This window comes from Budorcas taxicolor, chromosome 3 (assembly GCF_023091745.1).
Source record: "Budorcas taxicolor isolate Tak-1 chromosome 3, Takin1.1, whole genome shotgun sequence".
Classification (NCBI taxonomy): domain Eukaryota; kingdom Metazoa; phylum Chordata; class Mammalia; order Artiodactyla; family Bovidae; genus Budorcas; species Budorcas taxicolor.
This window is the reverse complement of record NC_068912.1, coordinates 99598134-99716362: the sequence shown is the minus strand read 5'-3', so window position 1 is coordinate 99716362 and position 118229 is coordinate 99598134. Positions and strand designations below refer to the sequence as shown.

At 42.3% G+C, this 118229-nt stretch overlaps 3 protein-coding genes across 5 annotated transcripts; 1 reads left to right on the top strand and 2 right to left on the bottom strand.

Annotated features, from left to right (window-relative positions):
* Positions 1 to 17796: 17796 nt before the first annotated feature.
* On the bottom strand, positions 17797 to 46362 carry ATPAF1 (ATP synthase mitochondrial F1 complex assembly factor 1). 2 transcript variants are annotated; one of them, XM_052636642.1, is made up of 9 exons: positions 46028 to 46362; positions 42229 to 42337; positions 37226 to 37270; positions 36541 to 36603; positions 33564 to 33614; positions 32372 to 32419; positions 30043 to 30138; positions 26915 to 27022; positions 17797 to 20579 (listed from the first exon to the last, which is right to left on the bottom strand). In XM_052636642.1, exons 1-9 carry the CDS (start codon positions 46360 to 46362, stop codon positions 20385 to 20387), a joined length of 1050 nt encoding a protein of 349 aa, XP_052492602.1. In that variant the 3' UTR covers positions 17797 to 20384. The 2 variants fall into 2 exon arrangements, with proteins under 2 accessions (XP_052492602.1, XP_052492603.1); XM_052636643.1 differs by lacking the exon at positions 33564 to 33614 and having other exon boundaries at positions 46028 to 46290.
* A 3482-nt stretch (positions 46363 to 49844) lies between these two features.
* Positions 49845 to 51426, top strand: TEX38 (testis expressed 38). Its single transcript, XM_052638266.1, has 2 exons — positions 49845 to 49881; positions 50816 to 51426. The coding sequence occupies exons 1-2, from the start codon at positions 49845 to 49847 to the stop codon at positions 51424 to 51426; spliced, it is 648 nt and encodes a 215-aa protein (XP_052494226.1).
* Positions 51427 to 53158: 1732 nt separating this feature from the next.
* EFCAB14 (EF-hand calcium binding domain 14) lies at positions 53159 to 91384 on the bottom strand. Of its 2 annotated transcripts, XM_052637153.1 has the most exons (11): positions 90245 to 91384; positions 88468 to 88616; positions 82924 to 83069; positions 72569 to 72667; positions 68905 to 69015; positions 66686 to 66790; positions 65462 to 65653; positions 63622 to 63708; positions 61208 to 61319; positions 60149 to 60274; positions 53159 to 56613 (listed from the first exon to the last, which is right to left on the bottom strand). In XM_052637153.1, exons 1-11 carry the CDS (start codon positions 90424 to 90426, stop codon positions 56438 to 56440), a joined length of 1485 nt encoding a protein of 494 aa, XP_052493113.1. In that variant the 5' UTR covers positions 90427 to 91384; the 3' UTR covers positions 53159 to 56437. The 2 variants fall into 2 exon arrangements, with proteins under 2 accessions (XP_052493113.1, XP_052493114.1); XM_052637154.1 differs by lacking the exon at positions 66686 to 66790.
* Between the last annotated feature and the right edge of the window lie 26845 nt (positions 91385 to 118229).

Sequence of the window (118229 nt, the reverse complement as noted above, 5' to 3'; positions counted from 1 at the left end):
TTTATATTTTTCTTGTTGACTTCTAATTATATTTCACCGTGGTCAGAGATCATGGTCTGTAAGATTCTTTGGAATGTGATGTGACTCCCTCTGTGGCTTTATACATGGTCATTTGCTGTACCTCTGAGCTGGCTTTTATGAGATAGGCAGGAGTTTGCTTGGTAAAGAGTGAAAAGCACAGAACCTTAAATTGTGGGCAATTTAGATGATCCATTTTGAAGAAACTTCAGAGGCTCCCAGCTTATCCACAGAGCCCCTGGGTGTCTGCCTCAATACAAACCAACAGGCTGGCATGTGGGATGGGAGGCACATGAAGAACTGGGAGAAGCCAGAGATAGCCCAGATCCTGCAAACACCTGTACACCCTTCCTGTGGCTCTCAGTCTGAGCTCAAGACACTCTATTCTTCTAGAAGGCCCTGTTGGGGCTGAGAAAACTCAGACCTTGGAGAACAAGGTCCTGGCTTTACCGTGTATTAGCTGTGTGTCCTTGGGGTACTCCAGCCCTCTTTGATGGCATGCTGAAACACCACAGCACTGCGTATTGACACAGGACAGGCACGGTTTCCTGACACTGTGTCCTGAGTATGACAAGTCCTCACCTAAGGCCATCTCTGAAGCTTGGCAGGAGTCAGCAAGGACCTAGTTGAGGAAATATCCTCTTCCATTGCACAGCCCAGGCTTCTCAATGGGAGAGTCAAGTGGCAGTGGAGTGGTATCCAGACCTGGACTCCTGCCCTGCTATGTCTCTCTGGGAAAGCCTCTGCCCCTCTCTGGGCGTCAGCTCTCCCCTATCTTCCAGCCACAAAAGCATCTTCCAGCCATACCTTTCCAAGTGCCTTATCAAGACCAGCTTCCCGTTCCTGCTTCTGCGGGCCTGTACCCAGTGACTCCGTTGATATGGAGTAACCTCCTCATGGGAATCCCCAGCCTGTCCTATGCCAGGAAATGGTCCCCCCCAACACCACACTCCTCCAAGAATGAGCAATAGTATCCCCAGTTCACCCCACCAGGCATCTGGCTGTTTCTATAGCCTGATGGAGCTCACCTTCTCCTCACTAGCCCAAGAAAATGTTTCTATTTCCGTTTCTGTCCCTCTCTGCCCAGAAGGCAGAAACTCCCATCCTGAGTCTTTCCTCCTGGCACATTGAGGAAAAAGCAAAGGACATTCTTATGGTGTGTATGCATGCTAAGTCACTACGGTTGTGTCTGACTCTTTGCGAACCTATGGACCATAGTCTGCCAGGCTCCTCTATCCATGGGATTCTCCAGCCAAAAATGCTGGAGTGGGTTACCCTGCCCTCCTCCATCCCTGGATAGAACTTCCCAACCCAGGGATAGAACCCATGTCTCTTACGTCTACCTGCACTGGAAGAAGGGTTCTTTACCACTAGTGTCCCTTGGGAAGACCACCTCTCATGGCAGTAAGAGGAATTATGGTTGGACTTCCTTTAGTTTGAGGAAGACAGGGTTCAAGGGAATGTGATGGGGAAAGACAAGGTTGAGAAGCATGTACATCAAAATTCTGTGTGACCTCTTTGAGCCTATTTCTGCTTCCCTGGTGGCTCCATGGTAAAGAATCCACCTGCAATGCAGGAGATGTGGGTTCATTCCCTGGGTTGAGAAGAAAATGGAAAACCAGTCCACAGTTCTTGCCTGGGAAATCCCATGGACAGAGGAGCCTGGTGAGCTACAAGTCCAGGGGGTTGCAAAAGAGTTGAACACGACTTAGTGACTTACAACAACAGTAATAAAAATATACCTCCCACGGAAGAGCTGTGAGGATCAGACGTGCTAGTCCTTATAAACAGCAGCACACTTTAGCCAGTCTTTCTGGGAGTGCTGTCTTCAAGCACCCTGCAGGCCTATGTGCAGAAGAGGGATTGCACTCGTTTCTATGATACTGGAAGGTGAGGCAGAGGCCAGGACAATACAGAGAGACACTTGGCACATCAGAGCTGTCCAACCATGCTGCCTAGATGGCTGCACTGACTTCTCTGGAGGGACGTGTGTAAGCAAAATTGGCATAGCACACCCACCACCCCTCACCATGTGACACGGGCTTCAGAGGGCTCCAGTCCCTTAGAAGAGCAGGAGGGCCCTCTTGACTCTTGAGAACCTTCTTCTGTGCTCCAACGTCCTCCTCCTTCCCAGCTTTCCACCCACCTCTTGAGTTGGAGGCATCGCCCTTGCCTCTCTGGATTTCAGGTCTTTCATCTTGGGAAGGAGATCTCTAGAGGCTGTGGCAGAAGCCTAGGGTGCATGAGGGCCTTAGGACAATTTCACAGCTCTCTCCCCGCTCCCTCGAACCTGACTCCCACCATGGCCCTGCTAGGCATTGCCCCATCCTCCAGCTGCACACTCTCCAGTCATTTGGGTTAGTTCTCAGCTCAGGAGTGTTTCAGGAGTGGAGGTGACAGTTGGGGGTTGGGGGGAGGTTCACCAGTATCCCAGGCTCAGTCTTCCATACAGCCCACCACGAAGCCAGCACAGGAAGTTCTGTCTAACCCGGTCCGATCCTCTGCCACAGTGGAACCTCACATTGAGCCTCCAAGGCTGCCTGCCTGGGGTATGATACCAGTTCAAGGCCCTTCTCCCACAGGAAAGCCTCCTCCGCCTGCCCCCGTCCCCGTGGCATTTTCTTCCTTCTGCAGCATCCTTTCTCCAAGTGTGTTCAGGAACACCTGCCTCAGAGTTGCCAGTGGGGATGGGTGTTCCTTACAAAAAACCCATCTGATTCTGACTAGGAATCTGTCAGTTATAGGAAGGACTGGAAATAGATGAACAAGTGAAATGATACTGGGGGATGAAATCAGCAAAATCCAGAATGAGGAAAATTCTATAAGACAGATTCTCAATAAATAAATGGCAAGAAAACAAGAGACGAGTGGGGAACCTCTTAGTTAAAAGTGACACTATGGAGTACTACTCAGCAATAAAATTAAATCAACTATTGATTCTTGTGACAACTTGGATGTTTTCAAGGGCATTATGCTGAGTGAAAAATTCAATCTTAGGGAATTCCCTTGTGGCACAATGGTTAGGACCTGGCACTTTCACCGCCACCTGGGTTCAATCCCTGGTCCGGGAACTAAAATCCCAAAAGCTGCACAGCACTGCCGCCCGCTACCCGCAAAAGCATTCTAAAAAAAAAAACAAAACTTCACTCTTAAAAGGTAACGTACTATATTATTTAATTTATATAAATTCTCAAAATAACAAAATTATAGTGATGGAGATCAGATCAGTGGTTGCCAGGAATCAGAGTTGGGGAGAAGCATGTGATTATAAAGACATAGCACATATACTATATGAAAAACAATATGAAAAAGAAAGTGTGTGTATATGTATATATGTATGTATATATGACTGAAGCACTTTGCTGTGCAGTAGAAATTAACACAACACTGCATTGTAAATCACTATACTTTAATAAAGTAAATTAAAAAAAAAATGTAGCATGAAGAACTTTCTCTGGGTGACAGTTCTGTATCCAGACAATGGTTCCACAAACCTATGCATGTGATAAAATTTCATAGACCTACATACACAAAAGGAAACAAATGAAAAATGAGTGCATATGAAAACCGGTAAAATCCAAATAAAGTCTATAGTTTTAATAGTATTGTTCTAATGCTAACTTCCTGGTTTTGATCATTCTACTATGGTTATGTAACATGTTATCATTACGGGAAGCTGGGCAAAGGGTACACAGGGATTTTGTTTCAGTTTTGCAACTTCTATGTGTGTCTAAAATTATTAAAAAATAAAAGGCAAAAAAACAGATTTAAAAGACATATCCAGTTACAAGGTATGGATCTTATTTGGAGCCTGATTTGAACACGCCAACTATAAATAGAAAAGTTATAGGATTAATAGATACAAACTATTATATGTAAAATAGATAAATATCAAGGACCTACTGTATAGCACAGGGAACTGTATTCAATATCTTCTAATAATCTATAATGGAAAAGAAGCTGGAAAAAAAATATATATCTGAATCACTTTGCCATATGCCTGAAACTGGCACAACATGGTAAATCAACTGTACTTAAATTAAAAAAAAAAAATCAAAAAATAGGAAATGTATAATAAAATTTATCATTAATGGATCTAGGGTGAAAATCAAATTATCATCTCCATAGGTGTTAGAAAAACATTTGATAAAATCAACACTCTTGATTTTTAAAAGTAACTCTGTAAGACAGAAGTCAAGTTCACTTTTCCTAATGTGAAAAAATATATCTTTTTCAGATCCAAATGGAATAGTTAGGGAACTAATATTTATTTTTTTCAACACTGTTAATTGTGAAGTGGGAATTCAGGCATTATTTCTACTAAAGTCACAAACAAGACAAGGATGCCCATGTCACCACTGTTATTCAACATTGTATTGGAGGTAATAGCCAATGCAATTAGGTAAGAGAAAGGCATTAGAAGTTTTAAAGTTGACAAGGAAGAAGGAAAACGTTTATTATTTGCAGACAATATGGTTTTCTCTCTAGAAAACCCAAGAAGTCAACTAAAATTTTTGCTATAAACAGTAGAAGTCAGTAAGGCAGAAGAGTACAAAAATATACATAAATTAATAGCTTTTTATATTAAAAATATAGCTAGCTAAAATAATGGAAAAAGAAAAGTCCCACTTACAATGTCAACAAAAATGATAAAATAATTAATAACTCTAACAAGAGATGCAAACCTATATGAAAAAACTTTAAGACAACACTGATGGATACACTCAGGTAGTTCAGCAGTTAAGAATCTGCCTGTCAATGCAGGAGACTCAGGAAACATGGGTTCAGTCCCTGAACTGAGAAGATGCCCTGGAGGAGGAAATGGCAATCAGCAACACTGTTCTTGCCTGAAAAATCCCAAGGACAGAGGAACATGGTGGGCTACAGTCCATGGGGTCAGAAAGAGTCAGACGAGATTGAGTGACTGAACACGCATGATGGACAAAATAAGATGAGCAAATGGAAAGACATGCATTTCCAGATAGAAAGATTTGTCTTTGCTAAAGATGCTGGTTTCCCCTGTGTTAATGAATAAATTTAATTTGATTTCAATAAATATTCCTATAGTGTTAAACAGTGTTATGAGACAATTGGGGAAATTAGAATATGATTGCACTTTTGATAATATTAAGGAATTATTGTTATTTTAGGAATTTTTAAAAGTACTTATATTTTAGAAATATAAACACAAGCACTATGGATGATGTCCAGGATTTAGAGGGAAAGGGGGTGGGGATATAAATGAAACCAGATGCCATGTGTTGAAATTTTTTAATGTTGGGTCACAGGAACTTGGATTCATGATACTATTGGCTCAGTGTTTGACATTTCAACAACAAAACGTTTTAAAATGAACCACACTAGGTTTCTTGACACAACCTCAGCAGGCCAGGAGAGAGTGGGATGATATATTCAAAGGGCTGAAAGAAAAACTTCCAACCAAGAATCTTTACTCAGAAAAGTTGTTTCTCTGAAATGCAGTGAACAAACAAAAGCTGAGGGTGTTCATCGCCACTAGACCAGCCTTACAAGACATTCTAAAAGGAAATCTTCAAGCTGTAAAGGACACTAATTAGTAACATGAAAACATATAAAAATATAAAACACAATGGTAAAATTCTGAAGTCAACTCAGGTTTGTTGAGTTGAGCACCAGAAATTAGAGAGACTGAAGACAGAGTGTGTCTGACCAGCCCAACCTCAAGACTTTCAAAGCTAAATTGCAAAGGAATGCAATACATTCAGCGTCTACAAAACCAGAGATGATGAGGAAACTTACATTGTAAGAGACTGGACAATCTTTTCTATCATCACTTCGAGGCAAAACATCATCAGATTAAGGAAATGAGAGTTGAAATGTATTTGTTTCATCACTGTTTGAATGACATCATCTCATTAGCTAGTGCTGGTTAAGTTTGCTGTCCCTGTCGGGTTGGTTAGTTTCTGCCTGTTTATTCTTACAAAAATCACAGCTCTTCTGTTTCTTCAGACATCCTGCAATCTGGGATGCTCATAAAACCTCATATAAATCTAAAAGGGAAATTAGTAAAATCCTTAGAATGAAAAAAGGCAAAAGAATATGTTCCTGGTAGATCTGACACTTTCTGTTCCATGTCCTAGGTAAAATACAGGGTGGTTTCTCTTCATATGAGCATGCATGTGTCTTTGTGTACAAACCACAGAGAGCAACATAATGCATCAAATTAAAAAAAAACAATGATGAACCACACTAAAAGTAGATATCTGAGTCCTTCTCATAGAGATTTTGTTTAAGTGTCGCTGGGATGGGCCCATGAATCTGACATTTAGCAAGCTCCCCATTGATATTTATATAGAAGACTAAGGTTTGAGTCTGCCTGCCTCTTGAAAAACCTGTATGCAGGTCAGGAAGCAACAGTTAGAACTGGACATGGAACAACAGACTGGTTCCAGATAGGAAAAGGAGTATGTCAAGCCTGTGTACTGTCACCCTGCTTATTTAACTTATATGCAGAGTACATCATGAGAAACGCTGGGCTGGAGGAAGCACAAGTTGGAATCAAGACTGCCAACAGAAATATGAATAACCTCAGATATGCAGATGACACCACCCTTATGGCAGAAAGTGAAGAGGAGCTAAAAAGCCTCTTGATGAAACTGAAAGAGGAGAGTGAAAAAGTTGGCTTAAAGCTCAACATTCAGAAAACGATGATCATGGCATCTGGTCCCATCACTTCATGGCAAATAGATGGGGAAACAGTGGAAACTGTTCTTTTTTTGGGCTCCAAACTCACTGGAGATGGTGACTGCAGCCATGAAATTCAAAGATGCTTACTCCCTGGAAGGAAAGTTATGACCAACCTAGACAGCATATTCAAAAGCAGAGACATTACTTTGCCGACAAAGGTCCATCTAGTCAAGGCTATGGTTTTTCCAGTAGTCAAGTGTGGATGTGAGAGTTGGACTATGAAGAAAGCTGAATGTGAAAGAATTGATGCTTTTGAACTGTGGTGTTGGAGAAGACTCTTGAGAGTCCCTTGGACTGCAAGGAGATCCAACCAGTCCATCCTAAAGGAGATCAGTCCTGGGTATTCATTGGAGGGACTGATGTTGAAGCTGAAACTCCAATCCTTTGGCCACCTCATCCGAAGAGCTGACTCATTTGAAAAGACCCTGATGCTGGGAAAGATTGAGGGCAGGAAGAGGTGGGGACAACAGAGGATGAGATGGCTGGATGGCATCACCGACTCAATAGACATGAGTTTGTATAGGCTCCGGGAGTTGGTGATGGACAGGGAGGCCTGGTGTGCTGCAGCTCATGGGGTCGCAGAGTCGGACATGACTGAGCGACTGAACTGAACTGAAGGTTTGAGAACCTCTGCTATGGACTGAATGCTTGTGTCCCCTCAAATTCACATGTTGATAGACCTAACCCACAATGTGATGATATTTGGAGATGAGGCCTTTGTGAAGTAATGAGGCCATAAGGTTGGAGCCCTCATGGATGGGATTAGCGCCCATATGAGAGACTCCAGAGCACTCCCTTGTCCTTCCGACCATGTGAGCACACAGTGGGATGACAACTGTCTATGAACCAGGAAACAGGTCCTCACCAAATGCTGGATCTGTGGATACTTTTCTTTTGGATTCCCTCCAGGACTATGAAAACTAAGTTTCTGTTGCTTATAAGCCACCCAGCAGTCTGCCTGCAACATGGGAGACCTAGGTTCGATCCTTGGGTTGGGAAGATCCCCTGGAGAAGGGAACAGCTACCCATTCCAGTATTCTGGCTTAGAGAATTCCATGGACTGTATAGTCCATGGGGTGGCAATGAGTTAGACACGACTGAGCAACTTTAACATAAACCACTCCATCTATGGTATTCTATTCTATTAGCCTGATGGGCTAAGACAACCTCTTCCTGTTCTCCATACTACTTGTGGGGTGGGGTAAATATGGGGGACCTTCAAGAGAGCTAAGGCAATGTCTTCTAGTAATAACAGTGGTAAATTAGTATAGTTTGAAGGTAATGGCACCCCACTCCAGTACTCTTGCCTGGAAAACCCCATGGACGGAGGAGCCTGGTGGGCTGCAGTCCATGGGGTCGCTAAGAGTCTGACACGACTGAACGACTTCACTTTCACTTTTCACTTTCGTGCATTGGAGAAAGAAACGGCAACCCACTCCAGTGTTCTTGCCTGGAGAATCCCAGGGATGCGGGAGCCTGGTGGGCTGCCGTCTATGGGGTCACACAGAGTCGGACACAACTGAAGTGACTTAGCAGCAGCAGAGACAGCATGAAGGGGTGGAGATAGTACATCTATTTCATTCATTCATTCTTTCCATAAATATTTACTGGGGGCTCATTAGATGGCAGGCACTGTACTGGGGTCAGGTGTAGATCTTGCTCTTGATTTGTGGGTGATGACAAAGCCTCAGTCTTCTGAGGAACTTCCAGGAGGCCCAGGTGTCCTACTTCATAGCTCACAAAACTGTGGCTGCTGAAGATGCTTAGCAAGCAGCAGGTCAGAGAGAGGGTGGCTCTTAAAGGGGGAGAGCCTTGGCTATCAGTCTAATCCCCACAGAGTGCATGAGAAAACGGAGATGCAGGGAGCAAAAGGGACCAACCCAAAGATATTAATACATACTGAGGATGTGGACATTCATGAACCTTCTCTACACCTGTGCTGCAGATGCTTTTTCTCATTTCTTCCTCTCATCAACTCTGGGAAGGAGGGAGATTTGTCTTTTTGTAGTGGTTTTGTCCTTCCCTCCAGAGGGAGAGAGGGAGGGGTATGAAATAGAAAGACACAATTCCCCTAAATGGGGACGAAAGCACTGGATGTGTTAGAGTGACACCCCAAACTCTGTCCCGGGGCTTTGTCTGGGAGAACCCCTTGGTGAACCATCCTGGTTTCATTTCCTGGAAGTGGGAAAACGGTGTCTTCCCACTTCCAGGAAGCTGAAATTCAGGCAGTGAGCAGCAACTATTTCTTGGTGGAGACCCACACTGCACCCCATGGAGTCTGGATTCCACATCAAGTACCCCATGGAGTCTGGATTCCACACCAAGTACCGCTCATAACTTAACGAAGTTGTTTTCCAGGTGGTCATGGCTGCATTTGGGCCTTTTCAGAAGCAGCTCTAAGAGTACAGCATTGCCCAAGGCTAAGGGACTTTCTACTTCCAGAAAGTCGGCCAGTCTTAAGCCAGCTGCCTGGAACCAACCTTCCTCAGGGGGGAGCCCTTGGCACAGAAAGTTCTTCGTGATTTGCAGATACACTTTGTGGTTCAGATGGTAAAGAATCTGCTTGCAGTGCTGGAGATCCTTGGATCAGGAAGATCCCCTGGAGAAGGGAATGGCAACCCATTACAGTATTCTTGCCAGGAGAATTCCATGGACAGAGGAGTCTAGTGGGCTGCATGGAGGTCCACGGAGGGGACAAAGAGTCGGATACGACTGAATGACTAACACTTTTCATTTCAACTTTGCTTGTTTAAGCTGTGAGATTCTGTCTTCCGCTTGGATCACAAACCCTGGATAGTGGGTTCTTATTTTACCTTCTCCCATGGAACCCTGTAGCAACAACTGACATTTGTAAGGATTTTTCTAACTGACAAAGTTCTTTCACCATGCCAGACATTTTTGAGTCCTGCAACAACCCTGGGAGGTGAGTATTGATAGCAAAGTGTGAAATGACTTGGCCAAGGGGCACAGCCTGAAAGTGGCAGAGTTAGGACTCAAACCCAGGCCTCCCAACTCCATTAGTGCACCAGCTCCCTGCCCCGCACTGCTTGAGGGCTTAGCAGGTGTACTCACACGACCTATCCAGGATGTTAGGAGAACTTATTTGAAAGAGGGCTAGACACTTTTATGAAGATGTTCTCCTAGGAAGGTAGATGAACATAGACATTCATACCTGGGTCCGTATTAATGCAATTAATATCATTAAGATCCTCAACCATCCTCAGTAACCTTGACACCACCTTAGACTTTTTGCTTACTTTTTTGATACCCCTGCAAAATCTGCTTAGATAGGTCATATCCCACACATATGGGGATGAGATCTATGTCCGGTACCCAAGAAAAAACATCATTTAGTGTGAGCCAAAGGTAGAAAAGCAGAAGGAGATAGGAAGGGGACCAAATACAGACAGAAGGGGTTCAGGACACAGAAGGCTACTGGAGAGTCACTTTTTTTTTTTTTTTTTTTCCCCTAAGTCTTCACTGTGTGAGGGTTTCTCTAGTTGCAGAGAGTGGAGGCTACTTTTTTTTTGTTGTTGTTACTACTATTTGTGATGTGTGGGCTTCTCATTGTGGTGACTTCTCTTGTTGTGAAGCACAGTCTCTAAGCATGTGGGTTTCAATAGTTGTGATGCACAGGCTTCCTTGCCCTGAGGTATGTGGGATCTTCCCAGACCAGGGATCGAACGGATGTCCCTGGCATTGGCAGGCGAATTCTTAACCACTGGACTATTAGGGAAGTCCTCACTTGGTTTCTAGAGTGGAGAATCACCTGCCTCTGGGAATAAGGTATATGGCAGAAAGCCAGAGCTTTCCTGACCTTGATAGCAATTCCTTTTCCCAGAGGACACAGTGCAGGCTGCTGTCTCTGAGACAAACTGAGAAGGGTGAGAAAGTTCCAGCCAATCAATCCCAGCTTCAGTGGGGTGAGAGTCCCCCAGCCGAGCTTTGTGCCTGAGTTCCCAACCATTCTCCATCATTGCTGCCTGCCCAGCTGTCTATACATCATCTCCCTCTGCTCCCTCATCACAGGCAAGAGCAAATGCACACACGAAGGGTGGAGAGCTTCAGTCTACACAGGCAACACACAATCCTCCGTGCAGTTGCAGGGGCCAGGCACAATAACCCAGTGCAAGAGATAATCCAGCACTGGGCTCCAGGGGTCATGGGCCTGGGGAATTCTCAGCTGTCAACAATCAAATGAGAAAGCCATCTGGACTTAGAGTCTCGGGGGCCTCTGGTTTCCTCTGCTGTCCCTCGAGGTGCTCAACTGAGACATGCTAGGAACAGCTAGCCTTTTCCCAGAAATCTTCCCTAGAAGCAGACAATAATCAAATCCTTATTTTTCAGATGTTTCCCAGTTGTGTTGCCTGGCATGAAAGTGCAAAGAAAAATTACAACAAAGGGATGGAAGGAACGTTGCCACCAAAACAATGTATGATGTAGGGGCAGTCATCTTGCCTGGTTTGGGGCCTTTTTCCTCAGCTATAAAATCACTAATTTATCATAGGGGTTCCCAAACTAGGCCAGCCTCAGAATTACCTAGAGATTTTTTTTTTTAAGTAAACAGTTTCCCAGGCCTCGTCCTGACCAAAATAATCCATATTTCAGTGATGGGCCCCAAGAATCAACATCTTTGACAAGTTCTTTTGGAGTTTCCAATGTCCAGCCAGAGGGTTAAATTACAGGCTTTGGTCTCTTTACGCTGTAAACTGTTATGTGTAGTGAGTTTTCAAGGAATTAAATAAGCAGCAGTCTGCAATCAGAAGTAACTTGGTCTGATAAGTCATCCACAAATAATTAGGTAGGCCCTGCACCTTGGCCTGGAACTTCAAGTGCCACCTGGCTCCTGACCCAGAGGTCAGCTTCCAGGCTCTGGGTCCTGCCTTCACACCTCCCTTCCTTTGCCCACTTGCGGGCATGGCGTCTAGCCACCTGGTGGTTAAGGAGAGGGAACCAGTGATCTCTCCAACCTGTATGCTCTGTTTGGGGAAAGCCCAGCCTTCCCATCTTTGCTCCTACCCGCTGATTTCTGAATCCAGCCTTAAGATTCCCCAGTTCCTGATGTCATGCTTTCTGGTATGCTTAATATTGCTCAAGCCTCTTTAAAATGTTGGAAGAGAATGTCTAAAAATGGAAACATAGTGCAGGAAAAATAGCACAATAGAAACATAACTAACACAATATTGTAAAGCAATTAACCTCTGATTAAAAAAAAAAAAAATCACCAACAACTTGTGTTCCAGAAGTAGAAGATCTATGTTCCAGGAGGAGAGTTTCCCACCTCTTCTACATAGGAGACGTGAGCCTTGAAAAGGTCAAGTAACTTAATCTAACAGCCACTACTCTACACTTATATTGTGTGTGAACTATAGTGCTATGTACTCTCTATATATCATTTAATCCTTTTCTTTGAGATACGATCATTATTTTTGAATTTACAGGTGAGAATACAAAGGCTCAGAGAGATTAACTTGTCCGAAGGCAGAGCTGAGAGTCTAATTTAGTCCTTACTCTTAACATCTACAATGCTATCTCCCCAGTGTCATCATTTGTAAGATGGGAGTAATGTTATCCTCATAGCACTGTTGAAAAAGATCAAATGGAAGAAACAGATAGCGGAAGCAAATGTCTCAGAGTCTGTTGGGAGTTATAGACCTTTCCAAGAAACACTGAAAAAAATAAAAAGAACTTGATCTAGTTTAACCTCCTACCCACCACAGCAGCCCTGCCTACAGCATTCCCAAGTCAATGGGCAACTGTTTGAAAACTTCCAGAGACTGGGAACTCTCCACCTGCCAGCTGACCTGGCCGCCCCTGCAGGGCTCAGGAAAACTCCATGCTTCCTCTCTTCCCTGCAAAATCAGTGTCAAATGCAAGATCTGTCAGCTACTTCCCTCCTGACCAGAGGCAAGGCCGAAAGGGGAGAATACATGTAGACTGAAGAAATAAGAATGCAAGGTAGAGATTCATGCCAAATCACGGATGTTAGGACAATAACGACAAAAGTGATCTGAGGAATCACAGTGAACCAAGAGTTAAGTGTGACTCAGTAGTGATGTTTCAACCAAGGCAAGAATTTGTATGTGTGTGTGGGGAGCGGAGGGGGGAGGTAAGTGAAATGCTTGAGGGGACATCATTTACCTCTGTCAGGGCAGATGTAGAAGAGCACCAAGGGAAAGCGAGTATCACATCTGTAGAGAGGGACATGGGCTCTGGGCATCAGGCAAAATTCAAGTCAAGATGCGATGGAACGCTGGGCTGAAACCAGTCAGATGAAATGGAGTAAATGCAGAGTTCTCAGTAGGAAAAGCCATGTTTGACAGATCATGGGAAGACAGCTGTGGGTGGCAGTGAGGATGAGGATGAGGGAAGACAAGGTGGACGAGTCAGTAAGGTGACCTTAGTGAGAGGCAATGTGGAGAGGTCACTGCCAGTGGGCCAGGCCAACTCCCAAAGGACTTCCATCTCAAATCCACTCTGGTCATCCCACAAGGCTATCTTTGGCTTAACTCCAGGCCCCAACCGTGAGGCAGACACTGGTGAGTTTGTCCAGAAGCAGAGGCTGGGGTTTTGGGCCATATAAGGAATGACAGAGTTTGTTTCCTCTGCTGAAAAGCCTCCGAAGTAACGTGAGCGTATCTTCACACATCAGCAGGAGATGCTATGGGGATAGAAAAGCCAAGAGACTTCTCTAGGAGGTTGTAGCTATGGTGGGCAGAGCAAAGTCCAGTGAGGGTGGGGAGAGGTGGTGAGATTTCAGCGTAGGGTGGGGACAAACTTGCAATCGCTCAGAGCAGTCCCTGCAGGGGCCAGGTCAGCTGGCAGGTGGAGAGTTCCCAGTCCCTGGAAGTATTCAAACAGTTGCCCAATGACTTGGAGATGCTGTAGGCAGGGCTGCTGTGATGGGTAGGTTAAACTAGACCAGGTTTTTCTTTTTTTCTTTTCAGTATTTATTGGAAACTGTTTCTTCACATGACAGCTTAGGGAAAGCCCAGTAAATAAAGTTTGCTTCTCTCTGGTTGACTTAGGGATAAGGACCAGGCTCCCACCCCTAGAAACTGTTCGGATTTCTTTGTTTCTTTTTAAAATATTTATTTGGCTGTGCTGGGTCTTAGTAGCCGCACATGGGATCTCCAATCTTCATTGCGGCAAGTGGGATATTTAGTTGCAGCATGTGGGATCTAGTTCCCTGACCAGGGATTGAACCCAGGCCCCCTGCACTGGGAGTGCAGTCTTAGCCTGGACCACCAGGGAAGTCCACGTTGGGATTTCTTTTAAAAAAAAATATTTTAAAATTTTATTTGGCTGCATCAGATGTTAGTTGCTGCTCGAGAGATCTTCATTGCATCACAGGGGATGTCGTTTGCAGAGCATGGGCTCAGTACTTGTGGCATGCGGGTTCAGTTGCTCTGCAGCATGTGAAATCTTAGTTCCCTGAACAGGGATCAAACCCACATCCCCTGCGTCGCAAGGTGGATTCTCAACCACTGGACCACCAGGTAAGTCCCCCTGTAAGGATTTCTTGAAGCACAGTTGAAAACTAGTGACTGGACAGTGTCTGAGATCTTTTTAGTGCTGAGACTTGGTAAGCCAAGATGGGAGCTTGAAACGTGTCCAGCTGGTAAAAATAATGGTGCTGTTCCCCAAGTTTGTTCACTGTCTCAGTCCCTTTTGCTTACAAACCTTAGACCAGCTGCCTCCTCTGATGACCTCTTGGCTTGTTTTCACATTGCAGCCTCTGTAGGAAGGGCAAACAAAGTGGCCACTGCCTCAGGCTGAGACACAGTCACAGTGTTTGCCAGGGCTGGGTCTCACTACGCAAGGGATGCTTGTAGACACAGGTAGTCTGAGGTGAGCAGTCATCCAAGAGGAATTTATACAAGTCATTGGTACCTTCTGTCTGTGCTGAGCTTCTTGCTGGACACTGGGAACACGATGTCCAGTAGGACATGATGTGTTCTCCGAGGAGTGTCCAGTCTATGGGAAAGAGAGCCTTGAAAAGGCAGAGGACAAAATGCTGGGGAAGTGTAAGGGAGCACACAAGTGGGCAGGGACAGCTGGAGCGGGTGAGGGCAGGGAAGGCTCTGGGAGAGATGCTTCAGTGGGCCTTTGAGAGACAAATCAGAATTAACTTGATGAAGGGGGAACAGGCGTTCCAAGCTTGCAAATCCTATGCAAAGATCAGAGTAGAGGGAAGAACAGTGTGTTCAGGAAACTGCCAGTCATCCAGGCTGATGGGAGCTAAGGGAGTGGGTGGGGCCTACCAAGAGACGAGCCTGGAGAAGTCACCGGAGACTAGTTCTGAAAGCTCTTGTGAGCTGATCCAAAGGGACTTTGTTCTGAAAGCTCTGGACAGCTTGGGAGGATTCATAAGTGATATGAACTGATTTTTCTTGTGGCTCTTCCAGTACCTGAGGCCCAGAGAGCTCAGAAGTAGCCTTGTGAATGTGAGGGATGAGACTGCTCAGTGGACGTTACAAATGATATCATTAAGTCTGAGCATGGCCTTCTATTCCTGGCTTGGTTCCTGATGCAGCAACCTTCAAGTCATCTCTTGCCTTTTCATGCACCAAGTCTCCTTTTTCAGAATAGGGATAAAAATGCTGCCATCAACCTGCCACATTAAGAGAACTGCCAAGACCAAAATCCTCCATGCAAGATGAAAGATCAGAGTACATAGTACAAAAAGTCCTCTTTCACGTAGAGTATGATGTCTTTAGAAATAAAGTTTGGATGAATCAGAAATACATAACAAGTACACTTTGTTCTTAAGGTGTTGGCAAGAAAATTGGCACATCTGTTTCTCAGAGCAAAGGCTGGTTCAAGACACCTGTGGCTTCTAAAGGTTTGAGTTGCTTGCTGAAGTTAGGATTAGGGGTGACTGGGAGGCTGCCCTGTTTTCTGAGCTGGAGGTGGGGGAAGGCAGGGAGCACAAGGGGAGCAGTGGCACATCCCGCCAATCAGCAGGTTCCTGTGACCTCACTGGGTTGTAGGGAGGACTGATACAATCCACATAAAGGGCCCAGCATTGTGCCTGGCATATGGTAGGTAGGCCACCAATAATAGATGTTTAGTTCAGTTCAGTCGCTCAGTCATGTCCGACTCTTTGCAACCTCATGAATCACAGCACACCAGGCCTTCCTGTCCATCACCAACTCCCGGAGTTCACTCAGACTCATGTCCATTGAGTCAGTGATGCCATCCAGCCATCTCATCCTCTGTCGTCCCCTTCTCCTCCTGCCCCCAATCCCTCCCAGCATCAGAGTCTTTTCCAGTGAGTCAACTCTTCGCATGAGGTGGCCAAAGTACTGGAGTTTCAGCTTTAGCATCATTCCTTCCAAAGAAATCCCAGGGCTGATCTCCTTCACAATGGACTGGTTGGATCTCCTTGCAGTCCAAGGGACCCTCAAGAGTCTTCTCCAACACCACAGTTCAAAAGTATCAGTTCTTCGGTGCTCAGCCTTCTTCACAGTCCAACTCTCACATCCATACATGACCACTGGAAAAACCATAGCCTTGACTAGATGGACCTTAGTCGGCAAAGTAATGTCTCTGCTTTTGAATATGCTATCTAGGTTGGTCATAACTTTTCTTCCAAGGAGTAAGCGTCTTTTAATTTCATGGCTGAAGTCACCATCTCCAGTGATTTTGGAGCCCCCCAAAATAAAGTCTGACACTGTTTCCACTATTTCCCCATCTATTTCCCATGAAGTGATGGGACCGGATGCCATGATTTTTGTTTTCTGAATGTTGAGCTTTAAGCCAACTTTTTCGCTCTCCTCTTTCACTTTCATCAAGAGGCTTTTTAGCTCCTCTTCCCTTTCTGCCATAAGGGTGGTGTTATCTGCATATCTCCCGGCAATCTTGATGTTAGTCAATTATAATAGACATAATTGTTAATATATACATTGTTAACATGTATATATTTTGAGACCAACTGTGAACTCATAGCACCTCCTGTCTCTTGCATGGAACACACATTCTTTGAGACTTTTAATAGTCTTTCATTACTTATTAAGTCATAGGAGCTTCAGGGCAAGATCTGCATTCCCCACAGCACCTGATGGTGTTCTCTAACCCTCCCTGCCCCTCTTCTAAGACAGCACTGGTCTTGCAATTAGTATTCACATCAGCATCTTGCCTTGCTGAACTCTGAGCTCCTCAGTGGTTGAACTGAGCCTTTAAGCATGCTTAGCTTGGCCCCACTTCCAGGCCTCAGCAGTTGGTGATCTCTACCTGGTAAATTTCCACAGGCCAAGCAGCAGCTGTCACCTCTGCAGAGATGGTATTCCTGACCATTAAGTTATTGCCTCCACTCTATGTTTTATCACATTTTAAAAATTTCACAGCACTACCAGTATTTGAAATAATCGTATTGCTTTATTCATTTGTCTTCTCCACAATAATCTAAGCTCCATGAGAACAGAGGCCTTATTTGTCCCCTTCATTGCTGTACTCCCCAGTTTCCTGTAACTGTGTTTGGGATATAATAGGTGTTCCATAACTTTTAATGAATGCTGAACCAATTCTCAGTGAAATGACAGGCGGACTGTGCATCTGTACCTCTTCTCCAAGACTGAACAACAGGCCAGTGCTGCCGAGACTACAAAAAAAAAAGGCTGTGGCTCCTGCTTCCCAGCTGCTTGAGGAAGGAAGCACCCACCCTCAGAACAGGACGAGGCAAACTCTGACCAGGCGCTAGACTGAGGCAGAGTCAAAGGCAAGATGCAGCTGGTGGCTGGAACACAGCTTGAGTGCAGAGATCAGTGTGCTCACCCTCCTGTGTCAGCACCTAAGTCAGAGGTTGTAGAGGATGTCCTCTGCAGTGACTGTTGAATCTCACTGAGCACACAGCCCACCACAGAAGTGCAGGAGATTTAGCTGAGATACAGAGAATGTTTGTTTACCTTGCTGTCTTGATTAGCAAATATTCCTACTCAGTAAAATTTTCACTTATGTGTGTCAAGAGAATCTCTTAAGTGCAAACTATTTAAATACAAGGCATATACACGAAGAAGATAATGTTTTGGCTAAAATCCATGTCATTTATTTATTTAACAAAAATCTGAGTATCTTCAATGTTCCAAGCCATGTCCTTGCTGCTGGAAACGGAGATTAAACCCCTGGCCCTCAAGGAGCTCACAGTCTAGAGGGGAAAAGACATATACATAAATAAATATAACGTAGAGTATGCTGAGGGGACCATTATAGGAGGCAAAGAGCCAAGGAAGCTGATTCTATGGTTAACGTCCACAGCAAAGAGAGACCTGGCTAATGTGGATTTTTTGTGAAGAATAGATAAGGCAGTGGTTCTCAAAGTGTGACTGGCTAATTATCTTCGTCAGAATCATCTGGAGCACATATTAAAACAGAGATTCCCAGCACTTCAGCAGGTTGGAATTTGGGACCTGGGAGTCTACATTCTAAAGTGTTCTAGGTAATTCCACTGCAACTTAAAGTTTGAGAACCTGTGAGATAAGGCTGGAAAAAAGAATGATCTGCACATTGGCTATACTAATTTGCGGGTCTTTAGTGAGAGGTGAAGTAGGGAAGAAGGGAGTTGACATTTATTAAGCTCTACTACAATCTTTATATAAGTTAATGTAATTCTCAAAATGACCCCATGAGGTAGATACTATTATTCTCATTATACAGATGCAGAAACAGAATTAGAGAGTTTAAATAATTTGTTCAACATTTAGAGCTAATGAATCCCAATACTGAACCCAGATTCACTTAACTCTAAAGCCTGTCCACGTTTATAACACCACACTATACCAGGGGACTGATTAATTTGACTATTTTCTTGTCATTCTTTGCCAGATCTTGCTAGGTAAATATAAAGAACCACCAGAGGGTACTTTGATCACATCTGATGTAACTGGTCATGGACAGACTCTTCTCTGGCAACCGGGGATTTAGGGCAAAGCTGGGAGGAACATAAAATGAGCAGTCAGTTCCGACTTATTTCTTCATCATTTTCTCATCTTCTGGTAGAGATGTTATGAAAGGTACTAAGGCTACGGACTGGGGCCATCTGGAGGGGAAAAGGAAACATATCTATGAAAGTAATTCCACTGAACAGCAAACATTCTTGGGAATCAAAACATCCAGACTCGTTTCCCCCACCAAAAACAGAAAAAAGAAATGTCAGGACAAGAGGCCTGAATCTGCATTAGGAAATAGCTCAACCTTTAGAGAAATTGTGAAAGACCAGTTAAACAAACAAATCTGTCTCTTTCTACAGACAGATTCAGAAGTACAACAAAAGAAACACAGCTCATAAAATAATGGGAAGTCCAATCCCATTTAAAGGACTTGGGGACAAGCTCAACCTATAAAAAAATCTCCAGTAATAAATGAAACACACATAAACTGCAAATCCTGGTTATATTCCCACACACCATGCTCAGCGTTGTCCGCCAGACCACTGGCAGGAGCAGCCAAGTGGAACGTGTTAGATGAAGAACAGGAAAGACATTGTAATAAAGGTGGCTGGCAACAGTGGTGGGGTAGGGGGTGCTCTGAGGCCTCGTGTTCAGAAGTCTGGTGTGCTACTGCCGCCCTCTTCTATCACTGAGCTTGGAGCCACAACAGGAACACCATAAGCCAAACCTGAGTTTCCAGTGCTAGAGAGCTGCTGCTGCTTCTTTTTTTTTTTTTTTGTTATTTTAAGCAATTGCTGAGTCCAAAGATGAGTTTTGATGAGATCAGCCCACAGTACAGACACAATGGACAGCACAAAGTGTAGATTTCACTAGTTAGTGTAACAAAGATTATAAGCCAGACTTTATTTTATTGCTACATTTTCCCACACACACAATAGGGTACATTTGCTTCCACCTACTTTTTCTATTAATATAATACTGGCATGGTTTAGAGTTGTTTAAAAAACAAAAAGCAAATCTGGATTGATCCTCTCTTTACAAAATAGTTGATTTATTTATACTGCACCAATTTAGCCCCTCCGAATACACAGCTTCCAACAGGCAGAATAGCTAGAGAAGCAGGTGTCACAAATTATGGTTTAAAAATATGCAGGCAGCAGGCACTGTACCTGTGCGTTTAATATACCTGAAATCTGCTGATACTCCAAACCAGCTACACTAACAGCAATTCTGGGAGCATTGAGATAGACGCTTAATCCTGATGGCAATATGTGGTTGTTCGAGAGTCTAACTGGGTTATGCCTTTGGCTAGCCAAGTGGGAAGAGTATGCAAAGACCATGTCTAACGACAGCAGGTCTTCAAGATTATTATCCTGTCACAGTTTATAAAGGTGAGGAACTAATTATTAGGAGCTGTGCAGTCAAAATGGCCAGAGAACAAATATACTCCTACAGTGCATATAATTAAGTCAACCATCTTGTGGATCCCGGATTGTCTCTGGATGTGACCTCAAACACTTGAAAAGGAAACTTCAAGTATGCTGGGAGACAGTTATCAGAATGTTTGGGTATCTTTGTTCCTGAATATCAAGTAACAGGGCTCACCTCCACGTTACTTCTTGCAACAAGCACACAGGGTGACTCCGTAGAGACAGCTCATTATAGATACTGAGCCTTCAAGAGTTCAAGGGGTGGGTAGGCTCAGTACTATCCAGGGCTGAGCAGAAAACTCTGTAAGCCAACCTGACATCCCTAAGTCTTATTCTGGTTCTGAGAACATTTCGGTCCGGCTCCAAGTCCGCTTTGCTCCAACTCAGCAATGACAGACATATACTTGAACTCATTCGGTCTGAAGTTGAAGGTCTCCACTAACCCGTACGTCTCTTTTCGATCAGTGGCATAGAAGAGCTGCACTTGGTTGGCCATGCACTGTGCCTCAGCAACATTCTGAAAGGTAGAAAGAACAGTGAGGTCCCTTCCAGCACAGGGCCACACAGCTCTGTGTCTAAGGCCTGTGGCAGGTGAGGCCCTTGCCCAGGAGTCACTGCTCTCAGAAAGCTTCCTGACTCCCTGACATCCTAAGTCTTGGTGAGGTACCCCTTTTCTGTGTACTCAAATTAGCCTACTCTTCCTCTAGCATTGTATGTATCATACTATATTTTATCTGTCCTTTGTTTCCTCTTTTTCTTTTTCATCTGTCTACCCTTATGTGAATTCCTCACAGTATGAGCCTGTTTTACATCCCTTCATATAGTGAAATCTGGTGAATACTTGCTGATAAATTAATGCAGATGTTAAAATTTCCCTCTTAAAAAAAATTCCATCTTCATTCAGTTCCTTAGTATATCTCAAGGGGAAAAAAAAGAGCAATAGTTAATCAGCTCTCCAGCTCTAAGAACTAAGTTTGTGAGTTGGTACTAAGGCTTTGACTAACCAGACATACTCTTGAATAAAACCTATTCCTCATACCACCTCAGTTAAAAAAGTGGTGCCAAAGCCAGCTGCAGTTTAACAAATTGTCCACAAAGTCTGACATCCTTTTCTTTCTCTTGGGCCACAAGACTTGTGGGATTAGTTCCCCAACCAGGGAATGAATCCAAGCCATCAGCAGTGAAAGCATGGAGTCCTAACCACTGGACCGCCCAGGAATTCCCCACGACACTTTTTCTTCCCTGTGATAGAGCCTTGTTTCTCTTTCCTTGAGTGATGGTTATACTTAGTGACTTGCTTTCTAACAAATGGGCTAAAGTGGAATGATGAAAAATGACTTCTGGTATTCAGTCACAGAAGACATCATGGTTTCTGTCTTGCTATCTCAAATCACTTGCTTTGGAGAAAATCAGTTTCCATGTCACGAAGACATTCAAGTAGCCTACGGAGAAGCCAGTGTGGCAAGGAAATGAGGTCTCCTGCCAACTGCCATGCCAGTGTGGTCAGAGGTGGATCGTCAAGCCCAACAGCCTTCAAAAGACAGCAGCCCTTTCCAATATCTTGACAGCAACTTCATGAGACTCTGAGCCAGAACCACTCAGCTATGCTGCTCCTGAACTCTTGACACAAAGAAACTGTGAGGTAATAAATATTTATTGTTTTATGTCACATAGTTTTGGAGTAGTTAATTTCTATGCAGTCATTTCTAACTAATCCACAGCAAGGCCCCAGGAAAGAGAAGAGGCCACCTTCTCTAAAGCTCAGGAGCAGGAAAATGGTGACCTGACCACTCTGTAACAGAAGTGAGATCAAGATACAGGCTAGACTCTTGAAATCTTACAAAAGAATTACCTCAAAAACTCTTACTTTGCTTCCTACACATTCTCTAGTGCTAGCTGATCAGAGGCATTTATTCATCATTATAATGTTCACACAGCCAAAATCCAACCCCAAATTATAATGGAAAATTCCTACTAAAACTGTCAAAAGTGTGCTATGTCTAGCTACAGAGTGATGAAAATGGGTTTATAAATACCACAGGCTGCTTCACCTCCATTCCCTCCCATGGGTTGCAGGTCATTTCTCATAAGCAGGCACTGATCTCTGAGACTGGATCTTCAATCAAAAGCCATTTTCCAAATTGCTGGGTATTTCAAATTAATAGAATTTTATACCAGGAAAGGGCCTTAGAGATCATCTAGTCCTCATTTAATGGACCAGGAAACCAAAGCAGATGAGGGTTAATTAAAGATGGACTCAAGGTCATGTGGCACGCAAATGGCAGAGCAAGAACCAGATCTCTGGACTCCCAGGCTGGTACTCCCTCCACGTCACCCTGATACTATTTCCGGTGGGGCACAATAATTAAGGTTGATAACTCTACTTCATCATTTTTACCTTTTAAATTCAAACATGTCTCAAGGACAAACGATTTTTTAAGCAAGTGCATAATCTGAGGCAGATGTCATCACTCTCTAAGGCTCTGAACTGTAGGGACTGTGACAGTTAACTTTTATTTGAGGCTTAGGATGGTGGAGGTAAGGGTAATTTCAGTTGTGTTCATTCTAGAACAGTGCTGTTCAAGCTGCAGAGTCCTAGGGCCTCTGTGGAGGTGCCTCAGTCCCTTCACCTCTCTTTCAGCTGTTATATCCTGGGGTTTTACATAATAAGATTTTGTGTGGATAAAGGACTCTGACCACTTGTTTGAAGACCACTAGAATGATGGGAAGAGAGTTAAGACACGGAGAAATGTCTCTCATGGAGGATTACGGAAAGCTCTCCTGCACCCTAGCCACTGCTGACTCATTCGCCCCTTGTCTTTTATTCCCTTAATTCTCGACATGAACAGCAGTCTCTTCCCCTTCCAAGACCCAAGAAGATAAACATATTAATTCCCTATGCTGCTCAACAAGGAGGTGTATTAACAGACCTGATTCCTTCCTCTCTTTCCATCTTAATGGCTACAATCAAAGTACCAAGCCTTGCCCATTTTATTCCCTATACGTTTCCGAGGTTATTCTCTCTCCTCCTTCCCTACTCTGCTCTGGGTAAGGTCTTTACCACCTCTTTCCCAGACTACTGCAACTGCGTTTTAAATGATCACACTGACCAGGCTAGAACTAAAAAGTGTTTAGAAAGCAAATACTTAAGGTTAATGGTCTCAAAATCCAACTCTCTATGGGTCAACTCCTCATCTTTCTGTGCTTGCAGGATAAAGTCAATCTTCTGAACATAATCCACCAAATTCCCTTTTTTAATATATCAGTGACAGCAAATTGTAATATCCCAAGTCATTTTGTGCTTTCTAGCTTTTCCGTATTCCATTCCCACTGTCTGGAACATTCCCCTCCCCACTTTATACTGCTAAACTGCTAATCTTTGAGAGTCAGTTCAGGTGTCATTTCTTCCTTCTTCTGGGTCAGGAACACTCCCCCTGACCCCTCCAAAGCTGCGCATGTCTTCATCCTAGCACTTACCACATTCCAATGAAATCATCTGCTGACACACATGTGGAACCAAATAAGGTTTTTAAATACTATACTGAATTTTCATCATTAAAAGTAATCAGTTTAGAAGAAACCTATAGGTTCCATGTATTTCTATCTCTTTGCTTTACTGTATTTGGAAACACAACGCCTAAACTATAAATGTGTGCATGAGTATGCAGGGGATCATATATTTGTATTACATTTCTAGGTCTCCCATCTCTGAATCATGTATCTCCACACTAAACTTTAACATGTCTGATTTTGTACTACACTGGAAACTCACAGGTTGATTTATACAAGGCAAATATATGTTGTCTAGTATGCTGTTGAATGTTATAAGACTAGGAAGCAAATTTTAATAATTATGGGAACCATGTTTGAGACCACTAGAGGTGGTATAAATGCTAAAGCAGAAATAGTCTCTCCTCTGACCTCTAGAGTCCACATCTAATATGGTTAGATGTTATGCTTTGCTGAAGATCAGAAAATACAAAACCATCTCTGTGTCACTCACTCCTGTCTGTGGTCAAGTTTTACATTTTATCATTATTGGTAACTACATCCCCTCCAAGTCTCAATTTCAAAATTCACACTTTGTGTACTATTTCCTATATTTAACACTCACTCCCAAGTTCAAAAATCCTTCAACTACACAACACTGTAAAATAACTATACTTCAATAAATTAAAAAAAGAGAACAGATCACAACTAAATATAGCAATAAAAATTTTGCAAGTTAAAAAAAAAAACAACAAAACACCTTTTACCTCAAGCAGGACTCACGGTTCTTACTGTCTCTTCATCTTTCTTATGTTTCCACTTCTCTCTTTACCCAACTTGCACTCCATTGTCAATAATTACAGTAATTTCTTTGCATTCACCTTTAACTTCCCGGTCCCTGTCTTACTTCATTACATCACTTGGCTAAACCATAACCCTAGGTAAATCCAACTCTCAGTCCTTTATCTCTGTGCTTGTCATTCCCCACAGACATTCTCTCTTCCTTTTTCCTAGATCACACGTCGGCAAACACCTTCTGGAAAGGGAGAGACCATTAATATTTTAGGTTTTACGGCCCTACAGTCGCTTGTTGCAGCTAACTCAACTCTCTGTTGCAGATGTAAAGCAGCCATAAATAACATGTAAAGATAAGCATGGCTGTGTTCCAATAAAATTTTATTTACACACTTTGAAATTTGAACTTCATATAATTTTCACAGGCCATGAAATATTACTTTTTTAGTTTCTGTTTCTTCAACTACTTGAAGATATAGAACACATTCTCACTTCATGTTCTAGACAAAAATTTCACACTTCCTCTTTTCTATTCAAATGTCCAACATCTATTTTTCCATTCCCACTCTCAGCTAATGATTTTTCTTTTCACTAAGCAATCTGGAGAGAACATCTTACAAGCTATCATTACCCTCTATCCACTAAACTGAATGTGTCCTTATATCCTGGCTTCTCTCTTGCTACATTTCTGGCAAAGATTAACCCCTCATTCCCAAGATTTACCCATTCAAAACACCACTTAAACAACTCTCTTTCTCCTGTATTTTCAATATTTTCCTCTTTACCCGACCTTTTCATCAGCATATACATACAAGGCTCTCATTTAAAACAAAACAAAAAACCCACTCTCATCCCCACTTCTTACACCCTATTCTTTCCTTTTCTTCTCAGAAACACTCCTTCAAAGACAAATTTATGCTTACTTTTTCTAATTTCTCTTCCCAACCTTTCCTAAATGTACTCCAAATACGCTGTCGTCCTATCCCTCCTTTGAAACTGCCTCCATAGAGGTCCCCAATGACTTCTAATAAATTCTCAGTCCTCATCTCACTTGCCCTACCAGTGTGAGCTGCTGGCTCACCACCCCTATTCCCTGAAACACTTTATCTTAGCCTCCAGGGGATTTTCCCATCTTAGTTTTCCTCCTACCTCACTGATTCTTTCTTTTTCATCTTCTTTGCTGATGCTTCCTCATTGCTCCAGGGCTCAGTTCTTAGACCTCTTCTCTTTTTAACTTCATTAACTTCCTTGGTGATTTCAGTCTCATGGTTGTAAATAACAATCTGTATGCTGACAACTCCCATCTTCATCTCTCCAGTTTGGACCTCTCCTCTGAACTTCAGACTCATATGCCTAACTGCCTATTACTTGGATTATCTAATAGGCACCTCAAACTTAATGTGCCCAAAATTCAGTTCCTGATCTTCATCCCAAACCTGCTCTGCCCACAGTCTTATCTGTCTCATTAATGGCAACTCCATTCCTCTGGATAGGATTTTGGGTGACTTCCAGTTGAGTGTGATGAGTAGAAGGAAGAATGGGAGAAATGAGACTGATAATAGACAGGACTAACAGACAGTGAAGGAGATCTCAATTACGCCCTAGACTTGGGGCTTACTATTACTATGTGATACTAGCTGCGTACCATCACTTTTCCCTTCCTTGTATGCAGCTGGTAATAGAGGGATAGAAAAAGGAAAAATCAGAGGGTGTTATAATAAAGAACCTCAGGAGAAAAAAGGCACTAAAGGGCCCACTATCTTGAGGACATCCTGAACTTCAACACTGCTGGATAAATGAGACTGAAATGAGCAAGGACTAGACAAACAGGCTGAACAGCAATCATAAAACTGCTCCTGGTCCTGGGCATACAGAGAACAAACACAACAGACATCATTACCTACAGGCACATGGTCAATGCTCTATCCCAGGAAATGGGAAAGAGGAAGGAAAAACACTATGTATGACGAAAGCTGTACATGTGAACAGTGTGAAGAAAGATAACAGATTAAGAACTATTTTAAACTTTGAACTCTTCTGTACACTTAAGAAGCCATTTACTTGTCCGGAGCCTCTTACCTGAAACCCCACAGGCCAGATGTGTTTTAGAGTTAGAATTACTGGATTTTAGAAAGATAACAAATGCAGATACCATATAACTGTATTATGTAACACTCATAATCCATTAATATTTCCCTTGTAAAATGCATGAATATTCCACACTGAGTAGGATTAATAAGGACTATCAGTGGCCTCACATCAAAGTGAAGTTACAAAGAAGATACAGCTATCAGGTAAGTTCAAATCACATAAGGTTTGAGGACCAAAGGAGTTATGAAAAAATTTTGTGGTCAGAGCTTTTGGACTTTCAAACTGTGAATAAATGAATGAGAATTTGTACTAACTTCGATTCGGAAGAGCTTAAGCAAGACAAAATTACTGTCAATTTAAGTAAGAAACAAGTATGTTTCTTATGCTTGTCTTTGGAATTTTACTTCTCATGAGGTTTGGCAGGAGAGTATGTTCAGGGCCACCAGATACATGCAAAAGGTAAAAGTTGATTCTTACCAGAAATGTGGAATCCATTTCTGCTGTCATCAGCACTATGCCCTTTTCTTCCTTAAGTTCAGGGTAGTGATATAAAATCAGCTGGCTGGCCGCAGCTTCCCCTCGGGTCTGCAAGGAGGAACACTTATCAAGACTCAATAAGGTACCACCACAACAAAACTGCAATTTCACAGCAATAGACAGTCTGGAGGAAATTCTGGCTCTTAACAGTCCCTTGGGTGGCTAGTGAGTTGGAGGATTGGTGCGTGGGGATGGTCAGGTTTGCCAAGTCACAGCAAAACTGACAGTTTGTACAGTGTTATTTGTGTCTTCAATTGAAAAAGGTTTGGCTTTTTTCCCAGAAAATGTTTACAGTAGGCAGTGAATCCTTCATCATGGCCATATATTTAAAAACAAAACGACACGAGCAGCTACCAAATCAAGTTCTAAAGAAAGCAATATGCCTGTGTAATTGCCACTTTTATGGACTAGTGCATTTCACAGTTGAAATCTACTCCCCTTGGCTGGCTCTGAAGACTGAGCTCTTTAAAGCTGTAGCAAACAGCTGGAGAGTTTGCACATGGGCCAGATTTATAATGTGCAGTTTTAAAATATAATCTGGGTGGGAGAAAGGGGGGAAAAGAAGAATTGGAACATCATAATTTCATGAAGAATGGACAGGGCAGTGGTTACCAGACCTCAGCTCAGACTAGGAAGAGAGGCTGGGTTCAAAGCCTAAGCCCTCATACAGTGTAGGAGCAAACAACCATACATTCAGAAGATCTCTGGGTTTCATCTTTAGGATTTCAGAAAAAGTCCTTTTAATTATCAATGTGAAGTCAAGCGGGCCTTAGAAAGCATCACTACGAACAAAGCTAGTGGTGATGGAATTCCAGTTGAGCTATTTCAAATCCTGAAAGATGGTGCTGTGAAAGTGCTGCACTCAATATGCCAGCAAATTTGGAAAACTCAGCAGTGGCCACAGGACTGGAAAAGGTCAGTTTTCATTCCAATTCCAAAGAAAGGCAATGCCAAAGAATGCTCCAACTGCCGCACAATTGCACTCATCTCACATGCTAGTAAAGTAATGCTCAAAATTCTCCAAGCCAGGCTTCAGCAATACGTGAACTGTGAACTTCCAGATGTTCAAGCTGGTTCTAGAAAAGGCAGAGGAACCAGAGATCAAATTGCCAACATCCGCTTGATCATCAAAAAACCAAGAGAGTTCCAGAAAAACATCTATTTCTGCTTCATTGACTATGCCAAAGCCTTTGACTGTGTGGATCACAATAAACTGTGGAAAATTCTGAAAGAGATGGGAATACCAGACCACCTGACAACAGTTAGAACTGGACATGGAACAACAGACTGGTTCCAAATAGGAAAAGGAGTACGTCAAGGCTGTATATTGTCACCCTGCTTATTTAACTTCTATGCAGAGTACATCATGAGAAATGCTGGGCTGGAAGAAACACAAGCTGGAATCAAGATTGCCGGGAGAAATATCAATAACCTCAGATATGCAGATGACACCACCCTTATGGCAGAAAGTGAAGAGGAGCTAAAAAGCCTCTTGATGAGAGTGAAAGAGGAGAGCGAAAAAGCTGGCTTAAAGCTCAACATTCAGAAAATGGAAGATCATGGCATCTGGTCCCATCACTTCATGGGAAATAGATGGGGAAACAGTGGAAACAGTGTCAGACTTTATTTTTTGGGGCTCCAAAATCACTGCAGATGGTGACTGCAGCCATGAAATTAAAAGACGCTTACTACTTGGAAGAAAAGTTATGACCAACCTAGATAGCATATTCAAAAGCAGAGACATTACCTTGCCGATTAAGGTCCGTCTAGTCATGGCTATGGTTTTTCCAGTGGTCATGTATGGATGTGAGAGTTGGACTGTGAAGAAGGCTGAGTGCCGAAGAATTGATGCTTTTGAACTGTGGTGTTGGAGAAGACTCTTGAGAGTCCCTTGGACTGCAAGGAGATCCAACCAGTCCATTCTGAAGGAGAGCAGCCCTGGGATTTCTTTGGAAGGAATGATGCTAAAGCTGAAACTCCAGTACTTTGGCCACCTCATGCAAAGAGTTGACTCACTGGAAAAGACTCTGATGCTGGGAGGGATTGAGGGCATGAGGAGAAGGGGACGACAGAGGATGAGATGGCTGGAGGGCATCACAGACTTGATGGACGTGAGTCTGAGTGAACTCCGGGAGTTGGTGATGGACAGGGAGGCCTGGCGTGCTGCGATTCACGGGGTCGCAGAGAGTCGGACACGACTGAGCGACTGAACTGAACTGAACTGATTTACTGCTAGGGCTCTCTCGGTAATAGTGTAGCCTCTCAATTCTCCCAAACATATTTCTATGGACACACTATCATTTTGATCATAATTATGTTTCTGGATCTTTTTCCTATACCTGTATATGAGCTTCAGGAGGGCAGTCTTGGCAGTTTCCAACACAACAGCCTAATGGTTAAGTTCACAGACTCTGGAGTCAATGACATGGAGTCAAGCAAACCCAGCCCTACGACTCATTAGCAGTGTGAACTAACTCCTCTAAGCTTGCTATTTCTTTTCTTTTCTTTCTTTTTTTAAAAAAATAAACATGATACAATTTTTGGATATAATCACAAGGGATAAAGTCATAAGAAAATTCTCATTCTGTTGTGTGCTCCCTTCATCCCAACTGCAAAGCTGTTATAATCCATTCCCAGATCTGGTCTACAAATAAAGACTGACAATCCTAGTGATTATCTCATTTAAAACACTTTTATTTTAAAAGCTTCAAATGCTTTGGATCAAACTTCTTAATCTAGTATTTGGGAATAAAATGAAGAAAAAGGAAGGAAGGATAGAAGCAAACAAAATAACATTTATGGAATGAAAAATATGCATCTAGCACTTTAGATAGTGCTGATTTGGTTAATAAAACACATGTTAAGACACAGAACCTACCTTAAGGTTGTAACTCATAGGTATTGGATGGGGCCTAAAAAGCTAGCCCAACGAAGTATGACAATTCATCGGTGCTACAGCAAATGCTGCTGGCAGTTAATATATATTCTGTGTCTTAAAGTCTTAGCAAGGGCTCGTAGTCCCACAGAGGGGGCTTCTTTCACCAAAGAGATGAACACAGGACACCTACCTGAATATTTATAAGTGCAGTGAAGTGGAGTTCAGTACCTGTCCATTGCCCGACAAAAAACTCATAACCTTCCCTTCTTGGCAGTGCACAGAGAAACTGTGGGAAATGAATATACAAGGAGACAAGTAGATAAATAAAACCGCTTGCTCTATGTCCAACCACCTGTGTCATTCACTCCATTTCTCAACATTTGGTTTTTAAAACTTCTGTTGTATTTTGAAATTCATATGTGATAATGTAACACTCTTATACTTCCCAGGCCACCTAAGAAAGTATTAGAGATTCACTGAAGCTGTCTATGTAAACCCATTCTAATTCCATTCTACAATGACCTGCATTTGCTAACCTGTCATTCCTTTCCAGGTTTTTATACTTTTAGTGTGTAAGTATACATCCATAAACAAGAAACAGTACTGTTTGCATGTTTAAAAACTTAAATCTTACCAAACTATATGTATACTTTTGCTACTTGCTTTTTTTACATCATATCATACTTCTGAGATTTACCGATGTTGATAAATATTATTAATTCATTATTTTCACTGTTATATGGAAATTGACAATAGATATTTACCACAATTTTACTCATCCTTTTGATGAACTTTTTGGTCCTTTTCAATTTCTAAACTTCCTCATGTTGCTGAATTAATTTTTGCTACAATTATAATAATCACTTCATATTCTACTATCTGAGGCTGATACTGAAGTATGGCTCTAATAACCGAGATGATTAATTTTATGCTCAAGATAAACTGGGGTGGAGTGGTACAGACTGATACCAGAACAAAACAAAGTATAATCAGCCAAATACGCATTAGTCATGGAATTGTCTCCTTACTGCCAACCACTAAGGCTCCGTTTTGTTATTACTAATATTAGATGAGATAACCGTAATGCTTACCTAATGGAGAAAAAAAGCTTTTAAAGCTTTCTTGAGGTATATTTGAGGTTTAAGTTGCATATATTTAAAGTGTACAATTAAAATAGTTTTGACATATGTATACTGTGAAACCACAGTCAACAGGATTACCACAATCAACATAATGAAGGTATCTATCATGCCCCCAAATCCCTTTGTAATTCCTCCCTCCCTCTCTCCAACTGTTCCTAAGCAACCACTGACTCGGTTTCTTTCACTACTGGTCAGGCTTTCCAGAATTTCACATAAATGGAACCACAGAATCTATACTGCTTTGTACACACAGTTTCTTTACTCTTCCACCTGTGATAGATTTGGATATCTTCAGCCTCTGTTACTACAAATAAAGCTGCCATGAACAGCTTATACATGTGTGTAAGTCACTGAATGAATGTGTACTTTCAGTTCCTTTGGGAAAATATGTAGGAGCAGAATGGCTGGGTAGTATGGTGGGTCATGCTTAACTCACAAAGAAACTGCCAGACTGCTTTCTGAATTAATTGGTTTATTTCTGAACGGTCTACTCTGCTCCACTGATCTATGTGTCTGTTTTTATGTTACTTCCACACTGTCTTCATTACTGTAGTTTTATGAAGTCACAGTCTCGAAATCAGGTAATGTAAGTTCTCTAACTTGGCTCTTTTTCTTCAAAACTGTTTTGTTACTCTAGATCCTCTGGATATCCAGACAACTTTTTTAAATCAACTTGTCAATTTTGTGTGTGTGTGTGAATTTCTTAAAAAAAAAAAAAAAAAAAGCTTATACAGATTTTGATTTGGATTATATTTTATCTAGAGCTCAATTTGGAGAGAAATGCCAACAATACTGAGTCATCAAACACAGTATATCTCTCCATTTACTTAGATGTTTTTAATTTTCTCTCAGCAATGTTTAGAAGCATTTTTTGAGAATCTCAGAGATCAGTACAGACACCAAGTCAGCTGACCCACCTCACCTCTTCCCTTTCTCTTGTTTCCTGGCAGCTCACTACTCCAGCAACAATTTCATAATTCCTTTCAGACATATATAATCAAAATAGCATGGTCAAAACTGAAAAGAAGCTGCCAAGAGAAGAGAAACTTAGAGGAGGTTGAAAAGATTAAGGTCTCGGGTGTTGTTTCCAACATTCACTTATATTCTTTTTTTTCCACTTATATTAATAGATTAAGATTCATATCAGAAAGGGCTGAGATGTTTCAGAGAGCTAAACAGCCACAGACTTATTGGGCAAACCCACAAGGTTAGTTAGGGTTAAGGTTAAAAGTCTCATTTATCAGTACAATCAACATGTAAACACCTTTGTTAAATAACTATAAAATGTGTGATAGCGTGGAACATGACGAGAATGGTTAGAAAACATCCTTGTCTGGCAGCACTGAGAAGCAATCCTCATGGTCATCGGAAACTTACTGTTGGGCAGGACTGAGCCCGGTTCCAAATCAAATCAAACTTTTCTTTCTGTAGGGTTAGAAAAGAATAAAATTCAAAGACAAGAAAATAAAAAAGGCCATAATCACATTTAAAGTCACCAAGACTGAACTCCAGAACTAAAATACAACTAAAACAATCTCAAGTTGCATCATTTACAAACCCCTCTTACAACAGAGAGGAAAAACCAGATGTACGCTTTCTTATTCAGTATCAGAATTATGTGTGAGAAGTGGATACCCCAAATGCTCTAAACTCTTCAGGGGACTATGCCAAGTGTCAGAGACAATAAGTCACTGAGTCTGTATGAGGGAGAGCTAAGAAGGCCTGCTCAAACAATGAGTCAGTATCAGAGATTTAAAATAACATGAAAAGCACAGATTCTTTTGGGTGTTGAACTCATGAAAGGAAAGGGTATATATGTAAAAGAGAAAGAGAAAAAAAGATAGCAATACTCTCAACAACAACCAAACAGCCTGGCTTTATTTTTCCATCTGTACATTTTCCTCCTTAAACTTAACACGTGTAAGCTAGGTGTATATTTGTGTACTTGACACAAACTTAATCTAAAGCTACTTCCTTTTCAGAGAACAATTAATGAACTAGCTGATAACCTAGAACATAAAATGCTTTCTTCTGGTAGAAGCTGGCAGGACACTAAACCAGAAGTCAGCAGCATTCCTTCCAAGTCACAGATCTTCCACGGTCAAGCAGTGGCCCGTGACTATCTCCAAGGCAGCAATTTTGAGGGAGATGCCTCAAAAGCTTGGGAAGCTCCAAGTCAGCTCAGGGATAGGTCACTTATAGACAAGAAGGGAAGGAAGGTATGCTTGAGGACCTGTCCTAAATTCCAACAGCTTGAGTGGAAAACACGAAAAAGAAATAAAAGAGACTTGGAAATTGCTCAGCAACATAAACTTATACCATGCTCCCTTGTCAGAGAGTTGACTCAAAGAGACATTTCTAAACCAGAAAGAGGGAAAACAAGAGCCATAAATATACCATATGGAGCTCCCAATCTTTGGTGCTCAGGGCATAATAAAAACCCTCAGAGCTATAAATGTAGGTTCTCAAGAGGCAATAAACACAGGAACAGTAAAAGCAACTGCCTACTAAGGTTAGAGCCCTGACCCTCGTGCTGTAACACTTTCATTTTCCCTTCCAAACTACTTACAGGAATAACTGCGTAGACTGTATCTTTTGCTGCAAAATACTGCTGCCAAATCTGTACAAAAAAGAGAGTGTCTGTGACCCGTCGGTCATCTTTTCAACCTGCACCAAGAAGCAGTGACAGCTTTCATTGCTCAGAGTAATATGTTATTTGATAACAGGGAAGAAAATCCAACGTAATACTTTATTACTTGTACATGATTACAAAAAAGATTTAATAGCATCTATGCTTCTAGATGATTAAACTGTAACTCTCAGTAGCAAATTCCTGTCAGAGAAACAGATTCTATGACCTTGTTAATCACTTCTTCTAAGACATGCTTTGTGTATAACAGACACATTCTTTTTTCCTTATTTTCTCTCCCTAAACCCACAGTGCCCAGTGAATTGTGGGCCCTCTCAGAGAATCCAAAGTCTCAAGGTCAGGCAGATAGGGCACAAATCCCAGCTCCTGTCATTTGTTGGCTACGCTACTTTGGGCAAACTATCGAAAATAACTAAATAACAACAATATAATCATTGATAAAACAGCAATAACATCAACCTCATGGGATTACTGTGAATTTGAAATAATTATTTGAAATAATAATTTCAATAATATTATTGAAAAAATAATTTGAAACATTATTTGAAATAATGTTTGTACTTAGCACAACAGAATTACAATGCAAACCATAGCCAATGTGCTCTGAGGGCAACAAAGAGGCACTTAATCCGATTTAGGGTACAAGTACCAAAGGCAGGGACACTTGAACTATATCCTGAAGAATGATCAGGAGTTAGCCAGATGGATGGGGAGTCTGGGAAGACAGACAGGTAGGAGCGATGGTAAGAGACATTCTAAGCAGAGAATGACAAGCATTAGCAAAGGCACAGAAGTTAGGGACGGCGTCAGAGCCAATGTGATACCTAAGTGAGCTGGGGCTAAAGAATGGGTCACCTTCCTTTAGAGCTGCTCTGCTTTGTCCACATCCCCAAAAACACGGGATGGGGGTAACTGAAGACACTAATCATACAGTGAGGTCTCACCATCACAAAGCACAGAAGGAGTATTACCTCCTAGGACCTGGGCAAATCACCTCATCAATGCAGCCTAAGATTGCTATGCTTTTCTTTTTTTATGTCAAAATACTGCCTCCTCATTTTAAGGACAGCATGTCCTGCTTATTTTTATTAAATTTATATTAGCAGATAGTTTATGAATCAACACTGAATTTATGAGACTGATAGATATTTCCTAACATAGTTGACCTTGGCTACTCAAAATTATTTGAATGAACACAAATTTGTATCTAAAAATATAGGTCGGAATGCTATTTGTCATGTAATGGTCAGACCTCCTGGGCCTGGCTTCTCTCTCTCCTAAAGGACATACTTGGTGTCCACTTTCTATTGGCACTTCTTCCCAAAGGCAGTTTGAAGTTTCCTGGAGACTTTGTATTAAGCATAAATTAGCAGAAGCTAGAACTCTGTGCTGTTCTCCTTTTATTTTCGTGTCTGTCTTTTCACCAGGCTGAAATTCCTTGAGAGGAGGGGTCCCTCATTTATTTCTACATCTGGCACAGAGGCTGATATTTAATAAATGCTTGCTGAAATGAATGATATAGGACCCAAGGACACCCATAGCAATGGGCACAACTTCTGGTAAGGGAATATGATGCAGACTCAAACAGACATGGGTTTGAATCCTAGTTCTATCACTAAGTAAGTTACTTTATCTCTTTAAGTTAATTTCCTCAGTTGTAAATTGGGAATAATAATACCTACTTTATTTTTTAAGTTTTTAAAAAAATTTTATGGTTTTTTCTTTCCTTAGCTTCTTATTTATATCGGACTATAGCTGATTAGCAATGCTGTGTTAGTTCCAGGTGTACAGCAAAGTGATTCAGTTACACATATACATATACTTATTCTTTTTAAAGTTATTTTCCCATTTAGGTTGTTACATAATATTGAGCAGAGTTCCCTGTAACAACACCTATTTTATAAGGGGGTTATGAGAACATAATGAAACCGTGCATATAAAGCACTAAGTACAGCACCTGACACACAGTATACCACTTTTAGTATCGATTCTCTCAATCTACCTAAAATACAATTGTGGAACTGTAAGGAATGCCGATAAATTGCCTATTATATTCTAATTATAGAAAAAAGAATCAGACATGCAGATGTAAGTAGCAATGCAAATCAGGGTATATGGAATGACCAAACAAGTGAACAGATCACGAGTGCTTTGATGGGAGGTGTCCAGAAGGCTTCCTGCAGAAGGTCCTAAAATAATGGAGGACTCTGAATGTCAAACAAAGGAATATGGGAAGTCACTGAATTTTTGAGAGCAGGTTACTTCATAAGATTTATTTTTATTCTTTTATTTAAAGGCAGAAATATAGCATTTATTCTGTGCCAGGCACTGTTGCAAGTACTTTGTAAATATTAACTCGTTTGACTCCATGAAGTAAGTACTATTATTATGTCCATTTTACAGCCGGGGAATCTGAGACCTAGAAAGGTTAACTAACTTATCAAAGTCAATCTGCTAGTAAGTGGCAGAGCCTGGACTTAAAACTGGCAGCCTGGTTCTAGAGTCTGTTCTTCAGCAATACACTATGAGCAGAACTTCAGGGGGATTGAATGAGGGAGGATATGACAGCGGTAGGGGAGGAAGAGAAATAAGAGCAGGGAAACCTATTTAGAAAGGTAATACAGTCACCCGGGGAGACAGCAGGGATGGTTTTTAATAAGATGCGGACAACAGGAATGAAAAAGAAAGGGGAAATGTGAGTTGATTAGACATACAGGAGTGAGACCAAGTTTTCTTATGCACTATTTTTCATGTAATTCATCACTTTTGCTTTCAATGATTGCCTTTCATTTTGGCTAGGAAGAGGTATCAGGAGACGTATGTCCATCTCTACTTTCAGATTGGTTCACAAAGCGCATATTTTCATAAAGTATGCCAATTCATTTTCATTCATTACCTGTTTTATCTCTTCTGCAGTTTTGTCTTTCACCATCTCAATGTTGAAGATTGAACTGAGAGTCTGAAAGGAAAAAAAATAAAAGGCAATTAACACCTACAATTGAAAAAATAAAACAGTTTAACTCTATCTGTAAGCCTTATAGGAAGCATCATGTTAGGAGAGTAAAGCAGATCTTCAGTAAGTACAGAATGAGTATTAAAAAACCCACAAGCTCACAGAAGGCAGCCACCAGGGTCAGGCAGGTTTCACAGTTCTATTTTCAGGGAGTATATGCAGGGATTTCCCAAAAGTTTCACACTCACTCATGAGCAATGCAGCTTACAGCTGGTAAGAGGAAAGTTCAGTTGTTACCTTTAATTTAACTGCTATTCTATCAGAAATGGTTCCTTATTTGCAAGTTAAATGACAGAGTAAACATGTATTTATTTGATTTTTTAAAATTATTTCCTATAGACAGGAAAGGTATCACTACATTTCATCTAGCACTCCAGGACCCACACTATGTAGCAGTCATAGTAAAACTGTTAACAAAATCATAACAAAAATTCATAAAAATATTTCTAATCTCCACAGTTAGAAAAGCACAAAAACACTGAACCACAGTACATATGTTCAAATATGCAGTCTCTTGTTACAGACGTTCCACATGACTTCAGACTTGGCTATTTAATTAGAAACCTACCTTGTCCTTAGTGAATCCTCTGCTCACAGGCTGTTTCCCCAGTGTCTGAAATACAGGATGGGACAGGATATTATTCTAAAAGACCACCCTCTCTAGATGAGCTGCCAATACCTCATTTAGTAATGTTGCACCTAAGAACTCACTTCTCTCCACTCTATATAGTAACTGTTCTAAGAGTTATTGTTTGTGAGACAACTTTTGACTGATTCTGAGATGCAGAGACGAGAAACCTCTTTGTTAGCAAACACCATCTACTGGTACTGAGAATCCATTCAATCCCTGGATGAGGGACTCCTTCCCAGAACAAGTCTGCTTAGGTTTCCTGTGGTCCACTTCCCAGTGAGCCACCGAGGAGATGAGAAATGGAATGTCTTTTCCAAGCTGCTTCTCTTCTGTGACAGCACTTCTGAAGGCAGGCATCCTCAGCAGACTATCGAGTCTTTTCCAGTAATCCATATTACAATGTATTCCCACCCTCAGATTAGACTCCCCCTCACAAAAGGCCAAGAAAAACTGAAAGCGATTATTTTCTCTCCTAACTCACTCTCAGATAAAGGCCACAGCAGGAAATCCTATCTGGAGTTGTTTCCGATAGTAGGGATGGGTTATTCTGAGTCTTCCATTCAATTTCTCAGCTCATGACTATGTTTCAGAGAGCATAATCCACACCTGGGAATCTGAAACTGAAACATACTTCCTGCATTAAACTGTGCTTTTCATTACTCTGTGCTTTAATGAATTAAAATCTTTCATAAATGATGTCTGTAGAACCAGTACCTACAAACTAGACAAAAGCCTGGTATAGACAAACCTACCGGACACACCCTATGGGCCAAAGTTTCAAGAGCAATTAAAGAAACATTTAAAGCATCTCTACTACAGATGCTTTGGAAATCTATGGGGACTTTTTTTTGTTGTTGTTATCACAATAATTGACTGGATGGTTATACCTGCATTTATTGGAGGGGCAGCAGTGACAAATGAACTGCAGTTTTGCAGGTGAGTTCTACATAATGAAGAATTTTTTCCCTCATCTCATATAACTTTTCAATGTCTAGCTAGACCGAACTTTCTCCTTTTCTTCCTCATCCCTTCCTCTTCCTTTTTTTAAACAGTTTTAATAGTGAATTTTTCAGAAATGCAACAGTATGTAACTAAAGAGAAGACTGTACCAATACTTTGTGGAATCTCATGAGAGTCACTGATAACAACACTGCTATTGTTTGGGAGTTTTTATAATCACCAACGTAACACCTAGTACCAGTTGGCATTTGCTGTGTTAAGTATTCATGGCGATTTTACATAGAGGTAAAAGTACCTGATGACTGCATTAGGTCTCATAGCATAGTTGTGCCTAAGAACTTACATACTATTATCTGTATTTTTTTAAAAAAGAAACTTTATTAAAATTAAGGCTCTGTATTTTTTTTCCCCTGACATTATATGGGTAGGTAGGTTCTATTGTCTACATTTCATTTCAGGGTAGAATAGAGAGAATAGAATAATAAATTAAATACAATTTATTACAAAAAGGGGATGTTTGGTGTTATGTAGTAGGGAACCAACGACTCAAAGAAAAGACTTTAGAAATAGAGCCATTAGTTATTAACCTTCCTCCAGCAAGAGAAGACAGTAAGTGAACATTTACTTAAGAATTGCCATAATTTAAATTAAATCTTTACTTTCTGCTCTTGTCATTATAAAGGTGAATTTCTAAGTCTTATTTCCAAAGGGGGCAAAAAGCTTTCCCATATAATATTGAGAGTTTATAACACAGTAATATTTCCAATAGCTATTAAGTTGTAATCTTGACACTATAAATGTTTTAGGAAATTACATTAGACAAAATATTTGTAGTAGAGTTGTTTGCTCACACAAAGTTGGAAACTAGATTTGTCATAAGAGGTTGAATTTGCTCAACTTTGTAATGATTAATCCATTAACTATTCTGATTCTAATTAACTCAGCCAATCATTAAGACTGAATGAACTCTCTTAAAATTTGGGATACCAAGGCAAAAAAGGGTGCTTCACAAGTGGCGCTGGTGGTAAAGAATCCACCTGCCAATGTAGGAGATGCAAGAGTTACAAGGGTTCGAACTCTGGGTCAGGAAGATCTCTCGGAATAGGAAATGGCAACCCACTCCAGTATTCTTGCCTGGAAAATTCCACGGACAGAGGAGCCTGGCAGGCTATAGTCTATGGGGCCTCAAAGAGTCATTCACAACTGAGCAAGAAAGGCAAAAAAGTTATTTTCCAAGTAAAAGAAACACCTATCCTTTTACAATGTCAGTTCAGTTCAGTTCAGTCGCTCAGTCGTGTCCGACTCTTTGCGACCCCATGAATCGCAGCATGCCAGGCCTCCCTGCTCATCACCATCTCCCGGAGTTCACTCAGACTCATGTCCATCGAGTCCGTGATGCCATCCAGCCATCTCATCCTCTGTCATTCCCTTCTCCTCCTGCCCCCAATCCCTCCCAGCATCAGAGTCTTTTCCAATGAGTCAACTCTTCGCATGAGGTGGCCAAAGTACTGGAGTTTTAGCTTTAGCATCATTCCTTCCAAAGAAATCCCAGGGTTGATCTCCTTCAGAATGGACTGGTTGGATCTCCTTGCAGTCCAAGGGACTCTCAAGAGTCTTCTCCAACACCACAGTTCAAAAGCATCAATTCTTCAGTGCTCAGCCTTCTTCACAGTCCAACTCTCACATCCATACATGACCCCTGGAAAAACCATAGCCTTGACTAGACGGACCTTAGTCGGCAAAGTAATGTCTCTGCTTTTGAATATGCTATCTAGGTTGGTCATAACTTTTCTTCCAAGGAGTAAGCGTCTTTTAATTTCATGGCTGCAGTCACCATCTCCAGTGATTTTGGAGCCCCAAAAAATAAAGTCTGACACTGTTTCCACTGTTTCCCCATCTATTTCCCATGAAGTGATGGGACCAGATGCCATGATCTTCTGTTTTCTGAATGTTGAGCTTTAAGCCAACTTTTTCGCTCTCCTCTTTCACTTTCATCAAGAGGCTTTTTAGCGCCTCTTCACTTTCTGCCATAAGGGTGGTGTCATCTGCATATCTGAGGTTATTAATATTTCTCCCGGCAATCTTGATTCCAGCTTGTGTTTCTTCCAGCCCAGCGTTTCTCATGATGTACTCTGCATAGAAGTTAAATAAGCAGGGTGCCAATATACAGCCTTGACGTACTCCTTTTCCTATTTGGAACCAGTCTGTTGTTCCATGTCCAGTTCTAACTGTTGCTTCCTGACCTGCATACAGATTTCTCAAGAGGCAGGTCAGGTGGTCTAGTATTCCCATCTCTTTCAGAATTTTCCACAGTTTATTGTGATCCATGCAGTCAAAGGCTTTGGCATAGTCAATAAAGCAGAAATAGATGTTTTTCTGGAACTCTCTTGCTCTTTCCATGATCCAGCAGATGTTGGCAATTTGATCTCTGGTTCCTCTGCCTTCTCTAAAATCAGCTTGAACGTCAGGGAGTTCATGGTTCATGTACTGCTGAAGTCTGGCTTGGAGAATTTTGAGCATTACTTTACTAGCATGTGATATGAGTGCAATTGTGTGGTAGTTTGAACATTCTTTGGCATTGCCTTTCTTTGGAATTGGAATGAAAACTGACCTTTTCCAGTCCTGTGGCCACTGCTGAGTTTTCCAAACTTGCTGGCATATCGACTGCAGCACTTTCACAGCATCATCTTTCAGGATTTGAAACAGCTCAATTGGAATTCTATCACCTCCACTAGCTTTGTTCGTAGTGATGCTTCCTAAGGCCCACTTGACTTCACATTCCAAGATGTCTGGCTCTAGATTAGTGATCACATCATCATGACTATCTGGGTCGTGAAGATCTTTTTTGTACAGTTCTGTAGAACCCCAATTTTCCATTGTAACTGCCTTATTTCAGGCCCATGCAGCCCACATTTAGATATATTCTCCCTGGCTTTGGGCTCTCCCACTTGGATTTGTTCTGTGCACCAGCATAGATTAGTATTTTTCAAATTGTAGGTTGTGAAATAAATTCAGTGGACTGTGGCCAAGGGTTTTTTAAAAGATGAAAATAATATTAAGAGTGCATTGCATGCAAGTAAGTATTGTTTTGTAAAAATTTTGTTTCAGTTATAATCATATACATATATGTGTAAAGAATTGCAATGTAAAATATATTTTCTACCGTGGGTCATGGTCAAAAAGTGCGGAAGCATTGCATTAGATTAATTTTCCTATACAAGTGTCCTTTAGTATCAGTCAGGGATTGGTTCCAGGACCCCTGAAGACACCAGAATGTGCAGGCACTCAATTCTCTTGTATAAAATAGTATAGTATTTGCTTATAAGCTATGCACATCTTCCCATACATTTAAAATCATCTCTAGATTACTTATAATACTCAATATGATGTAAACTCTATATAAATAGTTATAAATACAATAAACACTAAGTAAATAGCTGCCTGCAAATGGCAAACTGGAGTTCTGCTTTCTGGAACTTTCTAGAGTTCCCCACCCTGCCCTTGAATATTTTCTTTTTTTTTTTTCCTTGAATATTTTCTATCCTCTGTTGGTTGAATCCACAGGTGTGAAATCTGTGGATGCAGAACCTGCAAATAGGTAGTGTTGCTTGTACACAGCTTTCAAGATGTTTTTCTCCAGCTCTGATTCTTGCTTAAGAATAATAAAAGCTAATATGCGTTAGGCACCTTTTCCTCCCTAATTCCCATAGCTGCTGTCATGTGTATCTTGCCTTCACCACTCGACTATACCCCTTGGAAGCAGAGATTATCTTTTTCATCCCCTTCTATCTCCACCATGACTCTAATACCTTGCTAAAAAGAGCAGAATAGAATTTACAGATGGAAACTGAGCTGAGTAAAGATAGAGTGAGTTCAGTTTATCCAGCTGACCCCTCAATGAGACCATTCCCAGGATAAGGGTCAGGCATGGTGGTGCAGAGTATTGGTGCGCCAACAGCACCCAAAGGGGCAGGTCTTACCTTCTGTTCCACACATTTGATAAAGTCACCTTGCTTGGAGTGCCCCACTGGCTGCTTCCTAAACTCATTGCGTTTCTCCAGTCTGGACTCAAAAGCAGCTGGGTCAGACCTGATCAAAGGTAAACAAAAAGTTAAACCACCTGAGCCTTTCTGGATTTTGAAATAAGAAAACACCATGTTTCACTTTCAGAGACTACGCACAGACATCATTTGTCTTAATTTAATTACCCTGAGTACAGACCTACAAATCAAGAAAGTGGACAAAGAAATCCACTTATTCAACTATTTTTAATCCTCATGGAGCCTGTGTAACATTTTTCTCCTGCAGGATATTCCCTAGGGTGCCACAGGGCTTCGCCTCTCAGGTACTTGGAATTTGAATCCTCAAGATGGGAAAGGTTACTTCGTGGGCATCTTTCTCACTCACCTCCTCAGACAGGAATCCCACTGTCAAGCTATACCAGAACACATCTAATTCTCAGCCATCTTCCTTCCCTCCCCCACTTGGGCAAATCTCCATTCAAAGCCCTGTGATCCAGAGGCTTCAGGCAGCCTGTTTTGCAGATTTAGCACCTGAGTTTCCCCTGATCCTCTCTCCAAATAACACATTGATGGAACATCAGAATTTGTCCTTTGTGTCAAAATGGGGCTGTTCTTTAGGCCTGAAGTTCAGGTTGGGGCTGCCATTTGTTAAGAATTCTTCAGGCTGTGTACGCTTTGGTGAAAATGTCATACAGGGGCTCCAGCTCCTGGGCCATGAGGCCTATAGTGTCATGGGTGAGGTCTGCAGGATCTAAAGACATCCTGGTCACTCCTGTGGTGGTCTTCTTCTTGGTCAAGACACCGCTGAGTGCTTCTTCTCCATACAACTCCTTTCTGGAGGTGACATCGAACACTACCGCCTTCACCGCCATGTATTCTGGCAGATCTTTCTCCCCTCCAGGGAGGGCCAACTCCTCCTCGATGAAGAGTTGCATCTGGGGCCCCAGCTGGTAGGGTGCGGCATCTGCCTGACCAGGACCTAGGTCAGTGTTGCCAGTGAGTGGATGGAGAGGATGAGGGGTGGCCTAGGCAGCAAAGCCCTGTCGTGTACTCCACCTTGGGCATCTTTTATGACAAAGACATTTCAAGTCTCTGTCTAACCCTCTGTATCTTTCACCCTGCCAGGAACGAGAGAAAATATCTAGTTTTTTTTATGAGTACATGAAAATTGCTCTTATGTCACCTCTTTTCTTCTCCAGGTTAAAATTCTTCGTTTTCAGCCCCTCTTCATATATGTGATTTGTAAATCTTTCCCTACTGTGGACCTGCTCTCTGGACATGTTCGTTGTGCATGTCCTACCTATCTTGGGCCTAAAGCTAGATGAAATTCTGTAGCTCACCAGTGTAGAGTGATGCAAAAACCCAGGGGCTAGACTGGAGTGGGGTCAGCAGGGCACACAGGCTTGTCCTGCCCTTGGCTCACAATGAACTTGTGGCTGGTGCTCCAAGAACCTGGGTTTAGTGAGCGTGCTCCAGCACAAGCCAATGAGGACTATAATTCCTTCTAAATTATCTTAGGAGAGACACTACCTGTTTGGTCCTGGGCCTCATGGCTATGCTCTGTCTTGCCCGTTTCCTTAGTCTGGCACAGGTTCTACTGACTTTTCGGTTCTGCTTTCATTTCATACCTCCCTTTCCCTCTACTTCATGTTTTCTTTTTCTTTTTGTAGGCACACAGGTCGGAGAAGGCAATGGCAACCCACTCCAGTACTGTTGCCTGGAAAATCCCATGGACAGAGGAGCCTGGTAGGCTGCAGTCCATGGGGTCACTAAGAGTTGGACACAACTGAGCGACTTCACTTTCACTTTTCACTTTCATGCATTGGAGAAGGAAATGGCAACCCACTCCAGTGTTCTTGCCTGGAGAATCCCAGGGACAGGGGAGCCTGGTGGGCTGCCGTCTATGGGGTTGCACAGAGTTGGACACGACTGAAGCGACTTAGCAGCAGCAGCAGCAGGCACACAGGTTTCCCTCCCCTCTCACTCAACTTCTTTTAGGACTTATCCCTTCCTGTCTCCCTTTCACTTATTCAACAAACTTGACTTGTTGTCTCTTGCCTGTTGGTTAACTTGCTAGGTTCTAGAGATATAGAAATACATAAGAAAGAGTACCTACATCAAGGAGTGTACTACCTAGCAGGACAGAAAGACAAGTAAATATGTACATTAGAGTGCTACAGGTAGTATGATGAAAATTTGCTCAAATATTCCCAAATGGCTGAGGTGGTTTTATGCCGCTGTACCTTTTTTTATGCTGCTGTGCCCCCTCACCTGGAACATCTGCCCCCAACACCAGTCCTTTATTCCTTTCTGCTAGGCCACAGAGCTCAAAGGAAGTTTTGGCAAGAGATAAAGCTAGGAAGACTGGCAGGTACTAGAGCACGAAGGCCTTTTATGGAACACTAAGGATATGGACATTATCCAAAAGTCGGGGGTGCCATGGAAAGCCACTCTTCAGGAGGTAACAGTAGTGTAAATACTGACAGAAACAACTGAGTGAGGAAGGAAAGTAAAACCAATCATTCATTTGTTGGTGAATAAGAATGAACAGGAGCTCTGAAGTGCTTGAGAGTATATGTAGACTACACTTCTGAGATGCTTGTCTGTGAAAGCGACCAGTGAGAAAAGACTGAAGGGGAATGAAGCTCAAGACGAGATTTTAAAAAAGACAAATACTTGAGTATATCTAAATGCTGTTGAAGGAAAGCAAAAATATTCATTTATCCTGTTATTCTTTCAAAGAAAGATCACTATAGTAGTAGTGACATGGACTGGGGGTAGACGGGTCCAAGACTGGAAGAGGGGAAGACTAGTCAGAGGCTGACTGCAGTACTCCAGGTAAAGATGATGCAGTGCATGAAGGCTGTGGAAGCAGAAATGACAGAATTCAGAGAAATTTAGGTTTTCCCTCCTAAGACAACCACCTGCCCACCCAGCTGGGTTCTCTCCCAAGTCCCTTCAATTTTCACTTTTGATCTCCTTCAGCTCTTCCCAGTTGAACTCTTTGGCTCCATTATGAAAACCAGGGACGGGGGAGCCTGGTGGGCTGCCATCTATGGGGTCGCAGAGAGTCGGACATGACTGAAGCGACTTAGCAGCAGCAGCAGCAGCAGCAGCAGCAGCAGCAGCAGCAGCAGCAGCAGCATGCCCCCTTATATCTACTTCTAATGTCCAGGACCTTCTCTCTAGAAGGTGGAGGGTAGTTTTAGGAACCTGGGATTCCAAGTCAGACAAATCCCAACCAGCTGCGTGACCTTTGGCAGGCCTCTAACTCTCTGATCCTCAGTTCCTCAACCTAATGAGGGTCCAACTGAGAACCAACTGCCACACTATTACTTTTTGATCTCCTTTCCTTGTAGTTAGGGTCCTTAGCTAGAAGCCTGGGACCCTGAGTTCTAGGTCAAGCTTCAGCTGACTCAGTATTTGATCTTGAGCAAGTCAAGTCCCTTCTCTGCAGAGCTCTATTTTCCCATTTCGATAATGAGGACAGGTCTCCCGGACGTGCCTGCCCCTTAAGGGCTGTCCTAAGAGTCGACCTTAGCGTTTTGAGAACTAAAGCAGAAAGAAAAAAAAAGAGCTGGAGCAGAGACTCCCGGCTCTCACACTAGCTGTGTGATCTTAGAGTGGGGACAGAAACAGAGGTCCTCTGGCAGGGCTGCTGGAAGGACTGAGAGCGCCAGATACAGATACACCCGGAGAGCGGGCCGCGCGCCGCGCGCCGCCCCACCTCCCCGCCCGCCGCCGGCGGGGCCCGCACCTGCGCAACTGCTGGATCTTGTCGCGGTAGCGGTCGTAGAAGGGGTTGGCCTCGAGCTCGTCCCCGACCCCGCTGCCGTCGGCTCCCCCGGCGGGCCGGCCCGAGCTGCGGCGCACCGGGAACACGCGCAGCTGCGAGGCTGACACGAGCCCCAGGCCCAGGGCGCGGCTGCGCACTGCGCACAGGCCGCGGTAGAGGCCGGCCACCTGCAAGACGGCCGGGCCCGCGCCACCGGCCGCCGCCACCGCGGCAGCCATGGTCGTTCCCACCTCCTCCTCCTCGTCCTCCTCCCCAGGCGCGTGGGCCTCGGCCCGCGGCCCGCGCGCCCGCTCCATCGTCCTCCGGGTCCGCCGCGCCCGCGCTTCGGCAACGAGGTTCCGCGCTCTCAATGTTCCGGGCGCCGGGGAAAGGCCAGGTGGAGGGCAGGGGATTCGCTGCTCCTGCCTGGGTCCCCGCCCCTGCCTCGAGCTAGCGTCCCCGCCCGTCTTCTCCCGGAGCCCGCGACCAGCAGCCCTTGCACGCCGTCTCCTCTTGAAAGCTGCTCAGACCTGCTGGTCCCCACCGTGCTTGCTGCCTTAAATTCTTTAGGCACACGCTGGAGTCGTCGTCCTTTAGCATCGAAGGCCCTTTCAGCAGCTGTTAATCACAGCAGCAGCATCTCTTCACTGAGCGTTTCTATATGCAGGACGCTATCTGATTCATAGCACGTGAGGCAGGTTTCATGAAGCTGAGAATCACTAAGAGATTTGCCCAAAAGCTGAATTTTTTTCAAGATGCCAGCTGTTTCTGAGGTCTTGTCTTCTGCTTCCTGACACCTACCTTGAACTCCAGCCAAACTGAACTACTCTTCTCCCCAGAGACACACCTGGGATTGTCCTTAACAAGTCCTTATACGTGAAATGCTGTCTCTCCACGCAATGCCATCATCTTCTTCATCCCCTGGACTTGGACAGTGACATCAATACCTGTGTCTCACCGGGAGCAGGCCCCCTGTGATGGCACCAATCAGTCCTCAAGAAATTCCTCCTGTCTGGGGGCTTACCTTAGAAGCCCCTCTTGAATGGTGGACCTCTCAGGGGCAGGGACAGCACTTTCACCTCTGCTCAGCTCAACCTGCATTTTTGGAGATGGGCCCCAGGCCCTGGCCTGTGCTGGGAGTAGTGTGGTGAACTCAGAGATTAGCAGTCCTTTAAGTGTGCCGGCCTGTACCTGCCTTAGCATCCTTGCACTGGCTGCTCCCTTTGCACGTGGCTGTCTTTTCATCATGTAGGGCTCAATTCACAAGAGAGCACCTCAAAGGGACTTCTCTTGATGCACCCGCATCACTTTATATTCTTTATTCCACTATCTTATTTTCAGAGTAGTTGGCTGCCTGAAATTCTTAGGTGTTTGTTTACAGTAATTCATGGAACTTACAACCTAGTAGGGTGAGGTGCAATATAAATAAATAAATAATGTTAGGTGATAATAACACGTTATGCAAAAAACAACAGGCTAAGAGAGAGAGAGATAAAGGGACACGTGAGCAGAGACCTGAAGGAAATGAGGCATGGTCTGTATGCATATCTGGGGGAAGAGCCTTCCAGATGGAACAGCAAGTGGAAAGGCCCTGATGCAGGAGCATGCTTGCCCTGCTTGTAGAACAGCAAGGAAGTGACTGTGTGAAGGAGGCATGGGGACAGGCAGTTTGATTTTTCAGGGCTTTGTAGGCTTTGGTTGAGGACTTTGGTTTTAAATCTGAGTAGATGGGGAGTCACTATGGGTTCTGAGTATAGAAAGTGAAAGTAGCTCAGTCGTTTGCGATCTTTGCAACCCCATAGACTATACAGTCCATGGAATTCTCTAGGCCAGTATACTGGAGTGGGTAACCTTTCCCTTCTCCAGGGGATCTTCCCAACCCAGGGATGGAACCCAGGACTCCTGCATTGCAGGTGGATTCTTTACCAGTTGAGCCACAAAGGAAGCCCAAGAATACTGGGGTGGGTAGCTTATAAGCACAACTTTTAAAAAGGATCATTCTGACTGCTGGTGGAATATAGGCCATGGGGGACAAGGATGGAAGGGTGACTAATTTGTCCTAGTTTACCTGGCATTTCCCAGATTTTAGCATCAAAAGTCCTATGTCCTGGAAACTCCCTCAATCCCAGGCAATCAAGGACACCTGGTCATACTATAGGGTGATCAGGTGAGAGAGGATGGTGCTTGCACTAAAGTGATGGTGATGGCACAGTGGTCAGATTCTGGGCATGTCTTGAACGCAAAGCCTGAAGATTTTGCTACTGGAGTGAATGTGGGTGTGAGAGAATGAAGAGCATTCAGGATGACTGTCAGGTTTTTGGCCTGAACAACTGGAAGAAGTTGCCGTTTACACACAGGAGGAAGGCTGGCGTAGATACTGGAAGATGGGCCATCAGGAGTTTGGTTTTGGACGAGGTAGTTTGAGATAACTTAATAGACTGGCTAGGAGGGATGTCAGTCAGGCTTTCGGGTATATGAGTCTAAAATTCAGAGAAGTGAGCTGGGCTGGAGGTATAACAGTGAGAGTTGACAGTGTAGCTATGATATTTAACGCCATGAGTCTGGGGGAGACCACTGAAGGAATGAATGTGGATACAGGGCTAAGGACTGAGTCCTAGGGCACCTGACATTTAGAGATCAGGGAAAAGAAGGGAAACTAGCAAAGGAGACTGAAAAGCAGGAGCCAGTGAGGAGAGCCCAGATTAAGTGGAACCAGGAGAGAAATCTAGGCTCATTATCCCTAGGTGCCATGCTGAGGGCTTAAAGAGGGAGTGATTAGATGGTGCCAAGAAGCCAATCTAAGCTTAGTTGTGCAACCTACATGGAGGCTGATTTGGGCTTAGTTAGCTTTCTGAGCTGCCCGTATCCTCGGGAGGTGTGAGCAAGTCCCTGACCCAAGCAGTTCCTAGGGATTACTGGTGCATAGAGGAGACCTGCTTCTAGGACTCAAGCATCTGCTGGGAGTTGGGCTAGACAACTCTCAAAGTGCCTTCAAACTGGGCGTGGTGAAATTCTGGGAGCTGATGGAAACAACTGTCTGTCACAGAGTATGGGGTGTTGAGCTGAGCCTTGAAGGATAAGCAGGTGTTTGAGAATGGGGTGAGGGGAGAAGTGGGGAGGGGCACTTCTAGGTGGAGCAGCAGTGTGAGCAAAGCTCCAGAGATGGGAATGGGCAGGGTCTGTTGAAGAGTCACCTGGTTAGAAGGGAAACGTGTATGAAGGATGGGGAGGAAGGTGAGGCTGGAAAGAGACGTAGGGACAGATTGTGGGATGCTCCCATAGGGCCAGATGCCCCAGAAACACTTGCCAACACTTGGCTGAAGGAAGGTAAACAAAAGAGATTGTAAGAGCCAAGGAAGGAGGTGATAACTGTCATAGTAGACCTGAGGTCAGGGCTGCCCACTGCTCTGGGTGTACCCTGTCCCAGTTCCCATTCGGGACAGGTATCCATCAACTTTTCCTTAAAGCCTGGGGATACAACAAGCTGCTGAGGGACCTAAGCCCTGTCCTGGAGGCTGCTCTGTGGGTCGGGGATAGAGGACCACTAATTCAGAGCATGGGTCAGGCCCTGGTAGAAGCAGGAGAGGTGCACGATGTCCAGGAAACACCCCTGCTGGAGTCCCTTCCTTCCATTAGACTTTACAAATGTTGGCCCTGGATGCTCAGTGTTCAGAACTCAGTGACCCGCCTTTAAGGAACAATGGGGTCTGGGCATTCTGGGGACTCCTATTGGCTAAACAGATGAGTAGGTGAGCTCCCTCTCCCCAGAGCCACCAGTGAGGTACCAAGATTTGACTGTATGGATTCCCAAAGGGAGGACCTCAGCCTCCCTGGTGGTAAATGCGGTCCCTCCCCAAACCCCTGCTGCTTGCTTTGTGCCCTTAGGCTTGGGGGCACTCAGGGAAGACCTTTTGCCTGGATGGGAGTGATGACTGCCTCCATGGAAGAGTATTAAAGAGTTGGGACAGGGTTTACTCTAGAAAACTACAGATTTCTTGAGGGCAGAGGCCATGTATCTCTGCCTGCCCAGAGAATATCCCAGGACCATCTCAATTGAATGATTAGGGTTTGGTGAAATGGGATGAGATACTGGTGTCCCATCCACTGGTAAACTGCTACTTTCTTGGTGGTCTTTGCCTGCAGTGAGGCTTCTTATTCTGATGTTTTGGATGGGCCAGGGTTGGGATCCAGGAGCTTGAGTAAGCCTGGGCAGTCATGCTTCTCTAGACCTTACTTTCCTTATCTGTGAAGGGCTAAAGGTGGCCTCTTAAGCTCTCTGAAAATTCTGCTTTGACTGAATAAAAGAATGATGAGGCAAGTCAATGAGAAGAAAAGGAAGGAATTGAGAGAGTAGTTAAATGGGGGAGTTGTTGTTCAGTCATCTGACTTTGTGACCCCATGGATTGCAGCACACCAGGCTTTCCTGTCCTTCACTGTCTCCCAGAGTTTGTGCAAACTCATGTCCATTGTGTCAATGATGCCATCCAGCCATCTCATCTGTAGTCATCCCCTTCTCCCGCCTTCAATCTTTCCCAGCATCAGAGTCTTTTCCAATGAGTGGTCTCTGCATCAAGTGGCCAATGTATTGGAGCTTCAGCTTTAGCATCAGCCCTTCCATTGAGTATTCAGAATTGATTTCCTTTAGGATTGATTGGTTTGATAAGCAGAGGGGATGATGGGTGAAAGGGCTAAAGAGAGGAATGAGAAACAGCTGAGACTCCCCCAACTACACCTTTCAGCCAGCTTATTCTTTTTTCTTGTTGCCTTTAGTGTGGGTGTCACTGTACTTTGGATTCCTGGGGCTGTGTTCTGTGTTAACTGGCAGCTGCATTCTCTTTCTTCACTGGAGGAAGAACGTGCGGCGGGAAGAGCGTGCCCAGGAGTGGGTGGAGGTGATGAGAGCAGCCACGTTCACCTACAGCCCGCTGTTGTACTGGATTAACAAGCGACGGCACTATGGTATGAACGCAGCTATCAACACTGGCCCTCCCCCTGCTGCCACCAAGACTGCGACTGACGCCCAGAATTCGGATCGCCCCTGGGAGCTGGATGTCCCTGAGAGCAGGAGCTGTGCTGCTCAAGACAGCAGCCCCAAGGTGGAGGCCCCCGGCCCCCTGCATCCTGCAGTGCAGCTGGCACCACAGCAGCCCCTACCTTCTTCCCCAGTGCCGCGGCCCCGGGCCAGCTCCCCACTCCCAATTCCCATCTTTCAGGAGGTGCCCTTTGCCCTCTCCCTGTGTAACCTACCCCCGATGCTGAACCACTCGGTCTCCTACCCTTTGGCCACCTGTCCTCAAAGGACTGTCCACTTCAGCTCCCTCCCCACAATGGCCCAAGGGGACCACTGCTTGAATGCCAAGCCCTTTGCTTCAGAACTGTAGCCTCCTCTCACTGAGGCTGGGAGCTGGAGGTATCCTGGGCAGAACAGGAAATGGAGCTGACCTCAGGGAGGTGGTATTGACACAAGGCCAGGGCCCATGTGGATGTCACCTAATGAAAGATTTAAAAAGTCCAAGGCTCCATGTGTCTCATGTGTTGTTACGAGGGCAGTGTCTGATGGAGGGCATTTTGCAAACCAAGCTAAAGGTGTCTCACCAACACCAGTGGGAATGACTGTGGGGAGACGCACTGAGCCAGTACTTGTGATGGGCTCAACATCCTTCTGTCTGTTATTTCAGAATAAAACCATGTGCCAGACCCTGGGTCAGGTGCCCAAAGGCACTGCTGTCCTGTGGGATACTGAGGACAGCCGCAGAGTGACAGTCACTTAGGATGCATGAGCAATGGTGATCCGTAGTGGCCAAAACAAGTCAGTGTGAAATCTCTGAACCACGCTGCACTGCTGCTTGAATTGCATTCTTTGTTAACATCTATGATGTATTGTCTCTACATTATTTCTAATACAGGAACACTGTCAAACAGATATCACAATCTTTCTCTTACAGATCGAGAGTTTCCAAGGGCATTTCGCATATCATTTAAAAAAATATTTATTTTGGCTGTGCTGGGTCTTGGTTGTGGCACACCGGATGTTTATTTGAGGCATGTGAACTCTTAGTAGTGGCATGTGGTATCTAGTTCCCTGACCAGGGATTGAACCCAGACCCTCTACATTGGGAGCAGAGAGTCTAAGCCATTGGACCACCAGGGAAGTCTGTCATATCATGTTGCAAAGTCTCGAATTTATGTCTGCCTGGCATCAAAGTTCCTGATCTTTCCACCATTCACCATGGTCTCCATTCTCTAATGTCTTTTTTGAAAACTCTTGGAAAACGATTTGTGTGTGTAGGGCATGATTAACTTGGTTCACAGATTGACTTGGCAGCGGGCTGGCCAATGAACCTTCTAAAAGTAACCATTTAAAAAAAAATCTTAAAGGGATTCATGGCTTCTCCCAAAGTTAAGATCCAGTACATGTGAATATTATTTTTTGCATCTTCTGGAAACTATTCTAAAAGGAGAGACAAAAATAATACTGGCTATTTGATCCCAGTTCAAATCTAAGAAAACCTAGTTCTGCTCCAGGATATAAAATTTTCCTTCACTTTGGAAATGAGAAAATCCCCTTACCGTATTTACGAGCTAGGCTTTATGTGATTTTTCCTGAGAGGAAAGGCCTCCCAGATTGTGCGTGTGTGTAATCCCAGAATCTAGCAACCATGTAGAGCTAATTAAAAAATTTTTGTGTGAAAAAAGCCCCAGCCTCCTCCTCTATGACCCTTATCTTGCAATGGATTTCAAGCCTTCTTCCTTTGTTTTTCCTGAAGACATGGAATATGTCCTGTAAACATGCTCCTATAGTGAACCTCAAAATAAAAAGCAGGTCTAAGTGGAACTTCCCTGGTTGATGCAGAGTCAGGGGTTTTACTCTTCCCTCACCCTGCCCACATCCCCACAGATGCGAAAACACCTTCATTTCTTCAGGCCAAATTGGGCAAATCTGCAGATTCTTCAATGTTACTTTCTGTCCAGCATCTGTTAGGCTTTGCATTCAAAAAGAGGAAGGAGTCCATAAAAATAAGGATCAAAGTAGATTTTTCTTCTTAGTAACGGGGGGAGGGGCATGTGAGCCTTTAATCATAGACACAGTGGAAGAAAAAAGCAATGTTTAATTTAGATAATTAAAATGGTTTTATTACTGATATGAAATTAGCAAAGCCCAAATCAAGTGATGGAAATCTTGAATTCACTCCCTAGACAGAACCAAAACGGCTTAAACATTACCAAAATAGCTCCACTAAAGCAAAGTAGGCTTACATTTCTTAATATGAGAAAACAACAAGGTAGGTTAGGTTCGTATAACAAACAATATATGCTCTATAGTCTCAGGAATACCCAAATGTGTTCTGGTTTGGATATGAAAGAGAGGACCCACATCTAACTGGTGGTGTGTTGGTAAGCAAGCCAATGAGGTGTGTAGCAAACAAAAGCTGTCACTAAGAACAACTCAACAGCAGGCCATTATGAGTATGAGCCCATCTCAGTCAAAATCTTCAACTGTGACCGCCGAGACCAGAGCGGGAAGGGGGGCAGATGGGGCTCTGTCCAGCAACAAAGTGAGGGAATGCCGAAGGCAGGCAAAGCAGCTAGCAGCAGGTGGCGGGTGTCCACGCTCTTCAGCTGGGCTGTAACAGACACAACCCCAAGAGCCAGGCCCTTCTCTGCCTGTAAGACAACACTACTATTTAGGGATCTAAGCCAGTTTGTCTGTTCGAGTCTTCTCTTCCTTTAATATATTGCCCCTCGATTTATGGGGGGGAGTCTCTCTAGGTAAACATTATACCAGATAGACGGCAAAAGAAAAACAGGACCAAGAAGTCATGCCTTGGGTAACTTAGGAAAGCAGTAGGAGCTGCCAGAATGAAGAGATAAAAAAGCATTTGAAATGAAAACCGAAACCAAAACTACTAATTCTACTTAGCCTTCCTCTCAGGATTGAGGTGTGGCAGGTTAGGCTTGATTACAGATCAACATACGTTGGGTAAGTTAAGACAACTTTCGAACAAAAATTCCAAATTAATACTGAACGATACTGATTCATATTGATGTATGGTAAAAACAAACACAATATTGTAAAGCAATTATCCTCCAATTAAAAATAAAAAAATAATGAATATAGGCTTATGGGAATTCTTTTTTTAAGCTGACAAATATGCTTAACTTAGAACAAAGGAGTTCAAGATGTCCTAGTTATGCCTGGGAGATACAGCACTTTCTCAGGTGCTGTGACAAAGGTATTCACAGGTCTGAGTGTAGAGGAACACCTCTGCCAAATTTGGTAGGGGGGAAGATGGCACCATCCACCTCGAGGTGGGAAGAACAGAGGATAAACGAAAAGCACAGGTGATGCGAAAGGAAAGTACATACAAAGAGTAAAGGTGTCCTCAGAGTGTCTGCCTATGAATAAGAATTTGAAACTAAAAAGGACAAGCTACATTACCCTCAAGTATATTTCTTATAAATCAATTCTCAAAAAAATACCTTCCAGGGACGGACATACTATTTATGGTACAATATATACAAATATAGCAGTATAATTTATTGCTAGAATTTTATTTGGTTGTTACAAAACTTTAAGGATATATATATTAAAAAAAGGGGGGGGGGCATGAAAGGCAGCCAGAAGAGTAAGTATCTTCCAGTTACCTAAAGTGCCAGACTAATTTTATACTATACTTAAAACTTTCCAAGAACATAAAACAGCACAGATAGGCAAAGGAATTAGAGAGAAGCATGAGCCATAATGAGGTAAGCAGACACATTCATGGGAAAAGACTTCATCCTGCCTTAACTCTAAATTTTAATATCTCTAGGGAAAAAGAAAGGTTAGCCAACACCAAGCTGAACATTGTATGAAGAAAAAAACCAGCCCTTAAACATTTAAAGGTGCTCAACTGTATCCATGGCTAACAGGGAAACCTGGACAAAGTGAAAATGGAAACAAACTCTACCAAAGAAGTCTCAAGGCTTCTCTAGTTTCTCCCTGACGTGGCCGACAGCACAGTTAAATTCTTCAGTTTCCCTTCTGTGTAGCCTGAAGATTGCTTCTAAGATCAACATAACACAAACACAGGTGACATGGAGAAACAATTCCTCCTAGTCCAGGGACCTTCAGTACCAGGGTTACAGAAGTATTTAACGGGAGGATTATACTTGCATTAGATGTGAAAAAGCTTGCTGCCATCATGTGAAGCCTCTCCTCCAGGCCTGCCTGCCATACTCTCTGGACAGAAAGCCTCTAGTTATTTCTGAGCTGCAGTTGTAAGGAAATGTAATATGATTTCAGTAAAACTGTTTCATTTTACAACCTTTTTGGCCTTAGTCAGCCCACAGAGGAACACATTAGGTTCTTGGTTAGCCCCCAGGTAAAAATCTCAAGAAGTTTCCTGGATCAGAATTAGCGGCAGCGCTTTTCTCTATAGTTCCTGAATAGCCAGGCTGAGACAGTGGCCAAGGGACTGCGGCCCTGCCATTCAGAATGGAGATAGTATCAGAGGTGAAAGTCAGTTAGAGCTTAAAGGTAGACTTGAGTGGATGGGTGGGGGAAGATAATCTAGCTCACTCAGGGGGGAAAACTCAGTGGCTCCTACTGGATTAACTTTTTATGCATATAAACCCTGAAACAGGATTAAAATGAGAAAATCCCCTGCAAGACTTCTGGTTCACAGGATGGGAGGACAGAACAAATAGCCAGATCTTACCTTCCTGAGGCTAGAGGCAGCCCTGTCCCCACAGTCTCCACTCCCTAAATCAATTCCCCCAGCATCAGGCCACACCCCAGGGCAGCACCTAAAGATGTCTTCAGGAGACAGGGACATAGCTTCAAGCTGCTACCAGGTAAGATTAGCAACTTTTAATAACAAGTCATTTGTTTACATCCTGTTTCAAACCATTTTCCCCACTTCTCACAAAATATGCACAACTCTTTCACTTTAAATATTTACAAACAGAAAAGGTCTATCTGTTAAAGGAAAGACATTTTCTGAGTCTGTATAAAGTGCAGCTAATTTAAGGCAAATTTATGTGAAATATAAAAGGTGGCTTAGTCTCTCTATATATACATTTTCCAGTTGTAAAAGATAAGGTTTCCTCCCCTCAGAAAAAGGAAAGAGAAAAAAAGAGGGCTTGACTTTTTTTCGGGCAATTTTAAAATTAAGATCTTACTGGTTTCAGGAAATCATAGATTTCTGAATATCATAAGTAAAATGGTCTTTTTTAAAAAAATAACTTTTATATAGCTTTTTCAAACAAGTTAAAAGGTGACAATGTGTCTGCTACTGTAGTTTGGAGGACTGGAGGATTGATGGGTAGGTAAAAGGGTTGTTTGTGTTAGCTGAGCAGATAATAGGTAGTCCACAGCATACATCCACTTCTGAAATGAGCCTAATGAGGCTAGACACCTAAAGCTGCCCTCAGCTCCAGGAATGAGTATCTTCCATCTCCATCAGCATCAAACTCTCTTAAACGCTCTGGTTCTGGTCCAACAGACTCTAAGGTGTCCTCGATTTCCTGGTAGGTCAGCTTCCCATCCACATCCTGGCCAGTCTTATGGAATAAGCCCTGAAGATCTGTTAAAAAGGAATCACAAAAACACGTATATACCTATACGCATAGCTAAATTTAGTTAACAGTTTAAAAAGTAGTCTCAACTGAATTTAAAGCACTAAAAGAAAAGCTACTTTGCAGACTTTGTTCGCCAAAGGTAAAGTTTAAGGTCTCACTAAATCTCAAAGAGGAATTCTTTTTGCTTTTTAAATTTATATGTATTTATTTTTGGCTGTGCTGGCTCTTTGTTGCCTTGTGCAGACTTTTCCACTTGCGGCAAGTGGAGGCTGCTCTTTTTTGGGGTGTGTGGGCTTCTCACTGAGGGGGATTCTCTTGTTGTGGAGCACAGGCTCCAGGTGAGCAGGCTTCAGTAGTTGCAGTAGTTGTGACTCACGGGGATTAGTTGCTCCACGGCATATAGAATCTTCCTGGACCAGGGATCAAACCTGTGCCCCAGCAATGCAGGTGGATTCCTATCTGCTGAGCCACCAGGGAAGTCCCTGAAAGACTAATTCTTGATCCTTTAAGGATGAGAGAATACTGTAGGGCACCATCCTTCCAAAATAGAAGCAGTGACAGATAATCACAGGAGAAGTGAATGGACTAGCTTTCTCTCTATTCAGGGCCTTTCTTTAAGATTTTCCAGATTTTATTCTTATGTTGAAGGGGTGGAAGGGATGCAGAAGCCTAAAGAGCTAACTGAGAGGAACTCTGATGGCCTATAAAACAGACTATGGCATATTGTCAATTCAATAGTTATTATATAATCCAGTAGTTCCATTCCTAGGGTATAAACTCAAGAGAAATAAAAATGTGTGTCTACACAAAAAGCTGTAAATGAGTGTTCACAGCTTCATTGTTCCTAATAGTCAAAATGCAGTATATCCATAGGATGGAATATTATTCAGTCAAAAAAGGAATGCAATATTGTTGCACACCACAAAACAGATAAACCTTGAAAACATTGAGCTAAGTGAAAGAAGCATATTGAAAGAAAGAAGCACACATAAGACCATGTGTTACATGATTCCACTTACATGAAACACCCAGAACTGGCAAATCCAAAGAGAAAGTGGTTGAGAGATTAGTGGTTGCCAGGGGTTGGGGGAAGGGGGATAATAGGATGTGACTATTCTCTCTCTGAGACTGACCTTCCCCACTCTCCCACCCTGGCCAAGAGCGGGCCCTGTAATGAATACCAAGGAGGGCCAACTGTTTATATAATGTTTAACAAGGGCTTGACTGTGTCCCCACTGAATGACTTAGTATTAATGATTCAGTCTCTAGAACAGACTTATGGACATGGGAGAGTGGGGAAAGAGAGGGTGGCAAATGGAGATAGCAGCATGGAAACACATAGATGGCCAGTGGGAATTTGCTGTATGACTCAAGAAACTCCAACCAGGGCTCCATGACAATCTAGAGGGGTGGGAAGGGGTGAGAGGGAGAAGGGAGGTTCAAAAGGGAGGGGACATATGTATACCTATGGCTGAGTCATGTTGATGTGTGGCAGAAACCAACACAATAGTGTAAAGCAGTTATCCTTAAATTAAACATAAACAATAAAAGCAATAGATTCAGTCTCTAATACCAGAGGACAGTACTGTCAAGCAATTTTGTTGACAACTTTTTGTGTAAGTCCCTACTTTCAGTCCTAAGAGCCCCAGCAAAGCAGCTATATAAAGCTCTCTGAAAACCAGGAAAGCAATGAGACACTTGTTCCCAATTCCTGCCACCAAGTGGTCAACTGGAAAATGTTTTTTTTGTGTGTGTGCGTGCGTGTGTGTACACATGAGGCATGAGTTTATAGAATGTGTTAGACACTCTACAAGAGTATTCTAATAAAAATCAGATTGTTGCCTCAGGTCATTTAAAAAATGTACTCATTCAAAAGTGTGCACCACCTATATTAGGGATTGAAGTATAAATGTTAAGATGGCTATTTCTTAATCTGCTCTAACAGTCTTTCCTCCTTTTATTTCATCAATTCTTGATGTAAAAATGAAGAGCAGGAGGAGGCAACTTGTGTTGCCAACAAATACAACTTAACACGCTCCTGTCTCCCCAGAAAACAGAAAGAAAAAAAATGGGAATAGGGAAGAAAGTATTTAAATGGCAATACATATTAAAAAAATTTTTTTTAATTGAATGATAATTGCTTTACAGAATTAGGTTGTTTCCTGTCAAATATCAACATGAATCAGCTGTAGGTATACATATGTCCCCTCCCTCTGAACCTCCCTCCCGCCTCTCACCTCTTCCCACCTCTCTAGGTTGTCATAGAGCCCTGGTTTGAGTTTCTTGAGTCATAGAGCAAATTCCCACTGGGTATCTATTTTACATATGATAATATAAGTTCCCATGTTACTTTCTCCATACATCTCACCCTCTCCTTCCCCCCCTGCCATGTCCGTAAGTCTGTTCTCTGTGTCTGCTTCTCCATTGCTGCCCTGCAAATAAATTCATCAGTACCATCTTTCTGGATTCCATATATATGTGTTAGTATACAATACTTATCTTTGTCTTTCTGACTTACTTCACTCCGTACAAGAGGCTCTAGGTTCACCCACCTCATTAGAACTCAAATTAAATGGCAATGTAAATTTAAGTCTACTATGCTTTAAGAATTAATTGTAACCTATAGATAACTTATTCACTTAACAAATATTCACATGTCCCAGGCATGAGGATAGGGGCTGGGAGTGAAGTTAAATGTTATAGCTCCCCAGGAAATTACAACAGTGTGACATGTGCAAACATAAGATACTGTGAGTACACACACAAGAGGAGCCTAGTCAGTCCTGGGAGGAAAGAAAATGTTTCCTGGTGGAAAGGTTTCTAAAGTTAGGTGAAGAGTCAGGCAGAGAGGGTGATAGGAATGGGTGATTTTCCAGGCAGTTAGCAAGTGCAAAATCAGGAGACCGAACATCACAAAGAGGGATGGAACACACACTGCTGGAAGCAAGACAAACACATTTCTCTGTGAATCAGATCCTTCCTACTAACATTTATCTTGCCGAATTTCAGCCAAAGACCCCTCATTTTTGGAGGACTTCTGACAAACAGGGTCGACTTTTACTTTACTTTGCTAGTCTCCTAGTATTATGTTTGCTTGTCTTCTTCACTGGACTTTTATATCTGTGGGGAAAGTGAGACTGTATCTTCTTATACTGTATTCTTACTGCTTACACTGGGTCTAACTAGGTACTCACTGAATGACTGAAGACTCTAATAAACATTCACAGAGAGATAACATAGTGTAGTGTGGTTAAGAGTAAAAGTTTCGTTGTCAAACTGCCTGGGTATGAATTTTGCCTCATCAGTTATTGGCTGTGTGGACTTTAGGGAATTCCCTATCGGTAAAATGGGTATAATACATGACTACTGATGGTCCCAGGATTGTCACCAGGATTATATGATATAATGCATATCAAGTATCTGGCCCACAGGAAGTGCTCAACAGTGTTAGATATCAGTCTTTATCTTACAAGTTAAAAAAGTTAGAAAGTTGCAACTTTGAGATATTTCCTCTATCATTCCATAATATAAAAATTTTACCTTCGATGCTAGAAATTCCTGGAAGGGAAATAGGTCTTAGCTGGACAGCTTTCTCAATCTGGTCTCCAAGAGACTGTGGGAATTTTGGCAATGTTGATGGCTGTGATGTGAAATTCTGTACTTGCTCTGTAACAAACAATATACAGTTTTAGTATTAACAGTCTAGTCTGACATAAAATTAAACCAATATTGAAGGTCACTTTCAAACTTTAATCTTTAAGCTTGAAGCTGTGGTCCCAACTGGATGCTCTTACAGTTCAAGTTAGCATTACACATGTTTAGAGGTTGAGAGTTCAAGCTGAAACGAGAAAAGCATTGGGGATTTGACATCGTAGGAACTCTGCTAAGAGCCTGATTTGAGGGTACGTGTCACCAGACCGGCTGTGTTGAAAGAATGCTACCATACAATTATGTAGCACAATGTCAGGGCAAGGCCTCCCACTGTACTTTTGTCTCCCACGTAAAAGAGAGTAACAGAAGTTGTACTGCTTTCCCCAAAATGAAAAATACTTGTGGGTAGGTAGAGGTCAAAACGAACATAATCTAGTGCCTTGGTTACATCATGAAGCAGCACCGGCAGAGGTTGATGCAACTGCTAATATCGATTAGGTTATGTCCCTGCCTAAAGTCAAAGGCCCTTCCAACCCAATGATCCCACATTATTACTTGTTAATGGCTTTTCAGGAGGACTAATATTTATTTTTAAGTAAATTTTATGCACTTACAGAAATGAAGACTCCCGTAAACAACATTTAGGGCTGGTTTAATACACACTATGACAGTAATGTTTCTGCCTATAATTGGATGCAGACAGCATGGAGAAGTCTATTTCCAGCTAAACATTACCCATTCTTCCCTTAATAGACTGGAGTACAAATCATGTGCAAAATGGGCTTTTTCTAAATGAAAGCAAAGTGTAGCAGCTTCAACTCGGTGCACTCAGGCATCATTCACTCCGTGCCATCAGTCCTGCCAGAACACCTTTCCCCATTCCCTGTGTGGGAGGCGAGCTGCCCAAGCCTGCGTGAAATATTCAGAAGCCAGTCCTGAATATCTTACCTTCATTGGCAGTCTCTGGAGGCCTGCTGCTCTCAGGTTTGTTTGTGAGAGCACTTATTAGCTGCAGCTTCTCTCTAAGCTTAGATACCTGAGAATCTGAACTATCTTCTTTCTGTCCAAAACAAAGATAACAGAAGATTTAAGGCACGAGGAGGACCTCATCTGATTCTTCATGATATTCCCAAAGCCTAGTTAGCCTGTAGCTCTTGACCCCAAACAGGCTCTCTCTGAGGGCAATGAAGGAATGAATCAATAATTACTAGAGACATCTTTAGTACTCAGTGTTGATGAAGGCTGGGCTGGATTTGAGCCTGGACCATTCAGGGGACGTTATGCCACAGATGATCTGATTCGCCGTGTGCACTTGGCAGCTGGGGAAGGCATGCATATGCCAGCAGTAAAGGAATGCACACTTGCTCAGGTGCCTTCATGACACCCATTTCCGAAATGGGCAGGATCCTGTTGTCTAGGAACTATTTCATACTAACTAAATAATTTTTCTGAGTCGCTTACTTTACCTTGTGACTATACCACTTTAGGCAGAATTTCATGTTCTTATCACCTTAAAAGAAAAAAAAAGCAACCAGACCACAAGTATTCCCTTGGTCTGCCTTCTCGTCCCCTGGGATAACTATTCAACTGGTAGCAGGAACTGTTTAGGAACATGAAAGAATTATAGTATTTCTAATTCAAGGCCTTACTTGTATCTTAAAAAAAAAAAAAACTCCTCCCCCACCTCTGTCTCCTTCCTAGATGATATAGTGGCATATAAAAAATACAATTAATTATAAAAAGAGAGAAGTCTGGTTTCTGTGAGGTCAGTTTCTAACTGCATAGGCTAGTTTGAAAGGTCCTGATCCTATGTCTAATTACAATATTGACCACTACATGTTTTTTTCATTCAACATGTATTTACTTATTTCTTTCCTATCCTTATTCTACACTAGCAGTTACTGTATAGTAGAAGGAAATGGTTACTGTATAGTAGAAGTACTCTTGCCTGGGAAATCCCACGGACAGAGGAGCCTGGCCGGCTACAGTCCATGGGGCCACAAGAGTCAGACACAACTGAGCGACGAAACCACCACCGTGGATCACTCTGAGTTTGTTTAGGGAGTCAAAATATGGATGTATACAGCTAAAACTAGGTGCTAAATGCTTGAATGATTTATGGCAAGGAGAAATTGCATTTTGCCAGGATGCTTAGAGGAGGCAGCACTAAGACATTGGGGTAACAGTTAAAAATCACAAAGTGTTGGAAAGTAAAGCCAAAAAATTCAGGCAAAAATGTGTACTAGCTCTAATTTATTCTGATATTTACTATTAAAATCTGAACTGTTGTTGAAATCACTACTATTTTCCAATAGTAACCATCTGTTACTTTTTTTGTGCTCAACATTTTTATCTGGATCTTAAATTTCTCTTGTTATTCTCTAGGTGAAGTTCAAATTTTTTTCAGTAGTAGCAATTAGAAAACTCAACAAAAACCTAGCTTTTAAAGCACTAAAATCTTAATATATGTGATTTTTATCTAGATAATACACAAAACTGTTAAGAACAAGTATAGACAGAAAGCATTACACTGAAAATTGTCTGATATATGGTTCATTTCCAAGTTCATTTCCTGTGAACTCACATCCTTGAGCTTATCAAATGCAATGTGCATATGAAATGATATTTTAGTCACTCAGTCACGATCTTCCTGGCTTTTCCTTTATCTTAACCCAGGTCTTATAATACTAATATTACACAATACTCTAATCACAGAGAATGTTGAAAACACCCTTTCCTTCTGGGGATATCAAAATATCAGATTGTTTGTCTTATCTAGACAATATATCTAGGAGAAAGGAAAAATGGGAAGGTATAAGGTGAAGGGAACTGGCTGAAGCTTAAAAGGACTTTGTATGCACTGAGACTACAATCTTTTCTCCCCTCTTCCATTCCCCCAAAGACTGCAATCCTAACAACAAGAAATAATTTTTAGTTTAGAAACCATTTTTCGATAATTTATGCCTCTGTTCCCCATCAACAGTACAGAGAACTTACTGTCTTAGCTTAAAAGTCCCCCCCTTAGGGAAGTCTTCCTGTTCTGTTAACACTCTGTGATATCTGATACTTTTCCTCTGTAGCACTTATATTTCACTCAATTATATGTTAATGGTCTTTTGATTGATCTTTGAGTTCCACCACAAGAGCGGTCACATGTCTATCCTGCTCACTGTGGTCACCCCAGCTTCTAGCAGAGAGCTGGGCATGGGGCAGGTGCCTGATAAAAAGTATTTACTTATTTACTAATATACTAATTACTGTGTCTTGAAGTTTCAGCAAAAAAGAATGAAGTGCTCCCTTTGAGAAAGAAGCAGATGCCTATGCATTTACTCTTACTTCAGAGAAAGCCTCTTATTATTTACCTTTATGCCCTGGGGTTTTACTGACTCTATTCTGTTGGTCACTTGATGCAAAGACTTTCTCTTCAGAGTGGCAGCTCTATCATTCACCTTAAAGGGTAAAAGGAACAAAATGAGAGAAGATTAAAGGAAAACATGAAAACTTGAGCAACGTTTAGGACTTTTTAAACAAACTTGCCAAACTTACTTAAAGGGTCTCAGAACACTCAAGAGAAATACCAGGAGGAGAATAAGAGGAGAGGGAGAAAGGTTTTAGAGAGACAAAGCTGAAACTGGTTTCTAGTTGTTTCCATCACAAACTTCAAAAAGCGAGAGAATTTTAACCCAAAACCATGCTAGGTATGATTCAGTTAGAAAAAAACAGTAGGACAGATGGTACTATTGGCAATTTCCTTTTCTAGAGAAAAATAGGGTGGGGAGGGGAGAGGCAGTATGGGGAGCTTTAGGGCCGGTGAGTTTTCACAAAAAGCCTTGAAAAACAATCTTCAAGGCCTAATACTCATCAAATCACCCCAAATTCCTAGCCTCTACCGTCCTTAGTTTAGCTAAGTTCAAAAGGGCTTTTTGAAAGAAGGCTCCTTTAATCTTCGCAGCTTTGTAGTAAATTACATACCCCTGGAAAGGAGGAGGAAGAACAGGTTCTCCTCCTCTAATCTCAAAGCCAAGGCCAGGCAACTTGCCAAGGCTGCACCGTGGCAGAGCCAGTTCAAAGGTTGTTTGCTGTGTGCCAGAGCTTGACGTTACTTGCGGGCTTTCTTTCAGCTTTGGTGGTTACTTGATTTACAGTACAATGTCCTATATTTGGTTTCTATTTCTACATATGCCTGTCTTTGCTGTATGAAATTTTTAAGGGTGGGGCTTGCAGCTATTAAAAAATAATCCACATGGATTTCAAATAGTAAAAGTGGTTTTTTTTAAAAAGAAAAGAAAAAAAACCCCTCACATTTTATTTGCAATAACAAAAATCAGTAAACCATACAATCTGTCAGCATCAGTGACTCAGTACATCATTCGGGCTCCTCTTGTGTAAAATGAGAGGATGGACTCAATGATCTCTTTACAGGAGGAGGCGGTCTGACCTGATGTGTCTTAAACAGCTTTCCTGACATTTTCTGCAATGTCAGATGAAGACTGAAACAGGACCAGTCTGAAAGTCTAGTTTGGGCTTAAAAAAACAAGATTCTCTAGTTATTGTCACTGTCATTGTTCTCACCCTTAATAACTTTTTCTTTAAGTACTGATCTTTTTTTTTTTTTTTAATTTGGCTGTGCTGAGTCTTACCCATGCCATGTGGGATCTAGTTCCCTGACCAGGGATTGAACTGAGGGCCCCTGCATTGGAAGCATGGCATCTTAGCCACCAGGGAAGTCCCAAACTGAAGTATAGTTGATTTACAGTGTTGCATTAGTTTTCAATTTACAACAAAGTGATTACATTTCATGTACATATATATTTTTTTCAGACTTTTTTCCATCTTAGTAACTTAAAAATGAAAAGATCAAGAAGACTTTCCTTGAAAATATGTGCCGGAGCTTCCCTACCAGATGAGTCACCAGCAACACAAAAGGAGGCTTGTCATCTTTGCCAATAACTTGTGGGGAGGTCTTGGCAAGCAATTGGACCTCTCCACATCTCCCTTCCAAATCAGGACTAACACCGTCTGTACCATTCACATCACAGAGTTAGTGTAAGGATTAGAGGAGACAGGATTAAGCACAACACAAACGTGGAGCCTCTCAAGTATGCCAGAGGTCAGTGTCTGAAAAGGTGGTGGAATGTCATCCATGTACAGACAAAACACAATGCAACACAGAACACGTCAAAAAGATGGGAAGAGGCTTACCATGCTGGAGGACAGGTTCGCTTGCTTTTCCACCTTGCTCATAGCAACCAGATCTCTTTCTATCAAGTTGACTCTCTGGGTAAGATTACTGACGGTCTCATTCATCCCCTCGAGTTTGAGATCATTCTGTCTCTGGTACCCCATTTGGGCACTGTTTACTTCCTCTAAAAAGCTGTGAAGGTACAGGATATCCTAGAGTGGAAATAAATCAAGTCATGGAATCCAGCTAAAGACATGTACTAGACAAGCAGGGAAGCAGCAGTGAACAACCCTTATTTTGTCAAGTTACTGAAGTGAACGCCTTTCCCTGCTCTGGACCATCGATCGTCTGCCCCTGCTTTGTCCCTCCCCTCTGAACTGCTCCCAGTTGGCTCCCTCTGGAATTATCTGACCTCAGTTAAGACAGGAGGGGGAAAGAGGGAAGAGACTACCCACATGCTTCACTCTCTGGTCCTAGAAAGCTGAGAGCTTGGGCACTGATTTCCCAATGTTTACCTCACCTGCTGGTGAGAAAGCTTGCTGGGTTATTAACTGAAATGCTCATTAACCTAATTTGTCAGAACGAACCACCATCGGAACAATACCAATTACTGAATTGGCTCATCTAGCAAAACCATAACAGGTAGTGCATTATTTAGTATAAGATTCAATTATTTTTACTGACATTCTCCAGTACTGATTGCTACTTAAAAAGGAATGATGACTACAGGCTTTACAGGGCATTAAACTCAGTACAGGAATTCTTCTTAGTGAAGATTTCTTTTATTTTCTTTAATGTGATTCTGAACTCAATATCCTCTTCCCTCCTCTGGTCTTTAGTCTTTAGAAACTCTTCATTTTCAAGGATGTGCTTTCTACTGTTCTGAATTGTGACTCAAAACAGCTATCATTTTAATCTACTATTCACCCATCTTTAATTTGTCCAGACTGCTATTTTTCAAAAACATTTTCAGGATAATCTAGCCACTCTATGACTTTCAAGATATAAAAAGGAATACTCCACTGATGGACATGTAGGGGAAAAAAATAGTGTGCCAAGGAGGAGACAAGCAGCATGCTGGATCCCTGACAGAGTCACACGTACCCTCTCTCTGCTTAGCTCTCAGGCAGGCAAATGTGTGCAAGAGATGCCTGCTGAGGGACCACAGCATGGAGCCCACACTACGCAGGTCACCTTCAGATTATAGTGTGGTCACAAGGGAGTTAAACCAGAGTCAAAAGTACCTGTTTCAAATTCTCACTGTGGGTTTTATTGTCAAGTTCAGATATAGCGGAAGGTGATGGAATGATCTGGTTGCTTCCATTGCTCTCCTTCAAGGTGTGCTGATTCTGTTAACAGGAACAGAGGTTGCTATAGGCAGTGAGTACTAATAATAACTACATCTACTTATTCATCAGGGATGGCCCTGGAACATTTCAGCTTCTCACAGAGGCATTCACAGATGAATCAACAATTATTTCCTGAAAGCCTTAGTGTGATCAGTCCTGTGCTAGGCCTGAGGGCACCAGGTACTTCTGGAGAGGCCTGGCCTAAAGCCTGGACTGGACCAGCAGCACCCAGACTACGTCAGGAACCTGAGGTCCTGTTTCTTAGCCTCAGAATGAGAAACTGAGAATGAACTCCTTTAAAACTAGGTCTTCTCCCCCAGTTCCCTTTATTCTCAGAGAAACTACAGAACCACTAAATCTCCCAGGATCAACTCGGTCTGAACCTGGTTAGTGTCACCATTTTCCCAGGACTAAAGAGACCTGTACATTCAAAGAACAGCCAGTCATGGAACCACTGGCTTTGGGCATTGAGCAACATAATTAACCATGCACATCAGTAACTTTTCAGTTTGTACAGCACATGCCAAGAGTTATGTCTGAAGGTTACCCTTTCTTTCTCATCCCATTCCCAGTGCTCAAGACTCTTTCTGAAGAGACTGAACTATGACATGTTTATATACACTTTTCCCTCTAACAGAAAATGTTTGTATGGCTTATTCAGCAGTAGGATTACCACTGGCAACCATGGAAGTTTAAAAGATGCAAATTTAATGACAAGAGTATGCAACTGGCCAAAATAAATTGTTTTTCTTGAAATCTGAAATCCTAGACATTGTCAACTCTGCTTCTATAATAATCAAATGGTAAAAATAAAGAAAAAGAGAGGAGGAGAAAAAAATAATCCCATGGTTCTATAAAATATGAATTTTTGAGTTAGGAAAAAGTATTTTAGAAAATAACTACTTTGAGAAAATGCTCAAGCTATTAAAATAATAATAAAAAAGCTGTTAGGTTAGAGAAGTCTTTATTATTATGGATCACACAATTACAGGGCAGAGCTAGAATTAACAGAATCCAGGGTGTGTGGACACCCAGATCAAGGCTTTTTCTTCTGGGTCAGCCCCACTAAATGAAAATGACGAGTACTTGTTCTGAAGAAAATGAAGAACGCTCCTTTCCAGAGCTCTAATATAGTCCAAGTCTCCTTGGTACAAACTGCTCAGTTTAAACTTGAAACTCCAAAGCTTGACAATAACATGCAGGGGAGATCTAGAAATTGGTGGAGAAGCTAGGGAACTTTTCTGTGTCTTGAACCATCCTGATTTCACGTATGGATAACTCTTCTCTCTGGCAGGACAGTGAGGGCTGTGCCATTCTTTTTCAACCTTCATAAACCTTTCGTGGAGCTGAGTATCCATTAGGAGATAAATTAAAGCTTCTGAAGGACTGAGACAGCTTACATTGGTACAGCATTAAGAGAAATTTGAAAGCAATTCCTGAACACTGCAGGGGTTTTGCTTTTGTCTCAGTTATCTGTTGCTGCATAACAAATCATCCCCAAACTTGGTGGCTTGAAACAATTGTTTACTATTTCTCATGATTCTGTGGGTTGACTGGGCTCAAAGGGGGTGGGGCAGCATTCTGCTTCACATGGCATAGGCTGAGGTCATCCATGCACCTGTAATCTGACTGGGAGACTGGCTAAAGCTGGAACACCCAAGCTGGCCTTTCACCCTCTGGAGCTCCTCTTTGCTTGGCCTCTAATCATTCCAACAGTCTAAGAGCCCTGCCCCAACTCCTGATCCACAGAAGAGTGAGAAATAATCCAGTGTTGTTTTAAGCCACTAAGTTTTAGGGTGATTTGTTATGCAGCAATAAATAAGACACTTTCTCACCCCCCTTCCTTCTTTTCCATTTTATTTCTGACACATTCCACTCTGAGAATGGCATCTTAGTGCTGTACCCCCTTTACCACATTTGCAAAAGACTCGGCTTTTCCTATCTAACTGAGTTTACAGATTATAGAAAAATCAATAAACACTGCCTATTGTATATTTTAAAAAGGTGCCTAGTGTGGTCCGTTTAGGTAAGTGGAAAGTTAGTATCACATGATAACACAGAAAAGGGCAGGTGGGAGTGTGCTGACTTTCCACAGCATTTGTAGATTTCCTTACCATGTCGCTCTGTAGTAGCTCCACGGTTTTCTTGTGTTCATCCACAGTCTTCTGTATTGCCTCCACAGCAAGATGGACACTATTTAAAGTGTTGCCAATGGAAGCTACACTCTGAACAGAAACATGGAGTAGGGTCGGTGTTTTTTCCTTTTTGAAATTTTTAATAGCTTTATTAAGACACAACTGATATACAATAAACTGAACATATTTAAAATGTACAACTTGCTAAATTTTGACACACACACACACACATCTGTGAAACCATTACTGCAATCAAGATAATAAACATCAGTCACCCCCAAGTTTCCTCACACCCCTTTGTAATTCATTCCTCCCCACTGCCAGGCAACCACTGATCCATTTTCTATCACTACCTATCTATTTATCTATATACCTATATATGTCAGTTTGCATTTGCTAGAATTTTATATAAATAGAATAGTGAGTGATCATGTATTTTTTTGTTGTTGTTCTGGTATGGCTTTTTTCACACAGTATAATTATTCTGAGATTCATATACGCTGTAGCTACTCAGCATGTTGTTGATTAGCATTCCACTGTATGGATACATCACAGTTTATCTCCTGACCTGTTGATGGCCACTTAGGTTGTTTTCAACATTTGATTATTACAAATAAAGCTGCTATGAACACTCACATACAAGTCTCCATGTGGGCATATGTTTTCATTTCCCTTCATTATATGTCTTCCTGTCATCACAATACTTAGGAGTGAATGTCTGATCATATAGTATGTATTCTTAACTTGTTTATTCCATCTCTCATCAATACTAGTATCCTCAGTCTGTTCTTTGTTAGTCATTCTAGTGGGAGTGCAGTGGTATATCATTGTGATTTTACATTAAACACTGACCTAATGGAGGATTATTTCAAATATCTTCAAACTATGAATTCCATGTAGCTTGTGCTGACACAATTAACCAGAAACTACACACACACACACACAATTTTCATAGAGGAAGGCCAGAGCTTTCCTAAAAAAAAAAAAAATACTAGTTTATAAACCTGGGACTCATAGGTAAAGTTCTCCCACAAACTGTCTCTATCAAGCCCCACAGGCAGATGACCAGAGGTAACACGGTAGATTGCCACTCTCAGGAGAAAATGATGACTTCTGAGTAAAAATAGGTGGAGCTATTTTTGGCTTTGGGAAACCCAACATTGCAGAGATGAAGGGAAAATTTCATTTGGCAGCATGTTTTCTTCTGCTTTAGAATCCCATCAGTAACTACTGAGTAGAGTTTGATATGGGTAGTAGCTTATTTGCTTTCATTATGTGTAAGGAGCCCAAGTGGATTGGGGACTTAGGAATATGATTCAGAAATTGTCTTTTTAAAAACAGCTTGTTCTAAGGGATCATACCAAAGAGTGTTACTAATTTGGTAGGTTTTGGCCTTTCATTAAGATATACTGACAATTTTATAGTGTCCCATTAGTATTTTTAACCAAGGGTATTTTTATTATACCGATAGCCAGTCAGGAATCCAAGAGAAAAGAAATGCCATTTTCAACATTAAAAAAAAAATTACAAGAGATACATTGAAGTTAGGTTTTTGAGATGATCTACCACTTCAAAACTGAGCCACTTGTAATAAAAGTAGTGCCTGACATTATAAATGCACAGGATTGCAAGGAGACAACATGCTGGGCAGAAGTCTCTAAGGAGGCATGTCATCTACACAACCTCTGTTGTTACAGAAGCTACAAGCATTCAAAGACATCCACTGTTAGAGAATCCTCACTGACTGGATGTATGAGCCCATCAGGATGCAAAAAGATAGTAAGCTCTTGTTTAAGATTTTTTTTTAAGGAAGCAGCTGACAGCACCATGTGAACTCTACAGCAAAACCCTGAAACTAGTATTCTCACCAACTGCAAAGTGCCTGGCACATACTGGAAGAAGTCCCACAAATATTTATTGAATTAATGAATGTGAAAATAAACCAATTTCCTCTTTGAATGCGAGACTGCCAGAGTTACTTCTGTATTGAAGGCTACAGAGGCCTCCTTTTTCCCCACTTGGCCTTTGGAACAATGGCAAAAAGGATCTGGTCTCATCTGGTCCCTATTTTTTTTTTTTAAGTTGTAAGCAGATGACCATATTGGACAAATAGCAGACTATAGAGACTGTGTACACACCGTGGTATGGCTCTAAAAGTTTTGTTTCTGGCTTAGGAATTTCTCATTCCTTGCTGCAAACAATTTATATGTTTATAGAGGGTGGAGAAGGCGAAGGCACCCCACTCCAGCCCTCTTGCCTGGAAAATCCCACGGATGGAGGAGCCTGGTAGGCTGCAGTCCATCGGGTCGCGAAGAGTCGGACACGACCGAGCGACTTCCCTTTCACTTTTCACTTTCATGCATTGGAGAAGGAAATGGCAACCCACTCCAGTGTTCTTGCCTGGAGAGTCCCAGGGACGGGGGAGCCTGGTGGGCTGCCATCTATGGGGTCGCACAGAGTCGGACACGACTAAAGTGACTTAGCAGAGGGTGGTGTGGGGCTCCCCTGGTGGCTCAGTGGTAAAGAATCCACCTGCCAACACAGGAAACACAGGTTTGATCCCTGGGTTGGGACGATCCCCTGGAGAAGAAAATGGCAACCCATTCTAGTATTCTTGCCAGGGAAATCCCATGGACAGAGCAGCCTGGTGGGCTACAGTCCATGGGGTTGCAAAAGAGTCAGATACAACTTAGCGACTAAATAATAGCAACAACAACAAAAACAGGAGCCTGGTACATAATCAAATCAAACTCGTTACACGTTAGCTTTTAAAAGTCAAAGATTCTAGATTTGATACCCATTGTCTGGGGTTTCCTGCTCCAGAATCTCTTCTTTCATTTCCAGCCCCACGGCCTCATTTTGCTTGTGTGCCCTCTTTTCCTTCCATTCCCAATCCATTCTCCCCACCCAGGTCTAGAGATCCTCACATATTCTTCATTTGGTTGGTCACTGTCTCTTGTTCTCGGTCTGAATCCTAGGGATCCAGTAAACAGAAATTCTAAAGTACTGTTTGCCTAGGGCCCAGAGTCTAGCATACATACTGAAGAGTGATTTGCTTAGAAGGTGTGCCCCTTCACCTTTATAAAATAAAATATACTGTTTTCTAAAATGCTTTTTACCAATTTATACGCTCAGCAGGAGTGTTCGAAAGTTTTCTTTGCACCACATCTTTGTCAGCATTTATCATATCCCAGAATTTTATTTGTACTTCTCTAAATCTTTTTTTTTTAAACCAAAACCAATAAAAACACAGACACCAAAAACACCTCTCTCAATTATGGAAAATAAGAGCAATTTAGGGCAACTCTCATGTACAACTGTTTTGCTTTCATAAAGACACTGTGGATGATGAACTGAAAAGGCAAGTAATGAGAAGCAAACCCACACATGTTAACATAAGAGTCCCAGCAAAGCACTCCTGGGATTTGGGAAGCCAAATAAAATGGTGTGAATCCATATAAACCATAGTTAAAGTCACCTGTTGCAAATTAAAAGCCCAACTAACCACACCAAAACAGAGGTATCTTAAACTCTGCTACTGTCTTCTTGGAGTAGCTGATTTCAAATACCAGCCTTTCAAAGAAAATTTGCAAGAACGTAGAATTACAGTTGGTTAATTTCAGTATCTATACACAGCACTTACCTTCTGAAGTCCCTCTACAGTGGCAGGCAGGCTAATTAAGTCTGCAGCTGACTTGACATTGGCTTTGAGGTGGTTTACTGCAGAAGTCAGCAGAGAAATCTGAAAGGAAGTAATAAACAATGAAAACAGAATCTGTAGAACAAATGATCACTTCACACACACTGCAGTTGATGAGGATTGTCAAGGCACCTGTGGATGCCATGTGATTCTGCAATCCAGACATTCTGTCCTATCAGCTCACAGAAACAGAGGAACTCTGTGGAGTACCTTGGATAGACCTGAGGTGTGGAAGGCACCAATAATACCCCTTCTCTCCTGGTCAGGCCAAAGAGGGAAAGGCAGGTATTATTCTTTACCCGACTCTTGGCAGCTACAAGATCCAAAAATCTTAAATTACCCAAAAGATGCAGTGGTTATAATACAACCCTTAAACAACTGTACAGGAAGAAAGCTGATAATCAAGGACCTCTGAAAGATTTCATTTTGATAAAAAATACCACCTCAGTTACTTACTGAACTTTTGTTCCTACCCAAGTGGGAACATAAAGTAAAAGCTCATCATCACAAAATATAATCGACAGGAACTGAACCTGACAACTTGAATGGCACTTTCAACTACTTGGGGATTTAGTTTTGGTTTAACAATGTGATTAATATTTCAAACTCAATTGCTCAAACAAAGCACTACTTTGGACCCTGAAGGGGCTCAATAAATACCCACTAACTTGCTGGCTGACTGATAGACTGAATGTATTAAAATAGGAGTTGAATCAAAATAAAATGTATCTTCCCTTCTGTGATTTAGGGGTAAAATTCTAAATAGCTGTACTTCTCTCTTGAATGAGGACTGGGGGAACCTGTGTAATATGCCATTTCAGGTTGCAGAGATCATACTCCAACAACTGCAAGGCAGCTGAAGATGCAGTTCCACACTGCTTTCCTGTCCCAAATTCGAGGATGAGGACACAGACCTACCAATAGCAATTATATTCAGAGTGGCCTCACAGAGTAATCAAGGAAGGTTCTGGTCACTTGTGACATGCCTAACCCTGTGGTAGGCATAAATCTGACCCCTTATTCTTTTCTTCAACACATATCCGGCACGTTCTCTGTGCCCAACACTGTGGAGAAAGTAGCAAACAAGACCATGAGGTTTTGCTCTCATGGAGCTTACATCCTGGTAGAAAGGTGATAGAAGAACAAAGAAAAAAGGTATTAGATAATAACAACTACTATGTAAAGTATTTAAAGAGAGCTCCTGCAGTGAGCAGCAGCATGTTCTGAACAAGGGAGTGCAGTGGGGAGCCCTGGAACTTTTCTCTCTCTTTCCTTTTATGAGGGATATGTTCAGGGGTGTCAGACCATTTTCCTTTCATTCATCCTCTCATTCATTCGTGCATGCTGAGTCACAGTCATGTCCAACTATTTGTGACCCCATGGACTGCAGCCTGCCAGGCTCCCCTGCCCATGGGATTTTCCATGCAAGAATACCAGAGTAGGTTGCCATTTCCTACTCCAGGGGATCTTCCTGACCCAGGGATCAGGAAGGACTCTTTACCACTGAGTCACCAGGGAAGCCTTCTCATTCATTCATTCCTGCAACAAATATTTATCGAGCTCTATTTTATTCCAGTGGTAAACAACACAGATGTCAGTGATCATTGGTGTTTACATTTTAGTGCAAAGAGACATAGAATTTCACATAAGAAAAATATTTAGATAGTGGGATGCATTAGAGGAAAATTAAAATAAAGTGACTTGATGAATGACTGGGTAGCTACTTCAGACTGGACTATCAGAGAAGGCCTCTATTAGTAGATGAAATTTAAGATTAGATACAAATAAGGAATTAACCAGCCAGACCAAAAGAAGTACATTTCAGGCAAGTGGGAATTGCTAGGTCCCGGTGTGGGGAAGACTTGGCATATTTGGAGGTTAGAAAGAAGGCCTAGGGGCAGGAGCAAAAAATGAGCGAGAAAAGGAGAGGGAGAGGGGAGGGGAAGAAAGCGGAAGATGGAGAGGTAGAGGTAGGGGAGAGGGATGGAGATGAAGGTACCAGTAAAGAAACAAGTACTAAATGTGATACCAAATAAAGTCTGAGAAAAGACTATCACTGCGGGCTGAAAGCGACAAGCTTCACTGAAGCAGGACTCAATCAGACTCCGCCAGAGAAGTAAGAGTTTTATATATAGAATTAATCAGCTTTCCTTTCTAGGTTACAAGGGTGAGTGTGGCATCAGTGAATAAGTAGGAAGCAACAGCAAGAATACTCTTCCTTCACAGCATTTCTCAAAGTGACAATGATTTATTTACGTGTGATTTTAAATTAAGGTTTCTCTCCTCCACTAGACTGTAAGCTCCATGTCATCTAGGACCACCTCTTTTTTATTTCCCATAACACACCTGGCACAAAGATAGGCATTCAGTAAGTATCTACCAAATGAATGAATGGCTAAGAATGAACACTCTGTGGCTGAGATGGACACTGAGAAGGCGAGTCTGAGCAGAGCAGAGGGCGGAGGCTAGGAAGTAGACATAAAATTATGTAAGTGTGAACTAATTTTCCTCACTGGGAGTATGGTATAACAACAACCATCTCATAGGGATGTGTGATGGTTTTAAAATATGTCCACAAATTCTTTGATGGTCCTCCCTCCAAGAGGTGGACACTAATTCCCTTCCCCTTGAGTGTGGCCTGCACTTGTGACTCATTTTTGGTCCACAGAATAAAGTGCAAGCGCCAATGGGCAACTCTGGAAACTAGGTCATAAGAAAGCAGGAAGTCTTCCTTTTTGTTCTCTCTTAGATCACTTACTCCGGACAAGCCAGCTGCCATGTTGTAAGAACACCCAAGCAGCCCCATGGAGAAGCCGTGATGGGACAAACTGAGAACTCCTGCCAAGAGCCCTGCGACTGAGGATCCTTCAGTCCCAGTCAAGCCTTCAGATGATGCGGCCTTGATACTATATTTTAGCTGCAACCTTATATCCTCGCCAGAGCAACTCAACTAAGCTGCTTCCAAATTTCTGACCCAGAAAAACTGTGAGATGATAAATGTGTGTTTTAAGTCATCAAGTTTTGGGACAAATGTAACACAGCAACAGATAACTAATACAGGCTATGAGGATTAAATGAGATAACTAGAACTCTTAGCATAGTAACGGATACAAACAAAATACCAAATAAATGTTAGCTCCTTAATAATGAAATTTAATAAACACTTAAATATGGAATTCTCCATAAGTGTTCCAAAATATGCAGATAAATCATCAACATTCCAACTTTATCCATTTAAAAATAAAATGAGTGAGAAACCTCAGCCCCAGAGATACTCCCAGCAAACCACAAACTCTTAACAGCAATTACATCAAGGAGGTTTTAACCATGCCTTTAAAAAGGTATGAATAATATTGACGTCTGAAAAGCACATAAGGAAAAAAAGAAAAAAGAAAAGCACATAAGGAAACAGGCATTCTCATGCATTGTTAATGTAAATTGGAGACACTTGTTAGATGGTTATCTAGCAGCATCTGTCGCAACTTGAAATGTTTATACCCTTTAATTCAGCAACTTCATCTCTAGAAATATCTATTCTAGAGGTCACTTGCTTAATCAAAATGAAGAAAATACCTAGGAATAAATCTAAGGAGGTAAAGGACCTGTACTTGGAAACTATCAGACACTAATAAAAGAAACAGAAAATGACATAAACAGATGGAAACATATATTGTGTTCATGGACTGGGAAAAAAAATCAATCATTGTTAAAATGACCATACTACCCAAGGCAATCTATAGATTCAATGCAATCTGTATTAAAATATAAATGGCATTTTCCACAGAATTAGAACAAATAATTTTATATGGAAACACAAAAGACCTCAAAAAGTCAAAACAATCTTGAGAAAGAACAAAACTACAGGCATCATGCTCCCTGATTTCAAACTATACTATAAAGCCACAGTAATCAAACAGTATGGGACTACTGGTACAAAAACAGACACATAAATTAGTGGAACAGACCTAGAGAGCCTAGAAATGAACCCACACTTATCTGGGCAATTAATCTACAGAAAAATACTGCAAGACTATACAATGGGGAAAAGATAGCCTCTTCGATAAGTGGTGTTGGGAAAACTAGACAGCTACATGCAAAAGAATTGAACTGGACTACTCTCTCACACCACGCACAAAAAAGATCTGAAACTGTAAAACTTCTACAAGAAAACACAGGCAGTAAGCTCTCTGACACTAGTCTTAGTAATATTTTTTTGAATCTCGCTCCTTAGGCAAGAGAAACAAAAGCAAAAACAAACAGGACTTCATCAAACTAAAATGCTTTTACACAGTGAAGGAAACTATCAACCAAATGAAAAGGGATTCTACTGAATGAGAGAAGTTATCTGCAAACAATATATCTGACAAGGAATTAATACCCAAAATATACAAAGAGCTCATACAATTCAACACCTAAAAAAACCAAGCTGATTAAAAAATGGGCAGAAGATCTGAACAGATTTTTTTCCAATGAAGACAGGCACATGAAAAGATGTTCAACATCACTGATCATCAGGGAAAAACCAAATGAAAACCACATGATATACCGCCTCACACCTGTCAGAATGGCTACTGTCAAAAAGACAACAGATAACAAGTATAGGAGCAGATGTGGAGAAAAGGGAACCTTCCTGTAGTGCTAATGGGAATGTAAACTGGTGCAGCTACTATGGAAAACAGTATGGAGATTACTCAAAAAATAAAAAACAGAACTACCATTATCATCCAGCAGTTTCATTCCTGGGTACTTATCTGATGGAAATGAAAACATGAAACAATGTATATTTCAAACACTCCCTGAAGCAGTTCTTATGCAAACATAAAGTTGAGACGCACTATCAAAAATAAAAGTGATAAAAGCAGCCAGAGTACCCTAATAAGTTTCAAATCACTGTATAAAATGATAAAAAAATGACTATGCATGAAATGGCTTTAGCTTAAATAAAAGTTCCTGCTTTAAGTCAGGAAATTAATTAAAAAAAATTAAATCAGTCCACACCAAAAAGAGAGAGAGAAAAAAAAGAAATATGCACCTGTACGTTCACTGTAGCATTATTTACAACAGAAAAGATATACAAGCAACCTAAGTGCCTATCACAGATGAATGGATTAAGAAGTTGTGGTGTGTACTATACACACACACATACATACAAAGGAATATTACTCAGCCATAGAAAAGAATAAAATCTTGTTATTTGTAACAATACAGATGAACCCACAGGACAATACGCTATGTGAAATAAATCAGAGAGGACAAACACTGTGGGAAATCACTTATATGTGGAATCTAAAGAACAAATGAACAAACATAACAAAACAGAAACAGATACAGAGGACAAATAGGTGTCTGCAAGGGGAGGGGTGTGGGGGAAGGAAAGAACTAAGTGAGGGAGATAAAGAGGTACAAACTTCCAGTTGCAAAATAAATGAGTTACAGGCATGAAGTGGGCAGCGTGGGGAAGGCAGTCAATAACTATGTAGTATCTTTGTATGGTGACATAAGTAACACTGGTGATCACTTTGAAATGAAAATAAATATCAAATCATTTGTTGTGTAACAGAAACTAACAGTGTTACAGGTCAATTATATTTCAAAAACAAAGTCATAAAAAGAGACCAAATTTGTGGTTGGTTACCATAAGGGTGGGGTGGGGTTGGTGGTGGTGGTGAGGAGGGGAGGGAAATTTGGAGGAAGATAGTCAAAAGGTAAAAACCTCTTGTTATAAGATAAATAAGTACTAGAGATGTAACGTACAACATGATGAAGATAATTAACACTGCTGTATGTTATACATGAAAGTTGTTAAAACAGTAAATCCTAGGAGTGCTCATCACAAGGAGAAATATTTTTTCTACTCCTTTAATTTTGTATCTGTATGAGATGATGGATGCTCAGTAAAGGTACTGTGATAATTATTTTATGATGTAAATCAAATCATTATGCGGTACACCTTCAACTTATATAGTGCTTAGTGTTAATTATAGCTCAATAAAACTGGAAGAAAATGTAAATTTAAAAAAAGATTATGCTCACAAGCCATAAAGATGTATGCTTAAGACTTTTCACTGGTTTCCTATTTGTAACAGCAAAACACTAGAAGACAATCTAAATGTCTATTACTAAGGATATAGATATATTGAGTAAACAGAGAAAGCTGTAGAATATATACCTAATGACTCCATTTATAAAGTCACACATACGTGTGCATGTGTATACAATAAGCTATAAACTAATTCATATGAAAAGCTATTGCTGCTGCTGCTGCTGCTGCTAAGTCGTTTCAGTCGTGTCCAACTCTGTGCGACCCCACAGACGGCAGCCCTCCAGGCTCCGCCGTCCCTGGGATTCTCCAGGCAAGAACACTGGAGTGGGTTGCCCTTTCCTTCTCCAATGCATGAAGGTGAAAGTGAAGTCGGTCAGTAAGCGTCCGACTCTTTGTGACCCCATGGACTGCAGCCTACCAGGCTCCTCCATCCATGGGATTTCCTAGGCAAGGGTACTGGAGTGGGTTGCCATTGCCGTCTCTGATTAAAAGCTATTACGATTTTGTAAATGCATATAAAGTGAACTGTAAAAATGTAGCCCAGACTATTGACAACAACTATTGACAGGCAATGTGTGCATCTGTGTATGATGGGGGTACATAAAGAGAAGGCAGTGAAGAATTTTCTTAAGAGTTTTATGTGTATCTTACTATTAAATCTTGTATAAGAATATGGTCACATATTACTCATGAAATTTTAAAGACAAAAGATGGGAAGGAAATAGACACATAGGAAAAACACATCACAAAGCTTTGGGAGGTGATGACAGATTTCCTTGGCTAGCCCTTTCCCAGCCCCTTCCCCATGCCCTCCACTGGGCCTTCCAGGACTATCTTAACATGCTCAACCGTGAAGCACTGGGAAGGGGTCTTTCCCATGTCTGTTTTATTCAATGCCCCAGAACACGTACACAACTGGCTCTATACTGTCTTGACGAGCAAGGATACGATTATTCCAAATCCCGTATCAATTGTGTGGCTACCTTTTTCCCACCTGAGGGAACAACTGTTTTCACTGACAACTGGCCAGATTTTAAACAGACAACAAGCTGTGTTCTGGGTGAAGTGATCTGGGTAGAGCTACTCTCCCAGGTACTGAACTATCCTGATCACAAGTATCTGGAGAATGGTCATGGCCTCACAAATGGCCAGTGTGGCTAACTGGCAGCTACCATTTCACCAAAACTAGAGGAACAGCTGAAAGCCAAGGCAATGAAAGATGAGGTGCTGTCCACTTCTCCCCATGCCCCAAGTGCTCTAGGCCTGGGCTATCAGCTGACTCACAGAAAGAGTACGCTCTGGAGAGCTGACCATTCATTTTCCTCTAAGTGTTCTCTTAGAGGACCATTCAAGTCCTCTAAGTGTTAGAGGACTTAGAGGACTTCATACTCACTTATATGATCTGGATCACACACTGGTCACCAGGATTCAGCTACAGTCCCAGAAACCACAAAGCTGGATTCTGTTTTTCAGCACTCCTCTCTTGGGTGGAATAATGCCCACATCTGTGGAAAACTACTGCAAAGCTACATGTGTAACCAGAATGAAAGGCAAGGGACACTCTCCCATTACTGACAACAGAGGCTGCTTAGGTCTCTGATAAGACACATTCTAGAATGTTAGGTTGGATTTGAGCATTATTAAAACTTATCTCTAACAGCACACAATGCAATTCAAAGAGTCTAAAAAGTTGAATTAAATACAAACCATTAAGAAAAAAAACCCCTACGTTCCAGCCAAAAGATGAGTCATGACTTTCATGGATATTACATGACTTTTCATTAGCAAAATTAAAAATAGCTACTGTAGACCATTTTACACTATAAAGTCTGAAATGTTGCTTTTCTGCTTTGGGGTTAAAATTAAGTGCTCTTTAAATAGTAAGTAAAAAAGTTACTAAAAGATTATAAGCCCTGATACGGATATCTACTAAGCATAACTGCACCCTTTAGAGGCTATAAAGATGGAAAGGTAGAATAGAAAATTGGGAAGAAAATAGGTTTCTACAACTTGAATATTTTGTTAGCACTGCTACATAGCAGTTGACCTTGGGTAAACCTCTTAACCTCGGTGAGCCCTGGTATTCTTATCTGTAAAATGGAGATAGTACCTCCTACTTCATAGAGCTACAGAAGCAAAACAGGGTATCTCATAAATGCATCTAATAGGGACCTGCATAAAGAAGGAATTTAATGGGTAGCAGTTACTATTTTATGTGCCATCATCATTATTACTGTGCTCAAAGCTCAGATGGAGAAGGCAATGGCACCCCACGCTGGTACTCTTGCCTGGAAGAGTCCCATGGATGGAGGAGCCTGGTGGGGGGCAGTCCGTGGGGTCACAAAGAGTCAGACGTGACTGAGCAACTTCACTTTCACTTTTCACTTTCATGCACTGGAGAAGGAAATGGCAATCCACTCCAGTGTTCTTGCCTGGAGAATCCCAGGGACGGTGGAGCCTGGTGGGCTGCCGTCTACGGGGTCACACAGAGTTGGACACGACTGAAGCGACTTAGCAGCAGCAGCAGCAGCAAAGCTCAGAACACAATGGACAACCTTCTGGTATAATTAGATGCCTCAGACCTGCCAAAGAACCCACAGTTTGCCCCAGGGAGAGATGCTAATTATTTCTCAGTGCTTCATGGTGATTTACTTTCACTTGTACTCTCTGGCCAAACTCCTCATTTGTTCTGTGAATACAAGCAAGGCCAGTCCTATATTTCTTGTAAAAAAGGAGTGAATACCTGCTTTTCCCTTATAACTGAGAGTCTAAGGCTAAATGATAACTAGTCAATAGTAGGTGCTCTAACCCATCAATTATTTCATGATATTTATAAAAATGAAAGAGAACTAAATAAAAAATAAAATATCATAAGGCAGCATAACATTAAGGCAAGTGACTGTTTTCAGAAACTTTTATTTTAGTCACACCCAGGTGGCGCTAGTGGTAAAGAATCCAAGTGCCAATGCAGGAGATATAGGAGACAAGGTTTCAATCCCTGGGTAGGGAAAACGCCCTGGAGAAGGAAATGGCAACCCATTCAGTATTCTTGCCAGGGAAATCCCATTTTCAGAGGAGCCTGGTGGGCCACAGTCCATGGGGTCACAAAGAGTTGGATGTGACCAAGTGTGTGCATGCGTGCGTGCACACACACACATGTATGTGTTTACTGCATAATTATGGAAAATATATCTTACTGTATGTTCCAGGCAAAAGTCTAAAAGCCACTGCCCTAGGCCATTGATCTCTGGTCACAAGTGCTGGCCTGCGCCACTCCCAAACTACTGCTGAAAGGAGAGGGTAGCTTCAAAAACATCGGCAAGCACTTTATTCTAGCACAGAGCTCTCTGCCCTGACTGATTCTGAACTTTGTGACTCCACTCTGAAGAACAGAGCATCCTCTTAGCCACAATAGGAATGACAAAGCTATTTTTAAGGACCTTGTACATGGACCATTCCCTTGGCACTTGAGTTTTTTTTTCAGTCAATGCGTGTCTTTCTTAACTAAAGCACACAAACTGAGAACAAGGGCTAGAGCCACCAAGTTGCAGCTGCCGCACCTTATTCACATAAGATGCTCCATCAACATCCTCTGAATACCCCCTTTTCCTCTGGCAGTCCTTCCTTCGGAATCAATGTGAGATCTGGCCAATTTAGGGACTGGAAAAGTTTTGGCTCTAAGCCTACTTGCCTGGTCAAGGTATTTAACCATTTCCTCTAAAGCTATTCTAGAATAATAATTATCATTAGCTGCTGATAAGTTTCCAGCGAGGCATACAGCACTACTCCCCGAGGCTGTCTGTAAGTTCTTAGGAGTTAGACTTGAATTGCAACTCAGTATCTTACTGTGATCTTGAGCAAATTACTCAAATTCTATTAAGCAAAATAAGCTCTCATGATCTAATAAAAACCAGTTATCCAATTTTCTTGGGGAGGTTAGATGATACATTCTTAAATTTAATATCTATACTGCTCCTTAGGAAAAACTGATTCATGAATTTCTAACTCCTTCTAAGCTGCTCTACTTGGTAAAACACTGCTCCTCTGTAGAAAGGGCTAACATTTTAACTATTTGGTAAATGCATAACTATTATCTATTTTAACTGACTTTAATGTGTTGGGATCACAGTATGCAAAGCACCATTTCAAAAAGTAAAACAATCTGAAGTGAGTTCCCTACACTTACTGATACATACTAGACAGACAAAATAAAATATTCACAGCTTATACAGAAAGACAATCACACTTTTGCTACCTGCTTATTCATTTCTGTGATGTTTATCCAGACTTTGTTCAACCCGAGCTCTCCAGATTCAATCTTCTCAAGTTGTTTTTGTTTGCTGAGTAGTTCTTCATTAAGTTTGGGAATTTCTTGGAATGAGCTTTTCTGATTAGATTCCACTAAAAGCAAACATAAGAACAATCATAAATAGCCATAAAGTTCCCTCATGGCTCCAAGATGAAAAAATGATCATACAGCAGGAAAGAAGACAGATTAATGAAAGTTAATTCTGGGAGGATAATGACAAATCTGATTTATCAACTCCACTGTTCTTTTTACTTCTATAAATGTGTATTTTTAACACTAAAGCTTCATTTAACTGGGGCTATCTCACTACTGGCAGTTCAACTTTTTTAAAGCCAGGTGGCTAAAAATGATAACAAACAACATCAGCAGAAAGAGTTAGACTTGAATTGCAACTCGGTAATTTACCGTGATCTTGAGCAAATTATGCAAATTCTTTGAGCTCACTTTCTTCATGTGTAATACAGTGATAATTCTAACCATCCTGTGAAAATATTTTAAGTGAAAGAAGGGCTGTAAAGCACTAAATACAGCTGGCCAGGTATACAGTAAGTGATAAATAAATGTTAAGTACTGACCTGCTCAGTTAAAAAACTTTCTGATTGGTCAACAAAGATTTTTTAACCTCACTCCATCAATGCGCAAGGTGTCAGCCTAAGTTACACCTCTAAAGGTTTAAATTCATTTTTTCTACCTCAAATTGGTCAAATGCAAGATAGATTCTTACTACCTTTCAAGTGCTGCTTTGACAACTAAGATTTTAAATCTTTTTCATAAACAGCAAACAGTGCTTTCTTAAATCTTAAATCAACCCAAAAGCTCAAAGTGAGATAGAAGATAAAGAAAAACGTTAGGTGAATTTGGCCTTTCTTTTGAGAAACAGCATCTTCTGGATGGTTCAGAAATTTGCCAGCCTGAAGGCAGAGGCCTGAAAGAGTGCTTTCTCTTCATTCTTTATAGTATTCTTTCCTTTTCATGGAAAATAAAATATTGATAACAGCTGGTCTTCCAGAATAAAACCTATGTCCTTCTTTCAAAGCCACAGACTGCTTGATTAGTTATCATGTGCTCTTTTTAAAATAAAAAACTGGCATAAAGGGACAGATATAAAACTATTTACTAAAATCTTAAGTTCTCAAACTTTTTTTGTTTCTGTAGGTTGGCATTGAGAATACACCCAGCACACTTCAGGCACTCAGTAAGTATTAATGACTGAAAAAATCCGGCCTTTGCTTACCTCTCAACCATATTTCTCATCACTTTAGCTACAGTTCAGTCTACTTTCCAGCTAAATTGATTTTCCTGACACACCAACCTCTTTAAGCCTCAGTGACTGCATACACTAGCCTCTCTGCCTAGCTGACTTTTACCCTAGTTGACTCCTTTCAAGATTCAGCAGATAGCTGGCCCCGACCTGAGGCCACTGGTACTTCTTCACAACTCCCAACTCTACTGAGCACTGAACATGCTGTGCTGTAATTATTTACTTATCTGTCTCCTCCATCACACTGAAGAGAGCTGCCTAAGGGCAGGGATCAGGTCTTATTTGGTCATGTATTCCCAGGGACCAGCACAGTCCCAGGTACACAGAAGCATTTAAATGCTTGTCCAGTGAAATGATTATAGGGTATAAAGTAGAGTTAATATTATCCTGATTAAGTTAAACAAGGAAAACTCAACAAATAAATTCAACAACAAAAAGTCCCCACAAAAATCAGGGGGTGGTGGTGGTATCCTCACTGTAAACAAACCCACTATCTGAAAATTTAGAATTATTAAAAGAAATTAGACATTTTTATTCACTTTTCAAAAATATGTGAAAGAATTCTTTATAAATAATAGCCTTGGCTAAGTACTTTTAATGTAACAGTTGATTTACACAGTTTGCAGGAATACATTCATCTCATGTAGTAGGAATATTTTACCAGTCAGTCTAAATTAACACAGCACTTAGCACCCAACTGAATTTTGAATTCAGTTAGGTTATAAAGAAAAGCTCATCCCCCACATATCTGCCATTCTCACATGGTAAAACACTCCGAGGCTGGGAAAGTCTCTCTTTCCCGCAATCTATACGAATTAAGTAGAAGAGGAAGTAAGACAAACACGTAAGTAACTTGGATTAAAATTACTAACTAATAAACACATAAATCTGACAAGCCCTGCAAATGGTTTAAATCCTGAGGACTGTGTGAGCCAAGAAGGGATTATATTCATTATCTGATTTGGGGATTTTTAGGAGAGAGAAGACAAATAAAGTCACTCTGATTACATACATGGAATGAAATACAGTAAACAAACTTACGATTAATAATAAAAAAACTTACAATTACTAATTCATGTTCTTTCAACATGGAAGCAACTCATTTAAAATTTAGTATAATCCTACTCAAAAGAACTTAGTTAGCTCTTTTCCTGATCTTCAAGAAGAGGAAATGAAGATTTCTGCACATGCCCTTTAGATACAACACATAATTCCAATAGTAATATTTTATATTTGTGCATCTTTACAGTTTATAAGATACTTCTATGTAATTACTCATCTTGTAATTGAGCCCCTACTATGTGCCCAGCCATGTACCTGGCACTAGTGCATACAAAAGAACCTGAAATTCTCAGTCTGGTGGGGAACAAGGCATCAGCCCAGAATTACTACAGAGTGTGACAGATGTTATGACACAGGAATGCCCAAAGTGCTTCTGTAGCACAAATTTACCTTTATGTTTTATGGATGGGAAAATGTAGTCTCAGAAAGAATAAGTGACTTGTCTGTGTTTCGTAGCTTGTAATAAGCAAGTCAGGATTCAACAGTCAAACTTTCTGATTCTAGGAAGTTTGGAAAGGAAAAGTGCTAGAAAGGACCAGCACTCTTCCTAGAACACTTCAGCTGTCACAGATGCTTACATCCTAGCACCCTCATTAGCATAAGACCATTTTTAAGTTCTGCATGAAATGACCAAACTGCTACTCTCCTGTATGACCAGAAACAGACATGTTTGACTTATCAATACTGTCCTCCTCTTCCAAATTCTTTCTCCTCCGTCTAGCTTTGAGTGATGGAGTGGAATGGCTGGGAATAGAATCTTCCTTAGAATAACTGTGGAGGTCTTCTGGAGTACCTGGTTCTAGAAAAAGAAAACTGAGTGAAGAGTTTCAAGGCCAGGCAGCACTTTTAGCTTAAGGATCAAATTACTCATTGGCCTCAAGGAAAAAATACCTAGCCTATCTGCTCTGCTTTCTGCTCCAGATATTTCAGCAATCCTGCCTCCTTTCCTCACAAGTGTCTTGGAAGATAATGAAATAAATGACAAGGTGCTCTGAATTTTAAAAAAAGGTTTTTAAGTCAGACCAGCAGGTAGTCTTATTTCCACTATCCTCTTGAAAAACAAGAAATAAACTTATTGAAATATATTTAAAGTAGCAACATAATTCAAAGAAAGATTATATAAGTTTAACAAGATTAACGTCATTTAGCTAAGAGAATGGTTTTCCCAAAAAGCTTCTTGCCAAGTGGTCCACTAAGGTTCAGCCTACAGACTGACTTATAGAGCCCCAGGCCCCACGTCTATTCTCTCAGGAAGTTCTGCTTTAGATAGTATAGGTGCCAGCATATCTATTGCAGCAAACCAAAACCCACAGAGCAGCTGGACTGACAATTCCCCCTCAGCTGGCTGACAAGCATAGCCAGGACACCAAGGGGAATGCTGCTCACTGGTAGAAAGCAGGTCTCGCAGTCCAGGGCACAACTCCTGGCATCTCCTGAACAGAGTACTTCCAGGAACTGGTATTAACAAGTGCTCAAAACATATTCGTGGCCTGATTGATTGTTAGATCTACTGTATGTACACACTTCAAACATGCCTTTCTAAACAAAGAAATTTCCTGAGAATGAAAAGCTCGGCTAAGGTACACATTACACTGGTGACCTGAAAACACAGGCACAGAGCAGTCAGAGAAATAAATCCCTGGAAGGCAGAACTGAGCAACGTTTTGAAATGTATAAACAAATAATTGCTTTACGTGACCCAAAGAGTCAGACGTGACTTAGTGACTGAACAACAACAACAAATATGTGACCCAAACAGGCTGCAGTACAAACGTAGGAGGCCCAACTAGTTACAGAGAGTTGTCAGCATAGACAGGTGTCGTCAGTGGCTATTTACAGTTAAAACACTGCTTCTCATTCCTTTCCAAGTTATGATTGTTACTTACCCAGAAAAACACCATGTAATACTGCTAAGTACAAAATTAAGGAGGGAAAATAACTAGAATACAAAGCTCATCCTTTCTTACACTGTACTCTGATCCCACAGATTTATAACACAGAAATCAGGATGATCCTGGCAGAGAACTGTGGCATGTCCAATCCCATTCCCTGAATCAGAAGCTCAGAAGAAAACTAAAGTTAATACTTCAATATATTTTTTAAGCCACATCACTAGGAACATCATTAATACATTAAGCATTAGCTGTCCCTAGGTTAAGTTTGGAACTTAACTAACTGCAGGCAACAAAGAGAAACTGGGGTGAAGGAAAGCTAGGATGTTGTGATCACCTAGGGCTTACTTCTAGGAAGTAAGGAAAGAACTCTAATTCTAGTTCTAGGGACAGATTTCCTTATGACTTTGAGAAAGCTTACTGGTCAGTTTGCTGGAATGTTAAAGCTGCTAAAGTTAGGGTATTTGTGATTTTGTGATTAACTTGAAACTGGTTCCTTAGCTTAGAAATTAAAAAATAAAAAAAACCTAATTTTATTACTTATTAGCTTAGAAAATTAACCCTTGTAACCTAGAACCAAAGATCTCAGTGTTGCCAAAGAGAGATCTTTAGGTTAAAGTGGCTTGAAGCTACCATGTAAGCACATCTCTCAGAAAAAGGACGTTGGATACAAAATACAACTTAACAATTTAGAATACATAAAACTCTTCAACTTCAAAAGTTTCTTAAGAGCCACTGACTCATGAGACAAATATTTATTTGTGACTCAGCACACAGTAAGCATGCCATACATGCTTGGTATTATTATTACTGCTCAGTACTATGCTTCTCTAGGTTTTCCTTAAGGAGGATATTGTCTGATAGACACGCCCACATCCTTTCTCAAATAGCCCTGTGAAGAGGAAGGAAATAGCCTAGTGTTGCTACTGCCACTTTACAGTTGGGAAACATGAAGTGGCAACAGGTGGAAATTAACCAAGGTTCTAGAATCCTGGATCTCGGCCCTTCCCTTCTGTGCTATAAACACTGACTGCAATGCCATTATTTCAGATGCTATTTGTCCCAATGATGCATAAGCGCTGTGTTTTGTTTGTGCATTTAAAAATAAATGTTATTGCATTCAAGCCAACAGCTAAGAAAGAGTTTAAAAAATGCTGAAAGGACCATGTAATTGCTTCATCAGAGTGAGCAAAAATCTTAATTCAGTGTGGTTCACTTTGTCCTAGAACCTGGCAAAGAGTCCAAAATCATACTCTGAAAAGAGTGACCACTTACTTGTTCGGAACTTTTCCTTGAGGGAATCCAGATCCTCCTTCAGAGCGACTTGCATCCACACCAGGCCAACGCAGGCCACGACACAGGCGGCAAGGATGACAAACGCACAGAGGGGATAACAGATCCTGCAGCATCGTAAATAGTCTCCCCTGATCATAAGAACAAATTCAACCAGGAGTATGAAAGGGATTATGAATACAGCTTGATTCCAAATAGCACATGTGTGGGCATGCAATCAGCATCTCTAATGAATAACCAATCCATTTACCAGGGAACATAGGGTAACACACTTAAATCTGAACAGCAGGTTGAATATGTCAAGATAATATGATCCAAGAAGGGTTCATCTATTGGGGGCAAACTTCTCATGAAATGATGGAGTTTCTGAGTTACAGGAAGCACCTGTGGGCACTGCAGCTCACTGCCATCATCATCAATTCAGGTCTTTGGAAACTGACTCAGGTTAGGGAAGTGTAAAGATCAGAGTTTTCTCTGCCATTTATTACTGCACTGTAATTCACTTATCTATCTAGTTCTCTCTCTCAAATATATAGTCATTCAAGAGGACCTTGTTCACTTTATTGAAACTTTATAAACTTTTGAGTAAGCTTTACTGAAAATGGAATGAAAAAAACTAGAACAGTAGGTTAAAGTGGACACCTCATACACTCCAACTGATTGGTTCAGAAGGAAGGAAACATAGGAAGGAGGTAGATTTCACATCAAACATCAACCAGCACTCAAGGTCTAAACTAAACCAACAGGGTAACTGTTCCAGTTAACTATTCCACTTCATCAGATCTTCACAGCTGAAGCCCAGGATTGCCCTGAACTACCTCACCTGGCAAAGCTCATTAGAAACCAATCTCTTCCTTTAATATAAAAGGACAAAGACATTCCAAACAAACAAATCTCAAAGGATTTGATCTCTTTTTAGCTTCCCAAGCTTCAGCCTAGATCTTGCTTTCACATCCTCAGCAGCACACTCTTTTAATGTGCTCCTTAAGAGAGTCCAAGGGCACTTTAAAGATTCCCTTCAGCCCCTTCCTACCCTAACTCTCAAGTCCCAATGTCTTTGCGTTTACTAGAGTAGGGCACGGCAATCCGCTCCAGTATTCTTCCCTGGAGAATCCTATGGACAGAGGAGCCTGGCAGGCTACAGTCCATGGAGTCACAAAGAGTTGGACACCACTGAGTGAGTAACAATTTCACTTGTGCTCACTACTGGAGGGTGTTACCATCTAAAAGTGGTTTGAAAAAAGCTGCCTTTTCTTTCTGTCTCCCACCCTCCATTTCTCTCAAGGTTCATAGTTTTTACAGAACGTCCTTCATCATAGTCCCCCATTACCAGATTCAGACCCATCAACAGTGGGGAAAAAAAACAAACCAACCAACAAACGAATAAAAAACCCTGCAGTCTTAAGGTCCCTGTGTCTCCTAAATTTAACAACAAGACCTTGTCTCTCAAATTTCTCTCTCCCTATGTCCCTATTCTTAGCTTCTTTGCTACTCTCACCCGGCTCTTGGCACATTCCCCAAGTGCACACTTCACCCTAGATCCAGAGCTCTTTGTATACTTAGAGACAGATCTCTAACTTACACTTCATTCAGAACCTGAACTCATCTCCCTAACATTTTTCCTTCCTTGTGCCTTCCAGGGACTATACACTTTTTTCTTCTTAAGAACGCCCCTCTCCTCTCCTTTCCTTTCCTTTGCCCCCTTGGTAGCGCAAGGAGATGCCTTTTCCCATCCCAGCCTCAGTACTTCTTTACTCACTTGACAAAGCGAGAGCGATTTCCAGCTGCACCAAATTCCTCTTCTTCCTCTGAGCTGGACTCAGAGTCTGAGTCAGGAGGCTCCGTGCGAAGCAGGCGGTGGCCTGAGCCCTTCTTGGGTTTCTTTCTCCGGCTGTCCCCAGCCAAGCCGATCAATGCATTGAGCTCTTTGCGCTTTTTCATCTTCTTGTGTGGGGTAAGTGGAGCACCCACTCCTGAGCTGCCAGGTTCGTACCCGACGCCCAATTCTCTCCCTGCCTTGGAGCTGCCTTCCAGGGTGAGGAATCCTGGGCCAGAGCCCCCTGGTCACTCCCACCCAGGGGTGGGACTGACCAGATACGCTAGGGGCTGGAGATTGGACTCCAGAGGAAACTGGAACTCAGATGAATGGGGGAAGTCACATAGAGATGGCCAGGGAGCTGGTGATCCAAATGGGTAAAGGCCTATGCATGGAGTGCCAGTTACTTAAGAGGGTACCGGGGAGGGGAGCAACTTTTGTCTCTCAGGATAAAAAGTCAAGTCAAGAATGAGAGATTCTGAACCCTGGTCAGCAGACAGTATTTCTAAGGGTACTCCAGGAACTGGAAAGGACACACAGATAGGTGTTTCGGACTTCCGGGGCAGGATTTCCAATGGAGAGAAAAACAAGAAACTTGGTTCTTGAATGGGAAGAGACGGGGAGATGCAAAGCAAGACGGTGGAAACGCGCTGGTCTCTCCCTAGATGGTAGCAGGAGGGGGCTCCCAGCCACTACAACCCTGACAGAGAAAATGCCCCAGTCCGAGAAGATCACCGTCCTCCGGCCTCCGTCCTGAGTTTGAAGGGAGTCAGACGCCAAGGAAGATCCAGAGTCCAGCCTGGAGGATTCGGCCTCAGAGGAGCCAGTCCCGCGCCTGGGAAGACCCCAGCCCTGCTGTCTGGGCCTGGGGGCGCGGTGAGGAGGGGTGACCGCGGCTCAGCCCACCTGAAGCGCTCCCGCCGAGTTTGAGGTGTTCCGGTACGGGCGACTCTCGGCAACTCACACGCGCCGCCTCCACTCCAGCCGCGACTCCGGCCCCCGCTCCGGCTGCGGCCGCAGCTGCTCCCAAGTCGCTGGTGGCGGCGGCGGCTGTGGCCGCAGGCTCCAGACCCGGGCCATCGCTTCAGCCCCAGCTCACTTCCCCTTTGGCAGCGGCCGCCGGCACCGCCTGCCAATAAGGCGCACTCCCATTGGCCGCCTGTTCCATGACGTCACGCAAGGGGGGGTTGGGGAGGCGGGGCGTTAAAAGGCGCAGGCTCTGGCGCGGGCAGTCTGCCCTGTCGAGGAGGCTCCGCCCCCAGGAGGGTGCCAGGGGACCTGTCTCTCGTCTGTCCTGGGCCGTGTGTTGTTTCCAGAGGAGCAGGGATGAGCCAGGCAAAGCACCCAGCTGGATGGATTTGCTTGGGAAGTTCATCACCGCATCGGCCCCCAGTTGTGACTAACCCAGTTTAGAGGTGCCGACCCTCTGACTCCAGCTGTTTATTAAAGGTTTTAGGCATGTTACAGGTTAATGACCCGGTTGAACACGTTCATTCATTCATTCTGTAAATATTTATTGATGACCACGTGTCAGAAACAGTTCTACCGCTGAGGATACAGCAATAAACAAAATAACCACTGTCCCTGCCTTCCAGGGTAGGGTTGCCCGATTTAGGGAATAAAAATGCAGGACACTTAGGAAAGTTTAAATTTCAGATAAACAACGATTTTTTTTTAATGTAAGTATATCTCATGTAACATCTGGGACATCTTCATATTTAAAAGTTATTTTATTTGAAGTTCAATTTTAACTGGACGTCCTGTGTTTTATCTGCCAACCCTGTTCCTGCAGTTTATACTTGAGTGAAAGGAGGTGATAAATATGATGGGGAAAACGGAAACATGATAAAGGGACGGAGAGTGCCTCTGTGATAAGGGGACCTTTGGTTAGAGATTGGGAGGCAGTGAGGGAAAGAGTTGTGCAATGACCCCAAGGAAGGAGTGATGTGGAAAATGTGGTGTGGCTGGACCTGAAGAGCCAGCTGCTGCTGCTGCTGCTAAGTCGCTTCAGTTGTGTCCGACTCTGTGCAACCTCATAGACAGCAGCCCACCAGGCTCCTCTGTCCACGGGATTCTCCAGGCAAAAAGACTGGAGCGGGTTGCCATTTCCTTCTCCACTGAAGAGCCAAAGGAAAGCTATAAGAAATGAGGTCAGACAAGCATCAGGAGCAGATCTTGTAGGGCTTGAGGGACCACTGTGAGGACTTTGGGAAACCATTGATGCTTTAAGCTCGGGCTTAGGTTTTTTAAAAGATCACTTTAGCTACTGTGTGGAAAAGAGAATTAGGAGAAAAAAGGACAAGTAAATATGATGGCAATAGTGGAGATGGTGAGCATTCTGGATGCTTCTTGACCATAGAGCTAACAATATTTGCTGATGGTTTACAGGGCAGGTGTGTGCAAAACAAGGAGTCATAGATGACTCCAGAGTCAGGTTGGAACAGCTGGAACAAAGGAATTGCTGTTTACTGAGATAGGAAGGAGCAGATGTGCGGCAAACTTGAGAAGCCAATTCAGTACTCAGATGGACTGTTTGGTACATCTATTTGGAATTCTGAGTAGAGGTTGGGTCCTGAAATATAAATCTGAGAGTCTCCCATGTAGATAATATTTAAAGCAAAGTGCTTTGAACTACTCGGAAAAAAGTCATTTAAAGTGATTTTTAAAATACAATTTTAAAATTTATTTTTGGCTCTACTGGGTTTTTTGTTGCTATGCAGGCTTTTCCTCTAGTGGTGAGCGGGGGCTACTCTCTCGGTGTGGTACACAGGCTTCTCTTGTTGCAGGTTCCGTATTTGTGGCACGTGGACTTACCAGTTGCGGCTCCCAGGCTCTAGAGCACAGGCTGAATAGTTGTTGCACAGGGGCTTAGTTGCTCATGGCATGTGGGATCTTCCTGGATCGGGGATTGAACCCATGTTTTCTGCCCTGGCAGGCAGATTCTTTACCGCTGAGCCACCAGGAAGCCCTAAAGTAATTTTTATATCCTAAAGTATAGCCCTAAAAAGTAATTTTTAAAATATATTGACACTTCTTACTGTGTCAATCACACTGCCTTTGTCTAGGGATACCCACCCAAAGTCTGGGCCTGTTTCTTATTTATCTTTATGTGTCAAGTCCAGAGGTAGAAGATCCAATATATATGTGACATCTATGTAGGTGGGCAGAGTTATATAGAGGTATGAGTGGAGGTTTGGAATCAAGAGATCTGGGATGAAATCATTTGGTATATTTACTAGCTCTGTCAACATGGAAGCCATTTAAATCTGAGCTTCAGTTTTCCTCTCTGCAAAGTGAGGATTAACGTCTATTTCACAGGACAGACACATGAGAAGATACTTGTGAAAGTGCTTTTGATGCCCCCCAAACGTGATGCAGTTAGTTTGGTTTTTTGTTTCCTTTTGTTTCTAGAGCTGTGCTAGCCAATATGGTAGTCAGTAGTCACTAGCCACCTATGACAAGTTAAATTTACATTTTGCTTAATTAAAATTAAAAGTTTAAATTAGTTCCCCAGTCTCACTGGCCACTGCTCCATAACCATATATGGTTAGTGGCTATTGAGCAGCAACAGAACAGTACATTTCCATCATTATAGAAAGTTTTGTTGGACAGCTCTGTACTAGCGTTTCCTTGAAGGTGTGGTACTGCACAGGAAAAGGTCTCGACTTCTAGAACCATTTCACAAACACGTGCTGTGGTCATGAGAAGCCCAGGCATAAGAAGTGACTGGCCCAGGATAGCCCTTCCCATGGCCCTCCTGTGTTGTAGATGTTACATATACACCAAGGGAACCTGGGGCTGAGGAACCCAAGGGAGTGAGGTGGAGCCAAAGCTGTTTCACCCAGCTGCAGTGACGTCTGGTCAGCCAGGCCCTGCCCTCTCATGAAGTGGACCAGTCATGGATGGGGAAGTTGGAGGAGGATCTGTGATTCAGTCCCACTGTCCACCTTTTTGTCTCTCTCTATATATTTTTTGTCTATTGCTCTTTAGATAACACGACTTTTGGTGTGGGTAAACATCCCATGAAATACTGAGCCTTTGAAAGCTACTGGCCAGATGTCTATCTTCTCTCAGGAGCTCTTGGTACTCTCTAGCTTTCTCCCTCAAACTTGGACCCTCAAGGCCAGAAATTAAGCCAACCCTCTCAGAGCAAGGGCTCCTGCACTGCGGAGCCATGTGCTTTCCCACACCAGGACCTCTCAAGGTTGTGACCCATCTGTTCATTTGGGGATGTTCACATTATGATTCTGTGTCTGTGCAGCCCTGTTACTCATTCAAAACTTGTTTGGAACGCACTAAAATCTAAGTGGATCTAACGCACTAAGTAACTTTCCCAAGTGACCCCGCTTATTTAACTTATATGCAGAGTACATCATGAGAAATGCTGGACTGGATGAAGTGCAAGCTGGAATCAAGATTGCTGGGAGAGACATCAATAACCCCAGATATGCAGATGACACCACACTTATGGCAGAAAGCGAAGAAGAACTAAAGAGCTTCTTGATGAAAGTGAAAGAGGAGGGTGAAAAAGTTGGCTTAAAACTCAGCATTCAGAAAACTAAGATCATGGCATCTGGCCCCATCACTTCATGGCAAATAGATGGGGAAACAGTGACAGACTTTTTTTTGGCTGGGGGGGGTGGTGCTTCAAAATCACTGCAGATGGTGACTGCAGCCATGAAATGAAAAGACACTTGCTCCTTGGAAAAAAAGTTATGAACAACCTAGACAGCATATTAAAAAGCAGAGACATTACTTTGCTGACAAAGGTCCATCTAGTCAAAGCTATGGTTTTTCCAGTAGTCATGTATGGATGTGAGAGTTGGACTATAAAGACAGCTGAGTGCAGAAGAATTGATGCTTTTGAACTGTGCTGTTGGAGAAGACTCTTGAGAGTCCCTTGGACTGCAAGGAGATCAAACCAGTCCATTCTAAAGGAGATCAGTCCTGAATATTCAGTGGAAGGACTGATGCTGAAGCTGAAACAATCTTTTGGTCACCTGATGAGAAGAACTGACACATTGGAAAAGACCCTGATGCTGGGAAAGATTGAAGGCAGGAGGAGAAGGGGACAATAGAGGATGAGATAGTTGGATGGCATCACCGACTCAATGGACATGAGTTTGAGTAAACTCTGGGAGTTGGTGATGGACAGGGAGGCCTGGCATGCTGCAGTCCATGGGGTCGCAAAGAGTCGGACATGACTGAGTGACTGAACTGAACTGAACTGAACTGGAGTCACTTTCCAGTTCTGGTATTCTAGCTTTTCTGTGTGTACAATGGGAATAAGCGTATTCCCTGCTCAGCTTTCTGGTCCATGCTTTTTTGGGGAGGGAGCAACATCATAGTGTTTATACAGGGTGAATGACACCCACCGAATTATCCTACAATGTGCGGAGGGTAAGCAAATTTGAGTTCACAGAGCTCAAAATCCTATTCTGTGTGAGTGGCGAAGTCACATCTTGAGATGCTTTGCTACCTTAGAAGACTCTACAGAATGCTTTCACTTGGGAAAACTGAGGCAGAGAGTGGGGGCAAACTGGTGCAGGGCCAATGATCAGAAATGTGATCCAGGACTTCTGATTCCTAGGCTGAAGCTCTTTAAGATCTCATAATCTTCTCTTCTTTGGGATCTAAGTCCACATCTGAGCTCTGTCAGTTGGCAGCTGTGTGACCTTGGGCAAATAACTGAGCCTCTCTGAGTCTCCACTTTTGTGAAGTGGTGGTAATGATAGTACCTAGGACTAGTCATGTCGTTTGTGGAGATCAGTGCAAATGGAAATGCAAGATCCCTTGTTCAAAAATCAGGAAAAAAGCTTTTTTCCCCCCTTTCATGATTTCTTGCCTAGCTTGTCATGCTGTTCATTGCTCACTAGTTAGCCCTGTGCTTCCTTGGGCATGGGGACACTCACAGGGTGAAGGGCCCTTCCTCAGGCACCCCAACCCAGCCCTCCCTGTGTCTGTACCCAGGCCAAGGGTGAGATGGCACAGGGGAACAGGCAGCTGAGAACCTGTCCTGGGGAAGGGGAGAGGAAGGTGGGGTGAGGCAAGACTACATGTGAACAGAACCTCCAAGTCCCCAATGTAGGCTCCATTGCTCCATCAGACTTCACTTTCGAAACACAAATTCAAAAATAAAATGATTAAGAACTTCAAGATGGTAACCACAGAGCATTAAGCCTGAGTTGTGGCACACCCTTCTGAGTCGGGGGTTCTGTGTCACATACTTGTGAAACTGACCCTGATAATATGTAACTCACAGAGTAGCTGTGTGAAGAAGCAATGTGCCTGACTCATAGTAAATGCTCAATAAATGTACCTGTTCCATTAATGTGATTATTAATTCTTCAATGTGATTTATTATAGATTTATTAAGTATAATTTTCATGGTGACCCAGTTGGGTAATTAATCTTCGTTTACCTAATAGAAAATGCTGCTTCCATCTGCTACAAGAATTCCCTTTGCCATCATTTTTCTTGTTGTTTTTCTATGGTTAAAGTTGGAGGGAAAGAACAGGAATGAACATTTAAAAATACTCAGGTAAGAATCCGCTTTGCCATCATTTTTCTTGGTGTTTTTCTATGGTTAAAGTTGGAGGAAAGGAACAGAAATGAACATTTAAAAATACTCATGTAAAGAAAAAATACTCATGTATTAGGCGTTTTTGGTGTTAATCATCACTGTGATAAATTAGTCTTCCCAAGATAAGCATCTTATCCTTGCTCTAACTGAGAAGAAAATGGATGTCCAGGGATTGCAAGAGGCTTGCCCAGGGACACAGCACATCAGTAGCAGAAACTGGGACTTGGATCTGGATCTGAGCCTTGGAAGCCTGAGTTCTGCACCTGGACCCAGCGCCACGCTGGCGGACCTGTTGCCTGGGCCTTTGTGTGCAGCTTATCTGGAAAGGGACCACCTGAAGCGTCTTACCTCTTCTGGGATGGCTTCATCTGCTTTCCCAGCCCCTTCCCCATTCTTTTTGCTGCTGTGTCGGCAGCTGCATCCGGTGCCTGAAAGACAATGGGAAGAGGAAGGACTGGGTGGCAGGAGAGGGGCCAAGCTCCAAGCTAAACAATGATTTTTCTCCCGGTGGGTCCTCGGCAGCAGGAAGCAGCAATGGTTCCCAGCATTATTGTGGGCAGGGATGAGGGCTGCCCCCACCGGGATCCTTCTTCTATTCTAGGCACAGTCTCTTCTGAGTTGCTGCAAGCTTTGTTCCCTCGGCTGTGTAGTACCCCATCTACTGACTATCCTAGCACCCAGAACAGCGTCCAGTGCTGGAAGGACCTTGGGCACTGTTTGCTGAATTAAATTATTGGAAGAGCAGAAGAGAGCTATTGGAAGAATTTCTAGGCATTGTTCTTCATCTTGGTGATCCCACCCATTCATTCCATCCATCTATCCATCCGTCCAACAATCCTGCCCTAAGGAAGCTACTTCCACGTGCCAAGTCCTATGTGTGGCCCTGGAATACACCAGTAATATCCAGGTTCTGCCCTGCCAGAGTTCCCAGGAAGCAGGCAGTGGTCCCCAGGGTTTATATTGGGGCACAAAAAGAAAGTCTGGAATGATTGAGTTTATTTTAGGATGAGAACAATAATCCAGGGAGGAAAGAATGGACAATGGCCTTCAGACCACCTGCTGTTGCCCTCCTTTCCAGGGGCTTGAGCTGGAAATGGACTTGCAGCTGGACCAGAGGGAGCCCTGAGTCTGGGTACAGTATTGTATGGGTTTGAGTCTCAGCCTCTTCACCTACTGAATGTGTGATCTTAGATGAGTTCCTTTTCCTCTCTGAGTCTGTTTTCTCATCTGTAAACTGGAACTAACTATGTCCACCTCCTGGCAGTGCCAGGATTTTAATCCTGAGGATTAAATTTAAATGGTGGGCATTAGAGGGCTTCAAGCGAACTGTTAAATGCATTGAGTGGAGAGGGAGACCAGGAAACAGACCTCTGAGATATCTATTTGGAGCAGGGGACTTAGTGCAGGCTGGGAAAGAAGGTGATAGGATCGTGATGGGAAGGCTCTTCTAACTGAGAAAGGGCTGTGTGTGTGTGCGCGCGCGCGCTCTCCCTCCGTCAATGCTGGGGGTGGATGAAGGAGTAAATGGCAGGTGATGCTGAATCAGCAAGGTGTGGGAGTGGGGGACAACACGGAGAGGCTGTCTGGGCCAATCTGAGTTCTTTTCTAAAGGAACAGCTCTGGCTTTGTGTCTCTAGATCAGCCTGAGACTAGTCTACTTACCGAGAAGACTGGCACTAGGAGACAATAGACATATATTGCCTCATGCTGCCCTCTGCAGGTTTCCTTCAGAACTGCACCTCTTAAATGGGGACAGTTTCTCTTCACCACAAATGGTAACTCTCCTGTGTCAGGAGGTGGGGAAACACAAGACAGACAAGATCATACTCCTGCTGTGTAAGAGCTTCTGGTGTGTGAGTGTGTGTGTGTGTGAGAGAGAGACAGATCAACAGACAGAGATAGAGAACAATAAAGATGAACAGTAAAGACGTGATCAGCACCACGATACAAGATGCAGAAAGGGTAGGGATGGCATTAGGGAAAGGTTTTGAAATGAAGTAAGCTTTCATCCGTTCAATCATCCATCCATCCATCCAGCATATATTTATTGAACACTTAATGTATTCTAAGCCCTATTCTTTGTGCTGGAGTTATAATAAGGAACAAAATACACAGAAATCCATGCCTGCATGGAACTTACATTCTAATGAAAGGAAAAAATTCACAAATAAGGTGATAAATATACATTGTGTTGGATAATGAGTACTAAGGAGAAAAATGAAGCAGTAAAGGAAGAGTATTGTTGTAGTGATTACAGCTTTTGAAGTGGAATTTGAATAAAAAGATCCAAGGGAGGGGAATTTTGGCTTCTGTACATGGTTAAAATTGTGCTGGACTTTCTGTCCTGCATAACTAACTAGTGTGTGTACGTATGTGCACACTCAGTCATGTCCAACTTTTTGTGACCCCACGAACTGTAGCTCACCAGGCTTCTCTATCCTGGAGGAGAATTTTTCAGGCAAGAATACTGGAGTGGGATGCCATTTCCTCCTTGAGGGGATCTTCCCTGCCCAGGGATCACACCTGCATCTCCTCTGTCTCCTGTTGCTGATGGATTCTTTACTGCTGCCTCATGGGGGAAACCCATAAATAACTAGAAAACTGTACAAATATATGGAATAACTTTTTAGGCATTGGACAGCAATTAGTGCAGAACTATTATCCTTGAGAGAAGGAAAACAAGACAGTACAAAGAAAATTAACTGTCTTTTTCTTATGAAAATAGACATAAAAACATTTAAGAAATGTTACCAAATCGTAACCAACTCCAAATAAAAATCATATATCATGACCAAGTGGGGTTCATCTTAGAAATGCAGGATTAGTTTAACATTTGAAAATCACCGTATTGTAAAATAAAGGAGAAAAACATAATTTATCACAATATATACAAAAAAGAGCATTGATAATATTCACCATCTATTTATGAGAAAAGCTTTATTAAAATTAAGAGTAAAATGTGGTAAAGAGCATCTATGAAAGTTCTACAGCTAATATCATACTTAATGCTGAAAGAGAATACTTTTACATTAAGAACAGGACAGGGATGTCTGCTCTCATTATTTCTGTTCAACACTGTACTGAGGTCCTAATCACTGCCACAGTAAAAAAAGGAAAAAGGTCATATATTTAGATATGAAGAAGTTAACTGTCTTTATTTGCATATCAGATAATATAATAATATAAATAAAAAGTCCTAAGGAATCTATAAAAGAGCTATTAGAACTAATATGTTAATTTAGCAAAATCACAAGATAAAAGGTCAATGTACAAAAGTTATTTGTATTTCTGTATACTAGAACTGAACAACTGGAAAATAAAACTTTAGAGCCATTTACAATGACTTAAAAACATGAAATATTTATGGATAAGTTCAGCAAATTATGTGTAAAATCGGTACACTAAAACTACAAAATACTGCTGAGACCAAAGTAAGATCTAAATAAATAAATGCATCATATTCATGGATTGAAAGACAACATCGTTATGATGTCAGTTATTCCTAAATTCATCTGTAGATTCAATGCAGCCATAAGCAAAAATACCAGCAGGCTTTTTTTTGGATAAAAACAGACAAGCTGATCCTAAAATACATACAAAAATGCAAAAACCTATAATAGTAAAAAATTTTTTTGAGGAAGAACAAAGTTGGAAGATTTACAATATTTGATTCTAAAACTTTCCCCAAGGTGGTAGCAAGTTTGCACATTTGAGGAGCAGTGAGGATACTTGTATGGCTGTAGAAGAATGATGCAAAGAGATTATGGATTTCATTCTAAGTCAGTTAGGGAGCTATTAGAAGATTTTTATAAGGGAGCTTATATGATCCCACTTAATGTTTTAATTAGGTCACTCTGGCTTCCATATTCAGAACAGAATAAAAGGGGAAAGGGCAGAAGCAGAAAAGCAGTTTAGAGGCTACTGCTGTAATACAGAGATGATGGTGATCTGGACCAAGTGGTAAGAAGTGGTTAGTTTATGGACACATTTTTAAAGGTAGAGCTGACTGAATTTCCTGATAACTGGATATAGGGCATGGAAGAAAGAAGTTAAGGTCTGGGCAACTGGACAACAGGGCTGCTAGTTACTACGGTGGGGAAGCTGGTAGGAGGATGAGACGAAGTGTTTTGTGTGGCTGAACCACACTGACTCCATCTTATCAGCTTCATCTTAGGCCTGAAGCCTACCCCCTCCTCTTTCTGCATGACTGAGTTTTAACCTACTCATAAGGAATTGCACAAGCCATATATATTCTCTATCAACTTTTACCCTTGCCTTCATCTCATATGAAAACTGGAAGAATGCCTTTTGCTGATGCAGATGGTTAATGGTCATGAGATCCCTGGGGGAGATGAAAAATGCCCAGTTTCCCTTAGTGCTGACATGCTTCCCACTCGATAGTCAGATTCTATTTTTAGCTTTGGCTCTTTTAAATCTTCCTGCACTCCCTCCACAGTATGGTGTGGAGCATAGCTATCAATGTCTGGACTGTGGTCCACACTGTCCTGCCTGTATGTAAGTTGCCCACAATAGACTTCATTGTTGCACCTTATGGAGTTGCTTGCTGCATTTTTCAGCCTTAAACTTCATTCTCAATTCAGAGGATATTATTCAACATCCTTCTTCCCAACAATTTTGTTAGAGACATGATAAGTTTGAGATGTCTATTGGATACCCAAGTGGGGTTATCAGGTAGGTAGGTCCATGAATATGAAGTCTAGGTTAGAGATGTATTTAAAGCCATGAGATTGGGTGAGAAGACTTATGGGATGAGTGGAAATAGAAGAAAAGTTCCAAAGACTGAACCTTGTGGGTCCTTCAATATTTAGCACTTGTGGGAATAAGGGGGTTCATCCGAGAAATAGGAGGAAAAATTGTGTTAGGAGCAAAGGTGTTAGAAAAGAGAGGAGACCAATAATGTCAGACATATGGGCAGGGGAAGTGTTGAAGGATCTTGAATGCCAGGATGGGGATATCAATCTTAAAAGACAGAGTCACAATCAGATTCAAGTCATAGAAAGATTCCTCTGGTAGCACTGTGGGACAGAAACAGAGGTTAGGAAGGGGTCAGACTTTAGGTAGGTAGACCAGGGTGTGCATTCATGCTTAGTCACTCAGTCGTGTCACCCTCTTTTGAGATCGCATAGTCTACCAGGCTCCTCTGTCCATGGGATTCTCCAGACAAGAAGACTGGAATGGGTAGCCATTCTCTTCTCTAGGGGATTGTCCCAACCAAGGGACTGAACTGAGTCTCCTGCATTGCAGATGGATTTTTTCTGCCTGAGCCACCAGGGAAGGTCAGGGAGGAGGCAAAAGCAATTGTGAGGTCATCCAATCAGACAAGATCAGGACTGATGGTCTCCTGATCTGGGATTTCTCTATTGTTGGGCTCTTCAAAGATTTGTCTGCCAAAGATTCCAACTGGGGGCTTCTCTGGTGGTTCAGTGGTAAAGAATCTGCCTGCCAGTGCAGGAGACATGGGTTTGATACCTGGTCCGGGAAGATTCCACATGCCCCAGAGCAACTAAGCCTGTGTGCAACAACTACTGAGCCTGTGTTCTAGAGCTGGGGAGCTTCAACTACTGAGCCCACATGTGCAACTGCTGAAGCCTATGTGCCCTAAAGCCTGTTTCATGAGAGAAGACACTGCAGTGAGAAATTCAGGCATGGCAAGTAGCGAGTAACCCCTACTCTCTGCAAGTGGGGAAAAGCCTGCACAGCAAGAAAGACCTAGAACAGCCCAAACAAAACGAAACAAAACAAAACAAAACAAAGCAAAAGATTCCAGCCACGTCTTCCTGGCTTGCCCTGAACCTCGAGAAGACAGGAATGGCTGAGTCTTCTGTCCATGGTGCTGATTTGTAAGTTCCTTTCTCCACCTCTTAAAGGCACATTTGTGCTCCCATCTTAGCTTTCAGGACTGGCACAGAATCAACTAGTCCTGAATCAATCATCTCAGAATCAATCATCACCCTGCATATGGCCAGAGACTCAGAGCCTTAAGATCTGATAAAAGATTTTTGGGGTTGTGTGCCTGGCTCCACCTTTATTCAGATCTCCAAGGTTACTGTTGCTGTGATAGTCTTGCTGGCCAGACAGATTGAGAAAGGCTTCGTACCTAGAGAATGGAGTGCCCTGACCCAGTCAGTTTCCTAGGTCCTACCCCATCCATATAGTTGAAGTTGTTGGACCTACATAGTTCCCTAGTCTTGTTTCTTACAGGCACAGTTCCTTAGCATCTCCCATTCTGCTCAGCAATTATCCTTAGCAACCTGTAAGCTGCTAAGTCATATCCAACTCTTTGTGACCCTGTGGACTGCAGCGCTCCAGGTCTCCCTGTCCTTCACTATCTCCCAGAGTTTGCTCAAACTCATGTCCATTGAATCAGTGATGCCATCCAACTATCTCATCCTCTGTCAGCCCCTTCTTCTCCTGACTTCAATCTTTCTCAGCATCAGGGAACCTGAAGCATCAGCAACCTGTAGCCCAAACTCTCTGGCCTTTTATCATTGCATGTTGACTTTCCTTGAAAATCCTCTTCATGCCTCCTTCATCTGAATAAATCCTAGATGCTCTTCAATGCTCAACTTAGGGGTACCTTATTCTAGAAAGCCTTCCCTGATACCCAGGTTGCTTAGGTGTCTCTTTCTCCTCCTCCTCCTCCTCTTCTTCTTAACTGACAACAGTTGCACAAATTTAGTTTATCTATATAATCTTGGCTCATAACACTGTCATCATTAGTCTTTGAACTGGCCTCTTTTCCTTCCCTCCTTCCTTCCTCTTTCCTTTTTTCCCCTCCGTCTCCCTGACTCCCTTCCTCTTTCTCTCACACACAAACTCATAAACCAGCCCAGAAAGTAACATCAACAATAATTACATGTAAGTGTCCATCCTGTTTCTTCAGAGAGGCAAAGGAGAAAAGGAAATATATACCTATCTAAATGCAGAGTTCCAAAGAATAGCAAGGAGAGATAAGTGAGTTTTCCTAAGTGATCAATGCAAAGAAATAGAAGAAAACAATAGAATGGGAAAGACTAGAGATCTCTTCAGGAAAATTAGAAATACCAAGGGAATATTTCATGCAAAGATAGGCACAATAAAGGATAGAAATGATATGGACCTAACAGAAGCAGACGATATTAAGAAGAGGTGGCAAGAATACACAGAAGAACTATACAAAAAAGATCTTCATGACCCAGATAACCATGATAGTGTGATCACTAACCTAGAGCCAGACATCCTGGAGTATGAAGTCAAGCGGGCCTTAGGAAGCATCACTATGAACAAAGCTATTGGAGGTGATGGAATTCCAGCTGAGATCCCAAAGAAAGGCAATGCCAAAGAATGCTCAAACTACTGCACAACTGCACTCATCTCACATGCTAGTAAAGTAATGCTCAATATTCTCCAAGAGAGGCTTCTATAGTATGTGAACTGAGAAATTCCAGATGGTCAAGCTGGATTTAGAAAAGGCAGAGGAACCAGAGATCAAATTGTCAACATCCATTGGATCATTGAAAAAGCAAGAGAGTTCCATAAAAACATCCACTTCTGCTTTATTGGCTACTCCAAAGCCTTTAACGGTGTGAATTACAACAAACTGTGGAAAATTTTTCAAGAGATGGGAATGTCTGACCACTTTACCTGCCTCCTGAGAAATCTGTATGCAGGTTAAGAAGCAACAGTTAAAACTGGACATGGAACAATGGACTAGTTCCAGATTGGGAAAGGTGTACATCAAGCCTGTATATTGTCACCCTGATTATTTAATTTATATGCAGAGTATTATGTACATCCAGCCAGGCTGGATGAAGCACAAGTTGGAATCAAGATTGCCAGGAGAAATATCAATAACTTCAGATGTGCCGATGACACCACCCTTAGGGCAGAAAGTGAAGAAGAACTAAAGAGCTTCTTGATGAAAGTGAAAGAGGAGAGTGAAAAGGTTGGCTTAAAACCCAACATTCAAAAAGCTAGTATCATGGCATCCAGTTTCATCACGTCATGGCAAATAGATGGGGAAACAATGGAAATCGTGACAGACTTTATTTTCTTCGGCTCCAAAATCACTGCAGATAGTGACTACAAACATGAAATTAAAAGACACTTGCTCCTTGGAAGAAAAACTATGACTAATCTAGACAGCATATTAAAAAGCAGAGACATTACTTTGCCAACAAAGATTCATCTAGTCAAAGCTATGGTTTTTCCAGTAGTCATATATGAATGTGAGAGGTGGACCATAAAGAAAGCTGAGCGCCGAAGAACTGATGCTTTTGAACTGTGGTGTTAAAGACTCTTGAGAGTCCCCAGGACTGCAGGAAAATTAAATCAGTCCATCCTAAAGGAAATCGGTCTTGAATATTCATTGGAAAGACTGATGCTGAAGCTGAAACTCCAATCCTTTGGCTACCTGATGTGAAGAACTGATTCATTGGAAAAGACCCTGATTCTGGGAAAGATTGAAGGCAGGAGGAGAATGGGATGATAGAGGATGAGATGGTTGGATGGCATCACTGACTAGATGGACATGAGTTTGAGCAAGCTCTGGGAGTTGGTGATGAACAGGGAAGCCTGGTATGCTGGAGTCTACGGGGTCTCAAAGAATTGGACACGATGAACAACTGAACTGAACTGAACCTCTTTCCTTATCTCCATGTAAATACCATCCTGAAATTTGCATTTGTCATTTCCTTGATTTTCAAAACATACACACAGACACATTTTTTGGTTTTAGTTATTTTTTTTTTGATATTTACAAAAAGAATATCATGCTATGTACAATCTTTCTAGGCTAGCTATTTTCTTTTGGTGTAAATATCATCAGTATTCAACCAAATTGTAATATGGGCTATAGTTCACTCAAATTTGCTGCTGTATATGAAATATTCTTTTGTACAAATATATCACAATTTAATGATTGATCTTCCTGTCAATGGATAATGATGGTATTGTTTATATTATTTTGCTGTTTCAAACAGTACTGCTAAGAATATTATTGTACTTATATACTGGAGCATCTCTCCTTGTGCATACTTACACTTATTTACACACCTGTACATATCTTGAAGTGGAATTACTAAGATGTAGAGTATCTGGAAATTCATATCTATAAGCTAATACTAAATTGCTTATCAAAGTGGTTGTGTAAATTTACACTCCCAGTGTTGACCAACATTTTCTCTAACATTTCTCTGACATTTGCTATTGTCAGACTTCTTTATTTTTTAACCATTTTAAATTGAAGTATAGTTAATTTACAATGTTGTATTAGCTTCAGGTTAGCAAAGTGATTTCAGTTCAGTTCAGTTCAGTTCAGTTGCTCAGTCGTGTCCGACTCTGCGACCCCATTAATCGCAGCACGCCAGGCCTCCCTGTCCATCACCAACTCCCGGAGTTCACTCAGACTCAAGTCCATCGAGTCAGTGATGCCATCCAGCCATCTCATCCTCTGTTGTCCCCTTCTCCTCCTGCCCCCAATCCCTCCCAGCATCAAAGTCTTTTCCAATGAGTCAACTCTTCTCATGAGGTGGCCAAAGTACTGGAGTTTCAGCTTCAACATCAGTCCTTCCAGTGAACATCCAGGACTGATCTCCTTCAGAATGGACTGGTTGGATCTCCTTGCAGTCCAAGGGACTCTCAGGAGTCTTCTCCAGCACCACAGTTCAAAAGCATCAATTCTTCTGCGCTCAGCTTTCTTCATAGTCCAACTCTCACGTCCATACATGACTACTGGAAAAACCATAGCCTTGACTAGACGGACCTTTGTTGGCAAAGTTTAGTTATATATATATATATGTTTTCAGTTATATATATGTATGTGTATATATATATATATATATATATATATACTTTTTCAGATTTTTTTCCCTTATAGGTTATTATAAGATATTGAATATAGTTTCCTGTGCTATACTGTCAGACTTTTTAATCTTTGTAAATTGAATGGAGTAACTGTGATTTCATCGTGGTCTTTATTTTTATTTACTGGATTACTAATGAGGTTTAGGAAATGTTTATTAGTAATTTGGTTCCCTTTTCTGTGAAATGCCTAATTGTGACTTTTGTTCATTTTTTAATTGTTTTCCCCTCTGTGAATGATTTCAGGCATTTTATATATTCATTATATATATAAAATTATAAAATGAATATATAAATATAAAATTATAAAATGAATATATAAATTTAAAATATAAAATTATAAAATGAGTATATACATTTATATACTCATTTTATATGTTCATTTGTTGGTATGTGTTACAACTATATTTTTCCTAGTTTGCAAATAATTGCTTATCTTTTCTTAAAATGTCTTTTAATGGATAGAACTATTTTAATATAGTTCAAGTTATTCTTTTTCTTTTATGATTAACTATTTTTTATTAATAAGGTCTTTCCTGGTGGCTCAGTGGTAAAGAACCCACCTGCCAATGCAGGAGATGTGGATTTGATCTCTGGGTCAGGAAGATCCCCTGAAGAAGGAAATGGAACCTACTCCGGTATTCTTACCTGGAAAATCACGTGGACAGAAGAGCCTGGCAGGCTACAGTCCATGGAGTCGCAAAAGAGTTGGCCATGACTTAGCAATGAAAACAAATTTTTTGTAAATTATTTAAGAAATTATCTCCCAGGTCAAAGTTATAAAGATATTAAAGTATATACTAAATGCTTTACATTTTAGAGTTCCAGTTTTGATCTTTAGTTCACCCTGAATGGACATTTTGTGTATGGGGCAAAATACAGAAGGCTTCCCTTGTGGTTCAGCTGGTAAAGAATCTGCCTGCAGTGCGGGAGACCTGGGTTCGATCCTTGGGTTGGGAAGATCCCTTGGAGAAGGGAAAGGCTACCCACTCCAGTATTCTGGCCTAGAGAATTCCACGGACTGTATAGTCCATGGGGTCGCAAAGAGTCGGACACGACTGAGTGCATTCACTTTCACTCAAAATATGGATCCAATTTCACATTTTTCATTTTTCTAATCCATATTGGCCAATTTGTACCATCAATTCAGTTCAGTCGCTCAGTCATGTCCAACTCTTTGTGACCCCTTGGACTGTAGCAAGCCAGGCTTCCCTGTTCATCACCAACTCCCAGAGCTTGCTCAAACTCATGTCCATCGATTCAGTGATGCCATCCAACCATCTCATCCTCTGTCGTCCCCTTCTCCTCCCGCCTTCAGTCTTTCCCAGCATCAGGGTCGTTTCCAACGAATCAGTTCTTCACATCAGGTAGCCAAAGGATTGGAGTTTCAGCTTCAGCATCAGTCCTTCCCAAGAATATTCAGGATTGATTTCCTTTAGGATGGACTGGTTTGATCTCCTTGCAGTCCAAGGGACTCTCAAGAGTCTTCTCCAACACCACAGTTCAAAAGCATCAATTCTTCAGTGCTCAGCTTTCTTCACAGTCCAACTCTCACATCCATACCTAACTACTGGAAAAACCATAGCTTTGACTAGACGGACCTTTGTTGGCAAAGTAATGTCTCTTGCTTTTTAATATGCTGTCTAGGTTTGTACCATCACACTATCTTAATTTTGTGGTTAAGTGATTTCATAATATATTCTAAAAACTGGTAGAGCTAGTCTTTCCTCCCTCTTCTTCAGAAATACCTAGGATATATTTGCAAAGCAGAAATAGAGACACAGACATAGGACACAAACGTATGAAAGTGGGGAAGGGGACATGGAATGGATTGGGAGATTGGGATTGACATATATATGCTGCTGCTGCTAAGTTGCTTCAGTCGTGTCTGACTCTGTGCGACCCCATAGACGGCAGCCCACCAGGCACCGCCATCCCTGGGGTTCTCCAGGCAAGAACACTGGAGTGGGTTGCCATTTCCTTCTCCAATGCATGAAAGTGAAAAGTGAAAGTGAAGTCACTGAGTCATGTCCAACTCTCAGCGACCCCATGGACTGCAGCCCACCAGGCTCCTCCATCCATGGGATTTTCCAGGCAAGAGTACTGGAGTGGGGTGCCATTGCCTTCTCCATATATATGCTAGTGTGTATAAAATAGATAACAGATGAGAACTGACTCTATAGTACAGGGAACTCTACTCAATGCTCTGTGGTGACCTAAATATATATATTTGTGTGTGTGTATATGTACACACATGTGTATATGTATACACACATATATGTAGCTGATTCACTTTGCTGTACAGCAGAAACTAACACAATATTGTAAAGTAAGTATACTCCAATAAAAAAAGAAATATTTAGGGTATCTTTCCTCTTCCATATTAATTTACAATCAGTTATTAGGCTTAATTTTTAAAAAGCTCTATGGTGATTTTGATCGAGGTTGCATTGAATCTAAAATTGACCATAATAAATATTTCTCTTTGGAGACCTGGGATAGATACTATCTCCATTAAAAAAATGCTTATTTATCTGGCTGTGCCAAGTCCTAGTTGTGGCATGTAGGATCTTTAGTTTCAGCATGTAAACTCTTAGTTGTGGCATGTGGGATCTAGTTCCCTGGACCAGGGGTCAAACCCTGGTCTCCTTGCACTGGGAGCTTGGAGACTTATCCACTGGACCACCAGGGAAGTCCTGATATTGTCTCTGTTTATTTTCCCCCAAATTTTAATTTTGGAACAGTAATCAGGACTCTATAGAATATCCACAAAAACAGTAAAGCAACACCCACATACCCTTGCAACATTTGTTTTAGGTCTCTGTATTTATATAAATACTAGTATGTTCTTTTGTTCTGAATCACTTGAGAGTAATTCTCAAATTATGAAATCGTATTCCCAAATATTTCTGCATATAACTGCCAAGTACTGAGATGTTCTTCTGCATGAGCACAATGTAATGATCATATTCAGGAAATCTGACATTATTGCATTATTATTTTCTAATAAAGTTCTTATTAGAAATTCTTCAATTTTCCCCTAATGTCCTCCATACTGATTTAAAAACGTGGGATCAAAGAGCTTATATCATATTTAATTGCTTTGTCTTTTTTTCTTCTTTAGTCTAGATCAGTTTCCAGCTTGTCACTGACCTATGATTTTTTTGTCTTTTATGAAATTTTTGAAAGTACAGGCCAGATCTTTTGCAAAAATGTTCTTCAATTTAGATTCAAAATGGTTATGTAAATATACACTCCCACTAGTAATTGTCATGAGTTTTTTTTTCCCCTCAAGATTAGATTCAGGTTATAAGTGTTTGTGGGAGGAATACTTTATCATTGATATGTCTGTCTCAGTGTATCACACCTGAGGGTAAAATGTCAGTAGTATATTTATTGTTGACATTAGATTTGATCATTTGTTGAGGAAGTATCTCTCGGTAATATATTTAATTACATGTAAATCTTACATAACTTGGTTATAATTATGCCTAACTACTTTATAATATTGTTGCTATTATAGTTGGAATCTTTTAAATATTGTTCTCTATGGCAAATATTTGCTGCTGGTGTACAGAAATGCAATCTCGCAAACATTTGTCCAATTGCCTTGCTCTGTTAATAATTCTAATAATTTGTGAACTTTTTATTTCATTTTATGTGGACAATCATATTATCTGTACTTAATGACAACTATATTTCTCCTTTTCCAATTAGTTATACCTGAATGTCTTTTTCACCTATTAGGGCTGAAGTTTCTCCTTTGCACTCTCTCATCCCCTGTGCTTCCTTGTCATATAAAATTTTTTCTCTTCTGAAACTAAATTCTAAGGAAGGGCCAAGTATGTATGTTTCCCTACCTGTTTGTCCCTTTCTGTTGTCTTAACTTCTTTCTGTCCCTGTGATTCTTTGTCAATATCCATTTACTCAGAAATGTCTATAGGTTGTGGGAACCTGGATAAACCTGTCTGGTGGAAACTCATCTGTGGAGATTTAACAAGACTAGTGAGGTGGAGTCAAAATAAAGCTTTAAAGATAAAAGCAACTCCCTCGGGAGTTGGTCCAGGAATTCCAGTGAGAAAGTATTACCAAGTGAGGCAAAGTCTTGAGAGCCTTACCTGAATACAAGGTGGGTTTATACTCAGAGACAGCTGTGGCTTTGTCTGGCTGACTCTGTTGACCTTCTACCACATTTCATGGCTTTGAGGGAGAGGGGATTGAAGAGCAGAAAGGATTATACCAAGAGATGCAGTGATTGGAGTAGGTTATCCTGAGCTTGGCTTTATCCTCTCTCATTTCAGGGCTGAAAAACTGGGTCCTAGGAACAGGCCGACATAACAGCAGGTCTTTCTTTGATTCCCCCAGGCAGGCATAGTCCCCACTCCATCAGCACCTGCCTGAAACATGGCTGTCTCTCCCACCAGACTGGCACTCTTCAAGGGCAGGGCCAACTTCTTATATCTTCCTGGGGTCCCTAGCACCCAGCATGGTGGGGAAGGGACATCAGAAAATGCTTATCATTAACATTTGTGTGGTAGCTCAGAGCATGTCTGTTCACAGAGATCATCCAGGCATAATCTATTCTCCTGAAAGTCACAATTCTGTGAAACGTGGTAGAGATCATCCTGCATTTTATAGCCAAGAGGTGCAGAGAGGTGAACTATGAATTCAACTTCAAACTGCTGTTAAGTGTCTGTCTGCCTGTATGCTGCTTCACATGTGCTGTCTCTGGAGGGATCCATATCTGGAGGGAGGCTGGTGATCTCCCACTAGAGGGCATTTGGTGTATGGGGAATCTCGTCTGGGTGGAGTGACAGGGAGCTCTGTCTGGTGTCAGCATCCTGTGATTCTCTCCCCAGCAGAGTCTGCCTCCTTTGGTCAGCAGAGGGAAGCAGTGAAGCAGAACTTTCTGAAGCCCAGAACTGGGTTCACCCTACTTTGCATGATCAGAGCCTCTGCAGAGTTCTAGGCAAGTAATAGTGACTGCCATTTACTGAACACCTACTATGTGCCACAATTATTATAATATATATTATTTCTAATCTTTAAAACAGCTGCACATAGAGGGGATGACCATATTCATTTTCTGGATGGGGAAACTGACTCAGAAATGAAGTCACTTGCCTGTGGCCATGCAGGTGGTGAGTGGTATACCTGGCATGTGAACCAGCTGTACTGGTTCCAAAAAGTTGGTGTGTCTCCATTAGCAAGCCCAGGACAAATGTCTGTTGAACAAACTTGTTGAATGAAGTCAAGACAGGGTCCTCCTCCCTCTCAGACACCCTACTCCTCCCAGCCATCCTACTTCTTGGGGTGAACACCACACAGGGCTGAGAGCAGATCTCCAGCTTGAGGAGGAGATATTTCTGCTCCCTGCCTTCCCTCTCCTAATTCTGTTACTGCCCAAAGTCTTCCATAATGTCTTTTTGTTCTTTCTTTTATTAATTTAATTTTTTTGGTTGTGCTGGGTCTTTGTTGCCGTGCACAGGCTTTCTCTAGTTGTGGTGAGCAGAGGCTACTCTTCGTTGCAGGCATGGCTTCTTATTGTGGTGTATTCTCTTGTTGGGGAGCATAGGCTCAGTAGCTGCCGCACACAGGCTCTAGAGGGCAGGCTCAGTAGTTGAGGCACATGGTCTTAGTTTCTCAGTGGCAGGTGGAATATTCCCAGACCAGCGATTGAACTTATGCACCTTGCATTGACAGGTGGATTCTTATCTACTGTCATCACCAGGGAAGGCCTGCTCTTTTCTTTCTGAATCTATCTCCAATACTTATTTTCCATCCAAAGCTAGGACAGGAAACAGAAGCTTGGGGCTAGGAATGGACAGGACTGGACTGCTGACCTCTGCTGCTAGTCTTACATCCAGGTGATCCTCAGTGGCCTTTGCCCTACTGTAAGTCTCCTCCCTCTCTTGTCAGCCCTCCTCACCGCTCTCCTCCCTCCAAGTCTTTCCACCTCCCCACATTAATCTCCACGTTAGCCAGAGTGACTAATGCTTCAGTTCCCTTTATGGCCTTCAGTCCTCTCCATGGCCTCCAGAGTCAAGCTCCAGGTCCTCAGCCTGGCCTGCAAGGCTGGGCATGCTCTGGGCCCAGCTTGCCTCTCCAGCCTCTCCTCTCAGTCTGAACCATCCTCAAGCCATGTGCCCCTGGAATTATCTGACAGCTGGCTGACTGTGCCTTGCCTCTTTGGTCTTGGCTATCCATGTCACTTTCTCTGCTAGGGAATGCTTGTTTATCTTTCCAGATGCAGTTCTAATGACCCCTCTTCTGGGACTGCTTCCATGACCTTCCCTTCTACCCCAGCTGTAACAAATTCCTCACCATGGTTCCAGCAACAGGAAACACTTGACTGCCCTGATTTGTTCTGTACTTTTCTCTCCCCCTCCTCTGGGAGTTCCTCCATGTCTGAGATAGCTGTGTGTCTCCAGCCATAAGCACTAGTATTAGTAGCTCAGGATAGTAGTAGCTTACTGGATATCTGTTGAATGCATGAACTCAGCCTCAGATGGCTTCCCTGCTCAGGCCTGTGGCTTCAGGCTACTGCTCCTCTGATCACCTCTAAAGTTGTGCAAAGTGGTATGAAGGAAGAACTGGCTTCAGTGTCCCTGCTGGTCAGGCTCCCCCTTCCTCTGGACACCCTTCCACAATGAGGGAGCATTCTCCACCACATCCCACCAGGCCCAGAGGTATACCCTACTTTGGAGCATAAGCTTTGAGACACATACCCTCCTTCCTTCTCTCCCCACCACTTCCTTCTCCAAAAGTCTGCCAAGAGCCTAGTAAATCTCTGTGCAGCAGCTGACACCCCCTGTTGCCTCCTGGCATTACTCACCCCTTGTTGTCATTTGTCAGGAGAGAGGGAGAAGGAGCAGGTGTGGTCGGAGATAGCAAGGAGTGAAGGTAGAGCGGGTGAGTCATATTTTGATGTTCTAGGGCTTCCATCTTCTCGGTGAAAGGGCAAATGCTGATTCAGCAGAAGTAGCTTCTTCTCTTTGGCCCTCTTTTCAGGGACGGGATGAATGATTTAGTGTCAGAAACCCCAGGGTCTCCCCTGAGGGAAGGTCCTCAGAGCTATCTGAGCCAGCCTGCTGCCTTTTAGCAGAACCTGGTTCATACTTTCTGCCCTTGTCCTCTCCTCCTCACAGACATGTTTGTGATACTTATGGTCTGATTTGCTTTTCACTTTCACTTTCAGACACTAACCATGCTGTGGAGGGGCTCAGGGTTCAATCCATCTATGCTGATTTTAACTGTCTGCTTTAGTCGAGTTTTGATCATGGGAAGAACCATCACCCATCTCTGGGTGTGTCCAGCACAGTCCTGGTCAGTCCCGATGTCAATTCCAGATATTCATTCCCGAGTCTGCAGATTGCTGTACTCTCTTGTAGCAGTGATTGCAGTGAACACCACAAATTTTACACATTTGCCAAATTTTAAGCAAACAGGTGCATGGTATGGAAACAAGCCCCGAATGATTTCAGTTGTACCAGGTGTACACAAGTGTAGTTCAAAGCCCAGGGCAGAGAGTAGTGAGCTTACTATCTTCTGAGGGTGGGGGTGTCAGGCAACTAACAGCATTGCCCTGGGTTTCCCAAAGTCCTCTAGCCTGTGCAGTCACACTACCCTTGATACTCAAATAGAAACATCTGAGATGCATTTCCACATGTGGTGGAAAACTAGCATGACCCGCACAATATTTTCAGAAGCTTCTGTTTCTCTCGGTGATTTCCTGGTTGTTGTAGTGATCTTAAACTTGTCTACAAATTCTTCCTATCAGAAAAGTGTAGTCTAATTCCTTCCCCTTGATGATGGACTGGCTTCGGTGATTTATTTCTCATAAACAAAAAGAGGCAAGGGACTTCTCTGGCAGTCCAGTGGTTAGGACTCCATGCTTCCACCACAGGGGACATGGGTTCGATCCCTGGTTGGGAGCTAAGATCCCACATGCCATGCAGCATGGCCAAAAAAGCAAAAGCAAAAACCAAAAAGCTGGAAAGAGGCAAAGGTGATGCTATTTGATTCCTGAGGCTAGAGTGTACCAGATGATAGAGCTTCTATCAGGCTCTCTTTCTGCCTACTTGCTTTTGGAACCCAGCTGCCACGCTGTGAGGAAGCCCAGGCCACACGAAGAGGCCACGTGCAGGTGTTCTGGCCAACAGCCTTAACTGGGGCCCCAGGTGACAAATGCGAGTGCTAGGTTTGTCATGTTTGAATGAGGAAGCCTTTGAGAGGACTCCAGCCCTAGGAGGTCTGGCTGCCACCATGCTGCATCCTGGTAGCACCATCCTCTCTCTGTGCTGCTTGGGTCCACACGCACCATTGCGCCTCCTCCTTCATCCCCACAAAGCATCACTCATGCAAGGTTAGTACGTGTGCTGGATGATATCAATGACTTGGGGCCGCAGAGGAGAGCTGCAGCAAAGATCAGGACAAATGAGAACTTGAATTTGAATATTAGACTCCCACTAGGGAAGATTCACAGGCACTCCACAGGGGATTTTTGCTGGTTCTACAAGCAAGGCCTTCTGCCCTCATTGTGGGGCTCTCTTCTCACTCTCAGTCCTCCCCTCCCTCTTCAGTTGCATTAGTTCTTGTTTTCATCGGCAGCCATCCAACCATCACAGTGTTAGTCCATAAATGTAAGGCTGCAAGAAACGAAAGATCATTTCTCTACATGTAAACTTCTTTTCTTTCCCCAATGCTCTTCCTACAGGTGGTGGAAATGTATCTCAGTCAACTCGGGGTCTCCTGACTCCTTCTCCCAGGTGTGTGTCAAGTTCTGGGAGTCAGTGCAGCACTGTTGAGGCTGGGCTGGGCGCCTGTTCCCTCCTGAGTGTACATAGTTCTGCACTCTCACTCTTACTGTCAGTTAGCAAAGGTGGCCACTGTGTCTTCCCTCGTGTCCAACCACAAGGTCTTTCCAGGTCAAACTCCCTCCTAGTTGCCCCTGAACCCCCCCGGGAGAACAGAGCATGTATCTGCTCCCATGCTGTGAGGCTGTAAAGACCCATCAGCCTAGAAGCACCATGCAGTCCCTTCCTCAGCACCTTTCCAGAGCCACCTGGGCCATGCTGCTTTCCTAGGCTTGACCCTGGGAGGATGCGTGTCCCTTTTCCCTGAGTTCCTACACAGGTAACACGAGGACTTTCTCAGGGACTTGCCAGAGTCACACCTCTTCTTCACTCTTCACTGGCTCTTTCTCTGTCCCTGTGTTGTAGAATCTGGAGTCACAAAACACACCTTGGAGGACACTCAAGACAGTGGAGCACAGTTTATTACGCCAGTTTATATTGGTACACCAGTACCAATTCTAAGGGGAATTGGTTTACAACAAGGACCCCGATGATTTTGGAGGACTTGCTTTTATACCCTCTGCTACATGACTGGTCACATTAGTAGTTAGTTTTACAACATGCAGGTGCTGAAAAATTAACAATTACATATAGGTGCAGGCACTATCGTTAATCTGAGACAACCTGACCTTTACTTCTAGTCTGTTTGCCATCTGTGAGGAGGGGGTTCCTGGTTTTTCTTTAATAATGGTTAACAGGGCTCATGCCCAGTTCACATTCTGCCTTAAGATGGTGGACAGTCTTCAAGATGGAATCCCTCTTGCCCTCTTCCCAGTGGCCTCAACATTCCTTCCTCTTGATGCTCATCTTATCTTTAACTAATGATGGGCATCAGTCATGGGTAAGTATTGTACATGGGGACTATGTAGCTGTAGCAAGGCTGTCAGTCTAGAGGTTATACAGAGTTATACATTGGAGAATTCAAGACCTAAAAATAATACAACGATTACAAAAGATTTTTCCACCAATCACCTTTGATCCATGAAAATACCAATGACCAAAAATGGAGTTCTCTCATTAGACATAGCTTTTACCTCAAATGTCACCCATGGCCTTGATCAGTTTGGTTAGAGTTCAGATTACATCAAGAAAGAATCGACAGGTTGTGAGTTACTAAAGAAAGAAATGTTTCTCATTGTTGTTTCAAGAATGAGCAGAGGGGACTGAATTCCCCTCTGTGTAAGGGAGACACCCACCAAGGAAGTCCATCCATCACCAACAAAGACATGACCCCACAAACCCAACAGTTAAAGTTTGCATATGAGTGGGCCCAGGACAGGAACATATTATCCTGAGTTTGCAGTCCTGGCTGGGTTGTCATGCCGATTAGGAACAGCAGGAACCATCCGAAGCGGCTCCATCCTGGATCCGGTCGCTGATGGAAGATGAGTCGGGTCAGTGGTTCTTCCAGGTTAGGATGGGCAGTCCAGTGTCCCTTTTCCTCCACTGCTGTCTTGAGCCGAGTGTGGTGAATCCAGGGAGTGATACCTGGAACTTTAACTGCAGTGGGAGTGGTTAGTACAATTAATTGTGTATGGCCCTTTCCAGGTGGGGGCAGTGTCTGCTACTTCCAATCCTTTACCCATACTAAATCTCCTGGTGAGTATGGGTGTACGGTGGTGCCTAGAGAAAATGGAATTCTCTCCTGAACATAGGTGATGATGTCATGGATCACCTTCCCCAACTGTTTCAGTTGCCATGACACCTCCATCCTTCCTGTTTGTAAATTTCCCTTTACTTCCCAAATAAGCGGGGGAGGCCTCCCAAACATTATCTCACAGGGGGAATATCCATGCAACTGGGGGTGTCATTCTGATTCTCATTAACACTAATAGCAGCATGTCCATCCAGGGGGCGCCAGTTTCTTGCACCCATTTTGCCAAAGTCCCCTTGATAGTCTGGTTCATTCTCTCAACCATTCCTGAGCATTGTATGTATGTAGTTTGTATGTATATATGTATGTATATAGACCTATATGCTGTATGTAGTTTCCATTTAATATTTACTGCTTTGCAAACCAATTGGAGTAACTTAGCCACAAATGTGGGCCCATTATCTGATCCTATACTCAAAGGGAACCCAAACCTAGTGTACATGGGGCCACTTCCTTTGCTTTCTCAGTCTTGGTGGGGTAAGCTTCCACCCATCCCATAGAAGTACATACCATCACCAGCAAATATTTGCATCCTTGGCGTGGTTTTACCTCAGTGAAGTCCACCTCCAGATGTTCAAATGGAGCAATCCCCTTTAATTGTATTTGGGGAGGCGCTGTCTCCTTGGGAGCCAGGTTATTTTTAGCACAGGTTATGCATAGTCTTGCATTTGCACACAAGGCTGTTAGACATGGTACGGCTGAAATCTCGCAAGACTTTGTTTTTCGTAAATGGATGGATTGATGAAAATCCATAACCAGTTGAAATGCCACCCCTAGAGGGATGAAAAATCTCCCATCTGAGAGTTTCCATCATCCGTTCTCCCGCTGTGTTCCTTGCTCAGTTCGTGCCCAGGTGGTTTCTTCCTTGTCATAGTCTGGGGCTGCTTGGGTGGTTAGTAGGCTAGACACCACAGGCATCATCATAAGTTTGGTTGCTATATTGTCCTGGGTGGCTGCTTGCTTTGTCGCTCGATC

Bases quoted from the DNA above. Each gene is read 5' to 3' on its own strand.
- ATPAF1 (XM_052636642.1), bottom strand. From the start codon at position 46,362: ATGGAGCGGGCGCGCGGGCCGCGGGCCGAGGCCCACGCGCCTGGGGAG. The intron at 36,604-37,225 runs GTAGGTTTCTAA...TTTTCCTTTCAG, and splicing joins GAGGATTCACTAAGGACAAG to ACTCTCAGTTCAATCTTCAA. The intron at 32,420-33,563 runs GTAAGTAGTTTG...CTAACCCTACAG, and splicing joins CAGTCTACGCAGTTATTCCT to AAAGAAAAGTTTGATTTGAT.
- TEX38 (XM_052638266.1), top strand. From the start codon at position 49,845: ATGGATTCCCAAAGGGAGGACCTCAGCCTCCCTGGTG. The intron at 49,882-50,815 runs GTAAATGCGGTC...TGTTGCCTTTAG, and splicing joins GGACCTCAGCCTCCCTGGTG to TGTGGGTGTCACTGTACTTT.
- EFCAB14 (XM_052637153.1), bottom strand. From the start codon at position 90,426: ATGAAAAAGCGCAAAGAGCTCAATGCATTGATCGGCTTGGCTGGGGAC. The intron at 72,668-82,923 runs GTAGCAAAAGTG...ACTTCCTTTCAG, and splicing joins TCACAGAAATGAATAAGCAG to ATTTCTCTGCTGACTTCTGC. The intron at 69,016-72,568 runs GTAAGTGCTGTG...GTTTCTGTTCAG, and splicing joins CTGTAGAGGGACTTCAGAAG to AGTGTAGCTTCCATTGGCAA.